At 42.7% G+C, this 133,081-nt stretch overlaps 2 protein-coding genes across 6 annotated transcripts; both read left to right on the top strand.

The window, feature by feature from the left end:
- Positions 1-23,280: 23,280 nt before the first annotated feature.
- Positions 23,281-52,625, top strand: SLC49A3 (solute carrier family 49 member 3). Of its 5 annotated transcripts, none has more exons than XM_054002960.1 (10): positions 23,281-23,450; positions 31,806-31,967; positions 32,831-33,050; positions 38,123-38,199; positions 38,317-38,454; positions 39,016-39,132; positions 40,691-40,843; positions 42,682-42,839; positions 43,850-43,962; positions 52,337-52,416. In XM_054002960.1, the coding sequence occupies exons 1-10, from the start codon at positions 23,322-23,324 to the stop codon at positions 52,345-52,347; spliced, it is 1,278 nt and encodes a 425-aa protein (XP_053858935.1). In that variant the 5' UTR covers positions 23,281-23,321; the 3' UTR covers positions 52,348-52,416. The 5 variants fall into 5 exon arrangements, with proteins under 5 accessions (XP_053858935.1, XP_053858934.1, XP_053858932.1 ...); XM_054002959.1 differs by lacking the exon at positions 52,337-52,416 and adding an exon at positions 45,370-47,444 and having other exon boundaries at positions 31,809-31,967; XM_054002957.1 differs by lacking the exon at positions 52,337-52,416 and adding an exon at positions 45,370-47,444.
- Positions 52,626-64,697: 12,072 nt separating this feature from the next.
- LOC128821725 (neuronal acetylcholine receptor subunit alpha-7-like) lies at positions 64,698-121,702 on the top strand. Its single transcript, XM_054002956.1, has 10 exons — positions 64,698-64,776; positions 80,740-80,879; positions 93,876-93,920; positions 95,593-95,702; positions 98,070-98,149; positions 99,320-99,487; positions 101,165-101,359; positions 102,630-102,716; positions 115,215-115,324; positions 120,652-121,702. Exons 1-10 carry the CDS (start codon positions 64,698-64,700, stop codon positions 121,171-121,173), a joined length of 1,536 nt encoding a protein of 511 aa, XP_053858931.1. The 3' UTR covers positions 121,174-121,702.
- Positions 121,703-133,081: the final 11,379 nt, after the last annotated feature.

Raw genomic sequence — 133,081 nt, 5'->3', positions numbered from 1 at the left:
GTGGTGGCAAATGGAGTTACATCCAGCTGGCAGCTGGTTGCAAGCAATTTTCCCCAGGGCTCAGTATTGGGGTCACTCTTGTTTCACATCTTTATCAATGATTTGGACAAAGGAACAAGTGTCCCTTCAGTCAGCCTGCAGATGACATCAAATTGAGCAGAAGTGTTGATCTGCTGCTGGATTGATAGGCTGAGGCCAACTCTATGAGGTTCAACAAGGCAAAATGATGGGTCCTGCTCTTGGGTTATAACAATCCCATGCAGTACCACAGGCTTGAGGGAGAGAGGCTGGAAAACTGCCTGATGGAAAAGGACCTGGAGGTACTGATTGATGGCTAGCTGAACATGAGCCATGACTGTGCCCAGGTGGCCAAGAAAACCACTGGCATCCTGGCTGATCCTGACTCATATCACTTACTGTCTTTTGTGCTGAAGTGCAAATACTTCCTTCCATGTAAAGACACATATAGCCCATGTTGTGATCTTCAGCAAGGCACAGGGATTCCTGAGGCCTTTAACAATTTCCTTTTTAAACCTGTCCTGAGCATCCTTGGACTCTCCCTCCTAAGTTTTCCAATTCTTTGCAAGGCTTCTCTATAGCATTTTTCACAATGGTATTACAAGAGATTAATGAATTATCTTGGAAGTAGATGGACATGTCCAGTATGCTGTTGGAAAACATTTTTTCCCTATAAATGTGGACACCTGGTAATTCATCCATATGGAATTGGACAAGTAATTAGGAAAGTCCACCACAGGATTTATAAATTTATGATCAGGTTTCTTGTGGCAGGAAAAACAGGGGGATATCATGATGATATGCTAAAGTTTGTCAGATCAGTGACAATAGCAGAGGTACTGGAGTGCAAATGTTTCCAGATGCTGCTGCAGCTTTTGAAATGAAGTATGCTCTTGACCAAGGAATCAGGAGAGAGACATAAGGAGTAAAAAAGGCTCAATAATAATATTTTACTGCCATCAAGACCTCAGGAATTCATATGTTTACCTTCTGATTATAAACATCTGGGGGACTAGCATATTAATACTGTGTCAGCCACAGCCACAAACAGCCACCCCACTCTGAAGAAACAGTTGTAGTCCATTATGAAAAAGTTATCTTATGACAAGCTGCATCATATGCCTGGACTTGAGTATAGCAAGAATAGGCTGCACCCGCAGGCACAGGGGGAAAACATGTCCTGAGCAGCTTTAGATGGGAGTTGATGGGACTTTCCACTGTGATTGTGTTCAAAGAGCTACAGGGATTCTGTATGAGACCTTCTGTACTAAGTGACACAAACCATCCCGTGAAATACCTGGATCTGCATCATGTAGTGATTCTCACGGCCTTTCTTAAAGCAGGAATTACTAACACCACCACCTAATTACCACGAAGCTCCACAAAAGCATGTGAGCTACTCAACTTTAGGCAGAGACTCCCAGGACTGAAAAAGATTCAAATGTGTATATATATGAAGGGCAACAAGATGTCTGAAGCTGCTTGATTAAACCAGTTTGCTAGTGACCTGGACCTTTCAAGAGCTGTACCCACACCTAGGAACTACCTTTTATAATTTAACATTCAGTTAGATAATGTGATTCAGTGAAAAATAGCCACCTTGGCAAGGCACTTGGCAAGGCAAGGCCCTTTAATATAAATCAGTTTATTTCTGGTTGATTTTTGTGACCCTGTCTCACAGGGGAACAAGTTTCCTGCTTCTGTGATATATACCTGGAAGAGTTTATACCAAGAAGGAGGAACAGATAGAACCTTGGACAAAGAGAAATGTTCAATGATGAGTGAAAATCCCCAAAGTAGCTATTTCTTTTGGATGAGATACTGATACAATTTTGTGGGATAATTGTCCAAAGACAGTCTTAGACATCTCAAATTGAAGGCAAATCTCTTGTAGATATTGACACTGAAAGTGTTTGGACTGTATTCCTCTTTATAATCACAGAACCTACTCATAAAACTTTACCTGGTTCCTCCACTTCTCCATGATCTGATACTGCATAGTATTTTTCCTTTTTATCTAAGAGAATGGCCAAGGAGCAAAGCAATGGGCTGTGTGAGAAGAATAAAAGGAGGCTGGGAGATAGGCACTCTGAGATCTGCTAGGCAAACTAAACAGGGGAAAAATTGAACACAAATTAATACTAAGGGAGAAAAGAATACTGCAGAGAAGGAGGAAAAAAATTAAAACAAACTTTGAGCATCTGTAGGAGGGGAGAAAGAGGGCAAAGAGAGAAAGTGGAGGAAAGAGCATATGAAGTTTGGATTTATTTTAAGTTTTACAGAAAATGCAATAAGTATACGTAAAAGCCAATTCCCCATTTATCACTTTCAGATATTCTGCAAACACACTTCTCTATTGCAGGAGACTTGAAAGCATTGGTAGGGAAAATGAAATGGGTGTCTCCCCTTCTGTTTGTGTCCTCCACTTTGGGTATCCCCCCTTTTGTTATTGAGCCTAAGAGGTTATGTGGCAGTGTCTCAAGGTTATGTGCCATGACCTAAAGCCACCTGGCTTGTTAGATTTATTGTATTTTCAAATTGACAGTAGTGCATTCTTCTTATTTTCAAAACATATGCTGAACTAGGACATAGTTGAAGCTGTGAATTTATGACAAGTTTTGAAAAGACATTTAGAATGAAGGCCTTCTTTTAAAATGCAGCCACTGTAAAGCCCAGGAATTTCTGGGTTGCTTTTTTTTCATATTTCTTTTAAACAGCTTTAGTAAAGGAATTGCTGATTTGAGGCAGTTAGCCTTTGTCCAGCAACATGTACCAAAGCCTGCAACACTTTCAGGCTTATGACTAATCTTTTTACAGTAGTTTATACTGAAGAATCCTAAAATTTGAATACTAACTATCTCCTCTAAGTCCTCTTCACTTCTACAATATCTGCCCCATTCTGTAACTGCACACGTGGATAGTTTTTCTACACAACTGTAGAAAAACTTGTTCCCTCAAAACCAAAGAAATAAATCAGGTCTCTGAGTGGAAAAAGGGCAAGCATTTCAGCAGGAGATCTGTAATTGCCTATCTAAAACTCCTTCTGCACTGGCCACAAAGGAGCTTCCCTTAATGACATACTCACTGAGCCTAACAAATGAAGTGAAGGCCTGGCTCCTGTACACCTTCTTCCTCCCAGGTTTAGTAAGGACTGCAGCTCTTTCCATCAAGAGGGCTACAGTGATGTAGTGTCTCAACCCAGCCACCTGCTATCATAAACCTCGTGACAGCTAGGTCACCACTTTATTGCTGTGAATATCTTGGAGATTGGCAAAGGAAATCAAAGATTTGGAGGAGGCAGACATAAGCCATTTTTCTTAGGAAAACAAAGATCAAAATAAGAAGGCTACAGCTTAATGTAAGACATACTATTATTTCAATCAGGGATTCCCATAAAGAAGCAAATCTCAATCATGTTTTTGTGGCACGCATAGCAGTCATCCACTGATTAATAGTTTCTGCCTGGATTAATGAGTCAGCCAAATCACCCACACATATGAAAACTACAGATAAAATTTATAAGAGCTGTCATTTTCCTTGAGGAAAAGGCAGCTCTGATTAATGAATCTTAGTCTGCTAAGGTTCCCAGTCATGGACAGCAACACATTTATTCCTTCTATGAATTCTGAAGATTATGTTACTCACTAATGATTAATGACTTGGGGTATTTCAAACTGGTGCAGTATAAGAAGCATTGCATAATCACTCTGGAATTCAGGCATCTCGTTTTGGTTTCTTAAATCAATACCTTTAGCCCCTTTTGAAATATATTGGCCTTTAATTATTTTTTTTAATAAGAAGCAAAATTGAGTTAGAACCTAGCTTCTATTCTTACATCCCTTTTAGGTTCCCTCAATTTTTGGCTTGAATGAAAGTGTATCATGTTTCTAAGAGAGCAAAAAACAAAACTACAAGCACTGCTGAAGTACCAACCATGGTACTAGCCTGCTTTGAAATCTGGATTTTTTTCTTAACATTTTCTTCCTTATTTTTACCTCAAATGCTACCTTATTAGCACTGTTTTGGTGGTTTTGGAGAGCTAGTCCTCACTGTTAACCTGAAAGAAAACTAGGCTGACAGTAAAGGACTTTGGAGAAGGTGAGCAGTTAACAAGGCAAATACCAATTATATGGCTCCTTTAGCCATCATTCTCTGAAATCAGATCCAGCTCCTAATGTCAACTAACCAAGTTTGTGGATACAAAGTTTTGCATTAAATTTATGCTTAAGGCATTTAAATTAAATTTTCATTATATATAAAGAGAGAATCAAATCTTCAGATTTATCTCCAGTCTAATGAAGTGGTCAATCTGCTCAATAGGCTGTGGCATGGACTGAGAACAATGTTGGGGCCATCTGAGCTGGGGTTGCAGCTGTTCTATGTTCCTTATTTAGAGATTAACAAATCCCTCAGCAGATTCCTACAGGAAGACCTTTCTCTTTGGAAGGGATGGGTGAGAGTAGGAAGGGGTTCTCCTGGAGAGTCCAAATCTCTGTCAAAGAGAATTCTGTTGAGTGCTGTGGGTTAGAATTTAATCAATTATTGAAGATAATAATCTAATGGTTAATCTACACCCATTTATTTAAAGATTCAGCTTGGCTCATTTAACACTGGGCAGTTCAAAGATTTGTTGCATGCTAGAGCAAACAGTTCCCATACAGGTTCTTTTCACTTTCCAGAGTTCAGTGTCATTATGACATTTGCATACTGAGCAGCCATCCATGACTTCATTACAACAGCCTCTTCGGTCAACAGTACCAGCTCAATTACCATGCTATCTGAAATACATATAATGCTCAACTATCATTAAAAAAGCACAGCAATCAAAAAATCTGCATGAGCTCAGAGACCCCCACTTGAGTAAGTGGCCTCAGAAGTAATTCCTCCTCATTAGCCCCATGTCTAATGCCAGATGGACACTAAACAACCTGAAACTCTCCTGAATACAAAACAGCACATGATTCTCCTTTGAGGAGGAGAAATTATCTCAACAACAATTTTTGGCATTTTCTGATTTGTTAATGTGTGTAGCCTTCGAGTGGTGTAACATGGAAGAGTTACTGTGTCCTGAAAATAGAAGCTGAGGTCCATTTGACGTGATCTGATCCTTTTAGGTCCCTGGATTGTAACTCACATTCTGTACAAACAGAAAACATACATACTTTGATTTTTTCCTGACTGTCTTTTGCCCATTAAAAATCTACTTTTCAGCCCCACTTGTGGCCTTCCTACAGATGCTAGGAAATCCATTTCCAATGTGTTCTCCAGAGGTTCTTCTCTCTCTCTGGTCAGAAGAAAACCTCTTAATCTGTGCTTCCCTGCCCAGGACAGGACCCAGACCAGTACTGGGATACCATAAATCTTCTCCATGTTCTTTTCTACCCACTCACCCCATGAGCCTCCAGTGAGTGGGTTTAAATACTGACAAGGTTCTCGTGCACAGCCACTCTCCCCAGTATGCAATCCCCACAGACAGTACAGCTCCATCTGTGCCACATTTCCAAGCATGTGGAGGAGGATCTGCAGGCGGCAGGTTTATTTCAGTGGCATAGAACTTCCATAAGCTTTTGCAGCCCTGAGTGGGCAAAGAGTTGGAGGGCAGTAAAGCTGCCAGCCCACCTTTCTTCCCTTCTCACAAGTCAGCTTTAATATCAAAGAGCAAACTGCAAACATAGAATGAAACAAGATGCCAGGCTTCTGAAAAGCAATGCCAGTGATTAATAGTGTGATCATGCCAAGACATTTGTGGGTTAGCTTACTGCAGTTCAGATTTAAAAAAGAAAATTGAGAAATGTATTTGCATGATGAGAAATGCATGAAAGACTCACAGTGACAGGGTATTACTATGGTGACCAGTGTAGCATCAGATTTAGATTACAGTGATAAGAGATGTTGATGCAGAATCCTGGTTCCTGAAGCAGCCAGACCTTTAAGGGAGCTGCGTACACTTTAAAAGGATGATGAAGGTGTTTCCCAGAGATAACAAAGCAAAAACACAGACAGAAACACTGTCCTAGCCATGCAGAAGTTTGGAGCTGAGATCTGAGGGCTCTTGGATTCCCAAGTACAGCTCTAAAACTACAGCACTACTTCTTCAATATTTCTACTGCAAAAGACAGAAAACAAGCAGAAACAATGGGTGCATTTGTGAAGCTGGATACCAGAAGAATACAAAGACTGTATTTTTAGCTTCTTATGAGGAAAATATCACAGCTCAGTTGTTTTCAGCTTGCACATTGATGTTTTGTTGCTAAGGAAGCCAGGGCAAATCATGGGATACAAGGCTCAGACTCAGGAAATTGAAAATAATCCCAAAGTCCATATCTAACTATAAATCACACATTATTTTTTAGAAGAGCTATCTATAAAGGGAAACACATTGTCCCGTAGCTTTGTGATCATTTTCCTCTGAAAAACCTTCATATTTTGAGCATGCCAAACAGATAGTATTCCATTTTTGTGATAAGCTGAAAGCATGTACCTGTGTTAGACTTCAGGTCTACCCTGTTCCTTGCTAAGTTGGTTTTTGTTTTGTTTTGTTTTGTTCTCTCCAATAATATGTTCATAAACTTCTTCAGTCGTCTTCTGCTACTTTCATCCTGGATTAGGCCATTAGTCTTTTCTTGTTTGCACCTAGTTCTGCTACTACAGATTATACCACCAACTTTCCTTAGCCCTCTACAGTAGCCATCATCTAGCTTGACTTGCAGAAGCCTCTGACTCCCTTTATTCCTGTAAGCTTTTCTTAAAGCTTTACTTGTAAGAATCCCAGCTTATTTGCCTGACTGTAACATGACACATTACAAGTTTATTTTTTTAAAACACTAGTAACTTTTGAAATCAGGATAAATCAAGGCATCATAGTTTCATGAGGAACGGGCAGTAGGAACCAAGTACTACTCCTGTTAGCTCTGGAATGCTAACAGATTGCAGAGATTATTTCAGAAAATGAGCTGAAACAGTGTTCAGGAAGCTGTGACATAGTATTGTAGAATATTTTTTTCACAAGAGACCTCTGGAGGTCTGTGATCCACCACTTGCCCCATCACTTGTTTAAACTCCATGTTTAAAGGAGTGCCAGCTGAACCAGGGTGCCTCAGGACTTGTTCAGTAGAGCAGGGAATATCTACAGAAGTGCAGATCCCAAGGCTTCTCTGTATCTGCCTTCCTCAGTCAAGCATCTTACAGGGGAATAAAGGGGCCCCTTTGGTCTCTGGCAAGTGTCTTTGGTACTGTCCCTCCATACCGCAGAGAAGAGGCCTGTCTCTTTCCAGACCTTGTGGTATTTCTCCACCACAAGGAAGTTGAAGATATCCAAAAGAGTCCTCCTCTCCCTTCTTGTCTCCAGACTGTATGAAAGTCTTTTCTCCATCCCTTTCCAGATGTACTGTGCTCCAGCACCTTCTCTGTCTCTGTGGCATCTGCTGGGCTTTTTCCATGGAGTCAGTGGCTGCCCAGCTTCAAGGATGCAAAACTGGGCACAGGTCTCCAGATGCAGCCAGGCTCACTGGTGCTGACGCAAGGAGAAAAACAACTAAATTGTTGATGAAGTAGCACAGAAGCAAATTCAGGCAGCTGAGTCTGTTAGAGTCATCTGAAGCACTGGTGCTCTTGGTGCTCTCCTGAACTTGACAGGGGAATTATTGGGTAAGAAGTTTTTGTGTACCAGATACTGATTTTTCCAGGAGGAGACATCTAAGTGTGAGTGGCATAGAATCAGGTGTATAGAACTGTTCCTTAACACTGTGCCAGCCCTGCAGGGGAACATTATTTAGAACTCTCCTCAGGGATGCTGGACTAGATGTGTTTCTTTCCACTGTCTTGTGCCTTAAGTCCTTGTACCTGATTTTCTTTGGCTTCATAAGAGGTAAAAAAGTGACAGGTTTTAGATTATAATCTATTTTATGCCATGAGATCCCTTAAATAATTGTACTTATTAATTTTGGTTTTCATTTCTGTCAGACACTGATGTGTGAAATAGTGATCCAGAGTCTAGCACAGTAAAATGAATACTGTCTCACTGTCTGCCTGTCTACCCAGGGCAGAGGGATTTCTTGTCCACGAGAAAACCATTGAAAGGCTCCCTAACCTTTATGTGGAATATCTACACACTCCATACTAATACTTAAACATTGACAAAAGTATTTTAATTCACATTTTTGTAAGTACCTTTCAGAAACTGCTCAAAGACTTGTCTTTGTACAATGATCTAAATGCTATCCACTTCCATTGAAACAAATTGTTTTCAGGACTAAAGAATTAATCCAAAATTGTCTCTGAAACTTCTTTTCTTAAAAAGACAGAATTAATTTTAGACACAAAAATCCACAGAAATAATTTTATTATTATTTATTTTATAATTGTTGAATTTGGAGCTGGACTTCAAAATGATTGGTTATTTTTGTATTCTAAGTAGCTTGACTAAGATTTAAATTTTAGAAACTAAAATCAATCACTTTAGCAGAGTAAATCCCAGGGTTTAAACTCAGCTCTTCTGTAAACATTTTGGATAAAAAATACTTACAAAGAACCCTAGGAGTGGAGAAAACAAGATCAGCTCTTTCCTTGGAGTGGCAAGGGCTTATTGTTGCAAACCCAGCCTCTGTTCTCATATGATGGGGAAGTGAGAAACCACATATAATTACTGTCTACAGTCTTGGAGCCACTAGCTGCCTTTAATTGCAGAGAGTTTGCAGACTCTGTCTAATGTAAATTCTCTGCAATTAAATCCAGCTCACTCACATCTCATCTGTGCAAATCACCCTCAGTGACCCTGCAGGAGCAGGGGGGTTGGACTGGACCAGGACCTTCAGAGACCCCTGCCACTCTCAACTGTTTTGCAGCCCTGTGATGCGGTGATCCCCACCACGGCAATGAGAAGGTGTGGTCAGCAGCCACCCTAAGACAGCCCTTCTCCCTGTGCAGAGCAGTGCCCCAGTCAAACCCCAGGTCAGCAGGTCTCAGCTCCTCATTCCTGCTCTATGACAGAGTCCAGCAAGAGCCCCTACCAGCTGCAATGGTAGGGTGAGGGCAAGATGAAGCATTTCCTGACATGCTGGAGTCACTTGGTAGGAGCTCACACTCAGAAGAAGGATGAAGCGGGGTGATAATGATGAGGTGCTCACCTCAGCATGGAAAGCCAAGCTGCAGAGCAGAGCTGCTCTACCAGAGCTGAAGCCCCATGCATTTCCTGGTCTGACTGAGGGATCAAGGACACCCCAAAGCTTAGAAGCCCAGAAAACATAGACTCCTAGCTGAGATGGGATAAAGGTGTCTTTCAGGTGACACAGGCTGCTTCTCTGGAGGCCAGTGCTGGTGCTGAGGGTAGCTTTACATTGTTATGGAAGAAGAGAAATTGCTTGGTGATGATGGAGCAGTTCTGAGGAAGTCCTTGTTGGGTGTCCCTGCCTGTGGGAGGAAGCCTGTGCAGAGACTGAACCACCATCTGGCCTCAATGGAAAAGCTATGATCAGTCTCTGGGACATAGTGGTGAGACAGAGAAAACAGAAGTCCACAGGCTTACAGGCAGCATGATTCAAGGGTCAGAGCTGCACTGTGCTGACAGGGTCGTGAACAGCAGACCCAAGTGCAGCTAGAGTGATAAACATGAGAAACCCTCACAAACACCATAGACTTTGGGAGCCCTGGCTTCTGGAGTACTGACTTGCCTTTGTAATAACATTTCCATGCTCCAAACATCCTCCCATACCCACCCACAACAAACTACCAGCAGGAAAAACAGGCTGCACATCAGAGGTAGAACATTTGTTGGGATGGGAGGAGCTGACGTGAGTTTATTTTCCATACCCTTTAAGACATTGTTAATCTGAACAAATACATTCCTGCCCTGAAATTACTTTAAAGAGCAATTTTACAGATTATATGCAGAAATTACCTGGGCATGGCTGATCTAATTTATTATGTTCTTTAATGTTCTTGCAACAAAAACAATCTTGTCATTCTCCTCTGTACAATGAACCTTGTTCAAAAGGATGCTAAAAAATAGCCTAACAAATCATTCTTGATGGACATAAATTAAACAAACATAATTCAACTGCTGACTCATTAAATAGAAGCAAGAGAAAAAATTCCTGAACTTGGAATGATTTAGAGATGTGGGTATGGCAACAATACATTGTTGAATTTTATGCCAAGCATGAGTCTGAGTAATAATACCCATAAGGGAAAACACACTGGACAATGCAGATATTGGTGCAAATGGGCATTGGGGTTTCCTCACTCTCATGCACTCCAGATTTCTCTGCAGTGAGAACTAATTCTCATTGTATGTATGACTGCATGTGAATGTAAAATTTTTACCAGAAAACCTCTTGAATGCATAAGTAAAATTCCAGACTTCTGGAAATAATGTCAAAATCAAATGAGAGATCCTAAAAGCTTGATGACGAGGAGGCAACGATAAAGTTCACATTTTATTTATCTTAAATGAGTGATTTACCATCTGAGTAGCATTAGGGAAAATGGAAAGCATAGGGATTATCTTATCTTCATTACTGAATGTTTAGGTCAGGCAGATGTGGGGCTAACCACTAGACGTGTTCGTGTTTTGCTATTAAGGCGTTATCTGAAGAAGGAAATGATAAACCATATTGCCATACCAGATGTGCTATTGCCCAAAAGTTGGTCTTTCCCCAGTTTGCTCAGGACAGAGCAGACTTTTATAATAGGCGTTTTCCCACTTAGGCCAGGCCTAAGTAAATTATCTTGTTAGAAGTCTTTTTTAGGAGGATTTGGTGGAGATAGGTACTTTGCTGTACAAAAGGATTAATTACTATGACGTGCCTTTGCTGCTTGTTTTAAATGCAAGCCAGGCTACCTACATGCTCTTCAGAGGGGATGCAGCAGCAGATTTGGAAAGCTTTTCTTCATTTTCTCAAGCAGTAAAGCTTCAGCAGCCTAGAGACCTTAGTTTGTTTCCATCTGCCTGTGCAGACTTCTAAGAGATAGCTCCGAATGTTATTTTTATTCCAGCAGAAATCTCACTGAGATTTTACTTTGATTGTGGCCTTCACACATGCTCAAGAGACATTATATCTGTGTAGACAGATAGATGGAAACTTATCCTGCAAAAAGAGGGAAGCAACTTCACATCAGAACCCTCTATGGCTTAATTACAGCCGACACGCCTGTGTCAGATGTTTTGTTTTGTAATCGGGCACACTACACCAAATACCTTTTCCAGACATTTGACATCAGCAACATATGACAAACATGCTAAAATAGTACTTCTTTCTCCACTGGGACTATCGAAAACTCATACAGTTTCATGCAAATTAGTTTTAGCTTAACAGTTGCCCTCTAATGTGTGTGGTATGGGTTTCATCATGTTATTAATAAAATTAGTTAAACTGCATTTCTGATATGCCTTTGAGGTACAGGTCAAAGGGGAATTGACTGCCAGTATGTAACTGGCTCTTATTCCACAGCTCTTCAAGCATGTTTCCAAGGCAGATGATCTGTGTATTTGACCCTGTGATCCAGAACAATCCACAGCAGAAGGCCTTCAAAAAAGAAAGGCAAACAATTTGCCAGTGCCATAGAGCACAAGAAGCTTTGGTTTCAATGGTGTTTGTTGAGTCATGTTGTTCCATATGCACGTTCTCAGCAAGAGCATGTCCATGCTGTTATGATTTATCTTCCTGCCCTTACCAATACTCTTCATTATAATAGGTGTCTCCATTCACAGTTTCTTCACTATTGTCTTGCAGATACTTACCCTAGTTTAAACGCTGAATGTTATCTAGCATAGTTACTGTTCAGTGATACAATTCTACTTAGTTTTTATTTCCTTAATTAGTGAATATGCTGTTACTTGAACTGGTGCTAGTTCACCCAGTTAAAACCAGATTAAAGAGCAGAACTTGAACTATTAATACAGGACCTAAATGCATACTTGAAAAGCTTCCTGAGATCTTCAGTGATTATTTTATTATAATGTCTTTTATTGCAGTGAACCTAGATGTCGGACCTAAATAAAGGAAACTTATTTATACTTTTTACATTATAATTAGCATAATAGGTCAACCTTTGAGTCTGCCAAGATTTCAATAAGATAGTCAGAGGTCAAAAAAGAAAATTAGTTAAGTTTGAATGTATGAATGGCTTTGGTTTTAAGAATGTTATCAATAAGTCTTACACAAAATACTTCTCCTTAGGAAAATGAAAATGTGGGAGAAAGCTTGTATAGCTAAATTGCAGAGAGATTTTTGCTTTCTCAAAAGTGTTTGAAATACTTATTCCAATATAGAGAGAATCCTTATCTTTTAAATAAAATGCAGACTGCTAAAGATTTAGATGGGTCAGGGGAGAAAACCTGTCCTATATGTTTTTATGAAAAGCTATCAGAAGCTACAGTCTTATCCACAACGCAAGGAGAATTCAGGAATATAAATAAATTGCACCAGTGTCAGAAGTGATGAGTGTATAGCAGCTGATTGCAAGGAAAGCTTGTGAGCATACTGTGGTGAAGCACAAGAGCCAGGCAGTCTCTAAGTCACTTGTAGTTCACAGTCAGACAGCTTCTCTGCCCAAGAAGTCATGTATGAGAGATTTAATTTTAAGACACAGCTTTCTCAACTTTTTTTTGTCCTCTTTCTAGATTTCAGTGCCAAATCAGAAGCTTACCTCGACAAATAAAATTTCCTTGTACCATGTTGACTGTTAACTAGGCAGACTAAACAGTTGAGCTCATGCTGACTGTACTTGGAGACAAAGCAGAGGAGAGCAGCTTGATTTATTGTCAGCAGGAAGCTGCTTTTTCCAGTGTGGGAATGTGGTGTCTGAGGAGGCAACAGTAGCTCCTGCTGCAATTCACAGTACTTCTGACATGAGAAATGTAAGGGCATGCTTTTTTCACAACAGCGTTATTTTCTGAGTGCATAGGTGAAAAGTAAGCAACCTCACTTTAATTAAAGGACTGTGCACACTTCCCCTCTTACATTAAACCTTACAAGGAAGCTCATCTAAAAATGCAATTGATGATGTGTTCAATGTGAAAATTGAACAGCTGGATTTTAGAGCATTAATATAGTAAAATAAATTGGTTTTGTGTAGGTTTTTTTCTTTACATTAGTGATGAGCCAGCATAATATAGTGCAGCACCAGCCTGAATGGCTCGCGGCATTGGCTCTGCTATAACAGTTGACCTTTGTTTTACAAGCAACCAGTTCTACACAGGTTACCTTCACTGGCCTCTGTAGTATGTAATTTATCCCATGCTCTTTGTTTGAAAAACCCCTCTGGGTAACACATTACAGTATCTCTCTTCAGCATGTGCAAAGGCCACAATGACAATCAAATATCAATCTCATTATTTTTGCTGGAATAAAAAATTGTTCAGGTCTGTCACATGGAAGCTTTACCATCCATGCAGTCTATGAGTTTTTCAAAATCAAATGATAATTCCAGCTTTGTAGTCTCAAGCCACAAAATGTAAACACCCCATCACTTACACAGAGGCTAATTATTAGCTAAAAGTATTTAAAATTTTGATTTTAAAAATTTATGCTGCTGAGAACATTTAAATGGTGTAATTGCATTTTCAGATACATTAGCACATGTGACAGCATAGGATAGAGAACAAATCAGCCTCTGATGGATAGAGCTCTAACAGGAGTTGAATTTTAAGGCATTTCAGTAATTCTGCCATAAAGAGAATTTAAAATCATAACAATTGGGATATATATTAAATAATTCTGTCTTCAGATCTGTTAGTTATACATGGAAATAAAAACTAGGTATTTGCTCAAGGTGGGAAGCAACTGTGAAATTCAGCAGAACACAGAATAGGTTCTTTGTGAAATACTATTTGAGTCTAACAAATTTGAAGACAGATCTAAACTATACTCCACGTATTTTCCTAACAAATCTGTGATACGGTGAAAAAAAGAATCATTAAAGCTGAAAAAAGCAGCAAGAAAATAGGCATGGTTTTTAACCAGCTGGTTTTTACTTTCTTGCCTGGTACAATAAAAATCTAAATAAATTGGTCTTTCTGCAGAAACCACGTATTTTTCATGCATTTCTTCCCAGTATCCACTCTACCACATGAATCTTTTCTTTTGGTCTCCCTCTAAGACCTAGAGTGTCTCTCATGACCCTGAGCTCTTTTTGGTTGAGCAGGCCAAGGGGCAGTTTGTGCCATGGCTGGCTTGGAACAAGAGATAGGGTGCCAACATCCCAGCTTAACTCTCCCCCTGAGCTTTTGGGGAGCCCCCAGAAGACACAATACCTGACCCTTCTCTGCCTTCCCTTATGCACAGTGCTGTGTTTTCCTTCTTGTCTTCCTAAAGACCAATTTTTACAAAATTTATATGACATCAAAGCCATTGGGATTTTCAGCATGACTGAAACAGGTCAACACACACAAATACTTCTTTCACAAATACTTGCTAACTCTCATTTTCAGTAACACTGACTACATCCATGACAAACATAATTACTTTGCCATTACTCATCCTTCTGGGCTGGTTTAGGCCCAGTTAGTTTGTTTTATATTTACTGGTCAGCAGCCATATCAGAAATAAAAGAAGGACTGAGATTAACTGGTTAATTCCAGACTTCTGTGAAGTTTTCACAGAAGCCACTTTGGTGGCCATTTTCTGCCACTACTGTGTAATAAAAATATTGAATTGCTCTTTTCCAATTACACAAACTGACATCAGAACACCAGGAGCAAAGCAAGCATGCATGCCTCCATGTGTTGTGGGTGTGAGAACATACTGTGTGTCCTCCTGCAGAGAGATTAAGAATTCCCCTGCTAGGGATTTCTGGCATGCACAGATATAGGCAAAACAGAAGAGGAGGGAAGTAACCTTGTAGACCTTTGCACTTTTGCAAAGGTCTTGGATTTTGGAAAATCCTCTGTCAGCCTATATACACCTCACCCAGCCTATATAATTGAGCTGCTTTCTACATCTGCAAATTTGTATAAAGCAGAAGGAATGCATTAGTGCATTTGACTATTGAAAGGCAAAACTAAAAAAGGTTTTTAAGAACTCTGTAGTTATTATCAGTCAAAAATGACAACATCCTCTTTGGTATTTTGAATGACATGGTAAAATCTACTGAAGAGAAACTGAAAATACCACAAAATAGGTCTTCCAAACACTAGAAATTGAACTAAGGTGATCAATATGCAGGAAAGGCCTAGATAAATCACTCAACCTTTTTTGTTGTTTTGCGGAGAGAAGCAAAAGGAAAGAGGATGAGGAAAGAGTGGGAGAAGGAGATAGAAAGGCAGAACAAGGAGCTACTGTCCACAGGCATCACTGCTTTCTGGGAAGATGAACAATAATGTTTTGAGGTATTTAAAAACAGTAATGGTATGGCCTTTGCACAGTATCCTTAAAGGAGATTTAACTAAGTCCCTTATGTGCCCCACCTGGATAGCACTGACCATCTCTTCTCATCTTGATCTTTGTTGCAGTGCACCTGGAATTGTAGCTGTTGCTTTCTAGAACCATCAGGCATCTAATAGTGTTGGCAATATGTGAATCCTTACTTCACTTATTAGCTCCCATTTAACACATTTCTTTGTGCAGAGAACAAAGGACAAATCTGGGAATGTTTCTGAGAAAAAGCCTGTCTTGGCTTGCCCACACTTGAGGGACAAGGTCCAGACACCGCTGACCCAGTGAGCCACCTTTGTGCTGACAAAGAAATAAGAAAGAAAAAATGAAAAAAGAAGAGCAGAGGCAATGTTATCAGGAAAGCTAATTGTTAAAATTTCCTTTTACTTCAAATGTAAATTGGACCTATTTTGTTTGGCTTTTGCATTTGCTTATTTTAAATGGAGCATGAAGTATGGTCTGATATAATGATTCTGAAATAGTTTCAGCTATGTATGTTTGCAAAGCCATTAAAATTAGAATTATTACGTCTTTCTACACAGAAAATAAAATAAAATAGCAAATTGAAGTATTATTTCCATTTCCGTTCTTGAAAAAATTATTCTGTAAGGCACTAAGGAAGCTGTGAGTTCACAAAGGACAAATTTTTAGATAAACTATAATTCCACTTGCTTGTCTTGTATAAGTGGGAAAAATTGATACAACTATAAATGGAAACAAAATAGCTCAAGGAGGACTAAATACAAAATAAGAAAATACCTTGAAATACTTGGAAATTTTTACATCTTTCATTGAGTAATCTTAGGCTTCAGAAAAGACTAGCAGCAGAAATACAGCAGTGAGGAGTGTGTTTTACTTCACATTCACAGGATCCACTTTCTAAGGCATATGTAATTTATTTTTCCAAAAAAGACCTGTTGTGCTGGATCTCCCCATTTGAAGGAATGGTTGTAGCTACAAAGATAAATCTGTACTCACCCTTGGGAGAAGGAACATCTCCACAAGGAGGAGCGAGACAAAGTGTAGACAAGTCTTTAAACTTACCTTGAAAAGTTATTCTGAGATGAGACTGCAAAAAGGTCTTGTCTTGCACTGGCACTTAGAGCAGCAGAGGTGACACAGCTTCCCATGATTTTGGCAGCTGCTTGCAGTTCCCTTACAGTTGGTTTTCCAGGTTCACAACTGCCAGTGATGGCAACACAAGGAATCATTCCCTGGACCTGCCTCACTGTGAAGAGATTCAGCCACTGGACAACTGGTTTGCTACCCGGAGTGTTGGACATGCATTTTGTTGACTCCTATGATATTTTTTGTGATTTGACTGGCTTGTTTTGCTCTGTTTGTTGAAGCAAGCAGCTAATCTATGTCTGGAGGAAAGTGTCTGGTTCAGAAGTCTGCAAACATGCCAGTGCAGTGACTTCTGCATTCCTATTTCCTCCCCATACCTGCCAGTAATGTGGAACTTGCATATGCAAAACTCTCTTGCAGTCTGAGAGATAATTTGCTGCTGTTTTGCTCTGTGCACTTAACAATTGCTCTCCCTTCTGAAATCTTTTGTTGTTGCTCTTGTTTTTAATTTATAATCAGCTCCATGAAGGGTCTTAGACTTGTATCATGGCAGTCTTTGACATAAAGATTTAACTAGTTTCTTTCAATTCACCTTCCACACTGTGCACTGTGGAAGCAAACAGTATGATTGCTGGCCTCCAGGTTTGCAGAATGCATCTTCAGAGCCCTCTCTGCTAAAAACCAAACAAATGCACACTTTAATTAGCATTAAAACATCCAGATTAAACAAAATTCAGGATTCCCTGGGGAAACCTCTTTTTGCTTCTGAGATCTAGCAAGAAAAAAGCAATGGACAGTGGATCTATTTATGTAACAACAGCACATTTCACCATATTTTTGTGCAATGAAAATTAATTAAGACTTGCTAATTTAAACATTAAAACATTAGGAAATGCCAGAATAAAAATTGCTTGAGCAATGCTAATTCTACCTCCACCCCCATACACACATTCTGTATTTAATGAGCCTGCATGGTCTTTAATTATACTTTCAGGTACCATGCGGGCTCCTTAGATAGTACAGAATGCACAAAACTAGTAAGTTTGCCTATTTCCTTCTCCTTTCTTTCTTTTTTTTTTTTTTTTTAATGTCACCAAGTTTTAATGATACATGGCAGAGAGACAGCATTCCTAACATCAGGAAAGTCCCTACAGTTTCCTGAAAACCTGTGGCTAAGGAGAAACAAGAACCTATTAGCACTGCAGCACAGAAACATGCAGTGTCAGCAGCAAGCAGATGATCCATTCAGGAAGATATTACTAATGCCTCAACCATGATGAAAGGGTTGCAACTTACTCAGTGCTAGTCAACCCAAAGGTACAGCCCTAAGGTATCTGACTCCTTAGTTCTGCAGCTCAGGACATCTTGTTCCCCACCTCTTGCACAGCATAGCTGCTTTTCATTCTGTTACTCCTTCCAGCAGTGATGAGATCTCTGAAGCTTCAACCAAATGTAAGAACAGTGTTCAGAAAAAAAAAATAGATAAATAAGCAGACCGGCTTGGGTAAATATGGAATTGTGGCAGAACTCCAAAACAAAAAAAGAATATACAGAAAATGGAAGCAGGGATGGGCTGCACAGGAGGAATTACAAACATTGCCCAGGCATGTAGGGAAGGTGTCAGGAAAGTAAAAGCTCAGCTGGAATTTTAACTTGCATGTCAAGAGTAACAAAAAGAGCTTCAGCTGCTACATGGTAAGCAGCTGAACAAGGAAAATGGCATCTGGTCACTTAGTAGGCTGGGACACAATCAAACCTGAGGAACTCAATGCCTTCTTTACACAGCAAAGTCTTCTAGGACTTCAGGACTGGGATTCATGGAGGGGAGGGATGATCATGAGTGGTTGAGTTAGGAGCTGCTGTAGAAAACTTGGCCTATACAAGTCCATGGAAATACAAGGGCTGTGTCCAAGTATGCTGAGAGAACCATCTGATGCCACCACAAGATTTCAATCATCTTTGAGGACCCATGGATATCCCTGCCAACAGTAGAAATATTGAACTTACACTTAAAAAGAACTCAAAGAACAGCCCAAGTAACTGCAGACTGTCCGGTCACACTTCAATTCCTGGCAAAAAAAGACCATAAAACAAGTTCTCTTGCATGATATTTCTGAACACATGAAGGAGAAATAGGCAATTGTGCATAATCAGCACAGGTTCACCAAGGATAAGTCATAACAGTGAACGTTCCTGATTGCCCTTTTTTGATAAAAGAATGGGATTTGTGGATGGGTGAGAGCACTGGATGTTATTTACCTTGAATGTAGCAACATTTTCAACTCTGTCTGCTAGTGTTCTTGTATTTAAGCTAAGACATCATGGTCTGGATGTGTAACTGATCCAACTTTGAATGAGGTCAGAGGGTTGTGCTTAATGAGCTATACCCTATCTGAGGGCTGTGTTGCGGCATGTATCCTAGGACTGATCCAGCAGGAGAATCAATTGCCCAAAGAGGTTATGCAGTCTCAGTTTGATTTATTAAAGAAATGTGGATATTGATCTAGTACCGATATCCAATTGTGATGGACAAAAACTCTCTAACAGTTTAAAGTTAGCAAGTGTATGTTTATTACGATGCTGGGCAGCATGCGGGATAGTTCCCAAATACACACCGCGCCTCTCAGATGATTACAGAGTCCTTTTATCCATACAAGTATTGAATACCCAATATACAAATACATATTCATAATTTTGGTACATACCATTCCTTGCTTCTTATGCTAATCATTTCAAAAGCTATTAAGCATGCGTAGTTTGTTCCTTGAAATGGGTCGCTGGTCCCTTTCATGGGGAGGGGTCCCAAAATGAGGGAGTAAATGAAGTCTTCCTCATTCTGACCTTTCTACCTTTTCAATGCAAATATGACAAATGAACTCTTGGTAGAACTCCCATTCCCTGTCTTCAATTGGTTTAGAACAGAGGAGGCCCACAATTGTCTTATGTTCCTAAAAGCTATTTGTCAGTTTCTATATTCTCCATTATAAACCCAGCTAACTAAACATTGTGTTGACAAGCAATCAGTTATTAGTTAACTACTAACTCTTAACTTCATTGAGACCTACTCATTTATTTTAATTAACTCTAGTAAGGCTTCTCTCTAACTAAAATCTTAGCTCCTCTAAAATCTCTAAATCCCTTAAAGTTTATGTTTCAGGTTGCTGAGGGTTTTCAAGACCAGATTGAGTCCTCAGCAAACTGGTCTGACTTCATTGCTGTAGAATCCTAGGAGACAAGAGGGTTGTTGTGTATGTCTCAAACACCAATAGCCAGATGGAGCCAACCATGGATTGTTGGTGATAACAGCCAAGAATTATTGGCAATAATACACTGAGAAAGAACAGGATGTGGCTGGAGAAGAGGCCAAAAGGAGGTAGGGTAACACTTTCCTGGGACAAACGTCCTTGTTCTTCTGGAGAACAAGGCTCCTGGAAATGAGCAAAACACAGCACAAGTGCAGGGATGAGGCTGAGAAGTGGGCATGGATTGTAAGAGAGGATTGAGACTACCAAAGATCCCCAAAGCCTTCCAACCCATTTCCAGAAAAGTCTAGAGGAATGGACTGCACAGGATTACTAATTTGTATAGAAAGTGAGAAACTTATCTCCAATATGGGAAGATTTATCTGTAAAAGGTACCCCCATAAAGCCTGGGTGCAGGTGCTCCCAGAACCCTGAACATACTATCAGCTGGATCAGTGCTGAAGCCAGGCCTGATGATCTCACCTTCTCCCTTTTTTTTTCCTTTCACTCTGTCTCCTCCTCTCCAATTTATGCCTCTGTTCTCTCTTCTCATTCAACCTACCCCATTACCAAAATCTCATGCCATGTGCTTATACCAAGTTACACACCAAGAGTGTCATTTACTAATAAAACTTTGTAAGCTTTTGCAGCCCCTCTGACTTGTATTTTCTTTCAACCATGAGCATCTACAAATCTTGGGTACTCCCCTCCCCCTTAAGCCACAATTTCTGACCCTGCTTTGAACCTGGATGATCCCGTAATTACCATCATGGGGGTTGAATACTTGAAAAGTGCTATGTGTGCTGAATTCTCTTCTGACATGAAGTTATTTCACATCCATTTTTCAACCAAGGTACATAGACTTCAACTACTCCACTACTGAAAACTTTCTTTCCCTTACTTACTGTATCAATTGCATAGTTAGATCTGTTCAGTGCATCTTAGATATGCTCACACATCAGAGACTACAGGTATCCCAGTACAAGTACCTACAAAACAAGAAACTACTTAACTAAGAAGCAGAAATCTGGCTTATGCTTCCAGTTCATAGAAACAAGAACAGGATGAAAATAGGGATAGGATGTGCTTGGGTGTGGGAAAGAGAGGGTGACACTGCAGAGAAAGAGACTGATATTAGGAACAAACAGAGCACCAGTTAAAAATGAGAAGATGCAGGGCAGACGAAGCCATTCTCCTTCAAAACTAATCCTATTGCTGTCCTGGTTGTGTTCCCAGTACAAATGAACCCCTGTTCATAGGGGTTGTGGTGTAGAGCAGAGGCATAAGGTTACAAAGAGCTGCTCGAAAGCTACTCCTACCTTTCTGCAGCCCCAGACCAGTCCTTACAGTGTGCATACAGCAAGGCAATATATCTAGAAGGATAAGTGGAGAACAGGATTAATTTTACTCCCAGGTGTGGGAGTAAATTGTTCTGCTCCAAACATCAAAGCAGTTATCTTCTGCTGAATTGTCCTTTTCCCTTTCTGTAACCCTGATTGACACTGAATTTCTGATGTCTGCACCCAAATTGCAGAGTTCTCATAGAAAGTATTTTCCTCACCATCCGGCTCCAATTTTTTCTGGAACCTTATTTCAAGTAAACAGCACATGTTATTTTGACATAAATAATACAGAAAGAAGCTAAATAGGGCAGACTTGATTCTGATCTGTCCTACAAACATGTGCAATTTGAGCTTTTAACGTATTTTACTAACAAAATGAATCAGTAAAGGAATTTCACATCCTGGTTTCTGACAGCATTGTTCAGACATCTGGGATCCTAGTTTCTGACAGCATTGTTCAGACATCTTTAATGATAATAGAGATTTTAAGCAGAAAAGGGTGTGAGCATGGTGATGTTCATCTACACAGAGTCTTAGTGAAGTTGATTTTCACTTAGGGCTTGTCTGCCAGGAAAGACCAGGAAGAAGAGGGAATGATGGTTCTCCTGGTGAACACTGGCAACTGTGCCTTTCTGCTGACCCACACACCTGGGCTCTTTCCAGCATGTTGGTGGATAAGTTTCTCTGCATGTGACAGCACTGCTGAGTCAGGAGGGCAGTTCAACTCAGATCACTGCATGTCTTTCCAGAGCAGGGCAGGAGCTGCTGTGCATCAGCCTACAACATACAAACAACAGTGCCTATTTGTCAGAAGCTCATACACCAGGCAAACCAGGTCAGGCATTTGTAGGCAGATGAACATGTCAATCAATAATATTACCTTAATATTCCCACTTGCTATCACAAAATGTCAACTGGTATTACTAAAGTCAACCCCTAATTCCAGCTGAGAGAGACTAGAAGGCACAATCTATCACTCAGTAAAGCTGACTAGCTTGCTCACTAGCACAAATGACCCATGCTTCTTTCTACCATGAAACAGCAGGCTTGACATGGGCTAGAAATAGTTTCTTCTTCTTCATTTTCCTCTCTCCATTCTCTACTCCTCTCCCACCCCAGAAAATTTCAGCTAAAATTGTTCATGAGAGAATACTGGCATGCACAATAACCTTCCTTACCCACTCTTCCAAATATGCTCAAAGCATTTGGAATAAAGTCCTCCTAAAAGTAAGTGACCTCAACCTCTTAGTGAGAGGGTCATATGGTCTTAGCAGCTTGTGGTGAGGAATGACACAAGGATTCCAAAGGCCTGAGCAAGAGGTTACATGGTGGATGTTAGTATTTTGGGGCCATTTCTGGAATCCATCTGCCTGTCTGTTAGTATTTTGGGGCCATTTCTGGAATCCATCTGCCTGTCGGCTCAGCACTGCTGAGGCAGAGCCGTTGGTGTGTGGTGGGAGTGTGAGGGTGATTACATCTCAGAGTTGACATAAAGATGCCCAGGCACTACCAGTGTTCATCCGATCTTAAGTCACAGGTCTTGTTTGGAAACAGTGGAGGCTTTTCTTTTGCATTCCTTTGCATTTTTTCCCTTGGTGAGTTTTTGGGTAGAAGATAACATCTAGTGGGGTGTCTCTACATGGGGAAAAGAAAATAGTGCTGTCTGCAGCAAAACCAGTCATAAAAATCCATAACCAACCTATATATCCTGCGGCTGACAGACCCCTGTGGGTCTTACCATTCTCCCCTTATTCTCCTCTAGTCCTTTTTCCACTCCAGTAAGCAATCACCCCTCGGACAGGGCTGTTCCCGCAAGGCTTCTCCCGGCTCATGCCACCACCAGCACCCCCAGCTGCGCCAGATGCTGCTCGGGTGCTCCCCGGAGGCGACAGATAACGGTGACTCCCACGGGAACGCGGAGCCGTCAGCGGGCGTTAGTGATGGTGGCGACGCTGATATTGGTTTTTTTTTAAGGGACACACGAGCAGGAGAGGCGTCTCCTCGCCAGGGCAACCCCCTTCCGCGCACCTCAGCAGCCCCGATGCGGAGTGCCGGGCTTTCTCCTGGGAGGAGCGCGGTCAGACCCGGCTCCGCGGTGAAGGGCTGGCGCCCTGCCCTGGGCGGCTCCGCAGAGAGGGCACGCCCGCAGCCCCAGCCCCAACCGGGCCGAGCCGGGCGGCGGCGCGGCCAGGGCCGCCCCGGGGAGGCCGGGAAGGGCGGCGGGGCGGGGCCGGACAGGGCAGTGCCGAGCCGAGCCAACCCCGCCGCGCCGAGCCGCGATGGAGGGCGCCGAGGCGGCCGGCCTGCTGGGGGAGCGCAGCCTGGGGCCGCCGGCCCGCTTCAAGACTTACCGGAGGCGGTGGTTCCTGCTGGCCGTCGTGTGCCTGCTGAACTGCTCCAACGCCATGGTGAGTGCGGCCGCCTCTCCCGCCGCGGGCAGCCGCTCCCCGCAGCCGGTCTGGGGCTGGGACGCCTCTCTGGGGTGATGGGGAAGGGGACGGCTGCCGGCAGCCCCGGGTGCCCGGGCAGCAGGTGGAGGCGCAGAGCAGGCAGGGCACACAGCCCTTCCCTGCCGCCTCTCTATGCAGCAGATCTGGAGAGCAGTTCTGGCCGCTGCTGCTGCTGCTGCGGAGGGAAGGCGGGCTGACATGGCTCGCCAGAGCCGAAAGCATCTCGTGTTTCTTCCTAGAAGCAGCCAGGCAATCGTCAGGGCTCTGCCCCAGTGCCCTGTCTCAGATCCACTCCCTCATCCTTGGAGCACCGGAATCGGTTGTACGCGCACAGTTCAGAGAAGCGTCAGCCTGGCCATGCCTTATGGACAGAATAAGCGGCTTTTACTTTTGAACTTTGTCGTTCTGGTTATTGGCCTTGGCCTTCACTCTTTCCTTTCTGACCGGTGGGATCCGGGACACCGAGGGGTAGTGACGGGGGAAGGGCAGGATGGGGCGGGAGGGTGTGTGGGATCTCCACGAGCGCAGCAGGAAGTACCGCAGCGTCAAGTCAGACTGGGATGAAGCAAAATGTGTCCTGGAGCACAGCAAAAGTTGCTGCCGAGTCCACTTCTTATGCCATGGGGACACAGAGAAAGTATTCATCTTCTCTGAGGGTCATACATTTCTAGCCTAAGAATAGCAGAGCAGTGTTGAAACGCCATGGGAGAGGAACAGGAGTTAATTCTGCCGCATTGCTTGCCCGTGACAGCAGATTTATCTGGTCAGGAAAAGAAGCAAGCTTCCTTTCATGATCTGTAGCATGTACAGAAAACTATAGGAGTGATTATGCACTAAAAAGATGGTTGTCTGAACATCTTTTTGCCTACTCTTACTGCCTTATTCTGAAAGACTTGAAAAAATTGGATGCCAGATCATACCCCACCTGTTGAGCAGATTTAATTTCAGTAGTTACAGAGATAAACCCATGAAGTTTCCTCTTACCAAGGCTTAGTATATGAAAAAGAAACCCAGATCTTTGCTCATCAAGTCATTGAGGACATTGTTGATAATTATCAGACTGGTGTAGAATTATTCATGTTCTTGAGGATTACCGTGCTGTGAATGCAGGCTGTCTGGCAGAAAAGATCAGGCACTGCAACCTGCAAACATTTAAATGCTTTGAAGGAAGATTACGTATTCCATGATGCAAGAGTTCTGGAGTAGAGAAATGGAAAAACATAGTGAGAATTTGGCTGTATATGGGAAAAAAAAAGTAAGTGCACCTTCTCAATGGAAAATCAGCATATCCTTTAAGAGTGTAAAAAAGTGTACTGCAGAAAAGCCCCATTGCTTGCTTGCAGTTAAATTGGCACAGCAGAAGAACATTATGTGACAAGAAATAAACCCACCCTGCTAGAAGTGACAGCATGGGTGAAGAAAACTGTACCAAGCCTTTTCCAGGATGTCTTGTCTTTGACTTTGACTGACAAAGATTTTGACTTTGCTGAAATCTTAAAGGTGAAACTGAAGGGTTTCTTGAACAGATCTTTTCAGTACATCTGCAAGTATTACTGTGTCCTCAGTGTGTTGCTGAAAACTACGTAGCCCTGGAATACTGACCTGTTCAGAGTGGAGTTAATATGATGTAGAGGCTTTTACACCAACGATAAATATAGCCCCTTACTTGTGCTTCTGTTACTGATCTGAGTTTAAAAGCCTATGTCTCTCCCTGCTGTACAAAGTGGGTACTACCTTAGCAGGAATTTGTTGTCATTTCCTAAATAGGGCTATTCTGGGAATTCCTAGCTGACAATATAGTGTAAGAAACTCCTGCCTTACCTTAAGAAGGCCATAATCAGACATCAGCATAATATGCTTGCTGCCTGAAGTTGTGCGCAGAGAGGATGTTGTGACCACAGCTAAGTTTAGATGATTTATCCCCAGCTGTTATTGTAGCACTGCTAATTGGGGCCTGACATAACTCTGCCTGTGGTTTCTCCCCAGATTTGTTTTGCCAAATTTATGCTGTGGTTATGGGTATGATTTTTTTTTTCATCTGAAGGCTTAATGTTTAAGAGTATTCATGCTGTGCTTGCAGCTGCTGTAGCACATAGCTCCTTCCTTTCTCCTTCCTGTGAAGCTGAACAGGTGGGAACTTCATGTTTCACAGGAGGGACTTTCTCTTGCTTTAGCACTGGGGACACAGAAAAAGACAGAAAAATGAAACCAAGTGTTTACTGCCCAGTTCTGTGTTCACCAGCATGAGCAAGCTGGGAAGGAGCAGGGGAGCGGAGGGTTGGCGCTAGTTCACAGTTGGCCAAGTGGCTTCTGACTCACTAAGTGGAGGACTTACACCACCACTCAGTGTACTTGGGAGAGGAAGGAGAGCTGCACAAGTGGAGCCTGGCATGCTCCAGGGCAGGGTGCACATACTCCTCACCCACACCTGTCTGCTGCAGCAGTGTCCCTGTAGATACGCATGCGCACACAGCTGCTGCTCTTTTTTCCTGCTACTTCTCTTGAGAACTGTAGAGACTAAGAGAGACATCTTGGCAAGGATCTGGCCTTTTCTGAAGATCACACCTCTGTCCTAATATCCTAAACTCCTCTGTCAGCATGGGTGCTTTCAGCTGAGCACTGGGGCTGTTTGCTTCCAAACTGTGTGGCCCTTTTAACCTTGAAGATGAGAACTCTGGTATAAGGGCTTCATTGTCCAGTTTCAGGGGAGAAGGAGGCAGCATCCTTGTCACAGAAAGACCTCTTACATCACCTTGTAAGCTGTCTTCAGGTGCATGAAAGAAAGCAGGGAGTTGGCAGAATTGCTGTAGGCAAAGCCTGTGTGGGGACTGGCAAGCTGTGCTGGTCCCTGCAACGAAGCAGAATTTCCTATTTCATGCAAGACAACCCCCTTAGCTCCTCCTTTTAAAACTGTACATAAAAGGTACTGCAGAGGCATTTCTACAGTCTCTTTCTATAGTCAGCTATACAGTATGAGTGATAATGAGAAGCATTCCATATAGCAACCTTTCCTAGCTAATACCATCACTGACATGGCTAAGTGGCGTGATTCCCACCCTGCCTGATTGCATATGCTTGCCTTTCTGTAAATACTTTGCTTTCCACTTTTAGAATCTTGATTTGTGTCAAGCTGGTGTTGATTACCAGCTTGCCTTTTGTGAAGAACATGTTTGGCACTGCTTCTGGTAGGGTTGTACCTGGTTATATGTGTGAGGCATCAATATATCATTGCTGCGCTTTGAGATCCAAAGATCTTACGTCTGTCATGTATGCTGTTTTCAGCATACATGTATGCTGTTTTCAGCATACATGATAGCTCACAGCTGTTGCTTACCAAAGTGTAGAGCCTGTGTGGACTCCTGCCTTCAGCCACCACCTTTCTACCATTGCAGACAGAGAACTGCTGTCTCACAGCCTACCTCCTGCAGAAATGGGAGGAAGGACAAACACTGGGCTCCCTTCGAATGGGTGGAGGCAAACCAGATCTTACAGGTGAAATTGGTCCTGGAGAGTCTGTGTGGGAGTGGAAACAGTGAAGGCAGTAGGGTGGAAGAACTGAACAAGGAGAAGATGGAGTTATAATGGGAATGAGTGCAGGAGGAAAACAAAAGGAGTGGGGCTGATTCTGGGAGGAAGAGAGTGGGATACCTGTAAACCTTTACCTATCAGCTAAGGGTTTACAAGGATATCAGAAAGGACAACAGAAAAACTTAAAAATGGAATCAGGATGAGAACAGCTGTAACCTGTTTTGATGACAGGAATATCCATGCAGGCCTGCAGTTGTCATAAGATCATGATCATAGAATCATAGAATGGTGTAAGTTAGAAGAGACATTAAAGATCACCTAGTTCCACCCCTCTGCCATGAGCAGAGATACCTTCCACTAGACCAAGTTGTTCATCCAGCCTGACCTTGAACACCTGCAGACATGGAGAGTCCATAACCTCTCTGTGCAACCTGTTCCAGTGCCTCGCCAACCTTAAAGTAAATTTCCTAATATCTAATCTAAATCTACCCTCCCTTAATTTAAGGCCATTCCCTATGGTTCTACCACTATTTGCTGTGTGAAAAGTCCCTCTCCATCCTCCCTTTCAGCCACCTTTAATGAAGATTAAATCTCAGTTAATGGAGCAGGGATCAAGCAAGTCTCTGGCAAGTGCAGGAGAATTAAAATGTCAGCAAGAAGAAGATTAAAGCAGAGGGCAAGAGAGCTGAAAGTGGAGCCAGAACCATTCCCAACATCAGTATTAGGTCAGATAGTTTGAGTGTTGGTGCCCTGGCCCTGGTGCAAGCTTCACTGTTAAAGAAGGTGTGGAGGGGCCCTCCTGTAACTGAGGATATGAGTCAACTGTGGATAGAAAACACTTCTGTCCTTTTCTTCTGTTGTTGAGGCATGGTTCCCCAATCAGACAGCTGTGTGCAGTGGGAGTTACAGCTGTACTCCAGTGGCAGCCGGAACAGGCTTGTGGATCATCAGGGGCCCTTCTGTCCTCTTCCTCAGCTGCTGAGCACAGGTTTTTATACTGAAGAGTGTATGCTGAGGTATGTCTTTCAGACCAGTTTAGCATGCATGGTAGCTTTTGCTATCTTTAAACCTAGAAACCACAGTGACATGAAGGTATTTCTAAGGCTTAAGCTCAGAAGAAGAGTGTAGGAACTAAAATTCCTGCCTTTGGAGAAGAAGTGGCATTTATTATTATGCTGGTTGTTCAAACATCCTGCTGGAGGCATATCTGAAAGGAGGGAAAAGTCCATACCAAATGCTGAAGAAGCAAATACTGTGATCTAAAACATCAGTAAAATAATGAATGATATTGGATTATACTACAGGAGGAGCTGTAATTTGAAAACAACTAATGCAAAATCTCTGAGAGATTGTTGGGGAAGTGAGTTTTGACAGGTGTCAAGGGATTGAGCTCACAAACTCATTGTGGCTTTTTGGCTTGCAAAGGCAAGAGTTGCTGTGATTTAGTGGCTCTGCATGGGCTTCCATGTAAATTTTTTGATTAACATGCAATGGCCCAGAAAGTGAACTGCTGCTGACTTTCATCATCATCTACTCTAACTTGTGCCAAATTGAGAATTTTGTCAAAGTTTGGCAAAAGATTCTCATTAATTGTAGCACTGGCAGGTGTTTGAAGGGCTATAAGCTGTAGTAGGTGAGTGAAAATTGCTTGTCAGCATTGCAGTCAGGAATTGACATTGTGGCATCAATTGAGCTGCATTCAGAGAAGTGCACGTAAGCACAGATTAAGCAGTGCAGTGTGTAGCAAGGACTTAGCTTGATGCCTTCTGCAGCTCACACTGAGGCTCTGGTTTTGTGTGGCCTCTTAGGCACTGGGGCAGTGTGCAGCTTGACCAGACCACAGGGGTGTATTTCCAGAAAATGAAGCTTGTGCAGGGACTGAAAATTGCAAGGACTGAACAACTCTGCAAGAGGTATCTCTCTGTTTCTCCTTCCTTTATCTGTCTCAGAAGCAACAAGCTTCTGGGGTCTGACATCCTACAACCCCACACATTGTCTCTCCCCTTGCATCTGTCACTGTGATCTACAGTGGTAAGCTTTGTTACAAGCCATTCAATTAAGACTTGGACTTGATGATCCTTGTGGCACCCTTTCAATTCAGAAAATTCTGTCATTCTGTGATTCTGTGGTTTTAGTGTGCCAAAGATGAGTGAAGAAAATGGCCTGTGGGGAGTGGTGGAGGAATCTCTTTCTATCTCTGTTCTGCATCTTTGGAGCTTACAGGACTTTGACCTCACCAAGAGAGAGCTGCATCTTCTTTACCTGTTCTACCTGAGGGGGCCTACCTCAGGGCAGCCCCTGTGTAGGTGCCAGCCTTGGCAATGCAAAGTTTCAGAAAAGCATGTTGGATAAGGGCTCTAGCTTCCAGCAGAAGAGTTTATTCACTGCTGTGGGTAAAATTACCATAACTGGGAAAACCAAAAGCAGAAGGTGGCATACTGACTGTGTATTTCCCTGTGTAGGCAAAACTCCACAATGTTGCCTCTTTGTTGCAGGGGCATTTGGTAGCCTCTTTGACTACAGTTGCTTCTTGAGATCCATTGCCCAGTTCTGAATTTCTGTGTTAGAGCAAGACATGGTAAACAATGAAACATACTTTTTCTCTCCAGACCCATAAATAGACCCACTTCCTTTTTTGAGGGACAAGCTCATTCTTGGACAAGCTGCAACTTTTCATCCTCCATGCTCTCACATGGATATGCTAGGACTGGAGCTCTTGCACAGGATAGGAATATGGGGCAGCCCCTATGCTTGGTTTTCTGCATAAAATGGTTTTACTAGATCTAATGGAATTGTGCCAGTGCTTGATCCCAGATCATCTAGATGCATACTGTCACTGAAAAGAAAATGCTGTGATCTGGCTTGTGGCATCACTTTCCTAATGATGTAATGCATGGTTGAGCATGTTTTGTGGAGGAGCAGGAGGGGTGAAAATGTACCTGAAGGTGGCTTACAAAATGTGTCATCTCTTTAATTGTTTCCTGGTAGAGTGTTTCATCACCACCACCCCTATGTAGAAAGCATTGAGGAACTCAGAAGTGCTATTTTTTGAAATACACAGCTGGGATTTCTTAGGCAGCAGTTTAGCATCCCATAAGCAAACTAATGCTCACGCCTTAGTAATGCTTGTAACATCTAAACAGTTACATTAGTATTAAACAATTAAACTCCCATGCCAGTCTGATGGAAGTCTGGAAAGTGGCCTGGATTCCTCTCCTTGTTGTCTAAGAGTACCGTTTCCTTAAGCACCTAGCATCTTCCTTCACCAGGCTGTAGAAGCTGAGTAAACAAATCCATCCCCTACCAGACCTTTGAATGATGTCACATAAGTGTATCTGAGCCGAGCATGCTGATGTGAGCTTTGAATTGAATACAGAAGGTACAGCATGGCAGCTCCTTTCGAAAAATAAGAAAGGGCTGATGCTAGGAGTCCTTGCAAGGTTGCTGAGAATATATTCAAAACTTCTCTGTTACTACCATTTACTCATTGCATCCCTGCTAGGTGAAAAGCCTAGCTAAAGAATCATTTGCATGTAGCTATTGTCACACGGTGACTCTAGGGAGGAAAAAAGCCCATCTCCCTTCTGCTCCTGTCTAATGTGGTAGTTTTTATGGTCCCTATCATGTAAGAAAAAAAAAAACCAGGAACACTGGAAATAACAGGAAACAGTTTGTAGGACCACATGTTCCTCTGAGATTATCCAAGCCTTTTTCAGTTACACATAAACACCACATCTGATGCTGGCTGCAGGATGCAGACTGTGAAGAGGAAGCTTGTGATGACAGAGGGGTGTACCTGGAAAGAGACTGTGGGTGGAGTTCTTTTGTAGAAAGCTATAACTAAAGTTTTTGTTCACATTTCTGCAAACTTTATAACCTTGAGTATTCAGCAGCAGCAAGATCATCTTCTAACAGTGAGGTAGCCTGTAATTGACATTATTGAATGGTTAGGCCATTTGACAGGTTAGACCAGTCTTTTTGAAAAGCACCAGGATGCATCTTGGCAAAGAATCTACAGAAACATCCTCTAACTTGTAGTACCTCATTTTCTTTCTTGTGGATGTGATCTTAGAACCTGATTTTAGGATCAAGCTGTTCTTGTCATTCCCATAAGAAACCAGAAGGAGACAGGAACCATGAAATCAGTGTCTAAAACAAAGTCTAGGGAGCTGTATTCAGATACGGCACTGGAAGAAAAATGTGGATAGTTGTTGAAGTACCTCTTCTGTGTGTACCTCCCTATTACATGTTCTAGTACATTAAATAATTCAATTTCTAGGTAATTTTCCATCTGTTGAGTGCCTGTCTAGGAAGGCAGGGAATAATGTATCTCTTGGCTGACACATAGTAAAGTTGTTCTTACAAGGCCACATCCTGGTATTACAAATGGAACTGAAAATACCAGTCCAAGTTTAAGGGGATTTTAGCTGCAGAGAGGAGGTGGCATATTCTATTTTGTTTATGCTAGCATAGAATGAGTCCATCAGGTAAATGCATCAGGGCCAACCTGTCCAACATGGGAACAAAAAAAGGTACTGACTTCTACTTTTGCCAGCCTCCAGAATCAAGACTAGGGGATTGGAGATGAGGCAGTGAAATGTATGGGGTGCTCTGGGCCAGGTAACTGCAGACACTGAGGGTTTGAACTTTTATTACTAGCCTTAACATCACAATTTCAAGGAGAGACTAAGACAGCAAGCCTCCTCACAACTTAGTTTTGAGGGGATGCTGAATTACTCTTCTGTTAGGGGTGTTCATGCTTACCCATTTTTGATCTTTGTTCAGCAGCTGTGGCTGACGTTTGCTCCTGTGGCTGATAAGACAGCTGCTTACTTCCACATTTCCCTGGAGGCAGTCAACTGGCTCTCAATGGTGTACCTCCTCATCTCGATCCCATTTGGTCTGGTGGCAACATGGGTCCTTGACAGCGTGGGTCTCCGCTGTGCTGTGAGTTGAAGTGTTCTGCTTCCCCGAGGAAGTTTATCCTGGAAGTAGCAGTAGAAGCACAAAGCAGTAACATACATGGTTTACATCTTGCCAAATGCTGCAGAGAATTAGCACATTGAAAGCTCTATCCTAGTTCAGTAAGATCATCTCTGTGGCGATGGTGGAGAGAGCAGTGGGAAAAGTCAGAATAAAGTTGCATGCTTGCCTTTTCCAGCTTTAGTTTTCATTGTCTTAGCTAACTGATAGGGACAGATACTGTGAGCTGACTCAGTGAAGAGCTTTTTGTAATTGGGTCAGATTTGCTGTGGAAAAGTCTTAGCACTGTCTCTGGGCCAGTTTAAGGAATAGCAGGACAGAGTGCAAGCAAGAGACCCCTGTCAGGTTAGAGCTTGGCCTCTGCTAAGCCAGCTTGTGATCTGTACACAATTCCAGAATTGTGTTGTGGAATGCCACACTGAAACACTAGCATGCTAATAGAATAGAAGAACATTTGCAGGATCCATAAGCTGGATGATTCATTGCCATTATCTTTGGATTGTCATAGCAAAATATGGGTGATGGCACAAACAAACTTGATAACAAGGTGTAATTAGTGAACTTCAGATTTCTCATCAATGTGCTTCTTATATGGGGCTGGGACAGCCACCTTGCTCCCTGTCACCTCAAGACACTCCCTAAGGAGGCGGGTAGGATCAGAGCATCTTGCAGTGGCCCAAAGGGGTGGGGATGGTCTGCAGGCAGTGATTACTAACACCCAGTGTCTCCTGTAGTGCATTTGAGACCTTGCTCATGCTAATCTAGTGTATTAAGTTCTGCCCTTCAGGCTTCAGCACACAAACCCTGTTTGTTTCTGCTCACTGCAGGTGGTCCTGAGTGCATGGCTGAACATGGTTGGTAGCATCACCCGGATGTTCAGTGTTCTGAAGTTCCTGAGCTTGGGTTCCCAGAGTTACTGGTACCTGTTTGTTGGACAATGCTTCTCTGCATTAGCACAGCCTCTTATCATCTTTTCACCAACAAAGCTGGCAGCAGTATGGTTCCCAGACCACCAGAGAGCAACAGCAAATATGATTGCATCAATGTGTAAGTGATAGCTGCAAAGTAACATTGCTGCCTCACAGAACTTGCTAGCAATTTGTTTGCCTTTCAGAGGCAGAGGAAGTCCTTTGTACTTCAGCCTTTTGCACTTGCAAATACAGCTCCACCCAGGAGTCTTGTAGTCATGTGCAGCAACACAGGTGAACAAGAAGTGGATATAAGCCACATCCAATTGCAGTGCTCAGTATAAGTCACCCAGATTCCTAATTTCCTCTCTTCCAGGACCAGGTTGTCATCTTTGCCTAAATATCATATAGGTTGACAACAGCCCTTAATGCTACTAAGTGTTTAGTGGCCTTAATTTTGCAGTTTCTTAGGAAGGTGTCTTAAATAGCATTGTAGTGCCAATGGTCACAGTTGCCAAGTTCTGTAACTGGATAGAGGTGAGGTGAGGCTGCTGTGGCAGTTTTGCCCACCCGTTCATCCAGTAGGAAGGCTGAGCACGTATTCCTAATTGGTATGTATGCACACACAAACAAAATATACTTGTCTGTCTGGACAAACATGCTGGGGATGCTAAATGGCGGGACTATCCATGCAAAAGCACACTTGCCTTGCTAAGTGCCTGGAATCTGGGAAACTGGAGGAGAGGCACCAGATAAGCTTGATCTAATCACATTCCTCTCTTGGCTCCTTTGGGCACAGACAGAGACAGGATACTGCACTTGATAGACCTGTTTCCTCTCTTCATGTAACATTTTACCCAGCAGCCAAAGAATTTTCTTCTTTTCTCCAAGGACTTGAAAGCTGCTCCAGAAACTGGGCTGGTTCACTGGCTCCAGCTGTGAAGTCTCACAGTGCCTGCATGTGTGTGGCAGCCCCATCTGTTCTTCCCTTGAAACAGCCAGCAGCTGCCTTGCTTCCCCATTGCCTTGAAGCTGCAAGGAAGGGTTAGGCATGGGAAAAGAAGAGCACTCCTATGCAGCTTTTCCAATGATGCTGTTAGACTAGAGCATGGGCACTGTTATTTAGCAAGAATGGATCCCTGGTGTCAGAATGAATAAATTATTTTTGCACTGCTTTTCCTAGAATAGGGTGGATATGGTGACTCACCTGGGTTTCCAGTGCTGAGACAGACCTTCACCTTCGCTGCTGAAGAAGGAGCTCTGTTGTCAGTATGGCATGATACAAGCATTATCAAGGACCACTGGGCACTCAGTGCTTCACTGCCCTGAAGGACTGCAAACAAAAGGCTCTTTTAAGTGAGCGAACAGCCACAGAAGCTAAAGAGCATTTTGTTCACACAGCATCCTCAGTCTTTACAGAACCAAATGAATCTAATTATGACAAAGAACAAGCCTGAAGAGCAAGGAACAGTGGAATCCCAAGACCTGAAGCTATGCAGTGTCTGGCATGTTGGGATGTCAGAGTGCAGGCTGAATGGGATGTGATTGTTGTCTGCTACAACACCTGCATGTTGCTCTATGGAAGGCTTCCATTAATAATACCTGGTTTCATCCGTAATGTCTGCTGTACAATATCAGGATTTAATCTCCAGAAGATTTAAATACTGTCTGGAAGGAGCATCTACTGCAGCCCCAGTTGTTTAATCCAGTGGTTAATTAGCTCATGGCAAATGTCAAATCTTGATGCTCTTTATTTGTATTCATGTATTCAGTCTTGTTGCACCTGTCAGGTAGTTATGGACAGAATCAGCTCTTCTCTTCTTTGTCTTGAAAGACTGAATGGCTCCCACCCAGCCACTTTATAGCCAAATTTCCCTTTGCTTCTTCCCACTTGTCTCCATTCTTCCTGTTGCTGATGTGAGCTTTTTGTGTCATCTTGCTCCCATTTATCAGTGCCCACTTCCTGTGTAATTAATGCTGAGCAGCAGTCAGCATTCCAGCACTGTCAGTATGAGTGCTGCATAGAGAAACTGGCTCTGCAGCCTCCTACTGTTAATGCCTATGGGTAAGCCTCCCTGGGCTTTTGTGATAAATATGCACCTTGCACCCAGGATCCTGCTGAGCAGCTGAAATTATTATGACTCAGCTGTCATAATGATTAATGACTCAGCTCAAGTGTTTGTTCTACCCATCACTTGTAGAGACTTACTCAGAGAGAAGCAGTGCAGGGCCAAGAACTCATCCCCTGTGAAGATCACAAGAAATTCTTCTGTGTCAGAAGGAGGAAGAGTTGTCTGAGTCCACTGAAGTGACCTCTGCCTCATCCATAGGAGTCTTCATTTACTGAGGTCTGTTGATATGTCATTTTCTTCTCCCTGAAGAGTTACAATGCATCAGGGTCACTGACCACAAAACATACAGCCCCACTGCAGAGTACTGCAAGCTAGTCCTCCAGGACCCCTTGATAATGATGTATAGTTGATTTACTCAGTGACCTCCTTTCCATTCATAATCTAGGCTATGTAATAGCTCTTCTCAGGAAAAAAAAGGCAACTGAAACCATGTAATTACTCACATGGTCTCAGTCCTTTCAAATTTAGCCCAATGCTCACCTATACCATTCTAAGCCTCATCTACATTTCTGGAACTGCTTCCATGTTGATAGTTCATGGAAACAGCTGACTAGTTTATAGGCAGTCCCCTACAATGTCTAGTTGCATTTTACCCCAACAGAGAAGATGTAATCCACCTCCTTGGAAATTGCTGTTTAATTGTTTCTATGTAATTAGAAGCAGGTAATATTTCACCAGCATCATAAGCTAGTACTTTCCCAAGCACAGAGTAGAAATGCTACAGTTGTTTGCTATAGGGTTATTAATGATGCTTCAGCATCATTATAGAACAGACAGGGGTGGAAGGCACCGCTTAGGATCATCTTGTCCAACCCCCTGCTCAACCATGGTTGCCTAGACCAGGTTGCCCAGGTTTATGTTGAGTCAGGTTTTGATTATCTCAATGGATGGAGGTGTAGCAGCTTATCTGAGCATCTTGTTTCAGTGCTGAACAGCACTTTACTTCTTTACTGAACAGTAAATAAGTTTATATTCAGGTAGAGTTTCCTGTGTTACACTTTGTACACCACTGAGAAAAGTCTGGTTCCATCTTTATAATTGCTGATCAATGTTCTTTTCTCCAGGCTAACCAGTCCCAGCTGTCCCAGCCTCCTTAGATATGAGAGATGTTCCAGACCTTTAATTATGTCTTTGGTCCTTGACTGGACTTGCTCCACTAACTTGGTACCTTGTATCAAGGAATCCAGCACTGGACTTGGCACTCTGTATGTTTCTCACCACGGCTTAGCAGAGGAAGAGTATCATGATCTTCCACCTGCTCTTTCTGATACAGCCCAGTATGTTGTTGAACACCTTTCTGCAAGGATTCATTGCTGGCTTATAGTCAACTTGCAATCTATCAGGACCCCACGTCCTTCTCTGCAAAACTGCTTTCCAGCAGCTTGTCCAGGCTGATCAGTCCCATCTCTTTTAGTGGATCCTCACATGACAGAAACTCCAGTCCTCTAATCATATTTTCCCTTTTCTGGACTGGTAAATTCATGTCTGTCTCGCACTGGGAACCTGTGAACTGCTCACAGTTCTCCAGATGTGGACTTGCTAGTGCTGACTAGAGAGTAAAGACCACTGACAACACTACCTAATACTGAGCCCAGGATTGTGGTTGCTTTCTTTATCAGAAGGCTGTGTTGCTGGCTTATGGTCAAGTTGGTGTGCTCTCTTCCAGTCCTCAGGAACCTCTTGGAGTTGCTATGGCCTTTTAAAGGTATCCAGAAATGGTCTTGCAACAGAAACACTCTGTTGCTTCAGCATTGATGCATCCTATCAGTCTCATGGATTTGTGTGTGTCTGGCTTATTTCATGTTCTCCAACCTAGTCTTTCTCCATTGAGGATAAATCTTCATTGCTTCAAACTCTGCCTCTGGTCCCAGATCTGAAGGTCAGTCTTACCAATCATAGAAGAGGTGAAGGCAGCATCGAATATGTTGATGTTTTCTGTGTCCTTTATCACTGAGTCTCCTGTGCCATTCAGCAACAGGCTCACATTTCTCTAACTTTTGCTGCTAAAGTACTTAAGGGTGCCTTTCTCATTGCCCTTCATCAGACTCACCAGGCTGGCTTTTGCTTTCTTAACCCTATCCCTGCACACTAGGAGCAAAGCAGCTTTACTTGTTTGACTATTTGCAGAATGTTGCCTTAACATTAAAAAATTGTTGTCTGCAATTTTGGATGTTCCCAAGGTGAGTCCCAGGAGTGCTGCTTCACACACTCCTCAGCTCCAGCCCCATAATAATGCAACTGTCTCCTCCTGTACAAAATCTGCACAATTCTCTGCTGCCTTGTAATTTTTGTACTTGGTAGCAGAGATAAACTTGTACACCTGCCTGGCCTTTGCAAAGGAAGTATAAAGGCTTGAAAGGTCTCAGGAATGACCTAGTGTCACTTTTCTCTTCATGGCCTTTTGACAAAGAAAAGTAATGGCATCCTGGTGACCCTCATAAAGAGCATTGCCAGCAGCTTGAGGGAGGTTGCCTGTCCAGATTTAAAGAGCTGTGTCTGGTTGTAGATTCCTATATATAAGAAGGACATGGATGTATTAATGTAAGTGCAGTTAAGAAGCCACTAAGACAGTTAAGGGAAAGGAGCATCTGTCATGGCAGCAGAGGCTAAGAGAGCTGTGGCTGTTCACCCTTGAGCAGAGGAATCCTCTACACAATGTATACATGCCTAATAGCATAGGGGAATACAGAAAGAAAAACACCTCTGTAACTCCTGCTATGTAACACCATGACAGATGACATGGATTCACCCATCTTAATTTTGTCCCTTCAGCTTGACATTTACTTGACATTTACTCACATTTACTTGTGAGAGTGAGGACATCATAGGCCATAGCTGAAAAAGTTTACAGAAGTTAGGAATTGAAGGGAGATGGTTTTATAGAATGGATTTCATGGGGGTGAGACAACAGATGTGTCACAGTCAACTTCTCCAAATGTTCCCCTCCTGGTTCTCCCTATATATGCCTTGTTCATTATAGTGCTGCACACTGCAGCTGTGATGCTGGCAGGCAGTAGGGGTATATACATGATTCTGACTGCTTGCATGAAAAAAATGTTCCTCTTCTATTTCCTTCCAGCCAATCCCTTGGGCCTTCTTATAGCAAACGTGTTGTCCCCTGCACTAGTTCCTGAAGGAAAGCACATTCCATTGATGGTAAATGAAAACTGCTTTAATCAGTCAGCTGGGCTGATTTGGGTCCAGCTGATTCATTTGTTTGGAGGTGGTGGGGCTGGAAAGACTGGTAACTTGTTTTCTCCTTCTGTTGCGTAGCTGGGTATTTATGCTGTACCAGCAGTAACAGCCTGTGCTCTGGCAACTCTGGGGATTCACGAGAAGGTCCCACCAACGCCTCCATCAGCCAGTGCCACCAACTCCAACTCACAGCCATTCTTCACAGGGCTTAAAATGGTAAGTGTTGCAGCATAGGGACTGCCATGCTTGAGTGAGGGATGCAGCCCTGCAAGGTGGAGATATGCTGAACAATCTGCTTACAAAGCAGACTCTGAATGCCACTCCTCTAAACCTGCCATCGAAGTCCCTTGAAGGAGATCAGTATTCCTTCCTTCCTCAGGGAGTGGAAGCTGCTCACAGCAAAGCTGCGAGAGATGCTATCTGACCATTCAGCTGTGGGCTGGCAGCCATTCAGACAGCTCAAACAGGCAGACTTGGGCTTATCCAAGAGGAGCGCACAACCTGAATCTTCTGAACAGATGTGGTAACAGTTAGGATAGCACATAGCAAAGCAAAAGAAGAATTTGAGCACTGAAGAGTTCTTTCCTCCCTAACATGGTCCCCATTATAACTTGTCCTCTGGCTGAACTGCCAGGACAAAGCCGCACCTTCATCAGTGATCGTGGTATTACCTTGTCAGCAATTTCAACTGAGGAGTTAGAGCCACTGACCCTCAAGTCTGCTGTCACAGACAGGCCTTTTTCTTCCTCCACTTATTTACATTAATTTATTTTTTAGCTCCTGAGAAACAAACCATATATCATCCTGGCAGTGTGTTTTGGAGGAGGAATTGGGATGTTCACCTGCTTTTCAGCTCTGCTAGAACAGATCCTTTGTGAAAAGGGGTATTCAAACGTGAGTCTTCTTTTTCTCCCCATTGTCCACATTGTCTATAATACAATCAGATTGATATTCCCTCATAAAGGACTCAGAGCAAAATGAAGACAATTGAATATGTTGCAGTCTCATATTTTACATGCTCATGTTATCTAATATAGATTAAGCAGCAGATTAGTCCAGAACACAGTCAGACTCTTAGTATAATAGATGACCTGCATTTTCATTACTGCCCGTGGCCAGGCTCCCACTTGCAAACAAAAATTTTTTTAGGAAAAAAGAATATTGTGATTTTTCTAAGCCACTCCAGAGCACTGCTCTCTAGGCAGCTTTCTATCATCTACTCCAGAGTAGAATGGGGCTCAGGCAGGCCCTAGAGTGAACCTGAACACCAGCTGATGCAAGCACCTTTTCCTCTTTGCACAGATGTACAAGAAGCCAGGGCAGCAGAAGAGGCCAGTGGTACTGTGACAGCTGTTTCTTCATCCTTCTCATGACACCAGCATGTGCTGCTTTTACAGTTGAGCACCAGTTCAGCTGGTTCCTGCTGCTCTCTCCCGCCTGCTTATTACGAACCCTCCCCCCACCCCCACCCCCCAGTTCAGGTGTTTCAGCAGGCTGCACTTCAGTTCTGGTGTTTGTATTGCGTTGAGGCTCCTCTTAAAACACCTCTCCAGCTGTTACATATGCACATTAGTATGTCTGGTCCCTGTCCACCCCCTCTTCAGCTCCCAGATCTGATATCTGGCTCAGGTCTCCATAGCCAGGTCACATTTTGCACACTCCATTGGCTTTTAACTGGAAGCCTCTTAAACTTTGCAGCCTTGCTTTCTGTGCATCCTGATTTTGTCTCTCTGTGACTGGCTTGTCCTGGCCCTTTAGCCCAGAGAAGCTATTCCATACACCCTTTCCTTCCAGTGCCCCTGAGGGTCCTGAAAATGTTTTTCCAAGTTTGTTAAGAAAATCCTGCTTTCAGGATTGCTGTCTGCATTTGAATTCTTTGAATTCTTATGGAACTGAAGAAATGCTACAAGCAAAGGGCAATCACTGGAGGCAACAGAGCATGTACCCTATCCTAGCCACTGCTCACTGCCTCTCTAATTAGACTTCGACACAGCCAGTGTCTCCTTAACATGCTTTGGTGTGCCAGTGCAGGCTCCTGGTAAGAAAAGGGCCAGGAGGGTAATTAAAATCATCAGCAGGTACCAAGGCAGTTGGGCCTGTCGCCACCAGTGTGGAGAAAGCACCTGACTGTTCCTGGAAAAACTCAGTGGCTCCAGGCTGGAATATTTAATGCCAGGGATCTGCTATGGCTCTGCATACAGCCTCCCTTGACAGGTGTACTTGTCATCCTTTGGGAGTGCTGTCACCCTGCAGTCCCCACACACTTGTAAAAGCACCTGGTCTCTGTCATTTGCTACTCAGAGCCCTCTGAAGGCCTCAGCTACTGCAATAGGCAAGGAAGCTTTTCCTACCTCAGTAAGTGAACCACTGGTAGCTGGCAGATGGGTCAGTGACATTAAAACCTCTTTCCTAACTGCTCTAGTTTCTCATTACTTATTCTTCTGCTCTCCAGGATTTTGCTGGCCTGAATGGTGCACTGTTCACGGTCTGTGGTTTGTTGGGTGCTTTCCTGCTAGGCATGTATGTCGACCGGACAAGGAAGTTCATAGAGTCCACCAAGATCAGTTTCTGTCTGAGTGCACTTGCCAGCATCATGTTCGCAGTGGTGAGTTCTCCCTTGCATTGTGCCATTCCCATGGGCTTATTTCTGTTGCCATCTGATAAATCATCAACTCAAACCAAGGTCATTTGATGTCATAGTGTTTATTAAGCCCTGTGTTACGCTTTGGGATCATCTCTTTGGGCTAGGAATTTCTTATTTTAAAGAAAAACCCTTTACTGAGGATTTGACAGTCACTGTGGAGCCTGAGACAGACTGATTTGGGATAAAGATAAATAGGATAAAGATAAATCCATATACTGGATCACCATGTTTGCTTACAGACTCCTGAGACCATTCTTTCAAACAAAAAAAGAAAGGGAATTGTAAGTATTTATATCACAAAAATGAACAAGAATGTAATGTTTTTCCAACTCCTGCCTTTAACAGTCGTGAGTGTTAAGGTTGTAACATTAGTGGAAAGGACCTAGTTGTATTCTAGTTCTGAAGTGGTTCCTTGAGGGGGACGAGAGAGAAAGAAGAGGAGAACGCTTGGATTCAGCCAGAAGAGGAGTGCACCTCTGGAGACAGGAGACTTTACACCCATGGGGCCAGGTTACAAGTACTGCACTTGAGCACAGCCATTGCCAATGGGAGCCATCACACAGCTGGAATCTGATCACAGCACACAGCACCACAGAGGACCCAGAATGGTGCAGGTTTCTGCCTTCCCAGCAGCCTTATGCTGTGCATTTCTCTTGTGTGATGAAAAGTCCAGACTTTGTTTACAGGGTGATTATACCTTCCTTGGGGCCAAGGCCACAGAGATGGTAGCTCCATTTGGAACAGACAGATAAATGCAATCCTTTTGTCAGTGTAGGACAAGGTGCCTAAAGCAGACCTTGCATTTTCCCTTTTCATATTCTGGCATTTGTTTTGAGGATGACATGAATACAAGCCAGCTTGCCTGGACTCAGGTGAAGCACTGAGTAGGTAAGAGGCTATGTTAGGAGCAATAAGCAAACCTATTCTTCCTGCCCTTCCCTTCTCACCTTCATCCCATACAGATGAACTGTTAGTTCAAAGAAGTAGAACAAAAAACACCCATTCAAATCTGTTTGATCCCTTTGTGCTTTGAACTCAGATTCCAGACACATAGAATTTTCCTTGACTTAACCAGTTTAGCTGGGCCAGGTTTGCTGCCATGCCAGGACAGACACCTCGTGTTCCTTTGTGGGAATTTATTATATGGTCAAGGAAGGAGGTACCAGCAGCATGGCTGCAAAGTCATGCTCAAAGTCACGCTCAAAGCATTGGGTGGACAAGGTCATGCTCTTTCCTCCAGAGTTAGGGACAAGGCTGTTCTAGGCACTAAACTAATCTCCAGGTTTTGTAAATATTTCAGGTGGTTTTTTGTTTGCTTTTTTGTTTGGGTCTTTTGATGTTAAAATCCTAGTGTTACAAACGTGTTTCTGACTGATTTTCCCTATCATTGAGCTGCAGCAACCCAGAATTCTCACAAATAACCTAATGCAAACATAATTTCCAAAATGTTATTTTGCTTTGGGACAAAGGTGTGTGTTTCACTTAGCCCTAGAGAGATGTTGAACATACTACTGTTAAGTTACTGACCAGTGAATTTACTGTATTACAACCACACCAGTGCTTTTCAGATAATTCTGCTGATCCTCTCCTTACTTAAATTCAACAGATAGCTCTCCATTTTGTAGCCTTTTGTTGACTCTAGAGGGCTGAAAGTAAAAAATTGATTTAAGGAAAAGGTAGGGAATATACTGGTGAGTCACCCCCTGAGACTTCCTGCAGGTTAAAGGTTCAGAGACTTTCTGCACAACAGTGCTGACATTGAGACTTTGGTATTGTTTTTTTTTTTTTTTTGCCTGCAGACTTCTCGGTTCAGACATCAGGCCATCATGCTGGCCATCACCAGCTCGCTCTTCGGTTTCTTTGGTTTTGCCATCTACCCCATTGCCATGGAGCTGGCTGTGGAGTGCTCCTATCCCGTAGGAGAGGGCACATCTACAGGCCTGATTTTTGTTGCAAGGTAAGCAGGCAGTTAAATCCAATTGACAGATGAGCTTGCGTTCCAACACTCACACACACACAGGAGTGTGGGTGCAGATATAGACATCAATGCTTGCCGTCCTGCTGAATGTCTTTCTGGTGTCTGTGCACATGCCCCTGAAAGGGGACCTGGCTGGCTGAGCCATAGAGCTGAAGAGCTAAATATTTTAGAACAGGGAGGATTATGTGGAAGAGGTGCAAGAAAAGCAGTAAGGAAGATGAAGGTCTCCCTTGGTTGGCACAAAGTATGATTTAACCATGCCCAGCACCTCTTGCCTTTGAAGTAGATGGGGACTGCATGCCTGAGAGAGGCACCCATTCCCACAACAGCACAGGGACAAGTAAGTTCCTGGTTCTCTGCTGAGGGAGATGGGGCTCAGAAGTTAATGAGGGACAGTGACTGTCCTTCCAGTTACCAATTTACCTGCCTAGGGCTGGCTCTGGACTTCAGCAGGAATGACTTGCTGGAGCTCTAAGCAGTGACACCAGTGGTCTGATGCCATGTGTTTGTGTCAGGTGGAGGTGCAGCAGCAAGAAACATCAGTGAGGGGCATCAGTGTTTGAAGGCTGTTCTCTCTCACTGGTTGTGGACTTAGTGACTGCTGCCAGCCAGCTGTGAATGAGGAGGAAGCTGAAGCCATAGCCTTTTGTGTATCCTCAGTCCTGCAGCAAGAAGTGTTTCCAAGTCTCTGCCCAGTGAATATGCCTCAGGTTTTTAACGGGTGTAGTCCAACACCTGCTTGCCTTCAGAGGGAGTATATAGTGATCCTACCGCACTGGCCCTGTGTCTGGAGTTGACCTGGACACCCTGTGGGACAGAATCAGTTAACCAAATGCCTGTGCCAAGGGAATCCAGCAGTAGCTTTCTCTGCTAGAAGAACAATGCTGCAGAAAGAGGCATCATTCTCTTCTAGCTGGGGAAGGTGGCCCTGTCTGCAGCTCTGGTACCTCAGGCAGGTAACATAACTGCATGTTGGCTTCTCCCCACAGCCAGATTGAGGGTGTGATTTTAATGATTCTTCTACAAGCTCTCACTGTCCATATTTCTGAGGATCCATTTTCCACCTGTGCCCTTGACCAGGATGGAGCCCTGGACTGGACAAGTAAGTATGTCCTTGGGAAATGATGCTGGACACTCTGTTGCACCCCATGTACTCCGCACTCTCCTCCAGGTCTCAGTGTGAAGAACCCTGCAAGTCTGATTCCTATTGTAGCATATCTTCTAACCCCCTTTCTGAATCTGATGGTGCACTCCTTGCTGCTCCTGCTAAACCAATCCTGCAAGATTGAAATAGAAAGAACTCTAAGGTGCTGTGAATGCCACTGCTGGCTCTGGGTTAAAACTTCTCTTGCAGAGACTTGAGTTTCATAAAGCTAGAAAGCAGCTGTTCTGAGGGGAAGACACTGTCCATGTAGCATAACCAGGGCAGGTTATCATATCAGAGGTTACAAGTGCTTTGACTGAAAGCTACATTCCTTTATTCTGCACACACAGCTGCCTGTATTTGTAACATACTCGTATAGCTTTGTCCTTACTTACTCCAGATTTCCCTTCCTTTCTTAGCTGGTCAGAAGAGACAGCAACTGAGATCAACAGGAGCACATAAGTGTTTTCAGTGCAGGCTAAACCCTAGTCTAGATATCTCAGCTGGTTCATGTTTATGTAATACTGACACTTAGGGACACCATAAGCAAAGGCTGACCATCACCTATTAAATATATCCTGCTTGGCTGAGCAGAAACTCCCCAGAATAAGGTCTACTAGCTGTAAGGGATCAAGGCTTCATAATAACTGTCCCCAAAAAGCAATTTGACTGCTTCATCTCTGAAAGCCTGCAATTTGCCATTTAATCAGATCAGAGCTGGATCTTGGGATTAGGTATCCATTCATATTCCTTTTGTGGAGAAGGGGATGAAGATATTCATTTGGGACAGTGGTGAAATTAGAACTACTTCCAGGCTTTGTTGCATAGTCTTTTAGAGATACTTTTTCTTTCCCTTCAGAAAAGATTCTTTAAACACAAATTTGTCATTAATTAAAGTTCATGCAATGTATTTTTCTACACTTTGCTCTCAGATGATATTACAAGAAGCACTACCTGTGAGGACCTGTTCCTTTGTGGCGCTCAACTGATTTGATTCAATCTTTTTTGTAATGTTTTTCACTACCCCCCAAGACACAAATGCGTACACTTACAGAGGGACACACACTCCTACAAGTACAATGCCTGCTCTGATGTAAGACCTCCACCCTGGGGGGTCATGCAGGGCAAAGTGTTCTGGAAGCCTTCCACATTTCACCTAAATACTCTTCCTATGCCAGTGTTAGGTAAAACAAGATTTATCTGTTACCAAACTGGTAATGTCTCACTGTGGCCTGCACCCTGTCCTCAGGGGTATCTGTTGGGAGGAGGTCAGACAGACTGTGTCATTTTGGGGAGTTGACCTGTATATTTCTGCACCCATGGGGAGTTTTGGTTTCACTGCCTAAAAGTGTATCTCTCTCACAGCTCCGGTACTGGTGCTGGCTGGCCTCTGCAGCGGTATGGCTTGTTTCTATGTCATCTTCTTCCACACTGACTACAAGCGGCTCCATGCTGAGACAAGCAGTGCTGATTTGGTCAAGGCAGAAGATGCAGCGACAGCACACGTTCCTGAATCCTAAGCAGGCCAAAAAGGGGATGCCAAGGGCCAGGACTCAGGCTAGTGGGCATGGACTAATCCTGAGCTGGTACACTGGGATATCTGTGTCATGTTGCACAACAAGCGAGGACTAGAGCAAATAGCACCTTTGCTGTGCATCTCTCAGTCTTGTTTATTTGGGGATCTGGGCTGTTAAGAAAGGCTGTCCTGCCAGGAAGGTCAAAGTGGCAATGGACAACTATGCACGCAACTAACATTTTTAGCTGACTGGATTCAAGCTAAAGAAATGTCACAGTGGAGGGTAGCATCGTATTTCAGCCATTTTTAAATTTTTATGTACGTGGAACAAAGGTGAAAATTTCAGAAAGATGGAAGCTGTGCCTACCACAAATGCAGTGGAAAACTTCTATTTAAGGACTGTGGTACAGCATAACAACTCTTCCACTCACGTTGGAGCTAATTGTGCCTTTTAGCTAAAGGGCAGTAGAATCTAGAGCATCATTCCATTCCAATGGGGATATGTAAGTATGTGATCCGTAATACAAGTCTGTTACAACAAGTCACTTTTTCTTCTACAAGAAAAGAAAAGCCTTGCCTCTAGTGCTGCCTATAAAAGAAAGTAACAGTAAGCAGCAGAAGTTAAATAGAACAGCATTTCTCACCTCTCTGCTTCCCTGCTAAATGCTGAGACATTCAGGATTAGTTTGTTTTACTTGGGATTCTGTTTCTTCACCTCTCTTGCAATTTTAGTGGTTTAAGGTTTCCACAAGAAGACAAACTTGCTGGTTTAGTATTTGTGTGATCACTAATGTGATGCTCTCCTATACAGCATCACTCCTTAGGGAATGACACTGTAGTGCTTGGCATGGTGGAAGCTGGCAGAAGAACTGGCAAAGGTGACACTTTAGTGCAGGGACTTGTCATAAATTTCTGCAGGTAACAGGGGGTTTGGGGATGAGACCAAGTAAGAAACAACATCAGAAAACACCTGTTCTCTCTGCAACTGACATCTGTTCTTTAGTGTTAAATGAGATGGGAAGTGACATAAAAGATCCCATTTGGAGTTCAGTTACACTGACAATTTCCGTGGTTACGACTGGATTTTTCATTTTACAGTACCTCCACATTGTAATATCCTGCTTTGAGTTCAGGTCTGGGTGTACTCCTTGAGAAATTCTTACTTTATAATACTTATGTGGTAAAAAAAAAAAAAAAAAATTAGATAGTTGGGATTATGTGATGCTTCATGTTATATGTACTTCAAGGGAATCTGAGTACTTGCTGATTAAGAGACCTTGTTGCAGACTGAACATGAGACTAACTTCATCCAGTCCAGCTAGAAGACAATCCCAATACTAAGAATACACTGTACCTGAGGAACACTATAAAAGGAGCTCTCTCAGTGCCTGAATTCTCTTCCCCATTAGCAACTGGAAGGCTCTCACTTTTAAAAACACGTTTGCATCCTTCTAAGGAGCCTGCTTGTTCCTACAGCTCCAGCTGTGCTCTCACTAGTAAGTACTGATGTTTGTCAAAAGGAGCAGGAAAGAAGTCTGAAACCAAAGTGAAACAATATTGTTTAAACTTGTCAGAGGAATGAGCTCTCTTTTGCAAAACCAGGTGGTCAGTTCTGGAGCCCTGGAACTAACACACCAAACAGATTAATGCCAAATTTACCTGCCACTTCTGAATTCTACTGTATTGGGAAGCAAGAAGCACTTGATACTTTATAACTTTATATATTTACAAATGTTTATGTTTTTTTTTAATAAAGGGTGGTTTAAGAAAGGATTAACCTCTTTTTGCTGTATCAACTTTTAAAAAGTATTTTATAGATGCAAGAGTGTGTTGGATCTGCTGTGCAGCACAAAGCAAAGGCCCCTATATTTGCTAGATGTGCTTACACTGACAATGTATGAAATATAATCTCAGATTAATCTCAGATTCTTAAAATGACCATGTGAAACTGGCTGTAGGTTAAACTATGGTTAGCTCTATTTTGAAGGATAGGTTAAAGGAGTAAAGAAATACTGCTAGCAACTGTCTCCAAAACCTGCTGTTGCCCCGGTGAGAGAGTTTGTCTTGCGCCAGCTGAGACACTATTATCTTCATCCAAGCACATAAAAGAGATTATAAAAAGGGGAGACTTTTCTGTCTGCTAATGCATGAGACATAGAGGTGTGTGAGGCTCTTTTTGGATTCCTAATGAGTAGTTGCTCCCTCACTCTATGGTTTGCCATACCCTGACAGCCTGACACAAAAGGTGTGATGGCACTGCCAAGCAGTGAGGCCAGACAGCTCATGCAGGTACCTGCTTTGCAGCATCAGCTCCTCCTGCTGGCTCAGCTAACTTCATATTTTGTATTTATAACAAAAGAGGCTCGAGTGTCCATGCTAGTCTGTAATTACTGCCACAGCTGAAGGAGACTTTCTGCTGTGTACTCTTCTCTTCAAGACTGTATAACTGATCTGTCTCACAGCTCACTTATAGATGTGCCTTTCCTTGGAAAACCTATGGAAAATGTGAAGCTGAAATCTTAGCAGAACAGAGGGATTTTGATGTTAAGGCATGGGCTAGGTATGCTCGGGACCTGTGTCCTTTCCCTGCCAAAGGAGTGGCCTTCCATGACCCCAGCAGAAACCTCTACAATTAGGTCTGTAGGTGTCACTGGAAAACTGCAGAAAGCCTCCTGCAAAGGTGAACCATCCTGGCTGTGGTTGGGTCTCACTAGAGCCCTTCTGTTTTTGTGAAGTCAAAGGAGAGGCAATGGGACAGTCATGTCACTGGTCCCATCACAGCAGTGGATCAGAGAGAAGCCCTCTGAAACAGGCAGAGATATACAATCTTGCTGTGGCTGCAGTCTGAGGTCTGCAGTGCAGCTTCTCCCTACAGCAGTTCTGTCTGGGTGGTGACAGCAGACACCACCAGGATAGATAGGACAGATCTCAGATTGCAGGAAGAGACACGTTTCTCCTGGGGCATGGACAGGCAGCAGACCTGCATGCAGAACATGTGCTCAGGTGGTGCACCTCTTGCAGCAGGTGGCTGAGCTGCAGAAGGCAGTGAGAAGGCTTCATAACATCAGGGAGACTGAGAAGGTGTTAGATAGCTAGTCCCAAGCTCAGCCTGCAGTGGCCCCATAAGCTGACGACCAAACAGCCAGAAAAACTCCCTCACTAGCACATACAGAAGGGAGGAGTTAATAATGCAGAAGAATGGAAGCTTGCAATGGCAAGGACCACAGGGGGAAGAGACTTCCCTGAAGCCTGAAGTGCCCTTGCATAACCATTGTGTTTCCCTGTGTACTGAAGAGGAAAGACCTGTCACATCAGGAGAGGCACTGAAGCTGAGTAAGGCAGCCCCATCTGGCCCCACATCACAGCCAGTGCAACTAAGAAAAGGCAACGGGTGGTAGCAGTAGGTGACTTCTGAGAGGTTCAGAGGTACTGAGAGACCTAACACACTCTCTAGAGAGGTGCTGCTTACTGGGGAGTCATAACAGGGATATCACTGATAGGCTGCTGAGCCTTGTACCGTCTACTGACTATTACACACTGCTGTTTCATTAATTCCCCCCTCAAAGGGAAGGTGTTTAAAAAGGCCAGTCAGGTCTGGTAAATCAACAAATGGTTACAGGCTGGTACCACAGTCACAGTTTTGGCTTCTTGGACCACATGACTCACCTTGACAAACTGGCTGTACTGAGGGCTCATGGGGTCCATCTGTCAGAGAAGTGGAAGAACATCTTCCAAAGCCATAGGCTTGCCAGGCAGGTGAAGAGGGCTTTAAATTCAAGATGTCAGGAGATGGGAACCTCAGTCCCTCTTGGTCCTTCCAGTCTGATGGCAAGTCAGCAAGAGATGCCCAGAGCTTGGAGCAGGTCAGGAGGAGAATACATGAAAATTCATGAAGGAATTCCTGACACTCCAGCCAGTAAGTCAGCTTCATCAGGGACTGAATTTAAATGCCTTTGTGCCAACAACACACACATCACAGGGAATGAACAAGAGGAGTTAGAGATGGGCTAACAGGCACCACAGAGATATGGTGGGATGGCTCCTATGACTCAAGTGTTGAAATGAGAGGTAACAGACTCTTTTGAAAAAACAGGCAGGAGAGACGAGGAAAGAGTGTTGCTCTCTGTGCCAAGAACATGCTGAAGTGGATCGAGTTCTGCCCTGGGATGGATGAGGAGCCAACTGAGAGCCCATGGATCTGGATTAAAGGCAGGGCAGGGACAGGTGACAGGTGACATTATAGCAGAAGCCCACTACAGGCTGCCTGACTAGGAGCATTGAGCAGATGAGTCCCTCTATATACAGATAGGAGCAGGCTCACATTCACAAGCCAGGTCCACAGGTGGGACTTGAACCACCTTGACAGCAGTTCAAGGGAAAATACAGCAGTATATAAGCAATCTGGGGGCTTTCTGGAACTCAATGATAATTTCCTTCTCCAAGTGATAGAGAAGAAGGAGACATGCTATGCAGGATCTTGTTCTCACCAAGAAGGAGAGGCTGGTGGGGAATGTAAAGCCCAGGACAGTCTGGGCTGCAGTGATCATGAAATGGTGGAGTTTGAGATTTTCAGGGCAGTGACAAAGGCGCACAGCAAGCTCACTACCCTAGACCTCAGAACAGCAGATCTTGGCTTCTTCAGGGGTGTTTAGGGATAAAGTCCTGGACGGAAGAGAAGCCCAAGAAAGCTGGTTGATAATTCAAGGATCACCTCCTTCAAGCTCGGCAGCAGTACACCCCAGCAAGGAGGAAGTCAGGCAAAAAACACCAGGAGGCCTACACAGATGCCAGGAACCCCTGGACAAACTCAAACACAACAAGGAAACACACAGAGGATGGAGGTAAGCATAGGTAGCCTTGGAAAAGTGCAGAGAGATTGTCCAAACTGCCAGGAATCAAGTAAGGAAAGCTAGTTTTTGGCCTGGTTTTTGGTCGCAGAGGAGACCACAGAGGTGGCGTCTGTGAAAAACTGCTGGAAACTTCCACTGTGTCCAGCAGAGCCAATCCCTGATGGCTCTGGAGATGAATATGCCACTGGCCAAGGCTAGAGATGATGGTAATGCCTCTATGATAACATTTTTAAGAAGAAACCAAAACAATGGTGGGAGCACAGTTTTAATTCCAGCCAGAGAAGAGGAGGAGGTGAGAACATGTGAGGCACCAAGGTCAGTGAAGAAGGAGGGGGAGGAGCTGCTCCAAGCACCGGAGCTGAGACTCCCCTGCAGGCTGCAGTGAGACAATGGTGCAGCAGCTCTGCCCCTGCAGCCCATGGGGATCCACGGGAGATCCACCCGCAGCCCATGGGGCAGGTGCCACTGCCAGGAGTGGGTGGATGCCTGGAGGAGCTGTGATTCTGTGGGAGACCTGGTGGAGAGAGGGGGCCCTTGCTGCCAGGCTGGAGCAGCCTGTCCTTGGAGGACTGCACCCTATGGAAGTGTGACCCACCCCACAGCAGTTTTGGGAGGACTGTTTGCCCATGGGAGGGACTTGCATTGCAGCAGCTTTGGGAGGACTGCTGCTTGTGAGATTTGGAGCCATGCTGGAGAAGTTCACAGAGAACTGTGTTCCATGGGATGGGACCCCATGGTCTCACAGGGGAAGAGTTCCTCTCCGTGAGCAACAGAAGAAAACCTCAGGTGATGAACTGACCAAAAATGCATGCCCTATCTCCCTGTGCCTTCAGTGGGCAGGAGGGAGCAGCTGGGCGAAGAAAAGGTGTTTTTAAGGGCTTATCTTACTTCCCATTATCCTCTGATTTTTTTAGTAATAAATTTCACTTTGTATCTCTAAGCCAAGCCTGTTTTGGTCTTGAAGTGTTTTCTCCTGATCCTTAACTCGTGAAGTCATTTCTGTCCTCTGCCTAGCTATATCAGAGGAGGGTGAGGCAGCAGCTTTCATGGGTGCCTGACACTTGGCCAGTGTCAAACCATGACAAGTCCTCATAGACACAAATCTGGCCAGGGACAACAAGGAATGCCCTGAGTGATGACCTGGCCTTTAGGTAGGAAGGGGCAGGGGATGGACACAGCGTGCCAGGAGAATGATTCATTCTGGGTCAGATGAGTGAGATAGAGTGATCTCAATCTCTACGGGAGTGTACTTGGTGTCCCCAAGGTCCCAACAAGGTACCTACAGTCAGTCCAGTGTAAGTTTAAGGCATGTCCAAGATCAACCTTTATTTCATGCCAGTCCTGTGAAGTAAAAGTCATGGAATGGGTGAATTCAAATCAAAAAGGCTCTCTTTTACTTTTGGTAGTAATGAACCCAGAGGGTTCTGGGAAAGCATCCTCTGTTGCAACCTCATCGCAGTCCGCCCCATTTATTTCAACATGCGGGGCAGGTCCGTGCTCTTTATCTAGTTTTTTGCCTGTGTCTCTCCTCCTCCTTCCCCTCCCCTTACGGCTGGTGGTGCTTTCCCCAGAAAGGGGCACTGAAACATCATGTGTCCCTCCTGTTTGCAATGAAAACATTTCTTTTTTGTTGGCACCGCCAACAAGGGGACAGTAGCTGGTGTTGCGATTTTTTTTCTTGGCCCGAGTCTCCTAGGTTGGTCGCCTTGTCTCAGTACTGCCTTTTCAGTGCAGTCCTCGATAAGAAGGTCCAGGGTCGGCAGTGGTGTTGAAGGGAGACCCAAGATGATCTTTTGGCAGATACTGTTGGTGTTACTCATCGCCACCTCTAAGATGATTTCTTCTTGCACCTCAAGGTTCTCCACTCTCCTCTCCACCACTGCACAGACCCAGTCTACAAAATGTAGAAAAGGCTCAGATGGTGATTGCCTCAGGGAAATATAACCTTGCATGGGTTCTTTTCTAGGCATGATTTGAAAAGCTTTTTAGCTGTTTCTTGGACTTGCTTCAACACTGACTTTGGAAGTCCCCCCACCTGCTTGTGAGCCTGCACCCAGTCATCCTCATCGGCTATGTGGTCTAAAGAGATGTCACTGCCATTGGCATCGGTGGCACACTCAGGAACCTGCAGAAGCCTTGGAAGGAGGTCCCCAAGTAATCTCTTTCAAGTCCATTACCACCATTTGTACTCTGATGGAGAGAGCACACAAGAAAAGTCTTTTCAAATCACTAGGGACCAGGACATTGGATGAAAACGTTGCTGTTAAAAGGCTCCTAAAGTATTCACTTTTGTGGCCAAATTCCTTTTGTGCTCTGCAGAGTTCCTTAATGTTCTACTAGGAGAAAGGCTCCCATTTGGGATGCCCTCCCCTACTATTGTAGATGACTGGTGTGGCAAAGAATAGATCTTTCTCTTCTGGGTTCCCAGACACCTCACTTCCGGTTCCCATGACATCATGAGAACTGGAAGGAGTTGTGTGGGAATCCAGAAGAGGGTGGGCTGACCTGAGGGGATGAGGGGTGGAGACTAGGGCAGAGTTAATAGAGGAGTAAGGAATTAAAGGTGACATGATGGAGGGAGGAGTGATAGGTGGAGCATGGGAGGAGCCAAATCAATTTATTCAAAGGAAGGGGAGGCACTCAAGGAATGGGAAGAGTTGGGGGACAGGAAGGGATCAGATAATTGGGAGGGGACAGGGAGAAAGGGATTATGGGGAGAAGAAGCATAAGTGGGGGGCCATGCCACCTGGCATCCGCCATCTTGTGCCTTTTCTTTAGGGATGGAGAGAAAACCGTCTTCGGGACAACTTTTGGGATTTTGAACTGGGAAAATAGGAGAGGTCTGAGGTGCTAGGGTAAGATCCCCGAAAGTGTGGCCATCACTGTCGGGGCCAAGGTACTGAGGAGGTTGCAGAGAGCCAGGGAGATGGGGGCAACTCTGTGCGTCTCGGCGGGTTGCTCCCCCCAGCCCACCCCGTGTAAGGCAAGAGGGATTGGGAGAAGGGGGTGAGGGACGAGGGGTTTTTGGATGAATTGGGGATAACTGGGAAGATTGTTTTCCTACTTTTCCTTCCTGGTCTTTCACAATTGCATCAATTTGAACAAAGAAAAAAATCTATATCCACTGAGGGATTGTCCTCTGTTGTCAAAATGGAGAGCTTTGTGCCCACGGCATTCCAAAATGCAACTTTCTTAACCTCCTCAGGGGTAACTTTCGGGAAGTGGAAAAACAGCCATCAAAAAAACTTCCTTAATGAATCTTTAGAAAACATCATTCCCCCTCCCACCAGGGTTCCCTCAACTTGGAAGTAAACCTCCCTCTGCTGTGCCGACAGCCGAGCACCCATACTGCCGACACAGCACTAATTCCACCCTTTCTCGGAGTTAAATAGGGGAAAACTGAAAGTAAAAAAGGGCCCAGGGAATCACCAGGGGTGGAGTGCTAATACTGTGCGCCATGCCTCCCCTCCCTTGGGAGTGCACCCACCCTACACTTGAGCCCCTGGCCGGGTCCACTCCAGCTGCCAGAGTACTCACCACACCAACAACCCCTAGAAAGAAAAACCATGAAGAAGGTCCTTGATCTGGGAAGAGGTCCTCCTGGGTGCCTGGAGGAGAGTTGTCTCTTCCTGCCCTGGGAGCACCACTGACCAAAAGGCAGCATGCTCACACGGGGTGCTGATAATCCATAAGGCTTCACAGCCCCGACCACGCTGGTCCAGGGGACAGCCTATTTGATAAGGTCCCACAAAAGGGGGAGGGCCACACGTTGGGCGCCAGCTGACGTGGTTCCGTTGGAGATATTCCCAGGCTAGCCCTCTCCTGGACTGCGCCAAGAGTGGCCTTTCCCTATCCACCCTGAGGTGGGTCTGAGTAGCGGTATGAGAAGGGCTGCTTGGCACCCAAAACAGCTGAGCTGCTCTCTACAGTTACTGATCTTAAAAGGCATCGAGGATCAAAATAAAGAAATGGGAGGGCTCCCTTGCATGAGTTCACAAGAGGTTTATTCTCAAGAGGAGTCAGAGGCAAAGAACCAAGAACAACAGAGTACAGTGTAAAATGGGGAGGTAACCAGGGGAGGGTACGGACTTCAACCAATTGCAGGGAGCCAGGGGAGGAGTACAAGGCGGGGAATACAGTGCCTAGACGAATAGGGAGTAACAGGAGAGGAGAACAGTTTGAATACACCAATGAGTTCTCAGGGGATATACAAGTGACATGGAAGGTTCTAGGAGCAAAGGTGGGGCAACAGTGATGGACAAGGGAAGAGGGCAGGGTTTACCATGATGGGCATGGAAAGGCCTGGAACAAAGGGCAGGTCTTTGGGAAGATGGACAACAGAGGTGGGAGAATACGACTCAGGGACAAACCATCTGCATAGCAATAACGGAACAAACCATTGCAAACTTGTAACAGAAAAGCACACCATGCCACATGTTCTGTGGAAGATATCTAATTGCATGTGTTCCACTGTCAGGTATGAAACTGCAGAGTATCTTTAGGAGGTCAGGATTGGTCACTTTTGGGTCCAGTTGCATTCTGCAAGAGTCCTCTTGTCTCACGCATTAGCATAAAAGAAGCCAGGCACAATGGAGGAAAATCAGAAGACATAAGACAAACTTTCTTTAACCTCTCTCCTCAAAGTGCTTTTGTGCCTTAACACCATTCTCTCCATGACTAGCAGCCACTCAGGACCACAGGCAGCAATGCTAAAGAGGTGGCATCTGCTACATGGTACTCATAGCTTACTGAGCACTGAGCTACATACTCACAGGGTGGGAAATGAAGATATGATGAACAGCATGCAAGAATGAATCATTAGCAAAAACTGTGTTGTTACAGAATAGATCTGCAATTCCCCACCTGATAGATAAATAAACATATATCCAGACATCAGTCCTGGTTTGGGTTGCTGTGTTTCTCCAAACCTTCCTCCACAGGTCTCCATGCCACTTCCCTTTGCAGGCTCCTGCAGGTCAGATTCTCAGAAAAGTTTGAGAAATGTGACAGCCTTCACTGAGCCTTGTCTGGCACTGAGGAAACGCAGAGGAAAAGAAACTATAAGATATGCTGGTGTACCTATCATGCAACCTCTTCTTAACCCACTTTTTCCTTGCCAAGCAAGTTGTGAGTAGAAAAGGGGAGGTCCCACTCAGGGGCTGCTGTTTCTGGAAGCATGAGGTGTGCAAAGGGGAGACATGGAGGGGCTGAGGAAGCACTGATGGGCAGTGCTTGGTGTCAGCATGGACAAGACAAAAGCACTCAGGCTTTTTAGGTCAGCTGGGGTTTGACAGAGGCAGGCTTCATTCTACCAGTGTCATCTGGGATGAGTGAGCTGTCCACCCTGCAACAGGGCAGAGTCTTCAGTTGGGCAGAGGGGCTCTGCTTCCTAAAGACATCTTCAGCCCTGAGGTGCTGACTCCACATGAATTCAGGAGCTTGCAAGTGTCTTGAAGGTGTCCTCAGCTTCCTGACTAGTCCCACCAGCAAGGCTGCAAAGGAGCTGGAGAGTCAGTCTGAAGCTGTTCCTCTGCTGACAGTCACCAACACTTCCCTGGGTTCCCCCAAGCTGTCACAATGGTCAAAGCTCCTGTGGGTAAAGCAGCAGCCCCTCCATATAGATGGGTAGCACTTGTATGCACACTGCTTTGTCTCTTCCCTCCCTTCCTTGTCCAGCAGTCTTCACTCCCATTCTTGCCCCCAGTGAGGGAAGACAGCACTTCCTACCTGTTCTGACTTGGTGATTCATGTTTGCACCAGGAACAGAGACTGTGCATGCCCAGCACAATACTGTTGATCCTCCAGATGTAGCAGGAATGGGGGATGATGAAGCAGCTCTAGCAGTTCATGGCCTGGCCTCCCCCCAAATGAGTGCTCCTCCCCTGCTTGGAGGAGAAAGAAAAGAACATAGAACTGAGAAAGTTACACATCCAAACATCAAACTGTTGAAGCATCCCTTGCCTAAGTCTATCACTTTGTCACTCCACAGTAATTTCAAGATCTTTTTGTAGTTGCCTGTGGGCTAGAGAGAGCTTCCCAAAGGCTTTTATTAAGCCAACAGCATTGCTACCACAGCCAGAAAGGAATGACATGCAAAGCTGTTGTTGTTTAGCAGTATTGCTCTCAGTGCTTGGCCCCAGAGACATCAGAGGATTTTCTCTGGCTGGGTCACTCAGGAGTCACTCTCACAGCAACAGAGGTGATCTGGGAAGAAAAATTCCTTCATGAGAGACCTGGGAATTTATTCTATCCCTCGTAAGGTCCTTTTCTATCATGACACCCATTGCTGCAGCACCAGTGATGGAGCAGCTCAACATCCCCAGCTGCCTCCAGACCTCATAGCACTCAGCAAGTGTGGCCATGGAGCTGGACAGGAGGTGGACAACTGTCGTCCCATCTGCCTGGGCAGCTAGGATGAGGCCAGCTGTGCACTGCTGTGGCTGCTTTGCTTCTGCTGAGTGTGCCTTCTGCAGTGGGAACAAGCCTGAGTACCCTCTCTGCAAGAGGAGGGTGACCTCCATCCTGTACTCGGTGTGGGGGGATGACAGCTTTGAGGAGCATGTCATTCCACCCCACACGACACCATCAGACATGTTCCACCTGAGAGGAGGAGGTCCCCCGTACCCAGCTGCCCCCATCTGCACAGCCCTGCCGCGCCCTGGCTGTCAAGTGTGAAGACAGCCACCTCCAGCGGCTGAAGGTGAATACAGCAACTGGAACCGCAATGTGTGAAGCTGTACTCATTGGCATATGCCCTCATTCAAAGAGAAATTTAAAAAAACAAAACAAACCGACCAAACAAACAAAAAAAACCAAACAAAAACCCAACAAAAATACAAAAAAAAACCACAAAAATACCCAACAGATCTAACACAAAAATAATGGACTCTGCTCCAGGTTTGCATTTCTGCAGTTGATACCAGGGCAGATGTTTCCAGCCAAGGGGACTCCACAGTCAGACTCCACCACTCAACCTCGCAAGTCCTCCTTCTCAGTACACCCTGTGCCCTACATCCCAGGGCTCTGCTCTCCTACCAGCTTGCACTGCCCACTGCAGCCTCACCACAGCAGTGCCCAAATCTGTCCTTCTGCCTGGAGTGGTGACTTGCTGCTGCATTGGCCTAGGGCTGTACCTTGCCAAGGCAGAAGCCCCAAAAAATTCAACAGGGGGAAGTGCAGTTTGCAGTGAAAGAGAAGTGAGTGAGTGTTCAGAACAGGTAAATGAGAAAAGAAAGGCCCAAATGATGAATATAATTTATTCAAGCCATTGTTAACCTTTCCTTTTCTTGGCTGGTGAATAAAACTGTATTGAGTGGGAAGGCAGAGGAGCTGTCCTGGGGGAGCCAGGCATTGTGCAAAATCCTTTGGTGTGAAGGTAGCACCTATCTTACACCTATCATAGTACCTATCTTATCTAGAAAAGTTGCACAGAACCTACCAGGTAGTTGTAAAACTTTATGGCCATTGTGAGCCTATTTTGCAGGAAAGCAGCACACCTCAGTGTTTAAAGCAGTCCACTTAGACAATCCCCCTCATAGAAAAGAACCCAAATTTTGGGTGCTTTGAGTAGAATTGGCAGGATATGGAATCTTGTGGAGCCAGCAAGAGCTATGGCACATTGTGGTATATTTGGGGTTTGGTGAGACATGTATGGAACCTTTGGCTTGGCCTTGGAGAAGTCTGAGAAAGTCTTGGGAGGGTTTAGGGTTTAGGTTGTTTGTAGACATTTTAGATGAGTCTTTGGGGGCAGTTGGCTGTGATTTGAGATGTATTCCTGGCCCAAAAGAAAGGTTTCAGGGTGTTTAGTAGCTGCAGACCTGGACACAGGGTATTGGAACTTTTGGGAGCCATGGACAAGCTTGCAGTTGTTTCATGGCTCCTGGAAGGGACTTACGGATGTTTTGTGGACTACAAAAAGGGTTTATGGGGTATTTGTAGGAAATTATGGTTTGTGGGTCTTTGAAGAACAACTTTCAGGGATTCAGAAGATGGGGTTGGGAACTTTGGGGTTGTGAGGCAGGTTTGGGGGGTTTTGAGGGTACCCTACTTGAGTAGGGTTTGCAGGTATTCATGACACCTAGATGACATTCTCCAGGTCCCATTCAGAGGACCATTCAGAAGTATTTGGATGCCTTGAAAGCAGTTTTGGGAGTGTACTCTGACAGGATTGGAGAATACCACAGACACTCAGGTAGGCTGTGGGGATAAGTGGAGGTACCCTGGAACAGGACTTAAGAGGGTTTTGGGCTGCTGGCATGGGCAAGGGCATGTTGGGGACATTTAGGTAGGGTGGGGAAGCTGCTGAGCAAGGCTAAGAGGGAGGGGACTAGAGTAGGATTGGGGATGCTTTGGGGCAACACAGGCATCCTGGGGATTAGTCAGGCAGGGATTTGGGGTCCTGAAGCTCTTACATCCAAAGGAAGGCTACAAAGATGGTTGAAGAGCCTTGAGGAGGGGCCATATGAGGAAAGACTACTTGATCTGTTCAGCTTGGAGGAGATTGAAGCAAATCCTCACCCCACTGTTCAACTTCCTTGTGAGAGAAGGTGGAGGGGGAGGCACTGATCTCCCTGGTGACCAGTGACAGGACCTGAGGGAATGGGGTGAACTTGTGTCAGGGGATGTTTAGTTTGGATATCAGGAAACGGTTCTTCACCCAGAGGGTGGTTGGGCACTGGGACAGGCTCTCCAGGGAAGTAGTCACAGCACCAAACCTGACAGAGTTCAAGAAGCATTTGGACAGTGCTCTCAGGCACCTGGTGTGATTCTCTGGGATAGTGCTGCGCAGGGCCAGGAGCTCGGCTGGATGATCCTCGTGGGTCTCTTCTAAATCAGAACATTTTGTGTTTCTGTGTTTATGTGAGGCCGAGTCTTGGGGGCCTCAGGCAGAGAGCTCTTGGTGTTTGAGGTGTGGGGCTGGTTTCCTGGAGGCCCCAGCGATAACCAAGAACCCCGAGGTAGTGTGGGGAGCCTTTTTAAACTGAGCACATGCGTGGCAATGGGCTGGCTCAATGCTGCAGGGACATGCTCCGGGAACGTCTTTACCGCTCCCCCAGATCCCGCCAGCAGAGGACATCCCGCGCTGTCCCTCAGCGCCTCAGCAAGCTCCCGCCGCAGCAGCACCGGCTCCCCGCGGTGCCGCCTCAGGCAGGCGCTCTCCCCGCCTCAGGCCCTGCTCGGGGTGCCGGCGGCCGCCGCGGAGGGGCAGCGGTGCGGCGCGGGTCATCCCGGGAACAGCGCGGGGAGGCGGAGACCCCGCTGCAGTGGGGAGCACGGAGGGGCGAGGGTGGCCATGGGGCCGCGGCTCCGCAGGCCGCGCGGCCGCGCACATACGCCTGGGTGTACCCGCAGCGCCGCGGGCGCCGAGGGGACAGCGCGCGTGTGCCGGGCACGGAGAGACAGGGACGGTGGAGGGACGCTGCCCTGCTACGAGAGGGAGAGAGGGAGAAAGAAGGGCAGGGAGCGAGGAGTGGGGCTGTGTCCGAGAGTGGAAGGGAGGGACTGGGAGAAGAAAAGGGATGGTGAGACAAGAAGTGGGGATAGAGAGAATGAAATAAGGACAAGGAAGGGAGGAGGAAGAGAAGAAGGAGGGGGAGAGGGCAAAAGGGAAGCAGGGATAAGGAAAGAAGTCTGGGGACAGGGAAATTAAGGGCTAAGAAAATACACAAAAAGGATACAGAAACAAGCCTGGTAGTAGGAGGAAGAGAAATTGGGAAAGAGAGGGGCAGAGTGAAAAAACCAGGAAGTGGGGCAAAAACAGAGAAGAAAAGGGATAGAGAGCAGGAAGGAAGCACAACGGAAAAGCAGGAGAGGAACACTGATATGGAGAAAGAAATGTATAGATGGGAAGTAGGACAGATAAGAAGATCTGCAGGTCTCGGGGATGCACTTGCACATGAGCACAGACCCCATCTTGGCTGAGTCTCTGTCAGCAGGGCCAGAGGCTGGCATTGCTCCCTCACCAGCTCAGCATCCACCATGCCCAGTGGTGCAGACCCCAGCACCCAAGGAGGGGAAATTATCCTTTCAGCTGAGCTCTGGTACGATGCCCTACACCTCTATTCTTTTCCTCTTGTGTGGGGAAAGTACAGAGCAGGGACTGAAAAATCAGAGCCTGAGCCCTTGAGGATGAGAGGCTACTGCAGGCCTGCCTGACAGGGCTGGAGCTTCTTGCACCTTGCTTTTGTTGTGCAGCTTTTTCCATGTGTCATTGGAGCATGTAGAGCTCAGGTCTCAGCTCCATTGTTACCTCCACCCACCCACAAGGCATCTGCTGCCTGCAAGAGTGGGGAGCCATGAGATCCCTAGTTCATGCAGACCCTCCTGACACCATCTGCCTCCTTTTGCACCAACAAAAGGAGTGGACCCCTCTATAGCTCACTTCCTTGGCTTCCTCATCCCAGCATCCAACAGAATTAGGATCACCCCAACCCAGCTCCCTGCTTAACCAGCCAAGTATTCATATGCTACAGTACTTTCCTATCCTCCAGCATCTCCAGCCTCACCAGCAAGGTCATCTGGCCTGTGCATATGTGGCCTGGTGTCATGCACCTTCCTTGGAGAAGAGCTGAACCCACTGAGTGGTCTCTGCAGCTTGACATGCATGGTGAAACCCTGGTCATGTAACTTCTGAACAATGCACTATATCCACTCCAGCACTTGACACTTTTGCCAGACTTCCCCAAATCACTCATAACTCATCCAAACCATTCCTGGGATAAGACACTTTCCAACACCTCCTGCATTACAAGGGCTTTCTTCATCCTCCTTTCTCCATCCTCTTGCTCAGCTGTTAAAGTGTGATTGTGGCCAGTTGTCCTTTATCTCTGTTCACTCACAGCATGAGGTGCTGAGGTTTGGCTTGGAAGTCAAGTCAGTGCTAGGAGGGCTGAGTGGGCAAACTCAGCAGCGAGCATGGTGAAAGGTGGTAGAAGAAGATCTGTCTCATCTGCAGACAAACCCATTCACAGAGGAAGGTTATCTAGCTGAATTGTACCATTGTGACCCAGAGGAGACACAGCCTCAAGAAGAAAAGGAACAAGTCACATAACTTCAAAAGATCAGAACACAGTCTGAACCACTAGGTAGAGCTTTGACATGGACCTTGTCTATAAGCCCCAGTCTGCAGCAGTCCATCCCAGCAGTCCATGCCCAGGAAAATGGCAGTGAGAGAAAATGTCTGCCTCCCAGCTCCTTGGTGAAAAATCCTGATTTCTGTATTCATGTCACCTGCTTCTGTAGGAGATGGGGACTCCTACAAATGGAGCAATGAAAACATCCAGAGCTGAGGAGCAGATGTGCATCCTTACTATAGGATCTTAGCCAGAAGGGCCTGATTTTATCTTCTCTGGGAAAGCCTTTTGCAGTTGCAGCACAATTCAGGTGAACATGGGAGAGGAGGAGCACAACAGACTTGCACTATAATCTCATTCTGGCTGTATCCTTCCTTAACAACAGCCTGTGAGAGAAACACACCTTCAGGCCCCTGCACTGATGACAAAGCCTATGTGAGCAGCGATCCGAACAAAGAACCTGGTTACAGCTCAGTAGTGCAGTAAGTTATGTTTTCTAGACTCCACGATGTATATTTGGTTGTCAGACATGCTCATTTTTACCATGCAACATGGTTAAATGACTGTCTGTGGAATAAAGCAACCCAGGCATTTTGGAGAATTCACTTGTAGCTTAATTTTGAAATGTGGTTAAGAGCTGAGGAGTGCAGAAAAGGAGTTGGATTGCAAAGCCTCTGGTTTCTGCCTGTCTGCATTTGCAGGCTCAAAGTGGGATGTTGCAGCACCAAGTGTCCTACTTGCAGAGAGCCATGATACAGGTAGATTTGCCATCCTTGTGAGATCAGTGACCTTCAGCTTGTGCCTCTGTGAGTCATTTGCAAAATAGAGATCTCTGTTGAGGCAGCCAAGGCACTCAGGAGTCACTCTTGCAGAAGCAGAAATTATCTGGGAGGGGAAAACACTATCTGGGGAGCGTCCTGAGGGATGTGGGTATTACTTCCATCCATCCTTAGACCAGACAACAACTGTGGTCTCACTTTTCTAGCGCAACAATTGTTGCTGCAGTGTCACTGAAAGGCGGTGAAGTGGTTTGTCATCTCCAGCGGTCTTCAGACCCCAAAGCACATGGCAAGCATGGCCATGGAGCTAGACAACTGCTGTCCCATCTACCTGGACAGCTGGGATGAGGCCACTTAGCTGCCCCCAATCTCCATTGCCCTGCAGCACTATCAGACCTGAGAGTAGGACAGCCTTCTGCCCCTAGTTCCCACAGCACTGCAGTAGTCCTGCCATCAGCCATGTGGCCACTGCCCTGGGGTCAGTGAGCATCTCCTGCACTACATTTCAGCATCCCTTCTCTACCTTGCTGTTCTCTACCACCTGCTGTCATAGTAGCACTGGGAGCTGTGGCAGCTCTTTAAGGATGGTAGGAAGCAGCAACAGTGCAGTGCCTTGTCCCATCCAGCCTGCACTACTTTGGCCCGAATGAGGCTTTGTTCCAGCTTCTATGGGCCTCCTTGCACAGGCACATAAGGAGCTTTGCCCACTGGCTTATGGACACCATCACACACAGGCTCAGTGGGGAGGTCCAACATCAAATGGGCCTGGAGGTCTGTGGTGCAGCTGGAGAGTGGGAGGGCAGCCCCTCTACAGTCCCTGGCCCTGATGCCACCCAAGGGGGTCTCCCAGGCCAGTCTTCATGCGGTCCTAGCAGCAAGTTCCATTCTGTCCCCATTCCTACCCATGGGGAGCAAGAAGGGGCCTGGGAGAACCCAGAGGAGGCTGTGCCTGGGTGTGTTCCACTTACAGCTGGTCAGTGAAAGCTCACGTGGGGCACCCCAGCAAGCCTGCAAAGGGAGGGCCAGCAGCTCTGAGGATCCTTCCCGGACCTCCAGGAAGACAGCCCACCATCCAGTGACAGGATGAGTGGGCATTAGGATACAGCTAAAACAGTCCAGGCTGCAGCTGAGGTATACACCAGCCCCTTGTGGTCTCAGCCTTCCAAATCTATTTAACATTTATTAAAAGAAAAAGAAAGCATGAAAACTGCAGAAGACGTTTGAGTGTTACTAACTAATGCTGGTGGTGTTGCTCTCCCCACTTGTACTGTTTTCCTCCCCTTTCCTGGTTCTTAGACCACTGATTTTTCACGTGTTTCCTGAGCATTATAAGTTTGCATTTCTGCAATTGATCCCAGAACAGATGTTTTCAGCCAGGGGGTCTCCACGGTCAGCCCGTGTCCCACCACTAAATCTCACAAGCCCTCCTCCTCAGTGCACCCTGTGTCCCAAATCCCGGGGGCTCCTACCAGCTTGCACTGCCCTCTGCAGCCTCACTACGGCAGCGCGCCCAAATTCCTCCTCCTGCCCTGAGTCACGACTTCCGGCTGCTCTCTGCGTCCGTCCAGGGTTGTACCCTGTTAAGGCAGGAGCCCCAAAATTCAACAACGGTAAGTGCGAAGTCCTGTCCCTGCTTGCAGTGAAAGAGAAGTGGATGAGTGGCAAATGAGAAAAGAAAGGCCCAAATGATTAATATAATTTATTCAAGACTTTGCCTCACTTTGCCTTTCTTTTGTTGGTGAATAAAATTGTGGAGAGGAAAGGGAGCCAAGGTGTGTGTGAAATCCCACAGTGGATAGCTGGATAAGAGGGCACTCGGAGCAGCTCCCTACATCTGGTGGAAGTGTTTACACGAAGGGGTGCACCAAAAACGGACAGGAGATTGGCTATTTTCATCTCTTCAAACTTTTGCACTATTGAATCTCCCATGCCATCTCTGCTGGGAGAAAAGGCAGGTGTATGTGACAGGAGCTTGCTGCAAGTTGCCCTGGGAGCTGGGAGAGAGCAGAGGGGGACACGCACTAATTCATTTCACCGGGAAACAGCTCTAGAGGCACTCGAGTGCAAGCAGTGGAAACACTGCAGCCGTGCTGTCTCGAGTTAGGTACAATATGTGGAGATGTGGAAAGTGTCTCCGAGGCAGCACACTCCCCCTTCTTGTAGTACACAGACAGCTGTGTGCGAGAATCACTTGTATTTGCTCCTGACCAGGGAAAGGCTGAGTGTGTTGAGCAGTGTGAGTCCAAAGGAATGTAACCTGTTTCTTTGTGTTTGGATTTACTGACCAAGAACTGAGCTGACTTGGCTCCTGGGGACTAGAGAAGCACATGAGCAAATGCACTTTTCTCCCCTGGTGGGAAGCTGGTTAGATGCCTTATTACCGTAATTGCCAAATCCATCAGTCATTGCCAGCTGTCTTCAAGACTTCATCCTCTTTCACCCTCTGCTCAGGAAGGAGAGCCAGCTTATTTTGACAATGCTGACAGAAAAGTGCTTGGCATTTGTTTATTCTGCACTGTATCTCTGGTCATCCTTGTTCTTCTCACTCTTTAAAGGTAAGCTTATCTGTATTTTTGTTGTGGTTTGGGTTTTTTGTTGCCGTTGTTTTGATTTTTTTTTTTTTTAAATCTTCTAAGTGCTAGTTACATCCAACCCCAACTTTTATTTTCAGGAAGTCTTGTATCTGCTTGTATTTTGAACTTCATTAGAATCCCATGCTGGTTTAACTGACTTTTGTAATCAGTTTGGATAAGTTTGTGGATCTTACAGTGCTAGGCACATTTTTTTTAAGAAGGAAGAAGCGTGTGTGTTTGTTTTTTTGGTTGTTTTTTTTTTTTTTTTTTTTTTTAATAAAGGTGAGTAATTTTAACTTCCATAAATTAACTGAAATTGTTGTGTTTCAAAAGAAATATGCTCTTGCTTTCCTTAAAAATGTAACCTTCCCATGTTTTTTTGACAACAGGAGATTATAACTCCAGGCTGGGCAGAATGATTTGAGAACCCTGTAGGTGTGTGAGTGCAATTTAATTCTACAGAGCAATACAAGCAGAAGAAAATTCATAGCTGTTTATTTTCTGTGCATCATGTAGAAAGATTAAATCTGTATAAATACATAAATTTACTAATCCTGGTTTGTTTTTATTAACCATACTCTTAGTATGCTTAATAAAAAACAGTTAAGACAGAGATGGATATATATATCTGGAAATATCTAATAAGAATAATGGGCTTCTGTAGTCTAAGGTGTCAGCTCTGACTAAGCTATCTTCAGAAGTTTCAGCATGGTGCTAACAAAAATAGGAGCTGTATGATTATTTCAAAACATTCAGGATAGCAAGGCTGACAATAAAGTGTTTTTAAGTAAGAATGTTGAAATAGCCACAGTCATGAAAGATATTCAGTATTCTAGACAAAATGTTTTTTTATGGCTCCTTTTCAGCTGAAACATAAATGCCTGCAGCAATCAAAAATTCTAAAACTGAGTATTCTAGGTGTGAATGTCTTGTTTCTCACAATTTATATCTAAAGCAGGATTGTCTTTTTAAAGCAGAGAAAGTTGTCCACCTATTTCAGAAGTGCAAGGGCACTGTAAACTTGCATAAATGTGATGTTGCACTGGATAATTCATGCTACATAGATAATTCCTCATTAATTCATCTGAAGCTGTAAATTCATCTGGGCATTTCATTATTACAGAATAATATTTCATCTGCCTAATGTAGTAATGGTACTGCAGAAAAATATTTCCTCAGCTTACTAAATTAAGAACCTTGCTATCTTCAAGACACTTCTGTGCTACTGTAGGAGCTGAACTAACAGGCGGGTTATAGCATCTAGTTATGAGATAAGTAATTTTTTGGACATTCCCATTTTGAGAAGTTGTGTAAATCCTGCCTTTTAAATGTCATGTCCTGAAGTCATGTAAATCCTGCCTTTTAAATAATAAGTAATCACTAATTCATCGGGGGATGCCTAGTTTCTCTCAGCAGCACATGAAGAGAAACTGCTTTTATAAATAATTCAGAGAATTTTTTGTTAGGTCATTTTACCAACAGCTTACAAGTATGCACTTCTACAGAAAAATGCTAAAGCAGAATAAAATTAATCTCTGATAAAGTTGGTCTGTAACTGACTTCTGCTTTACAGATTTTTTTAACTTAAAAGAAAAAAGGGAAAAAAAACCCAGAAAGACCTGGGAACTGAGCAGCTGGGGCAGAAGAGAAATAAGTCAAGATGATATTAGCATGTTATCAGTAGCAGAGTTTTTTAACAGTAAATCCAGATGAACTCCCCTCTGGGTTCCTTAGTTCGCTCACATGGAAATCATGGCAAATTCAAATCATAGCTAACATCACTCTGACATAGCACTGAGTTGTTTCAACGTTGTTCATAGCAATTTATCAAGTACTGGGAACTCCTGTGGGGCTGTTTGACAGGAAAGTTGTCACAAGAACTAGATAAAACCCAAACACAAACAACACATGAAGAACCCAATTTTTTCCCCAGTTCTTTCCTTAACTGTCTGCTTCAACTTGACTTTACTCGCAATAATGCTAGGAGCCCCAGTAGTCATGTCATTTAAGCTAGGTCATTGCAGCCCTCCTTCTCGAAGGACTGATGATCCTTTTTTTGAGACATGAGTCTAAGGAAAAATCAGGAAACTGGTTTTCAACCTTCCTATATCCCAGGTGAATACTCTCAGGGTCAGATATCCCTTCCAGGCCAGGGGCAATCCTTGAGGAGCATCCAGGATGTAGAAGGACCCAGTGAGTCTCAGCAGCTACCTAACAACCTTGGATGGAGGGACTTGAAAAACCTGGTCCAGGGATTGATTGGAAAGGAGAGATCAGACCCATTCCTGCTCCTTTTTTTTGAGTGTGGTGCAGTGTGAGAGATAGGATGCAGACAACTTTACAAAGACATTCTGAGAAACATGTCACAGTGACCACAAAAACACATAGCCTCTCTGAGGAGTTACCTTCAGCTCAGGGCACAGGTACCTACAGGGTTTGAACAGCCAGGGAAGTTAAACATGCACTTGGCTAGTCTGCAGTCAAATCATGTATTCTTATTACTGTGCCTTTATATCCTTTTTTATTTCTTGAGTGAGACCATTACAATGCCCACATGCCACACAGAGCAGAGTCAGGCCTCTTGGTTTCTTTGCTCTATACAGACTGCCATCAGGGTCATATCTGGCCAAGTAGCTTTGAAAAGCCCAACAAAGGCAAAGGCAAGCTGAGGACAACAACCTTTCTCTGCAGTCTGGTGGGAATGTAAGTGCTCAGCTGTATGGGACAAATCCTATGGCAGGGGATGCCACAAGTGAGCTAACCAACTCAAAGATGTAAATGATGAAGTAATTCAGCCTGACTTGGTGTACCCCACTGGTGCAAAGCAGCTTTTCTTTGGCTGACTCACAATAGAGATTTGAATTGCAGTGCTACACCCAATTTCATGCTTTTTCACACCTTTGCTTATTTCAGTGGGGTCTAAGTCATCACATCACAACAGAACTGATGATCTCTTGGAGCAAATCCTCACAAATTTCTTGGTTCACTTCCATGCAAGCAGGTGCTGTTTCTGCAACAGCAGAAGCATTGGCAAGATAGCCTCAGAAGGCGAGATTCCACTGCCAAGCTACAATTTCTCTAATGTGAGCTAATTAGACTGAGGTGACATGAGTTTAGAGATCTATGTAGTAGGAAGAACAAATAATGCTACTTAAATACCTATATATGGAGTCTAAATTTCAGGCCTCAGCTGTTTAGGCCTGATAGAACTGCAATGATGTGTTTTAATCAAACTTATTTACTCCAAAGAGACACAGTTGAACAGATAAAAGGATTCCTGTGCCTTAAGAGAATACAGTGTAATATCATTGATAATTTAGGTGGTTGGTGAAGTAGCTGTATTTTTACATCTCATAACTGTTATCAGAGTAGAACCAGGTGTGAAAGTTAAATAATTTAGAATCTTTCATACCCTTAATTAGAGGTCTGAAGGTTGTATTCACCTCAGTTCTCCACATTCTCTATGTTGATGCAGTTCATATCATCATACAGTTTCAAAGATAACAATGCAGCTGATACACATTTAAAATAGAAAAGATATGAGCTAGGCCTTAGCTTGTACTGGTAGCTCTTTTCTTCCATATTCGTGGCATGAAAAGATGCCACACATGCAACTTGCAGACATGGGAAATTGTTGTCAGATCCCGGCCATTACTTTAATATCTAATAGCACAGACAGCAGGACTGATTGCTCTGAATGCTGAGAGCGTGCTAAGGCATCGCATATGCATGGAGCCAAGGGTATAAATGTACTTGTCCATGGCATCTGCACATATGCTCTGTGATCAGGAGCACTAATGCCCTTCATATGTGTCAGTACATTTAAGACAGGCAGGCAGGGTCCTAAGCAAACCCCTATTTCCTCTGCATTACTGTCTGCTACAGTAACTTGCTGTCCATGCTTGCTTCTTGAGGTTGACTTTATAGTTCAATGAACCAGACCTTGTGTTCAGTCAGTAATCTTCTATGTGCATTCACTGGCACAGCTCTAAGGCTTATCTGTATTATCATAGGCACAGCTACGACAGTGGAGCTGGCCCAAGCTTCTGAGAAGTTGCCAGGCTCCAGGAAAGATGGAGGTATTTCTATGTGCATTTGTTGATAGTGATCTGAGCTAAATCTTGTGTTAATTCTTCTCAAATATCACTGGAAAAAGTGGGCAGGTCCAGAAAAAGCAACTGAGTCATGACATCACCAGTGCCTATTGTTACATGTACCTATTGGTATAGCAGTCCTGCATGTAGGGAGGGGTCCAGAACCAGATACAAGCATGAGAAAGTAGCATCCATCTGATCTTTGGGATAATGCCAGATGGCACCTTGGGTCCCTTCAGCCTTGCTTCAGCTCATAGAGTTTTCTGATGGTCTCAGAGCAGAAGTTCTCATTCCAGGCAGAGGATTAATCTCTTAAAGGCAGCTTCAGAACTCTTTTTTCTCTCTGTTTTATTTTCCTAAGGCATGTGGAAAAGAACATGAGTTAGTGATGGTGGTAGCATATATAATTTCATTTGTATGTGACAAGCAAGGAGGGAGATATAGTCTTTTCAGCTCTAGAGTGTGATTAAAGTAGATGAAAACCCTTTGCATCAGTCCTGACATGGTTGTTAGAAGATGTCTACTGCCTAGAGATCCTACATGAACTAATTAAGAAAGAGATCAAATCTGACTGAGACAGGTAGGGCTAGCACTGGCAATCAGTATCAACCCAGGAAATGAGAAAGGCAGGGGTTTATTGCTGTTTTAAAACACAGTCCTGAGAAAATATGGCTTGAAGAAAGATTTTTGGTTATTAAATACTTTCTGCATTGAGCAAAACAGCTGATGAAAAGGCTGAAACCAGAATCAGATGGAGTGTTTGGAAGTAAGAATCTCCCCACCCAGGGTTTGCAATTAAGTCAGTAAATTGCAATGGAAAGGGAACCTGTAGTCAACATGAGTACTTATGCACATAAACAGTGTGGTGCAGGTGTCTCCGTCTTGCCTTGCTATCAATTGGCTTTGCTCAATTAGAAAACCTGTGGTTAATGGAGTGCTGAAACAAATTCCTGCAAACCCTATCACCATTCAGAAATGGGTATTTTCAACACTTTTGCATTCCGTAGGGTTGAAGAGAAAACCACAGTCCTCATTTCCATTCTTAATGCAACATAGATTTGGGCAGAAAAATTACTTAGAAGAAACAGGCAGGCTTGAGGAGGTCTTGTTTCTTATTGAGAACTCAAAGAGGCTGAAGTCAGTTGGCAGACTGGACTATGACTGTTCACTGTGTTCCCTGAAGCTGAGCTGTGGTTATGTGGAAAAACATCACTGGTCACTTAGATCTTCACCATACCAAGGGAGAAAATTAAGTTGTAAATTGGAAAAGTTGTGTCTGTGGCAGCTGAGGTGAGAGAGGGTCTGATCTATACAGGTTCATATAGTGGTAGAATAATTTGGCTGGAAGGGACCTCCAGAGGTTGTCCAGTCCAGCCCTTCTTCTCTATTGGGTTGCTATCTGAGGAGTCAAGCTACAAACATCTTCAAGGACAATGGTGTTCCTTATGCATAGTACCCTTGAGAAAAAAAAGGCTCTCTTAGTACTGTGGGAATGCTCCACCATGGACCTTGATCTTAATGGTCCTGTCCCTGTGCACCTCCCAGGAGAGCCTGGCTTCTTCATGATGGAGCCCTTCCTCATGAAAACTGAAGGCAGCCAAAAGAACTCACCCTTGTTTTTTCATCTCGAAGCGGATCAAATGCATATCTCTTTAACTCTAATCCATCTGCTGTGTTACAGCAGCCTGTTGTCTGTGGCCTCCACTGCGCTCACTCCAAGGGATCAGTGCTGCCTATGGAGGCTTCATGACACAGAGCTAACTGTGTGTCATGCAGTGGGTGTCTCATTAAGCACAGGCTGGCTGTAGAGAATGATGCTGCTTAATGTTCTCATTACATCTGAGTCAGTGCATTTGAAAAAAACCAAAAGTAGGAAGTCATATAATCATGCAGATAATACTTTACATAATTCTTAGCCATCTTGTGGGTTTTTTTGAAGATCCTCCAGAAGTAATAAAGCAATTGATGGAGTGCTTTTCCCTTAATATTTTGTCATTTTAGAAAGGTAGTCAGCAAACTGAAATCCAGCTCGAGCAATTGTAACAATGGGAAGAAGAGATCAAAACTTAAATAAAAAGCTGCCAGATAGTTTGCAGTTCCCACTGTTTCAAGTGGCAAATGGACAGCAACTTTGAATTAAACCTGTTCATGTTCAGGTTTCACACACAATCCATAAATGGCAACTGGGCAGCTCCAGAAGCTCCAAGCAAAAGCTTTGCCTTTCTATTATAACCAGTTATCCTGTAGCATACTCTCTGCAGTAGCATTTTGTTCAAGGTCTAAGACTTCTATTGTAATTTCCAAAGATATTAGGGTCACCCATTATAATTTAAATTTATTGGATTGGTATCTCAGTTCAAGCACTTCAGCACTCCTGGCGCCATCAGATCTACTTATGTGTTGCCGGATGATATGAAAGAGGGGGCAGCAGGGTAAAGAGAAGGTAGATCTAAGGGAAACCAGTCTGTGGGTAAGGAGAAGAGACATTCTTCTCCAGAGAAGGTCTCTGTCAAGTGGGCAAATTACTTCACCTTTGGGTCAAAATGCTCTAGCAGTCTCAGGAATTCTTTTCTGATGAATAAAAGAGGTCAGGCCAGACAGCACAGGATCACTTTCTGACTTTCAGGCTTGTTCTGGTCTCACTCAGAGACTGAGTATCCCACATCTGCGGCATTGCTACTGTATTACAGGATGACATTCATGCTCCCTCTGGATGCACAGGGCACCAGTTTTATTTTAATTTTGTTTTGTCTGCACCAACATAATTCAGGAGCAGTAGACTGAAGTTACCAAAGCTTAAAAGCAACAGAGTAAAGACAGGACAAAATCACACTCCCCAGATCGTCATTCTCTAGAAGTACTTCAATTTCACTGTGATTTATTTCTGCTCTTAGTCAGGATGAGTGACTTAGCCAATGCAGGTTTGGCTGGCAGGGTGCAGCAGGGAGAGACCAATATTTCATATAACCACTAACAAAACCAGGATGTGAGCCATGTACCCAAGGAAAAGACAATAGCATCTAGTGTTCTGAAAACAGATCAAGGCTAACCAACACTCAGCTGTCACTGTGATCTTGATACCTTTAAAGTCTGGAGAAAAAAAATCAAACAACAAAGTAGATGTAAGGTTTTAAGCCACTTGGTAAGCATATAAGCAAATCTGGACTGAGTCAGCCAAAGCATAGTACATACAGTTTCAAGTGTCTTAGGTCAGACCTCCACAAACCGTGCTTGATTGGTCGCAAGCCTAGTTTGCTCAGAGCCAGTCATTTACTTCATTGAGACAGTATTAGAAGCAGCTTTTCTGTTTAATGTGAAATAAATTCAGACTCCTTGCTAAGAATTTTCACGCCATTATTTACAGTTCCATTTGTCTTTGAAGACCTCAACCACCAAAGCCTCAGACTTCTTCCCGTTAGAAAAAATCCCTTGATAGCAGCCACTTCTGCTGCCAAGACCTCCAAACTGTCACCACCTGATTGGCAGCACAATATCTCACATAGACAGGCAGCAAGTTTGACCTGACTTAGTGAAAGCTCATTGGTGCTGCCTAAAACAGGGCTGAGTCTTATCTACAGGTGTGTTATGAAAGTTCTGCTCCCCAAGTGTGAAACTGTTTCAGATTTAGGAAACATTTAGAAAATGTATCTCCATGTTTCCCAGTTCACATACTAAGCACTGAACAAATTAGGAGTCATTCAAGGTGCAGTCAAAATTGTCATCAGACTAACCCCCATCCCTTTCAGAGGGCTCTTCCACTATGTTTCTCATTATCCATCATTTGACTTCTGGTATTGTAAAGACAAACTTGGAACTTTCTTTGCATTCTCAGATCCGTGTTCAGTAAGGATATTTGTGTCTTGTCTGTGCCTTGCAGCAAGTGGAGCTCTCACTTTGTTCATGGGCAACAACTGTGACTTGAGTGATGAGGGAAAAAGGCAGGAGAAGCCATCTCTAGCCTTGCCTATTGCATCCTCAATGCCTTTGCTGCTTAGCTTTGCTATGCAAGTACAGGTGGCAGGCTGGCAAGGCAAAAGTTCATAGTTTGGGAAACTAGCTGTTTCTGGGATCATAACCAGCTGATGAGCACTGCAGAAGGAAAAATTGAGAGAAGCACTGTAACATCTCTGAGCACACTGGGCAGTTCCTTTTCACAGTATTATTGTCTGTATCATTTCCACTCCAGCCTGTCCTCTGCATTGCCCAGAGGAGTTAAACCATATTACCCCTACTTCACCAACAACACACTGAGGCAATGGTTTAGAGCAAGATCTCTCCCTCATCTTTGAACCATAAAAAAGGGAACAAGCTATTTTTCCTATTAAAGACATGCCTGTGACTAAGGAATAGCTCTTGGAATCTTTGCTCTCTTCACATCTTGGGACAAAATTATTACGTTTCTCTTCCTGGGAAGTTAGTATATCTCAGTGTATAAACTGGGGGAAACTGACCAGAAGAGGCTGATTGCTGCTCAGGGGTGGGCTGGGCACAGATCAGTGAGTGGCAAGCAATTGTGTTGTGCATAATTTCTCAAATTTGGGTTTTATTTCTGTCTCTCTTTTTGTTGTCTCCCTTTTCATTATTATTATTACTATGTTTCATTACATTTTATTATTAATCTGTTTCATTAATGTTATTGTAATTTTTTTCTAATTCTTCTCTCCATCCCCTTGGGGGAGGGGAGATTGTAAGCAACTGACTGCATGGTACTCAGTTGCAGTGTGAGGTTAAACCATGTCGTCATTGAAGGCTCCACCACTGCTATTATCTGCATTTGGTTTAGGAAAAAGAACTCCTCTTACCTATTGTTTTTCTCAGCCTAATCAGACTTGCCTGTCTGTTTCCACGGAAATCATTATTACACCTGTCAGTTCACTTATGACTTCCCCAGATCTGAGCTCTCCACATGTGCCTGGCATGGTGTAGAGTGGGCTTTTGATGGGGAGGTGCAGACTGACTTGACGCTTTTCAGAGCCATCTATTAATGCTGTCCATTATGCCATGGCTGCTGCATTTGATGGCACTTAGAGGGTGAAGCTCATAGTGCTTTCCCAAGAAGGGCTTTCCCTGGGTTAACTGCTTTGGGTGCTGAAACACATAGAGATGAAGGGATGTGACAAGATGCTCTACAAGCCAGTGGAAGCAGGGAGTGCAGAAGGCCAGTACAGTGAACTGATGACCGTAGCACTGGTATCTTGCTTTTATCTTATGGTTTTATTTCTTTCCTTTGGCTTCCATTACTACTCCTCTCCACAAATCCCAGGAGGGCTGGCAAGAGTTGCTTCCAGACAGCCATAGCACTCTGTAATGTGTAGCATGTCTTCATCACTGCTCCAGATTCCTCCTCCTCTGCTCCTTGTGCATCTAGTATTGTAGCAATGACACTTATATTGCATATAGCTAATGTAAACTATCATTACACCAAAAGTACATTTTTTGCCTTTACTGGCTGTAGCTAGTTAGGATTCTGACCTGGAGTAATGAGGCAGTTTAGATAATGATGATAACTATAATTGAGAGGTATCCCACTGTTAATACACTGTTAAACCTCTCTCTACCTTACACACATTACTCAACCTTTAAAACACCTGCAACCAAGCCAGTAGGACCAAAACTATAAGCTCATTCTTTCATTATATAGTTTTAGCATGTTGTCACGGGCCTAGAGTCTTTAAGAAGAAACTTTTCCTTGCATACCTTTTTGATACCTATCACTGCTGGGGAGTATTTATCTGCTATAAAAGAACAGAAATTACCAGTGTCAGGAATATTAGGCCCTTCTTGCTTAGGAAATCAAGTAATTTCTCACATTCATCTGGATATCTGATGAATTTTGTGTGTAAGATGCAGAAACAATCTGCATAGCAAGAGACAAAGATTAGAGTCAAAGATTACCCAGAAGGGAAGTAGATTAAAATGAGCTTTTAAATAAGAGAAATATTAAAATACACGGCACATAAAAACACACACACACACAGACACACACAGGGTAGAGGTAGCTGACGTGATTCCATTGTTTGTTATGTGAATCCGCTTCCCTGAAGGCATGATGGCATACATTTTAAATCAAAGGGCATAGAAAGAAATGGTGCATTTGCAGCCACAGATAAAAGTAACAATGCTGCACATAAGAACAAAAGCAGATGGGACACATCTGTGTCTCTGGGGATTAAGTGACATGTGGCAGTGACATGTTTTACATTCTCAAAAATCTGCAAAATATTCAAAATAAGTTGTTTTCTTTATAGCTACCGAATAATTAGAACATGCCTCATTTTGTAAATGTTCTTGCCATTGCAGTTCTCTATGCAAATGAAATTGTCTGTGAAACAACCTGCTTTTTTCCTGATACTTCTCATGTTGCTTCCCCATAATTCATTATTGCATGTAGAATGTGTGTGTGTGTGTGTGTATGTTTCCTGTGATAATTCTGTTTGGATTCTGACAGCAATAGCTAAAAATCACTGCAAGAGTACAGTGATAAACTAAAAAGAAAATAAATAATAGAAGAGGAGCTGTGGCAGGAAGGTTTTAGGAAAATAGTTTCAAGTTCTAGGTTTTAACTGTGATAACCAGTTTTTAATGGATTTTTCCTCTGTAAATATTCCAGCTATAAGAAAATTAAATACAATCATTACAGAACTAAACTTAACAATACTTGACAGTATAATGGCACTGTTGTGTTTGTTTTTTATAAATGCCAGAACTTTACTCGTTTTCTTTTATGAAACAAATAACGAACAAAACAAATAATAAATAAATAAACCAAAACAAAGGATACATGTCAAAGTAACAGTGCAGAGAGAAAAAAGTGACCTAGATGTGGTGAAATACCTGCAGAAGGTACAAGGGGAGTGAAAAAATGTCACAACCTCAGTATCACTCCATTTTGAGACTTTTCATGAGGTATTGGGGGCAAAATATATAAAAGCAACAATGTGACGGATCAGAAACATGCTGTTGATTGTAACTTACCACATTCTTCAAAAAGATTACAAATGAAAGTGATTCTAGGAACTGTCTTTGAAAACAGAAGAAGAAAACAAAGAGACATTTTGTAATTCAGAGGCATGTTAGCATGCATATATGTTAATATAAAGTGATATGGAAAGAATAGGATATTTTGTCCGAAAGCCATCACGTTAGGTACCAATAATCTTGTATGAATAACGTCATAACTTGTGTATTCAGACTCAGGTGTCTGCCTAAAGAAATGAGCAACAGCTAGAAAACAGCTAGAAGCTCCCCCTCTCAAAAAGCTGAGAGATTATGAAAACAAAACCAGGGAACACTATGAAACAGAGATAGAATGGTTGATAATACAGGTATCATTGCTGAACTAGTGGAAACCCATGTTCTGCTACCTATCATCTTGTCAATATTTCATTATTTATTCTTTACTGTGCACAACCAGCCAGAAAGTGTCTCACACCAGGGTTCTCAGTTAAGAAGCTAACTACTTTGTGAACAAACCTGGGGAACTGGAAGGACTGGACTCTTGCCTTATAGCTAGGGGACCTTGGCAAGCAAAGCAGAGCAGGAAAATCAGCCAGCCAAGACCAGACATGGTAGCACAGCTCCTGGAAAGAAGAGAGCATCTATCCTTCCTGGGGATGCCATATGGATAGTCTGGCCAGACCTAGCTGCAGGTTCCCTTGCTGTGCAATTCTCAGCAATTACATCCTGGAAAGAAACATGAAATACAACGATAGCATCTATTCTCAAAAGATTAGTAGCAGTTTATGGTTTATATAAATCATTCAATCAAGACTTCTGCAAGAAGTCTTCTTGCAGACTTCTTTGCACATGCAGAAGCTTGGAAGGAATTCAGAGAGGTGTTTAAAAGTTTAACATAGTGCATGAGTAACTGCTTTCCATAGAGCTCTTCACAGCCAATCCGAGGTTTGGTTGCCTTGTGCTTCCCAGTTGTCTGCAAATTTCAGGAGCAGTTTAGGGAACATTTCAGATTATTAAAGAGTAAATCTTGAGGAACAATCCAGCCCTTGATCTGGTAATTCCATGTTTCCTTTCTACTGATAAGCCGCAGCACTGGATCCAGCATTCCAGGTATGTATCACCAGTGCTGAGTAGAGTGGAAGAATCACTTCTCTTGATCTGCTTGTGTGGTTCTTCCTGTTGCAACTCAGGATGCTGGTGACCTTTGCTACAAGGGTGCATTGCTGGCTTATAGTCAGCTTGGTACTATAAGGTTCCTCAGGGCTTTTTTGCTATCCTGCTCACTAGCCAGCGAGCCCCCAGCCTGTTCTGGTACCTGAGGTTACTCCTCAGGTGCAGGACACTTTATACTTTATTACATTGAACTTCATGGGGTTCCTGTCAGTCATTTCTCCAGTTTTTTTAAGGTCCTTCTGAGTAGCAGAAAACCTTGTGCTGTATCAGCCACTCCTCCCAGTTTTGCACCATCTGAAAAATAATCCCAGCTTGCTAAGGGTGCACTCTGTCCCATCATTCATAACAGCATTAAATATCATTGTTCCCAGTATCTATCCCTGGAGTACTCTACCACTGGCTGGCCTTCAGCTGAACCTTTTGCTGCTGACTACAACCCTCTGAGCCTGACAGTTCAGCCACTTTTCTGTCCACTGTTCACTTATCTAGTCTGCAAGGCATAGACAAATGTGTGTGAGAATTTTTCAGAGATGGTGTCAAGTCTTGCTAAACTTGAGGTAAACATTCTACACTGCTCTTCCCTCAAATTTTAATGATTCTGTATGTTTTCCTACTGCTTCAAAGATATTTTGGAGACAAGGGAAACACTATCAGAGGCAGTGGGTTATCAGAACTCTCAGATCGTTTCCTTAGAAAACATGCCCTTTGCCAGTTACTTTTACTTACCAGTAACATAGGCAAGCAAGTCTGGCACTGGTTTTGGGAGACTGACTTGGCAGCCTTAAATATTGACACCCATCATCTAGCCTAGTTTAAAAGATGAACCAGTGTCAGTGCTTTTGGTTAAACTTGCTGTTACTGAGGGGTAGTCAGTGGTAAAGCTTATTGTACCACTAGTCCTGAGAGATTCAGGCTTCCCCATCACCAGCACTCCATTTAGCACACAGAGTTGTAGTGTCAAAATGCATTAGCACAAACATTATAGGAGAAAAAAGCAGAAATCTCTCTGGAGTATGAAACATTAAATATTTGAAAATTATAATTTAAAGAAAAAGTCTGTGAACATATAAGTCAGACTAGACTTCGACCTCAGTTCCCTTCTCCAAAGCAGCTGTAGCAGAGAGATGGCAGTGTGATTAGGCTTGCCAGCTCTTTGTGGTACCAGCAGCTGCTGTGGCAGTTTGCCAGGATACCCCAAGGCTCCATCGCTTCTGAATATATGTCATTTTGTAAGCAAAAACCATGCAGCACACAAATACGTGGTTGCCAATGCCAACTCGGCAGACTAGGAATAGATCAGCTACGACTATGTTAACAGTTTTGAATACAAGAGATTGCAAAGTATCAGGATCATGTTACAGAGAGGAGAGCTGAAGAAAGGGTGGAAAACTAGGTGCAGTTCTCGGCTACTTTACCTCACAAAGTTTAGCAGGGAAAGAGGTGTGACTTCAGCATGGATGAAGCACACAGTGTAAAAACAGCTTTCCAAAGCCTAGAGCAAAGGCTTGTGCTTAGATTTTTGCAAGTCAGACCTCCCTTGGGGGGCTGCTTCAATGTATCCCGACAAGGGAGGTAGCAGGGCAGCCTAGCAGCCCGGTTGGGTCCAGAGACTGGTGAAGGGTGCTTTTCCCTTTGTAAAAGCTGTGGCAGCCAGTAAAAGAAAGGTTGAAGGCAAGTGTTATGTAAGTACTCAAGATGTGAGCAATAGTTCAGGAAGTAATTTCTTCCCTAAAGCACAGGAGCGTGGGTGGGTAGGTGAGTGAAAGGACAGCAAATTTTCTCCAAACTCAGAGCCTCTTTCCATAGGACAAGATGTGGTGATTTTCACGGGTTTCCTTCACACACAAGACTTTTATGATGGAGTCTAGTCCTGCTGAGGCACTGGAAAGTACTAAGGCCATAACAGAGAACTTAAATCTCTGCTTAAGTAAGCAGGGAAGATTGCTTAAGATGCTGAAGGAGAGATACTGTGGTCAGAGCTCATCTTTGCCATTGGTGAAAACACAGCAACCAATACTGAGGTGTCAGCAAGGGCTATTGGAGGCTGCTTACAGCATTTGCTCCTCTGGGTGCCTGTGATCATGTTGACTATTATGCAAGAGGAGAAAGGGCCCATGAAATTGATGTGAAATCGGTGTAATTTACTAAACTGAAACAAAATACTCTTCTTTCTTGTTTACTAGGCACTTCCATGCTAGAAAATCACAAGCTCCCTTGAGTGTCAGCAAAAATGAAAAGAACACAAGTTATACACACCTATGAAGTGTTTATAAACTGAACTTATTATTAGTTTTAAAAGGCATGGCTGCTTTGTTGTAGGGCAGCTTGTCTCAGGCTTGAAGGGTTTGCTAAGCATTGTAAGAGACTGGGAAGGCAGAACGAGTTGTTATATTTTGAGTGCCCTGTCAAGAAAATATTCATCACAACCTCTCTGAGAGAAGTTTTGGTCTCAATGTGCAGAGCTCTGATCAAGAAGTAAAAACCATCATATACAGCGAGTGGGAACTGCAGTGGATAAAAATTGCTTCAGTCCAAAGTAATATGATTTAGAGTGCAGATTCTCTCCCAGGGATTGAATTTATACAGTTCAGAGAATACACACTCATGTTGACAGGACTGGTTGACCTCAGGGAACCTACAGCCCATGACCTTCCCTCTCTTAGGTGCAGCTCTTAAGTAGAGCTCAGGCTGGCACTAGCCACAGCACCAAGACTGACACAGTTTTGGGGAAACTAGTGTTCTGAGCAGTTTATCCCAGCAAACTTCTTGCTTTGCTGAGGGAGGATACCCAAACCTTTACCATCTATAGTTGTCGTGGCAAAGAAACCTGGTCATGCAGGTTAGATGGATGCTCTCTGATGACGGAGAGCATGCAGGTCAGACGGATGCTCACCCACCCCAAAGAGGGGAACTAGAGCATCTTGGAAATTAAGCTTAGACTGAAGTTCTGGTTATCTTTAACATGCTCAGCTGTTTGCATGACAGACAGTGTGGAGTCTGTTCCCAGTGCAAACTGAGTTAAGAGTGTACCACCAGAAATTCAATATCCCTATAATAACTGTTAAATACTCTAGCCTTCATACCACCACCTCAGTAGGTGTAGGTGTTAAAAAAGTGTGCTGCCATTAGATGGAAAAAAGTTAAGGAAAGTAACCCAAAACCTGGAAGGACTGCTGCACAAAACTGATGAGGGTGGGAAGAACAGTTGTTACTGTTTCTTGAGCATAGAAAAAGGCCTGATACATCAGCTCCAAGAAATTAGTACCTTTTATCCATGCTTGGTAAAAACACAATATGGCTAAGTAATACCAGTGCTGGCTCACAGTAGCCAGTGTCTAGGAAATAAGAGCAAGCAAATTAATGAATTCATTTGCTTACCTTCTAGGAAGCTGTCTGGTAGTTTTGGAGCCATTACTCTACTGTCTATCATCAGGAGGGACTCCAAAGAATGGGGACATTCGGCCAGAGCCCCAAATTCTGTTCAGTAGTATCTGAATGTTCCTAATGAGTTAGAGTGTTAGTAGTTAATTCTTTTGAGAGTTTCTCATTCACATATGCAGAAAAGCTGTGTCTGTCACATCCATGTGCAGAATTTGGGTGATACCTTTAGGAACTGCTTTCTAATTACAAACCTGGTAAAAGGGAGTTTTCAACAAAACGGACAAACAATGGTGGCTGTGTGACAATGTGAATGACAGACACCTTCTTTCTTTTCCTCTAGTCTCTCAGCAGGGGGAAAGCCAGAGACGTTTGTACAGAGATCTGCTGCGGAACTACAGTCGTCTGGAACGACCTGTTGTGAATGACTCCCAACCACTCATAGTTGAACTCCAGCTTTCCTTGCTGCAGATAATTGACGTGGTAAGTTACTTGCTGTTCTCTTCTCTGTGGCACCCATTCAGCATAACAAATCTGATCTCTCATCTAGGAAACATATTTTTCCTCTTTATCAGGCTATCAGAGATGAAAGCAGTCTGTCTTTTGCTAAGCATCCTCCCATAATGCTGGAATACATGCTTTGACACTTTAGAGGACTGAATATTGTCCTAAAAGCACAGCCATTTCTGACACAACATGAGCTGCAAGGAGATGAATTATGTATTTTTTTCAATTTGTTTTAAACAGAAAAAAAGAATTCAATCAATTAGAAGCTATGTGTTACTTCAAATTATTCATGATACATTCTTCTCAGAGCTGTTTGGGATGCAGTAACTCAAGACCATGTGCAGCATTCAAAGCTACCATCACTGCACTTACACTTTTTCATTAGATATTATAATGGCATTGGCCTCTTCTCCCATCATATTTTTACGATGCACTGCAACTGAATGAGTCTGCCCTGAGATGAGCTTAGAAATACATAAAAGTAAAACCTGGATGCACAGCCCTCTAATTGTCTTGACTGCAACATGCTTTTACAGAATTGGAGATTTGACCCACGGAAAGTTTTAACTTAATAATGCAAATCCTTTTTTTCATCATGAAGAGGATTCTGTATGATAAACCATTCTATATATAGACAGGATTTCTTTCCTCTTGTAAGAAAAACAAGCCAGGGGAACAATTTTGACTATCTTCACCCTGTCAGCAGAGCAAACAGATGAACACACTAGTGCTCTTATCTTCATCCTACCTTTTCCACAAACAGTATTTGGAGCTGGTTTATAATACACTGTCACTGTCATGGAGGGAGTGAGGAATAGAGAGAGAGATGTGCAGCTGCATTTGTGCAGCTGCAAAGCAATTTAACAGGAGCTTCAAATATTTAAACTTTTTAAAGCTCTCACAATCTTTCTGAAAATGTGTAGTACACCAGATGCTCTCCCTGGAGAGGCAAGCAGGACCCTGAAGGTGTAGCCCCCCAACATGCAAGTGGCAGGTCCAGTCAGCTGTGGTATTCCTGGAGGCAGGCAGGAGCCACTCAGATAGGGTATGCATCTTTCTGTTTTGAAATGTTACCAACTGCATTAAACTGGAAGAGAGAAGAGATCTGTACTGTCAACCAAAGGCCTCTACATGAATGAAAGAGCAAAGATTTCCTGCAGCTAATTTCAATTAAATTTCAGCAAGCAATTCTAGGTTTAGCAGAGGTGTCTCAGCTCCAAAAATCTTCCTTCAGTCCTTCTTTATCTGTGGCATTTTCTTTCAACCTAATTTGAAAGTTGGTGGTACTAAAGGGCCATAGGGCATAACTGTACATTTTCAAAGTCAGGAGGAGTTACATAAAACAATTTTCAACTGTGTTTCACATTCATATATGAAACCAAACCTTTCAGGAAATTGGTATTTTTTTGAAGTATTTTATCTACATTAGATCAATGTCTATTATAAGAAATGTAGTTCCAGTGTTCCCTTTTGGTTGTCCACAATAGCTATGCTAGATGTTCATACCTTTCAGAAATGAAGCTTTTTTTTCCCTACATCTTTTTTCCGTGCATCTTTGTACCCAGTACAGATGCTAGATGCTAATCTGTTTTAATCAGAACCTGTTCTACAGTTATGGTCTTGCAAACTGCACCCAAAGTGTTTTAAAAAACACACAGAGTTACCTGAAATTTTTATCTTAGATGATGTGAAAAGGTGCCAGTCTCCTCAGTGGAGGATAAAATATCACTTGCAGTTGAATCCCTATACTGAAAATGTCATTGTGGCATCAACATAAACTAACCAACCTGAAAGTCCTGATTCCCTGGGTCCTTAAATCAGGAATCAATGCAGAAATACGCCAGCAACAAGCACTGTACTTGTGAGCCCCTCATCCTCCATTGCTGGCTGGACACATTACAGTATCTGTCTGCTCCAGCTGTTGAAGTAAATATCTGTTTAAAAGGAGGCTCATTATAGCCACAATGATGTAAAGAGAAGAAGTTAATCTTCTTCAAGAAGAAGTCAAGGAAAGGTAACCTCTATCAGCAGAGACACCATGAGGCAAACCAAGAGGCCATCTCTGTTCAATCAGATGGGAGTGGGGTGAGTAGACTCTACCTCCTCAGCTGCCCTGCCTGTGGAAGACAAAGCAGCTGGTGCACAGCTCTTCACCTTGGGAAGAGGAAAGACTCTTGGCAACGGTGTATGCATTAACAAAGTGAAAAACTGCTCTTTTTGAGGACTTGTGTGTCTGGTGTGGTCCATTGCTGTAAAAGAGCAGGGTGCTAGGCAGGGCCCCAGCATGAGGGTACTTTTTACACAATACTCCCTGGGGAGGAGAAAAGCACTCCATGCTCAGAAAAGTGTCATGTGCCAAGGCATACTACATCATTGCTGGACTCACTCAGATATTTTGCAAGCAGTCACTGCAATGAGCATGCGACAGTAGACCCTATTCTGGTTTCCCTACAGGAGAAAACAACGTGAAGAAGATGAAAACAAATCTGTTTTGCTGGAGCATGGATATGAGAAGGGGTCTGCCACTGATACTCAAAGAACCTTGTGCCTTACCCGTGCCAAGACCTGGCATCACATCTAAAGCACTTCTACCTGGGACAGGTTCCATCACATGCCTCCATAAGTCTGTTTCCTACACAAACTATATTAAAATGTGATGAATCCTAAATTCAGCTTCTGCTGACAGGCTGCTGAGAACAGCATTGGTGACAATCTAGTTGCACACTGCTACATAGAGAGAAAAGATTACTCTGAGACTGCTGTAGTTTTCCAAGCAGTAGTAGAAGTAACTACTTAAAATCTCACCTCCTCTTCTTAAAACCCATCAAAGAAAATGTCAAAGCATGACTCCTTTGGATTATGTTTTTCTGCTTCTTTGTGCATGTATTTGCCTACACAGGATATGTATGTTTTTTAGGATTCAAAGCCAGCCATCATACTCAAAGCTGAGAAGAACACATTCTCTACTTGTCATAGTTGTGGTAGACAAATGCAAATGAAGGACTTTGGGGTTCGGACTTTTTCCCAAAATTATATTAATTCATAACTGCAGCCATGACAGGCCCATTACATTTCTCAGGTGATCTGTTCATCAAATAATAGGGCTGTTGAACTCAGTCCTCAGGAGCTCAGACCTTTTTGCTGGGAGTTCTCTATGTGAGAGTTGCCAGAACTAGAGGCTGCCTGTCAGTATACTGTGCCAGAAGTTAAAGGTGAGAAAGCAGGAGGAGAGGCTATGCCTGGCCCTGGGGTGCATCCTTTCTGACACAGCCTTCCTACTATTGGGTTTTCACAAAATCTCTGTCAGATCTGAATTCCTTTAGCAGTTGATATCTTTGCTTTTAAATTATTTTGTTTCATAAGCTTTCTAGGGCTGGTTCTGCAGGTGTATTGAAAGGCAGAAAGTTCAAAGTTTATTTTCTAGCTTGAATTCACCTCTTCCTTCTTAAAATGACTTTACTAGGTCATTCCCTCCCACCTTTCATGCCAGCATTCTCACACATACAAAAATCTATGCTGGGTGTTATGTAGGAAACCCAGATCAACAGACAAATTATTCAAGGAAACAAAAATATGCAGTGCACATAAGCACCTATTCATTTGTTATTCCCAATATAGTATCAGTATTTACTAGATTAAACCATAATCCCTATAGTACATCCTGTACAAATCTTTTACAGATAGATATCTTCAACTATGTAAGCTTGACCATTCAACTGACTCTTTCAGCTCTTCTAGATTAAAGTATCTTTTTCTTTTTTTCTTTCCTTATAATGCCTTTATATTATTTGTGGGCTTCCTGCATAGCTTTTTTGAGCGATGTTTACTCTGTTTCTCCTTGAAAGACCTACTCTACCAAACCACATATCTTTCTGGAAAGTTTTGTTCACTCTTATCTTGCAAGAGACAATTCGATCAGACCAGAGCAGCAAGGCTGATGCAAAATGGTGCCACTGAGAAGAAAAACAGACTTGACTCCATTATAAAAGCTGAAAATCAATTCATGATCATGATCATTAAAATTCCAGACAGAAAAATTACAGAAAGGATTCTAGACCCAGATATTCATTAGAGTTAAATCCAAAAATCTCTCTCTTGGTGACAGAACTCATTTAGTGTGACCAATTTTCAACTCCAGGAAGAAAAAATAAAATTCCTCTCCATTAGCATGGCAGGATAGTGAAAATCGGAAATTCAAGGCTAATTGAGCCATGAATTATTATTTTGGCTGTCCCCTATGTGCCAGACATTATTAAAATGCCAGTTTCACTAAACCAATTAAACATGCAACATCTGAATTTGTTAGCCCAATGAAGTTAAGTGCCATGGGTAGTATGGCTTCCTGACTAATACTACTTGCACATGCTTGCATAAAACATTATGATGGAGTTTTAATTACCTGAACCTTACTGGCATCTTTTTATTTTGTATGACTTCTGCTCTGCTCAGCTCAGAGTGGAGGCAGCTCACTTAGTGAGAAGAAATGCCATGGTTTGTTTTCTTTCATCTTGGTTCCCCAAGTTGTACTTAGTGGCAGTGGCTCTAACAAAAGAAAGGCTGATTTCCTTCTGAGATATTTGGTTGTGGTCATCCAGCTTGGGCATTTCATGATAATTAAACAATTTTCTGTCTGAATGGTGAAAAGACTGTACTCTGCTGTTTGTAGATGTAGGAATTTCAATCTTGAGCTCATATATATTCCTTAATTTTGGATAACTAATCTGAGGCATCAAAGATTTGCAGTAAAACAGTTAAGCCAAAGCTGTTGGGGTGACCTTGAACCTAGTATTTCTTAGTTTCTCTGAGTTCTCTGAGGGTAAGTCCTGAGAGACAGTGAGTTCAGCTCCTGAGTGAAAACCTTTCCCCCCATTTTCTATCCCTAATCACAGGCTTTAAGAGGTCACTTGAGCTTTGGAACATACCTACATTCCCTTATTTTTTGCTGTGCTATCACACCAGCATGCAAATATAGAAAGAAAAATCAAAGGGAACCTTGCAGACAGACTAAGTGTGAGTCTTGGATAAGTACTCAGGGTTGACTTTCTCAACAATCTTCTGCTGTTTTCCTTGTGATTTCAAATGCTGAAAAAGACAATTAATAATTAATATCCTAGAATAAAGATTTGTGTCTAATCCTGTCTGTTTGAAGCACCTGCCAACTGTGCACAAAATACATGGAGGGTTATTTCAGGAGGAGGTATCCACCCTGAAGAATATAAAAACCACCTATATGCTATGTGTAGATATTTTGGTATTTTAATGGAGGACTGACAGCTTTTGTATGGTGACATAACACCCTTTCCCCCAGGAACTAAGCATGTATGTCAGTTTATCCAAGCAGTTAGAGAGCAGCACTGTGCTGGAAGCCCATGTGAGGCACTCTGACCTAGCTTCTGGGGTTTCCATGAGAATTATCTTTGAAATGGAGGGAAAAAGCTGGTGGCTTCACTCTTCCCAGGATCCCAGAGAACTCTGGGGGCAGGGAGTCCTGCGATTTGCAGGTCTTTGTGGGGGAACTCTCAAGACCAGTGAGGCTACATTGTGTCACAGTTCACACCAGTCCTAATCTTCAGGGACTAGTGCAAAGCCACAACCTAGAAAAATAAAATTAGTTTCCTAAGTCAAGTACCTACAGCCCCAGGCAGTAGTTGGAAGTCATGTTGCATGTGCAGAGCAAGAACAAGACTGCCTTTTTTCACCACAATGGAAATTGTAAAATTGGAAAATGCTGGGGGGCAAGGAAAGTAAGACACAAATCAAGTAGGCTTGGGAGACTCTCAGTCACCAGTTGTGCCAGTGAATGGGAGGGCTGTCTATTCTGAGGCCCTGACTGGCAACAGAAACTGGCATTTCTTCCCTTATTTCTTACTCCTACTCTCATCTTTGGGGAATGCATGAGTTCAGTACTTGCTGCAATGACTTTTGTTTCCAGGCCTTTGCATTTAACATCCATGTCTGGTTGGTCTCTGACATACAGGAAGCCAAGGCTTTCACAAGGAATACCTCCTGAGGACTTTTTATAACCATGCATTATACAGCCTAACGAATATGGCTGGCATCCCTGTGTTTGCTGGCTTCTCTGGCACAGTCCCTCTTTCAATGCTGTGCTTCTCTAAGTACAGGTTTTTCTTAAACTCTCCACTGTCACCACAAATAATTGCTTCTGGCTCAGGGGCTTGTAAGGGGAGGAGTGTGATCTGACAGGGGCCAAAACCTCCAATACTTAAAGTTCCTGTCCCAAAAGCAAGTGAACAGACTCTGCTGAAAGCAGCAGATAGAGATGCAATGGTACTGCCCCCAAACTGGGGGGAGAAGAATGCGGGTGGTTAAAGACAGTGGGACCACACAGCCTACACAGCCTACTACGCTGCCTTTGTAATAGCTGCTACACAGTGGAAAGACCAAAGGCAGATTGCACTTCTTGTCAACAGTGAAAGAACACATTCCTCTTCAAGACAGGAGGGAAGCCAAGGAGAAGCATGACCTCAAGGAGAAGCCAGTGGCATCAGATGGGAGTGTGATTCAAAATTATAAAACACTTATTAAACATCACTTCCAACCATTCATAGGAGGAAATCCTGAGCAACAAAGATGTCCAGCTATGAGCACTTGCCCAGATGTATCTTCATCTTGATGGGCAACAAAATACTCAGCAGGTGTTCTTTTGTTATTCTTCTGTATTTTTGTATTTCTCCCCAGTCTTTCACCTTAACCCTGGGCCCTCCTGTCTGATTTCCATCTTCCTCCTGAGGGTGCTTTGTTAAAGGGATTGAGATGAAGTATTTAAACTTAAGTTATCCCTACATAGTTGATGTTACCATGAAAAGGTTTATTTCAGGTTTTTAATGAGAGCCCTGAAATACAAAGGCTGCCCAACGATGCTTGAATGTTGCCAGGGCAACCTGAGCACTCCTCAAAATTACTGTGTCTGTGATCCTTCAATCATTCAATGCATTTGAGCTGAGATAATCAGCTGAAAATCGTGGGTGGATTGGTGGCTCAGCAATGGAAAGGAGTGCCTGTGCTGTTGTAGATTGAGCATACAAGCATTTGAAATCTTGATCAATTCCTTTGGATATTTTGAATAAGATCCCACTCAAAGATCAGTGTCTCTGCTAACAAAACTTTCCAATTCTCCATGTTAATATTTTCATGTCACTTGACTGTTTCCCTTCTCATCTTCAGGTACAAAAACATTGGGAAAAAAAATTTAAAATTACCTGAAGTAGTACCAAAGTAGTTGCACATGACCACTGAGAGCTACCTGTTCAATTAGGGATTTTTCTGATCATTGTCTTGAAATAATTCAGTGGCTGATTCTACTCCCACTTCTGTGGCTCTGTGAGAGGGCAAGAATTATTGATTCCTGCTGATAACTTGGCAACAAATGCCTTGCTACATTGGTGACATGTAATCATATGGTATGACAACTGAACCAGGAAGGGTTTTGGGTTTTTTTGTCCAGGTGATATGACCCAGGTAATTATGTGGCTAAGGGCAATTATATTTTATTTAGATGTTGACCTGGCAAGGGAGAATCTGTTGACAGGCAGTGGTGCACAATGCAGGCAGATGTACATACATTGTAAGCTTTGAATTTAGGCCAGGGAAAAGAAAACCAAACTAAAACATTCACATGTCACAGCATGTGCACCAGAACAAACCAAACTGTCACTTGACATGGGTCAAAGGTGGCTGTAGGAATAAGCAGATATCCAGGGCAGAGGATTAACTGGAGTCAGGCTAGAGATAGAAAGGGGAGAAAATGACCCAGATAAATCCAGGAAGGATTTAGAGAACAAGTGTTGCACTCACTAGTGACCACAGCTTTTCCAGCATTTTTAAATACTAGAAGCAAATTGTTTGTCTGAGCTGAGCACTTGCAAAACAGAACTGCCAAGAGAATGATGGAAAAGCACCTCTGGGAGCTGATCATTTTCAGCCTCACCCAGAATCTTTGCAGGGCTGCTTTTAATGCTTTACTACACAAAAAGATGGGAGCTGAGAGCTGGCCAATGCAGAGGGAAGGCCATCCCCAGGGCTGACAGTGCCAAGATAGGAATCTTGAACAGAAAAATCGGTGTGATAGATTATTCAAGTTTTCTCCTGGGAGGAAAGGCATCCTCTCAACTAACCTTTAAACTCCTCTGCATAAACCAGTGACAAAGAATGAGGGAACTGCCTCCAGCACTTCCCAAGCTCAATAATTACCGTTTAACTTAGGCAAAGCTAAGGGAGCGGTTATCTCCTGAGACAGAGAGCACACACGTTCACCAGGTTATTTGTTTGTGAGTGTCCATGTAACAGAAAAATACAGTCCCTTCTATGCCAAGGTATTTTAGAGGTGCGTACTGCACACAGGTCATGATGAAGATGGCAGGAGCTGTAATTCTTCTGCAGCTCTGGAAAGGCAAGGTAACCAGCCCACTGCAAAGGCTGAAGTATTTCCTTAGAGAATGCAAAGTTACATGGCTCAATAGACCACCACAAAGATCGAAAGCTCCATAAACACCTCAGCTCTGAAATGCCTCTCACTCTAACAGGGGGTGGACTCAGACTCAAGGTTCCCATGGCCCTCATCTCCTCGTCAGCCCCAGCAGGCACTTTTTCCTTGGTTCCTCAGGGTCCTTCTCTAGAAAGAACTTAGCAGGAGAGCTGCACCTGGACAAATGCTTGCCCAGTGTAAAGTCAGCTTTGCTGCTTCTGCAAACCAGGTACTTCTGGAAAACTCAGATCCTTGTTTGGAAAGTGTTTTGTTCTGCTGTGCAATGAGAAGGACCTATCAGGCTGCATCTGTTGACCAGGCCTACATATGGAAGCATTTTCTGTGTTTTGCCAAAATGTCAGATGCCATTTAAGAGCTCACCAGCCTAAAGGCAAGGATGGGAATAGTCTCTGAATGGCCAAGAAAACATCCTGAAGTGACTTTTTTTTTTCATCCAAGCTAAGAGAGACATAAGCAGTCCAAAGCCCTAGTTAGACTTTGTGGTTTTGCTGCTATCTAAACACCAGACAAGGAAGACCATTGTCGCTCTCTAGATAAGCATTTCAGAACTCAAAACTGTAAGTTTTGCTTTGACTACAAAACATATCTAAGCACAGTAACCCTGTGAAAAGCCGGCAAAGCAGACCCATGACAGTAAATTTAATGCTACGTGAAATACCTGCCTGATGAATTGCTTGGAATCAAAGCTGATTAGCCATATCATTAGTATCTGACACACAGATAAACAGATAAGGACAACTAACGGTTTTGTGAAATACAGAAGTCAGCCTGAGATATCTTCCTTTGCAAGCTGTCAAGTATAAACTTACTGTGCCAGAAAAAAATTAGTTTCCTTGTAAATCAGAGCCACATATGAAAGGCTCCTGATAGAAGGCATCTGCATATGCTGGAAACACCCAGCCTCACAGATGTACATTGGATTTTAACACATTCCCGTAAGGTTTACATAGGTAGATGACAAAATGAGGAATGTTCCCTCTTACCCTTCCCTGTAGGTTTCAGTGTGGATGGGGAAAATCCTTAGTTTTTGTACAGCAACGGCATTGGCTGATTGTTGCTGACCAGCTTTTTAATCACGTTATTCAAGCTCTTTTAACACTACACAGAAAGTCTTGTTAGGAGGACGTGTGCAGCTTACAAGTATAAAGCACTATTTGGTAACAACACAAAATATTGTTAATATGTGATGTGCAATTCAGATGACCATCATGATTGCCAGCCCTACAGGACACCTCAGGAGTCATTGGTGGCCAGGAATGCATCAGTCAGATGGGCTGATAGCTAGCCTCTGATGATCCCTGGGACACAACTGCTGTGTTTCTGGGTTGCTTTCATTTTACAGGTCAGTGGACACAGATAGCTCTGATGAGTCTCTCAATTACCAGCTCTGGGGTTATTCTTTACTTTAGAATTTTATTTTTCAAGGTGGTGTTTGAATCCTTCAGCATCTAAAAAACTTGTCTCAACAAGCGCAGTCCTTTTCTTATTTTTCTGCAGATTTTCTTACAATCCTTCAACCACAGCAACCAAGGGAACAAAAGGGGGTGCAGAAGGACCAGGCCTCTGGAGGTGGGTTGTAGTTTACATAGAGAGAGAAGTACATTTGCTGGAGCAGCAGAGAGGAGAAAGGGAAATGTATGATCAGTATAACAATATAAACTCACATCTGATTTTTGTGTGGCATCTCATAGCAGCAGAAGCAGTGCAGTCAGGTCTCAAAGGGACTCAAGAGGAGGTAGTGTGGTAGAGAGTTTGGTGTGGATCACTGTGGCAAAGACCATGTCTGAAGTTTACCTTTCCTGGAGACAGGAGCCTGGTGGCAGAGCCTAACTCTCGCCACAGTGCCAAAACAATCAGGAATCCTCCAGGTCAATGATGTCTCCCTGTCCTGGTTTGACACGGAAGTGAAGTTTCTCAGGAAGTTTGGGTCAAACCAATCAGTGGTCAGGTTTGGATATTGGCACTTGGAGTGACCACTGAGGGCATGGACACGCCTCTGAGAACACAGGGTGTTAAAAGCAAGAGCTCCTAGTGGAACGCTCTCTTTGGTTCTGGTCAGAGTGCTGGGCAGGCTCTCCCCTGCCCAGCCACAGGCTGGGTGGGGGAGGGGAAGCCATGTGGCCTGGTAGACGTAGGCCAGGGGCTGAAGGACTGGAACCGGGTGGACCCTCTGTGGACGGAAGGGTGGAGAGAAACGGAGATGCTTTTGTTCCCCTGCCCCCCCAGAGGGAAAGATACAGAGAGCCTGATGGCACCTGGAATTTGCTGGCAGATGGGAAGGAGAAGTGGGGGGAAAAGTGCTCAGCCGTGGGAGTTGAGTCCTGGGCAGAGATTTCAGCCATCCAGGGAGTCTGAGACTTTTAACCGTTTACTAGGAAATTAAAGTTTGCAAAATGTTACTCCTCCTCGATTTGAAAGAGAAGAGAGACAGTCTGGGACCTGAGATGTTAGAAGAAGAAATTTTTAGGTGGGAGGAGATGATAGAGTTGCTTTTGGCTGGACTTTTCTTGTTAGCCATAGACTGAACCAATTCCTCCTGCAACAGAGACTGCATTTTTAGGGGGGTACAATGATGAGCCAAGAGACCTGCTTCAGTGACTACCAGCACAGGAATGGAGTGAACAGAAAAGAGTTGAGGAGGGTGTGGTGGTGCCCTCTGTCTTCAGGAAGAAGATGATCTCTGTTCTTGAGACCCTCGGCCCCAGGGGAGGAAGAAAATGGGGGGGACTGTGGTCCCAAAATGAGAAACTGAACTATTGTTCTTTAGGTCCTTGGCAAAGCATCCTTAAAGGAGCCCTATGAGCAGTCTGTGCACGCACGATGGTGAGAGCACTGTGACATGGAAAGGAGAGTGTCACACTGGCAGATTTTCTCCGGGCGGTGCCATGTGTGACATGGAAACACAAGAGGTGGCAACTGTGTTTCCTGGGGGTCTGTGGTGCAAGAGAGACTCCTCTCTCCCTTGGTGGACTGAGTATTGATTACCTGAAGGGTGATGACTTGATTGAGGGTCCAAGTTGTGTCTCACTGTGGTTTGTTGGAGTTTGAGTGAGGGCAAGAGGAGTGTTTTGGAGGGTTTTCATTCTGAATTTAGTGTGTGTCTTTTATCATAGTAGTAGCTTAATAAAATTCTTTTTCCTTTATTACTAAGCTTGAGCCTGCTGTGTTCTGCTCCCGATCGTGTCTCACAGCACTTATTGGGGAAGGTGCATTTTCATGGGGCTGCTGGCATTGTGCCAGTGTCAAACCATGACACTCCCTTTCTAGGTTGTGGTATTTCTGGAGCTGCAACAATCCAAATGTAAGAAGAGAAGGTCATGCTGCAGACAAGGTTCAGGAAGGGAGGAGAGGAGGAAAGGCAGAATGAATGTAGCTTGAGGTGAGCAGACCTCAAGCAGACCTCATTATTCGTGAATAAGGGAGTTTAGGTTTTTCTACCTTATTAGAGAGTAAGTACTGCAATAAGGACATGACCAGAGAGGGCATGCATGTCTGAGAAACTCTGTATAGTTTAAATGCCTACCAAGCAGCTTGCAATTGCAATGTCTCCCACCTGAAACACTGCAGACAACCATAAGCTTCCTAGGGCACAGACACACACAGGGACAGCTGGGCATACAGTGAGCCAGTCCCCCTGAGCAGCACAGCCTCAGCTCCTGGGAAGTGCAGGGCGTGGCTATGGTGGTGTTTGTGTACCTGTGTATCTGCACAACAGTGACTCTGCAGCCCTGCTTCTCTATCCCCAGGGTGCAGGGTCCTGCACCTGTAGAGTAACTGCAGAAAACTGGGCACCTTGTGACTCCCCAAAAAACTTGGTTACCAACTATGTGGTGAGAGCATCTTTGTGTCTAAGAGATTCTTCCCCATGGCCTCTGCATGCAGGAATGAACCTGCAGACTCCCGCTCTATGTAGGTGTTGTGTGAGCTCCCTCTCACACAGCATTTGTGTCCTTTTACCCAAGTGATGGCTTCTGCCCAAGGCCAGCCCTTTCTTTCTTTTAGCCAAAGCTAAGTTACATAGCAATGGCACTTGAAAAGGACAGCACTTCCAGCATTATTTCACCATTGCTTTGCAGTGGCAGCAAATACAACATAAAATCTCTCCAGCTGTGATACGCAGTGTGGTACTGGAGAACATCTTGTTTTGAGCAAGTAGCTAGAAGGTAAAACTTGGTAAGGAGTTAATCCCCAGAAAAATAAGAGAAATCATCTATTGCTTTCCTTTCTATTGTTGATCAGTTATGATAAACACAGGGAGTCTGTAGTTTAAAGGATAAGAAGAAGAGCCACTATTGTCTGGGCCAAATAGTGGTGCTCTAGTGAGCTCATAATCTACTCCATGGAGTTTGGTTTATGTACCCAAAAGTCTGGATTCTCTAAAAGACACAGAAACTCTTCCATCTCTAATCAAACTGTTTCAATCCTTTTTATCCTGTCTTTTCTTTCCTCCCCTCTTTTGTTCAAAGGACGAGAAGAATCAGGTGTTGATCACCAATGCTTGGCTGCAGATGGTGAGTAACCTCTGTCAGTAAAGTAAAGAAACTCTAATTGAAAACTACTGAATGTGGTTTCTTAGCAGAAAAGCAAGACTGCTATTTTACAGCTCATGTATAATGTAATACAAGCAGGCATTTTGAGTCCTTTAAAATTCCCCTAGTGCTCCTTTTAGAATTGAAAATTAAATTCAGGAGACTATACTAATCCTTTGGACAGACCTGTTGACCTTTTGAGCATGTTTTGGCAGTGGATGTAGTGATCTAGTAACAAAGAGTCCAGAGTTAGGGACTAAGCTAAGAAGAGTCATAGCTAAGAAGAGAATCTTCAAGGGGCTCAAGGCCCTCTCCATAACCAGTGATGGGGACTTACAAACGAGCCAAACACCCAGTAAGACAGGCACCTGCACTTGCCACTTCTGGGAAAATCCCATCTCTGCCTGAAATTAGGAGCCAGGGCATCTGTCCCTGAACATGGATGTGGTCACTAGACCACATGCAGACTACTCATAGGGGGTGGTGTATAGTCCAGGGACCACAGAGGGCCTGATGCTGCTTTGCTGCTGGCAGCACCCAGGCAGCTCTCTGGGATATTGCCTTCCCTCATGCTTTACAAACCTCTTACATAAACATTCCTCCTCCCTCTTCTGCAACCTGCTCCAGCTGAGGGTTCACCTGCATGCTCACACAGAATAAGCAAAACTGACCTTCACTAGGGGAAGGGACCTCCTTTGCAGGACAGAATTTCCTATCAGGTCTACCTGGCTGCCTATGGTGAGGGATACAGTGTTTCTTTTTTATGCTGCACAAACAGATCTCCTTAAGGGATTGTGGTCAGGAAAGAAGCAGTTCTTGAAGGAAAAACCAGTGGGAGACTTGAATGATTAAATTAATTCCACTTTGATTTTCACAGCCAAACACTATCTCATATTAATATGTTCAGCTGAGCAGGCTGGTTTTTCCTCAGCTACCTGCTGGGATTTGCAGCAGAAATTAGCATTTTTATACTGCAAAAACTAACCCAGACACACCTGTATGACTGCAGGATTGTTAGGTCAGAGCCTGTGGGTGTCCTGTTCCTTGCAGAGATGTTCCACAGGTTCAGATGTTCCACTGATTAAGGTTTCCCTTGCAAGCCTCCCATTGAGCTTCATTGAAAGTCACAAGGTTCTTCCCAAAAGCTGTTCCTGCACCTTTCCCAAATTAACTGTGTTGAGGTGGAGGAGATGGGATCAGAAACAGCCCCTTGGCATATGAAGTTCATTTGCCTACCTCTTATAGCAAGGTGGTTAGTAAAATAGTCACCCAACCTTTGTAATAGATTGAATTATTTCCACCCAATGGGGAGTCTCAGACCATGGTCCACCTACCACTAACTACCTCAAAAACCACTTCAGAACCAGCAGAGCTCATGGAGGTACCTACTGCCAGTGGTTCTGCCAGCCCACCAAGAAAGGTTTGGGATGCCTGACTTCTGGCCACGAGATGAAGAGCTAAACACTGTCTTCAGTAGTCACATTGTTATTTCCTCAATATATGCCAGCCTTTCTTAATAATTAAAACCGAGCATTTAACTATTATCATACTGCAGCTTTTGCTATTGTCAAAATCTATTCTGTTCCATAATATTCCAAAGAACTTAGAGGACTTTTAAAAGCTCATCTAATCTGATGTATGTGTTCGTCAACAGTCCTGGGTTGATGTTTACTTGTCTTGGGATCAATATGAATACCCAGGAGTGCAGAACTTGCGATTTCCTGCCGACCAGATTTGGGTACCAGACATTCTTCTGTATAACAGGTAAGCAAGATGTAAAATGGCTGGTAGGAAACTAGAAATATGTGCTGAAAATCAGCCATGCTTCACTGATACTATGGGCCTTTTGCCCTCTATGGATTTGGTCTTACTCTTAAGAGTAACAAAAACAAGCAAGTATCAGATAACAGATTTTTCTAATAGCAGTCTATTCTTCCTTGCTGTAGTTCTGCAGATGTCTTCTTTAACTTTTTTCTCAGTGAACACAGAGAGAAAACTATTACAGTCTTTTCAAAATTACCATATCTGCAGGAGAACTACTGTCCTATGTGTGTCATAGTGTTTCTGATTGAAGTAAACAAATGGATTTTCATCTCACTTTTGTTATCACGTATTTTATAAACCTCTCCGTCATTCTTCTACTCTGAACATTCTCTAGTCTGTTTTTCTCTCTACAGAGATGAATTTAGCTCTCTAGACAGCATTGCTGCAGTGTTGAATGAAGTGGAAACTTTCTAGACAGCTGTTTCCTTAATGCTTTCCAGGAGAAGGGGATTTGGTACTTATTTGTACTTTGTACTTTTGGACATGGGATTCTGGACTTATTTTTTTATCTAATGCAAACCCCAGATGTTATCATTCAGTTCTGCTGTCTTACTAGATTTTCCCTGTTATGTTTTTCTCTGACTGTTTTCAGGGTAATACTTTCTAATTACCTAGACTAAATTTCATTTTGTTAGTTTCCAGAGTTCACCATGATCTATATTCCATTCTAAACCCTCATTACAAGATATCCAAGGGAGGCCTGGAGAGACCTAGATTGTTTAAGTGTTCTTCTTTACTTCAGCTTTGCTTCTTACTGTCTCTTTATTCCTTTTCAATCTCTAAAAAGGAGGCATACAGCTTGGCCCATATTACTATAGTTTATAAGAACATGCTGAAATTCAGATAGATACCAGCCTCCTCTTAGTATGAAAATTAGATTGATTTGATGCAGTTGGCCCTTCACAAATCTGTGCCAGATGTTTCACCCCATTTTCTTTGAAGTTAGGCTGATGTGTCTATAATTTCACCTTTAAAAGAAATCAGAATTCTCTTTGATCTCCCTTAATTCACCATGCCCTTCCCTCTTCTCCACAAGCTCTCACAGATAATTGTTAATGCTTCGGAGGGTATTTCAGCCCATCCTTTCAGTTCTCAAGAGTAAATTTCATCAGCTCTGCTGAGTAGACTCTGTCTTATCTACATTTCCTTAACCTTTTCATCCCTGTTCTGCCATGGATTCCTGACACTGTGTGAGAATGAGTTGCAAAGAGTGAAGCACACAGGGTGCAGGATACTGCAGCTTTCTTCACCCTGTTGTTTTTTTCCCTTCCTTTCCTCTTTTCCTTGTCCCTTTCTACTTAAAAAAACCCTTTTTGTTGTCTTTTATGTCTTTGATAATTATCACTCATTCTGGACTTAGGCTTTTCAGTGTCATCCTCTTTGTTTTGTGTTGGGGACAATACTGAGGACTGAGGACTCAAGACATGGATAAAGAGCATATCGGAAGAGTAATGGAGGCTCTGAATTTTTAAAATCTGGTTGAAAGACAGGGTATGTAGGATGGTGTAGTCATGTGATATAGACCTACACATAGCCACTACAGGAAAGGCTCTACAAGCCAGGGGATCCCTCTGTGGTTAATCTCTTCCCAAGAGACCCTCTGGAACAAGCCCCCAGACCTGCTTCTTTGAAGAACCATGTCTTTGTCTGGCTCATTACCCCTTTAATTTTCTCAGAATTATTGTAATAGTAAAGAAATTCTCTTTTCTTGGTCCCTTTTGCTCTTGGAGTTTCAATGAATCTCCTCCTAAAGTCCCTAAAATAACTTCTCTCCAGTGGTTTCTTCCAATGCTAGAAGCAAGCTCTTGTCCTCTCTGCATCTCAGGAGACCGCAGAATTGTTATGTCAGACCACCATTGCAGTTACAATGTATCTGTTACAACAGATATCTGGGTAAGGTAACAGATAACCTGATTTATGTGGTGAGTTGCCTCATTTTGACAGGCGCCCTATAAAAGCCTCATTGTTGCAACTGTCCGGTTTTTGGATACAGCTAATGTAACACTTTTGCTTCTTTTCCTTCTGCCCTTTTTCTGAGACATGCAACACTCTGCCTCTCACTTCTTTGAGAACATTGCAGCATGCAAGCAGCCTGCCCAGGTGCAGGCTGACAGTAACTAGGAGGAACTGAGTTCCTCCTATCAAGAGTAGATACTTCAAGAGTATTTATCAAGAGTAGATACTTCACCCAGATGTAGGAACTTAATTCAGCCAAAAGGTTATTTCTATGTTGACAGTTAAATCTTTACTCACACATCAGCTTGCTTTTTCTTTATTTTGCTCTGTTTTGTTTATACTGTGTTACAGTGCAGATGAAAGATTTGATGCAACATTTCACACAAATGTGCTGGTGAACTACTCTGGATCCTGCCAATATATTCCTCCAGGTAGGGCACAGAGAGTATTTGTTTACTTTTAATCAAGTAATTTCAAGCAGGTTTCCTTCATGAATGAAACCAAGGTGTTTAAAAGCCATCTGTGGAAATTTGCAACCAGTCTAATAATGGGACAGACCCACTAAGAAAATTTAAGTCCACTATCAGTGGCATTTACACTTTATGAAGTAGTAAAATGTTCTCCTGAGCAGTTTGTTCAGAACATTCAGAGTCGCACCTAAGGTGTTGTGCACCCTGTCATCATGTTTCATGTGTAGTCCTGCTAGGTCTCTGTTGTGTGGAGATGTGTGTGAGCAGAGGTGACCCCAAGAGCAGCACTCGCTCAGCATTGAAGCCCTTCTTGCCAGGCTGAGCCTAAAAATCCAGGTGAAAAGGCAAACCAGGATTGGTTTCAGCCAGTTGAGCCCTAGTCTCAGTCTCTTTTAATCTGTGCTGCTGATTCCATGACTGCATGGTCCAGCATCCAGGACTGACCAGCAAACACAGAGGCTATCCCACAGTTGCTCACTGTGGTGGACAAAAAATTCCTAGACTTTGTGTCATAGCATAGCACTGTCCCCAAGCAGGTCCATAGGGCCCAGTGGGGATCAGCAATGACTTCCCTGATGGCTGCTCCCCTGTTGTTCCCTACCCATTAGACCCCTTAAAACATCCCAGAACATGAACTAGGCACATCCAGAGTTAAATTCAAGGCTCAGTTACCACACAGATGATAAAGGCCAGCACTGAGCAAGGTTTAGGATAACAATGTGTTTTCAAAGGACTGTGGGTCTGAGGCATGATCTGTCCAGGAACTCCTTTCAAAGAGCTGATTACAGCACAGTAAGTCCCTGGGGTGTGCTCTGCTCCTGTCACACCAAGCAGCACTGCCAGGGCCAGCTGGCATTGGGAAACAGGCTGGGCTGCTCCTGGATGGCCACAGTGTCCCAGGCAACCTACCTCAAGGATGCAGTGAGAGAGATCTTCACTAGTGGAGGAGGGGAGGTTGTTCCACTCACGGGAGCATCTTCCACCTGCATATCCACTTCCACTTGTTTGGTTAACCCATGACTGTATCAGACAGAATTTTTGAAGAGGAAACTTGGTCACAATCAGAGACCGATAAGGGTAAGATGAAATGCACCCTGCACATGTTTGATCGTGACTGATTTTTATCTACAGGCATTTTGAAGAGCACATGTTACATTGATGTCCGCTGGTTCCCCTTTGACGTGCAGAAGTGTGACTTGAAGTTTGGCTCCTGGACTCACAGTGGCTGGTTGATTGACCTGCAGATGCTCGAGGCTGATATTTCCAACTACATCTCAAATGGAGAATGGGATTTAGTGGGTAAATTGGGCAATCTACAATTTTTCAATAGTCTAATTTTCAAAGGCAAATTTCAAATATATAGAAATAATCAATCAATTGGACATGGAATACAGATATTAAAAATATAGATCTAAGAAGAAGTAAAAAAATAGAAAAAAAATCACATATCAGAGACAGCCTTTCAGCAACGTTCATTGAACTGTCTGAAAACACTGTTCTGAAGCAAATGCCTGCCACTGACTACATAAATGAACTACTACATAAACTACTAGTCCTGACACATCTGAGCAGTTTGTCAGTACTAAACTTGGATGTGTCTCATGTAGGTGCGTGGAACACTACTATCACATTTACTCTAATACATCAGCAAAATTGATTGGTGTAAAAAGTATTTCAGCAACTCTTTTACATAAATGGATCTTCATCACCCAGAAAAGCATCAAAGTGTCTGCCAGTTCATAAAATGCACAGATTAGTATGTCTCTCTTCTATGCTTTGGAAGATACCAGTATTTTCAAAAGAACTTATGTCCAGAACTAGTTATTCAGAGAACTTCTAGTAAGTTATTTTGAACTCATTTATGTAGCTGTAAGTCACAAGCAATGTTACAGAAATTGATGGAACTTAGGCAACTGCTAGGAGAAGTTACAAAAAATACATTTTATCTTCTGATCTGGATATACAGACAAGGAAATCAGAACTGGGCCCAGCTGCATGCAGTATTTTTACCATTCAGGGCATCTGAGAAATTATATTCAGTTTTATGAGAAGCCAGAAGACTCCATAGTGAAGTCTTCTAAACTCCAGCTATTTCAGAGCAATACTCCCTTCCAGTCCTCCTTTACAGTGGGTATTTTTGTCCAATAACTTTGCATATCTGATTAAGAATTTGTGGTTTATCTGCCTTCAACCCTGACTGGGGAGAACAAAACAGGGACTTATTTAACTCATACAGCAAAAGCATTAAATAGCACCTCAGGCAAGCCATGGCTATATCCTTTAAAAAAACCTTTGCTGAGCCTCTGCCAAAATGCACGCATTGTCATATCATCTATCATGTCCACAGAAACAAAAGAGAAGTGAGGAATTTTGGCATGAAAGGTACAAGGTACTGACTTCTTCCAGCTCTCCTGACATTTCTAGTGCTCTTGCAGTCCCATCATGCCGTATATCAGGCAATGTGCTGCAGCGGGATCACCATGAGCAACCCTGCAGTACATCTGTATTGGACAGCTATGTCTCTTAACCTCAGATATGACAGACTTTGAGCTTAACTTGGCAACCTTTTTGAAAAGTAAGCCTGTCTGTTTTTTCTGACAAAAAAAGAGCAAATACATATAGAGAATCACAGAAAAGTAAGAAGTGACAAGTTGTCACGCAGAAACACTAGCACACTGCATGTGCTAGTGAATATCACATCAACAGCATGTTGCCATTCACAGAATGTAGAAAGGCAGAATGCACATTGTTGAGGTTGTGATGCCCAGGACTGTTTTGTTCTGGTTCAGATGAGCTTTATTAGCTAAGCTAATAGGTTTGAATGACTCAGAAGGCATGAAAGTAAACCCTAGAAAACACAGAAGGTGAACCAAGAATAGCAGAGATGACACACATTTGCTCATAAACTTAGTCCAGTTCAGGGAGGCAACTAGAAATCCTGCACCTCTCCCCACTGTCTGATCACCCTCTCTGTAGGTGTCCCAGGGAAGAGGAATGAGATGTACTATGAATGCTGCAAAGAACCATACCCAGATGTGACATACACCATCACCATGCGTCGCCGCACCCTCTACTATGGCTTGAACTTACTCATTCCCTGTGTTCTCATATCTGGCTTAGCACTGCTTGTATTCCTTTTGCCAGCTGATTCAGGGGAGAAGATTTCTTTAGGTAAGTGCTAAAATATTCATTTGTTTTATAAGCATCCTATGAAATAGGAAAATAAATACCTCATGGCACTATGGTGGTTGATGAAGAAAGATTTCAGTAGAAGAGCAATAGAAGTACTTCTTTGGTTACAGGAACGAGGATAACAGCTTTCTGTATGGCATTTACGCATCCTCTGCTACACATATAATATCTTGTGGACTGAGAGGAAGCTGAACTTGTTGCTGGCACAGGTGGCAGTGATAATATTCTGTCATGCCTGTTGTTATCTACTTTAGTACATCTCAATGCATTTCACAGCTCATTGACTCTCTTTTTCAGATGGAACATACTAGGAAGCAAAGGGTGAAGGGCTGTGAAGGGCTGCCAAGCAGCAGCTTGGCACTGGATTTTCACCTTCAAAATTAGCTCCCAAAACACCTAGGCATGTGTCCCCTGTGAGCACAGCCATGGAAGGGTGAAATGAGATTTACTGTTGTGTGTGTTGATAAAAATGGGAAGGGTCTCCTTCTAAGAGGAGATAGGGAAGAGCTGTAAATACACCAGATTGGGCCAGATGAGATCTTAAGAGTTAATTGTGCATGATTCTGTCTCAGGACAGGGACTTCTAAATCATATGAAGTGTCTTTGGTGGGACTTTTTTTTTATTAAAAAAAGTATCTGAGCAGCCTGCCTTACAAGAAGTAAAACACAGGCTATCGGGGGTACAATTGCTGTCTATGAAATATAGGATGGGGATACAGAAAAGAGTTATTTGAGCTGAAGTACAATGCTGACATAAAAATAGGAGCTAATGTTCATGCATTGACCTTTTGATTTCTCAGTATCAGGATGGTTAGGTTTAGCAAAAGCCTTTCCAGATAGAATAAAGAGCTTCTTTTAAAACAGACTGCATGTCTTTGAGGGATGTTATATAATATGTGATAGCAAAACCTAGGCTGCTGTCTGTGCAAGTCTCTCCTAGCCCTTAACAACCATTTGAGCTTTGTGCAATGTTTTGGGAAAGCACTGTAGTTCACCAGTTTTGCAAGCTTTGTTTCACTCAGCAAAAAAGATTTCTCTGTTACTTTGAGAGAAGCAAGGGTTTGCTTCTCTAAAGCATCTAAAAACACTTGCACTTTGTGGAAGTTCTAATCTTCATTGACAGACATGAAGTCATGGGTTTGGCTTAGCTATATATCAGGACAATGCTATATTTAACAGCAAAGACATCAGAAGAGCAGCTGCAGAGTTCATTTTCCTCATTCTTCACAAATATATTAATTCCCTTCAGGTATTACTGTCCTTCTTTCCCTGACTGTATTCATGCTGCTTGTGGCTGAGATCATGCCTGCAACTTCTGACTCTGTCCCACTAATAGGTAAGTTGATTTTCACTGCTTTGTGCACCCTGTATGATGCCTCTCAAGAGCTGTTCAAAATCAATTTGAGGACTGACTGTCTTTGTTACTCCAGTTTTGCATTCAGCAATGTCAGGAATGTCACCCTGGACCTCACCATGTGCATGTATGAAAAGGACCTACATGAGGTTACAGAAAGGCACCGGAAATATTAGATAAGCAGGTAACTGCAAGGATTGAGAGGACACAGAATCAGCACTTCAGAAAATTAATTTTTCTTCTTCTGTATCACGCCTCCTCCCTTCTATGACACAAATCCTTCCTGCCTTCCCTCTCAATCTGAAAAGCAAGTCAGGATACAGCAGTCAAAATTCAAGTATATCAATTGGAGCACTTTTAAAATGTACTGAAAACTATGGAACAGATCATCGTCTTGGGATTGTGGGCCAGACAGATATTGTTACAGCTTCTGTTTTTATAGGACCGCCCCTTTACCTTGGTCTCATGGGGCCTGATTGCAGGGCAGAGAAAATAAACCTGTCCTATTTTACAAAGTAAGAAAGAATGAACACTACCTGAAAGACCTGTAAGTACAAATCACAACTAAAGTACACATTTAGACAGCAGATATGAACAAAATAGTCAACAATATATCTATGTGCTGATGGAACATGCACCCCACAACTGTATAATGAAAGCCTTAAAAAAGTTATATAATGGTTAGGACAAAAAAAAAAAGCATTTACTCAGATAGCTTCATTATCTCTCTTCAAGGCTTTAAGACTAGGCCTGACTCTGAGGAAGGAGAATAAGCATGCAACAGTAGAGTTTCTGAAAGCTTCCAAAAAACTTACACATCTTAGTGAAAGTCAGCAGGACTCTTGGCTTTGAGTCATACAGGAACTTCCAAAAAAACTAATAAAATCTCTTTCTGAGCATATAGCTGGGACACAATGGAGACAGAAACAGTTCTAAGAGAAACTTGTATGCAGGGAGGAGACACAAGCCATCTTGACCTACTGTTGACATAACTTTGCTGCGTATAATACATAACAAATCCCATTTAGAATTTGTAAAGGGGTACACTTGCCTATGGCCAGTCCACTAGCTTTAACCTGAACAGTTTCTACTAATACAGTCTTCTATGATAGAAGGTAGGATTTGTACCAAGAAAAGCTATGAATAATTATGTATTTTTCTGGACTTTGATGTTGTAATAACAGACAATTTCTGCTTATCAGAGAATTCCTAAAGTTGCTGTAAATGATATCTACTACTCTCTCGTTCTCTGCAAATATTTGAATTTGTTATTGAAGGCAATCATGTTGGTCAGACATGATTTATTCATATGAAACATTGGATGGCTATTCCCAGTCCCCACTTACTTCCTCATCTGTCCAGAAATATTCCCTGAGGACTTGCTGCCTGATTTACCCAGGGACAGAGTCAGAATTACAAAGCTCTTGTTCTCTGGATTGTCCTTTTGAGAGGTGGATGCAACATCTGTCTTTCTCCATCTCCTTGGTCTTGCAATGATCCCTTTAGGATTCTCAGTTATCCCATGGATTTGGGCAGGTTCAGATCTCATAATCAATCCATGAGTCCTTCCTTACCTATTGCTGGTCGTGTTCCTCATCCTTGAACCATCTCTAAACACAGAGATGTCAAAGACCTTGATGATGCAAACTGAGGCAAAGTTTGTCCTTATCACTGTTCACTGTCACTAAATCATCCCTTACTTTCAGCAGCAAGTCTGTGTTTGCCTTGTTTAGCTGTTTGTATAGTGTTTGTGTAGTGATAGAAATTCTTCCTGTTGCCTTTGATTCCCACACCAGCCTCAATTAATGAGTTTTAAGATTTCTGACACCAGCCATAATTCCCAGATAATGCTTCCAAATTTTAATTTTGTAGCCTGTCTCTGCTTCCCACAACTCCATCTCTTCTCCACTGAAGCCCTACCATAAGTTCACAGTTTAGCCACATTCATCTACTGGTGTGCTTACCTATTTCTTCCATTTGGAGGCACTGTGCTTTAAGCCCTTGCAGTTTTCCTGTGCTGCTTTACTTTCAGAGCGTTCCCTGGTGAGATCCCAGCTACTAGTTCCCCCCAAAAATGACAAGTCTGTTCACCTGAAGTCCAAGGTCTATACTCTGCTGTTTTTAGTCCTCACTCAATTGATGGTCCTGAGCTTCACTATTTCACAATAACTCCAGCCTAGGTTGCCACTGATTATTATGTTCCCAAACAGTTTTCATTGGTAGTGAAGCACAATGTGCACCCCTGCTGGTTATACATTATATATGTGCCACCTTTTCAGCAGTCATCAGGGTGGATCAAGCCCCTGATGGCAATGAGAGTTTGTGAGACAGAGGATTCCCTGAGTTGTTTTAAGTCCCCATGTCCATTGTCTTTGGATGGTCTATTATGCACTTCCACCATAGAATCACTCCTTTTGGCCTCTTCACTGAAGCTGATCCACAAACTCTCCAGCAGCTCTCATCCATCCAGACAGAAACCCCTCACATCCAAATGGCTCCTTCATACAACTTTTCCTTAGGAGCTTCTGGTAGTGAGAAATGTCCCACAACATCTCAGTTTTCCAGTAACATTATTTTTTCACAGCTATGTGCAGAGTTTCAGTTGATCCTGCATATTCCTCAGACTTAATGCATTTTCTCACTCTGGAAGTGAGCTCTTCCACTTTGTTTCACCATTCTTGAAGTCTTTCTTGCTCTGACTACCCAATACCATTTTTTTCCATCCTTGCCTGCTACTTCTGCATTTACATTTGGGTTGTTATTTCCCTTCAACATTATTTCTAGTTTAAAACCTTGCCCCTCTCTTCTTGCTCCACTCCAAATTTGCAGGGAGACTGCTTATCCATTTGGCTTCTGCACCCAAACAGCCCTTTTTCAGTAAGTGCTCAAAGCTGGTCTGTGCCCTTTTATATTATCTTGAGTTCTGAAAACCTTATCCTTAGTCTAACAAAGTGACATAGCATCTTTTCCTCATAGTGATCTTACAGGTGATCTCACAAAGGATATTTTAGCTGCTGAATTGAATATGCCAGGTCATGGTCACAGTTTTTTTCAGAGTGATCTCTAGTTCAGTTAAAATCCTCAGAATTAATACGAGGAGAAGGAGTACATTTGGAAAGCTCATTCCAGTTTTGAAGAATCAGCATGGTTAGCAGAAGGTCTCAGGAATAAACAAATCTTCCAAAGCATGTGATTTGTGAAGGATGCAGATAATTTGATCTTGAAGTAGAAAGATCCCTTGCTGATCTGCTGAAGAGTCACTGTTACTGGTCTTCATGCATGTGGATGCAGAGATACTTTGAAAATGTGATTCCACATGCTTTAAAAATCTGCATTATATTTTTAGGGCCTGAGTTTTTAGAAACAAACATGCATCCATACCTCTCTGGGTCTGCATGCATTCTCACAGCCTTTGCTATTTCAAAGCCACTAATGTCTAACATGCTGTACTTTCTTCTCCTTCTGACCTTGGCTTTAACTACTGAACTCGAATAATATGGAAAAATATCACTGTTGGAGTGTCTTTATTGAGGTAGCAAAGGAGAACTGGTCTAACATGACACCTAGAAAAGTATTAGCTTTTGCAATCTGGAACATATTTACAGAGTAATGTGGAAATCATAAGTTAGTTCCTCTTAGTTAAGGGGGAACCTCAAATTATATTAATAACAAACAAAGCACCTATCAGATTAAATAATCTGAAGGATGCAAATGGGACAAGACAGTTGCTTTTTTGTACCTTTGCAAAGTGGGTTACCCCTTCCTTGGTACGTGCACTTTGTTCTCTGTCTTTTTATAAAGCTACCCAAAGCAGAGACTCTCTTGCTCCACACATCCAACTTCCCCAGATGAGAGATTCCCATTTTTCAGCAGCCTACCAACTATCATGTTAATATATGTTAAAACAGGTAAACTTCTTTTTCTGTAAAGAGCAAGTGATAAGACTTGGCCTAGGAATCAGTATCTGGCTGCTCAGTACCTTAGAGCACCAGAACCTTTCATAGAGGTTTTGTATGTTCCAGTTGGACAGGCTGGCCACCTGCTCTCACTCACTTTCTTGGGGTTTGCATCCACATCAGTAGCTCCTTGCCCAGCTGCATGTTGGCTTCCATCCTTCTCTAGCACACCCTCCCTTTTGGGGAAAAAAATTTTTTTTCAAAGCCCAGTTTTCAACAGCACACATCTATGCAAGGAAAGGCACCACAATATTTCAAAAGTTGAATTCTGCCCTTCCACAGAGATGCCAATGAAAGGAGAAGGCCAAACCAGGGAACAATGTCTCTTTCTGTTTAAAGCATTATTCACCCTTAGCATAGCAGTAAGTTCAACCATTTAAATCAAAAGAGTTGAAGGCCCATGACATCTACAAACACAACTGTTTGGCTAGAATCCAGCACATGTCAACTTTATGAACAAAGATTCTTTCTCTACAGGGTACTGGAAGTCCCTCCTGGCACTTAAAGCCTCTAGAGTGTAGCTCTTAAAAGACTTTCAGACCATGGTTCTACAGCAGCAACTGTGTCCTTAAACTTACCCTACTTACCCTTCCTACTGTAGCTTAATCGTGGCTTGTGGGAAGTGTATCTTGCTGCAGTCGTCATTTTACTTACTTTTAATTTTTCTCTTTAAAGTTACTTTTACCAAGAGTCTAGGAAACAGGAGTTCACTACTTGAAAGTATGTACAGAACTGTTGAGAACTCCAGATGTGCTACACGACTAAATTACTAGTCTGACTGTGCTAATCACTGGGTAAAATCATAAAGCCTGCGTGACACAGCTCAGGTATAACACTATTGTTTTTTCTCTTTCTAAAAACCTATGTAATTATGCAGATGTATTTTGCACTATAAATGCCAGTAATTTCATGTGGACTTTGTGCACCTTCCAGTCCCTATTATCAAACTCATCCAGTGCATTACATAGGAAGATGTAACCATATCCCAGTGTGTTGATTTCCTGGTTCAGCAAATAAATCAAAATTAAACAAATATTGTTATTAACAAGTCCTGTTATTTTAATTAGAGCCTTTGTACAAGATCAGTTTCTGCCTTTTGAAATTAAAGGACTTGTAATTCATCTGAAAACTATATTAGAGGTATTTAGCTCTACACTGTAAGGACTATTTTTTTTTATAATAACATTGTGATCCATGTTAGGTGAATGGTTGAAACCTATTATATTAGAGGTATTTTCCAACCTAAATGATTATATTATTCTAGGTAAATAATAGTGGGCAAGGATCTGGTTTGGTAATGATTATATGGCCATTTCTCAGGAAAGGATGAGTTCTTTCCTTAGGCAATAGATATACACCTGAATTCCTTTAAGTCTTCATATCCCTGATCTGTTTCATAAAACTGTGTTTTCTATCCTAAAGCAACCTTATAATTAAGACTAGGAAATCATGCATTAAGAAGTCACTAAGGAAAAAATTCGTCAAAGTCAATACAGATTCCTAACTACCTTTCATTACTATCCTTTGGCTAGAGCCTCCTTAAGATTACACAGTTGGTGGTCATGTGGTCCCACATCCAGTGGTACCAAATAGAGCAGTGACCAGAATCAAATTTATCATGCACTGCTGTAGGAAAGTCTTCAATAATGCCTCAGGATAAGTTGCTACGTTGAACTCATAGACTTAAAAAAATTAATCTCCTAATGTAATACTTAGTTCCTACCAAAATCTGCCAGTTTTTCAGAAAGACAGATCAATCCACAGCCCATATTAAGTCAGACATGGCCAAAAGCCATTGGTCTGGAAAATTTAGGCCAAGCACAGTACACTGTCCTGACTATTCTTTTCCCCAGCCTGTAATATCACCTCCAGAGAGGCAAAACTTTCGGGGCAGCTTTTCTCTGTCTTATTTTGCTAAGCTACTCTGCTTTTTTAAAAATCACAACTTACTTACTGCTTAGGGCTCCATTATGATGATATTTTCCAGCTGTGTCCTCTCCTTGCTGTTCCTTACCATGCCTACGCCATTTCAGTAAGCACAAACACTTTGCACTGTAGTTAAGTACCTTTTCAGCAGATGTTTGGGGTGATTTCTTGCATTTAGCCATACAGCAAATGGGACTGGAAATTACTAGGACAGGGAAGCAATGTGGTGCTTTGTCACCTTCAGGAGTTACAGATTGTTTTAAGTTATGAACATAAGGCATTAGTTGCTCTGACTAGAGAGAAAATTAGATTAATCCCTATTACATTTTTGTCATCTTACAGTATATTCTCAGTTGATGCCATCCCACTTTACTCTGTCCCTATTTGAATTTTTGGAGTGCTTTTCTCCCATATCCTTTCATGGTCCTGCCTTTACCTTGTCAGAATCAGGCCCCTACTCAATCTCTTTCATGAAACAGAAATTCTCATTCATGGCAGCTCTTACAGTTTCATTCCCCGCGATCAGTGATGCTTTTCCCAAAGCCAAGAGTCTTGGATATTTTTTCTTTACAGAAAAATACAATCAAACTAAATAAGAGAACAGTTTTACTTTTCAAACTCCCATTTCTATTCTTCAAAAGCATGTGGAAGGAGAAGAGTTTCAAAACACAAGTACCATAATCGTATGTATTATGTATTTATTTGCTGTCTGTGTACAACAGTAAGTCATAAAGACATTTCTCCTCTATCTTTTGAGTACCTCTGCCATTGTCGCAGCATCTGCCCAGCACCAGGCCTGGTCCCTACCATAAGAGAAAAGAAGAAGGGTGATTGTAAGCCCCTCTGCCGGTATCTGAGGTTTTCATCGACCTGCACAGGCTTTAGTTCTCACCTGGACCATTTCCAGAAGGAGGAGCAGTAAATATCACATTCTGAGCTCACAAGAAGCACAAAGCATTCAGCCCTGAATGACTGAAATTACTGGACTTAGAGAGGCTCTAACCCACTTACTCATTTCACATGCAAAACCTGATGTTTTCTGAAAAGATAGAATAGAAATAGGAACACCAGTGGGAGACATCCAACATCCAACTTGATCAATGTGAATACTCGAGCACAACACTTTTCTCCTTCCCCTAGTATTTCACAGGAACAAGAAGACTGTGACTGGTCATAGTGCAGATACACTGTCTTTCTTGTGATTGAATATGTTAACAAATCAGGGTCAGATGATAACTGCTGGTATGATATGATGATATGATATGATATGATATGATATGATATGATATGATATGATATGATATGATATAATGATATCACTGTTCCATGACAAAATCAAGGTGAAACATCCATCTTAGCGATTCTGTTTTGTTTACCCTGTCCCTAATCAGTCCTTGAAGTTAATCCAGTTTCACTTCAGCAGTATGTCTTCCAAAATATCTCTAAAATAATCCTAAGGTGCTTCTCTAACATCAGATAATGACACAAAACATCCAAAAATGGTACTGAATGTTCTTCAAATTATTAATTGCAAATCACTGCTATCCGTTTGGTATAGGTGACATCAGAGTATGCCTGCAAAGAACAAATAGCTGGTCTCACTGACTTTTTAGAAGACCTTCTGACTATCTGTAGTTTTATTAGATCCATATTTGTTATGACAATGGCGCCTGATCATCTTCTGATTGTCCTGGGACAGATGATGACAACTCCTAGATGTTAAAACTGCTGTCCAGATAGTATGTCACATAATGCCTCTGGCAAAGAAAATGAAAAAAAATCAATTGTACAAGAGCAAATATTTCGTACTTCTTGAAGATCAGTCAAGCACCCAAACTAGCTGTTCTGCTCACTCATCTCTGCTGAAGAAAGCATCATATGGGTTTTAAAACCTATGAAGAGCATTTAGAAGTGATCAGTACAGACCTCAGTATCCCTGAGGAATGTTGCTGTCTAAGTCAGGGATATTGAGGGGCTCCAAACACAGGTCTTCTGGTGCATTTTTCTGGCCTGTGGCAGCTACCACAGTCAGAGTGTAAATGAGCTACTTCCTCTCCAGATGGTGTCAGACACCTCCAAGCTCTGCCTCAGAGCTGGTGAATTATCAGCAACCAGATCCCTGGTCTTTCACATACACCCTGATCTGGGATTGCTGTTCCTGATACTTACCACAGTGAAGGGAATTGTTAAAGATTTCAAGCTAATCTAGTAATTAGGAGTTACAAGTAGGAGACAGAGGGATGTTTAGTGGGAGTTGTTAAGCATTTTCCTCCTGCAGTTTAAGTGAGAGCGGCTGAGCTTCTTTGTAAAATCAGATTTGCCTTTACCTCTACCAACAGACACATGGGTGTAGGACTTTGTGAGAGCAGCAGCTTCAAAGCACTAAATGAATAAAAAGGATTTAGGATGGTTCCTAAAATACTGCCAGAAAGGTCTGGTGGCTAGGCCAAGGCTGTTCCTTGGGAGACCAAAGCTCATTACTTGTCCCCTCCATGCCCCATCTCACAGGACAGCATTCTATTTCTGTGCTCAGCAACATCAGTGGAGACCCAGAAATAGAGTTTGCTAATTCAGGGCAGTGTGTGGGGCTAGGGTAGAATGAATGAAGATTGAAGTCCTGTGGCTCCAAAGGAAGTATTATCCATGAGCATTGTAGCTTGATCCTTTCAGCAGCAAGGCTTCTCTGGTCACAGAGAAGGCTGAGTCATAGTCATAATCAGAGAGGATGCCAGAAGTGATGTTGCATTCCACTGTGGGGAACAGCGAAGATTTCTTTTAATAATGGATGGTCAGGAACTAAATTAAGCCAAACGAGGCAAACATTGTGTCTGAGAACCATTTATTGGTAACAAAAATACAAAATAAAAAAGATTTACTTGACTGAAGAGGGCTAGAGAAGACAGATTAAGAGGAAGAATAATGGGAGAGAGGGAGAGAGAGAGGAGACAGAGGAAAAAAGAGGGTGTTACCTCCAGAGATTGGGGAGTGCCCTTGATGTCCCAAGGTGGGGCTGCACACGCTGCCTGCCTGTGGACAGCTCCTGCAGCGGCAGGACACAAGGTGAGGGAGGATCCAGCAGGAGGTCCAGAAGTCTGGACAGGGTTGCAGCAAAAATCACAGTGGTGGGCAGGCTTGGTTGGATGCAGGTGGCCCAGGCGGGACACACAGGTTAAGCAGGAAAGGAAGGCAGGACAGATGTGTGGGTGAGCAAGAGCTGCAAGGGTGGGAGAGCCAAAAGGTCAGCTGGGGCCAGGGCAAAAGTGTAAGCCTCAAGAAGTCCCCAAAAAGACGAAAGGCAAAGGACAGAACAGACCCCAAAGAGCCACCAAGGCTTATGATGCAGTTACTTTTTATGCCTCCAGATCCTGCTGAAGTCTGCCTGCTGACAGGAGACTATTGGCCCAGTCCGATGTCTCAGTGCAGTCCATTGGCAGAGACCTTTTGCTGTTGATCGCAGAGTGTCTCTGGGGTACAATGTCTTCAGTGTTCCCCTGCTGATTGCCTGTCCCATGTGGGACATGAACTGGTGGCCAGGCAAAGTCTCCTCAGAGACAAGGCTTTCCTCCATCTTCTTGTGGCTGTCTCCTGGACATAGCATATGTGCAACCCCTCCCCTGCATGCCTCTGACAACCATTGCTGAGACATAACAAAACTGAATTGGCTTCTCACAGGTGAACAGGGACAGCAGCCCTTGCAGCTGTGACCAAGTGATGGGTTTGACCTTGCTGGTGCAAGGGCAAAAGACTGTCAGGAACAGAAATGAGCAGACTGGAAGATTAGGCCATGCTTTTAAGGAGGTTCATGAAGGACAGCACAGAAGTTCTCCTCAACAGTTCTCCTGCTGCAGTATGACTATGTTTTTCTGCCGCCAGGAAGGAGAGGATGTAGGATTAAACCTTTAGAAGAAAAGATCAGAAAATGTTGAGTAAGTAAAGATATAATTTCAGAGCCATATTAATGCTTTTTCTCCTCAAGCCAGGTCTTATAAGCTCTCAGAGATAAGCATTATAACCTTGATAGCTCAGCTACCTCAGGTGGCATAAAAGAAGCAGGATGGCTCCTGTGACAGTGTTGGAAACAAAAAGTTTTAATAAAAGGCAAAATAAAAAAGCTCTTTACAGAGAAAAACCAAGCCAGGGCAAGAGGTTCTTGCTCCTGCTAAAACACTTCACAAAAGCAATTACTTCTTTTGTTCTCTTCTTTTTCTAGTGAATTGCTTAGGCAGGACTTTTTGGCTCCTGTCCAATTAGCTATCCTTAAGTTTGAGGTGGAGTCCCCAAGATCCTATAAGGTATCTTTTAACCAAATTGAGAAGAGAAACTTCTAGGCTTTTTTCCTTTTTAAGGAGACAAAGGGTAACTTGTTTACTCCATCAACAGACGACATATTCCTACACCATATACTTTTTTTTTTGCCTTGTGGACATACCCACTGAGTTTTGAGGCCTTTTCTTCCCTTACAGGGGAATGGTCACTGAGTCTAGACCCAGGGTCTTGGCCGTCCCTGCCTGGTTCTAGATTGTAAGGACAGTCAGGTTTTCAATCAAGGAGATGCATGGGCATGTGATCTAGCAATTCCTTTGTGATCAATGGTTATTAGTTCTACCTTCTCCTCTCTCACAAAAGGAGGCAACAGCCTTTATCATATCTCCAGCTAGAGATGTGAAAGACCAGCAGCTGTGCCAGTCATTGCTATATTTTCCCTCCACTTTCACTGTTGTCTCTTCAGGACTGGCAAAATCCAGCCTTAGAGCAGTCCTGGGCATTTCCAGGACTTTGCGACTTTCTCTCTGAAAACAGCACCTACACCTACCCAGTAGGTGGGCATAGATCTAACTGCCAGATTTCAGAGATATCTTGTACACATTTGACTGCCTCATACTAACACACAGGGCTCAAGTATTGTGCACTATTTCCTCCATCCTTACTTTCCAAGTGAAGACTTCAGTGTACCTTGAACAGGAGCACCCTACTCCTCCCCTCAAAATGCAGATGACACATCTCCAGCCTCTTCCTTGCCTACCACCAGGCAAAACTATAAAATATCTTTCTTTATGGGTCCCTGGCTCTCCTCTGGTTCCCAGTCTGTCCTGGAAAGAACTGTTTTCTATTTAATAGCTTTTCTATACAGTACTTATCTGACATCTGTTTCTGTGTTTACAGCATAAAAAAAAAAAAAAACCAAAAACAAACTGGGAGCATAATTCCTCTGCTAATCATTGGTTAGGATCTTGAGTCAGATATCATCAGGTTGTTTCCAAGTTTAACCAGGTGACTAATTTTCCAAGGATATGTGAAAAATCTTAGCTAAAGCCATTTTAAATGGACCATTTCAGGCATTTGAAGTCTGGTGGTATCAAAATTCATAGAGTTTAAGGAAGTTGTTTACTGACTCATGGCAGTAATTAAACCAACAATATCAACAGTACAGTGTTTCTCTTACATGGGGCATGTAACAACTTCCATGAAACCTGGTTTGCTCTGCTTCTGCCTGCTTGTTGACTCTCCTCTCTGTGAATAAGTGCAATAGTGACTTTTAAATTCATCTTACCATTGGGACTGTTCTTATCTAGATAGATACATATTTAATTTTGTCATGAAAAGCCATACCTCTTGAAGAAATTGCAGCCTTGTTTTCAGGAAGGCCTTAGAATCTCATTATTGTAGATTTTTGCTCCTGAAGCTTTTTGCTGCTGTATTTCGGTATTAAGAAACACAGGCAAAACAAAACTTGCTTTGGAGCTTTGATTTAATTTTTTTCTTTTCCTTCAAGCTGTGGGAGGGAAGGCTGTGGGTTGCAGGAGGCTGCAGTCTGGGGCAGTGTGATGTGCTCTCCCACATTGCACCATTATGTCAGCCAAAAGTAATGCTCCCTGGTATTTTCCCACTGAAGCCTTCAAATGCCATTACCCCTGTGGGTAATTCTGCTTTACACTCCAGCACATAAACCTTACTCCTGGCATGAGGAAGATGTACAGCCACTTAGGAGATGTGGCTTCAAGCCTCAGTTCTGGCTTTCAAGATATTGTTTTTTTTCCTGCACAGCAGATTTAAATTTAACATTCAAGGAGGCTGTAGTGTACTTTCATATGAACTAGAAGAAGTGGTCTTAAGGGCTAAGAAGAGTAATGAGAAATATGCCTAACCACCTGAGCAGTAGTGGGGCAAAGGTGGGGAACTGGTGACACTTTTTGAAGGGATCCAGAGGCACCATGATGAGAGCATCTCCCTACAACACCTCTGCTGGTATCATGGAAGGCCTAGGACTGGGAATGCTGGTGTTCACTGGGTGTTGTCAGCTCAACTTCTCACTGTCCTGACAGCAGGCACAAAGGTGTTCTTACTGTGAGGCCCTACACTCTTCTTCAGGGACAAAAAACAAACAGTTTTCACCTTTCATGTGTTCCAGGCCTTCCCTCACAGGAGAGAATGGAGCTGAGCAGATACACACCTCAAATGCTCCAGTGCAGCAGACCATAGAAGAGAATGTTCAGATTTGATGCAGTGCTTCCAAATGTAGATCTCAAGGCATGGCCAAGGAATATTATGGGCTCTGTGTATTTCCCCCCACTTAACCAAGTCCTCCTTTTGCTTGCAGCTCAGTATTTCGCTAGTATAATGGTCATCGTTGGTCTGTCTGTGGTCGTAACAGTGCTGGTTCTGCAGTTTCACCATCATGACCCCCAAGCAGGAAAGATGCCCAAATGGGTAAGCAGTTTTGGTTATAAACATTCAGGAGGTTACTATGGAAAGAAAAGAAAATTATCTAAAAACTACAGTGAACTTGTTATAGGTGAGAGGCAGAAGTTGTTTTCCATTACTCTGAAGAGTTAGTTACAAACAACATAGTTGATGCTTATGTTTGCAAATGAAGGGGAAGAACAAGGAAACTAAATGTGCTTTCCCACTAAAACCAGTTTCTCTTATTCTCTTATTATTTAAAGTAGTTTCTCCAATTTGGCCTTTGTTTTCAACCTCATGATGGAGTGGTTGAGTCATTACAAAGTTATTGCATTCACCACCTACTTTGCAAGTGCAAACATTTAATTTCATATCCAGCAGACACCAGTACTGACAGAATGTGCTAAACAAATGCTAGTCTCTACTGGGCAGTTTGTCAACTGCCATCTGATCTCTTCCCAGTGTATTAGCATGTGGACCCTCTTTTTTCTGCAGCAGCAGACTTTGTCAGCTCAGTGAGGTCTGGCACCAATGCCAGCTGGCTTTCAAATGGAATGTTTCCTTTAGATTTTCAAGTTAAAAGAAAATTATGTTCTTTCTCCCTCTCACTTTTTTTTTCTAATAGATTTTAGAATAAGCAAGGTATGCTTTTGTTTACAGAATGAAAAGGGACAAAAGCAGAAGCAGATAGTCGCAGTCAGCTATCTACCACCCTGTTTGTAGGAGTCCAGTTGTACAACATCCTCTGATATCTTGTTTACCACATTTTTCATGCTACACTATTACCTTGACATTTCCCAATTATTTCCCAAAGTGCTGTATGATTAAAAAACCTCTTACTTTCAAGGTAGCAGAGAATGTGAATTCTGGATGAACCTGCTTGTAGGCAAAACCTGAGGGCACAAATCTGGGAAACATGCTTCAGATATCTTCATGGATAGAATCTGCAGCAGTATAACAGAACCTATTTGATTGCTTTTTGAGGAGCCCAACACAATGGCCCATGTTAGCTCTCCTCACAGGCCCTGCAAATCAACTCTTGCTCTCTACCAGACTCATGTTTTCTTGGCTGGAAACACAATGTGCAGCAAATTCTCATTCAGGAGAAACCTTGTTCAGTGGCCTGACAGCTGAACTGGCATACATTACAAAACATGCCATCAGGAAGCAAAAACTGTGGAAAGCATTACTGGGAAGTGCAGATCATAGACTGTAAAAGGTATAGACCAGACAAGCTGACAGGGCTGAAGGATCTCAGGAGGAAAAGAGTGAATGCCAAGTGTGTAGGGAAGAGGCTGATCCCACAAAAGTAGGCACTTTTACTCTACCAGCCATGGCCAAAGCTCAGTTGTTAGAATTCATGTTCGTCTCTATTCTTTTTGTTGTTGTTTTGAGGTTTCTTTGGGTTTTTTTTTTCAGTTTTGCCTGTCCACCTATGTCAGGTGTTTCTTACAGAGACACCTTGAATGAGTTTTGCTCAGTTAAAAAAAAAAATCTGAAGTGAAGACGTAACTTAAGAAAGAAGAAAATTTTTTGCATTACATTTTTCTGCATTTCCAGTACCAGCTGCTGCCCTTACCATTTAATTACTTTCCACAATGTTCTCTTCATGTCAAAGCCAGGCCTCAGTTTATTGCAAACTCTAACCCTGATTAATGGGATATTGTTACACAATTGTTCTCACCTGCTGCTTAAATGGATTTGTCTGCTGGAGTCAGTTGCAGGGGAAGGCATTGGACAATTGGGCATGTGTGGGAGCTTCTGCAGACCCAGAAGATTTGAGTGGATGCATTTCCTAAACACAGCTGCTTTCTAAACTATTTACTGTAGAGCAATTTATTTTCCCTGCCTGTCTCTCAAGGGGTCTGTCCTTGCGCTTTGCAACAGAAGAGGGAGGAGAGTGCCTGTTCGTGTTTATCCTCTCTGTAGGTGTTCACTTTCATTATTCCACTGCTTAGAATTGTGCCTTCCTTTCTATTAATCTTGGATGACTTACAAACCAGCTTTTTCCAAGGGAGGAATTTAAATCCAAGGTGTTCAGTCAGGGCATTTGTTGGCTACTCAGTTGAGAAATGAGAGCTGCTGGCTGGTGGACACTTTTGGTAATGTCTTCTGAGCTAGCATGGAAAAAAACAGTAAAGAAGGCCCAGCTAAGGAGCTGTTTGGGAGTGGATAACATCAGGTATAGACTACAGCTCAACTGACCTTTCTCTGCTGACAGCCAAGACTGTTTCATGGGGAAGAGATATGGAGAGACCAAGCACTGAGGGAAGAAGGGGTTTTGTGGGAAAAGGCAAGAGAACTCTGGCCCTTTGTTGTGCCTAAGGCAGGTTTGTTATGTTTCAGGATTCTCTTTTGATATTCTTAAGACCTGGACATGCACAGTTCTGCTCAGGTGCAGATGTCCCTTATCAAGAGAGCTTTAATTGGAGACTCTCTGCTCTGGACTAGGCCAGGCTGGCAGTACAGTTGTATTATAGCTAGGAGAGGCTCACAGAAGGGTTGTTGACCTCTGAAGACAGCTGTACTTGTGTACTTCCTTCGTAGAAATCCATATATGACAATACAGGTGAGAATATAGATTCATATTATCATACTCAGCTGTTATCCAAAAACCTGTATGATGCAGCTGTCTCTTGAATTAATTGGTATGACAAGAACAGATTGATGTCTGAGTGTCTGTCTTTTCAAGGAAATAGGGCATTTGAAATCCAAGCTAATTAAAAGCTGTGTTACTGTCTTCTGGGTATTTATTCTTCTATGGGAAATGGGTTTGACTGTAGTTATAAATGTAATTTCCCTAAGGAATAAAAACTCTGTCTTGAAGGAAAAAGCAGCATTCCTATATAAAAGTGCTTTTTCACCTCACATCTCCTTTCAGAGTTAAGGCAGACATATTAACATTTTCTAATAAGAAAGTTTGCCTGACTAAGTATTTTGTAATTTCACAGTTCTAGAGAATTAACTTCTCTCTCCCCTTTGCAACTGACACGGTTGACACATTGCTAGCAATTAAGATCTTTATTTTGTTCCATGTTGTCCCATTTTGTGTCCATGAGCAGTCTGAGCACATTATAATTAAGTAAGTTCAATTAAAGACAGAATCAGTTTTTTACACTGCAGTGCTGTGGGTAACTGTTTGTGGGGACTATGGGGGAAATAATGAAATATTTAAAGCAAAATAGTATGAATAATGGAAAACAGTCTTTCAGGACTTTCATAGTTTAAATCTAGCTGGCACCTAAGTACCAGACAGCCACTTGCTCGCATCCTAGCTCCCTTCTCTTGTGATGGTGAGAATAAGATAAAAACTCCAGCACTTTGTGGGTTGAGAGAAGAACAGTTGTGTAATTGAAACAGAATAAAATATAATAATATGAATAATATAATAATAATAATGTATATATAATAATGTATATAATGTATAATAATAATAATATAGTAATGGGTAACAATAATAAAAAAATAATAGCAGCAAGGATGAGAGAGAGTGATAAAATGCAAGAAAACAAGTGATGCACAATGCAATTGTTCACCACCTGCTAACTGATGCACAGCCTATTTTTGAGAAGCAATTGACAGCCTCCAACCAACTCCCCACACTTTATATACTTTTGGAAGATCCCTTTGGCTAGTTCAGGTCAGCTGTCCTGGCCATGCTTCCTCATGGCATTGTGTGCACATACTCACTGGCAGAGCACAGGAAACTGAAAAGTCCTTAATTCGGGGTAAGCACTATTTTTCCAACAACCAAAACATCAGTATTTTATCAACATTATTCTCATACTGAATCTAAAACACCACACTGTACCAGCTACTAGGAAAAAAATTAACTCTCTCCAGCCAAAACCATGACAATGATGAAGAACAAAAAATTTGCTAGTGGGAGAGAAGTAAAGTGGCACACAGAAAATGATACAGGATTGTGACATAGAAGAGCTCACATTGCAGAATTAAAAAATTGTGTAACTGCTTTTCACTGGTCATTGGTTTTGGCTATTATTATTATTATTCCTATCTGTGATTACTAAGACTTCCTCCTTTCTGAAATTATGCTTGTCATTACAGCAGTAACTCCAAGTGCTAGCTGTAATTTCCCCATTCCTGTATCTGTACTGTGCAAACACAGGAGTCAACTTTTCCTGCATCTAAAACAGCTTTGGAGGCAAAGTGTGGTCCCGAGTCAAACACAACCAAAGTAACAGGAGCAGGATTACATAGGGAATCCCTGTGAGTAGAGCCTCAAAAGGGAAACCAGAGGCCACATCTGTTCCCTCCTTGATGTCAGATTATTTGGCTTGCAGCCAAATTTATTTGGCTTGCAGTTATCAAAAAGGCCTATCTGTATGGAGGGTCCCTCTCAAGCACATTGTAAATGCCCTTTTTGTATGCATAACACCTAGAGGATCTTATAATTACAAGATTTTGCAAATTTAGTTTGCTGGTCTTCACACAAGACCTTACTGAATCCACAGCTTTTTTTCCTGCTTTTCGCAGTTAACAATGTTACCAATAGTAATTCTAGCCGGCTCAGGCACAGACTCAGATCAAACATCTCAAGGTCAGTTCACTGGAAAAAAATTCTGGAAGCACTCTCAGGAGTTAGCTCACTTAATGACCTTGACAAGAAACATACCAGGCACAATCTGCTGTGTGCACATTAGAGCATCTTGTGATGCATCAGCACACAGGGCAATGACAGCAGTTAACAGTGGCACTTAGATTTTGAGCTGCTAAATGTAATTGATTTACTCTTTTGAAAAAAAGCCTGCTGTATTACATGGTTGAACTCCTCAAAAGAGTATAAAATAGCTTTCAAAAGAGTATAAAATAGCTTTCAAAAAAACCACGAAAACCCAACCAAGGTCTTTTATTTAGATGTAAACAATAGCAATGGGGATGGGAGATGTTCTAGAATCTGTTGTATAGGGATTTTTTTCAGCAAAATCTAAACATTGGCCCCCAAAAGTATTCAACTGCATCTCCTTCTTTACAATCTGAGAAATGTTTGAAAACCATACAGCCAATTTTGTGCTATCTGCTCAATTGCAGAGATCTCGGAGTGTTTGATAAAGATGGGTCTCCAAAGACCATTTTGTAAAGTAAGATTTTACATCTCTTTTGCTTTATAAGCTAAGTGGGCATTGAACACCACTATGTTCAAGAGAGATCCAAAAAGGGGCTATCCTTGGTAAAAAGTTAGACCCTCTAAGAAACATTTTGAAAGCAGATAGCTGGAGAACACAGAAATCCATCAGTATTTCTAAGAAACTGTGCAGACTGACTATAATAGTCACAAAAACTTTTAAAATGCTGAGGAGTGTCCTGTATTTCTGCCGTGGTAACTCTTTCAGGTTCGTGTCATCCTGCTGAAGTGGTGTGCTTGGTTTTTACGAATGAAAAAACCTGGGGAAAATATAAAGTCCCTCTCTTGCAAGTACAGCTATTCCAAGCAGCAGCTGAGTGTAAACAGCATGGAAGTGAACGTCCTTCCCGGGCACCAGTCCAGCAACGGCAACACCATCTACAGCTACCACACCATGGAGAGCCCGTGCTGCCCACAGCAGAACAACTTGGGCAGCAAGGGTGGAAAGATGACTTGCCCCTTAGCAGAAGATATTGAGCTTGTGCAAAAGAAAGCTTTAATGGACACTCTTCCAGTGATTGTGAAAATCCTGGAGGAAGTCCAGTTCATAGCGATGCGGTTCAGGAAACAAGATGAGGGTGAAGAGATCTGCAGTGAGTGGAAGTTTGCAGCTGCTGTCATAGACAGATTATGTCTGGTTGCATTTACCCTTTTTGCCATCATTTGCACATTTACAATACTCATGTCTGCTCCAAATTTTATAGAAGCTGTTTCAAAGGATTTTGCATAAGGTTTTCAAAGATGAGCATGATAATAAAAAAGTGAATATTGCCAGTAATTTTACTAGATAATTTAACTCAAATAGAGAAGTGTACTTATATGTGCTAACATACACAGAAGGGGATTAAAATAATTTCAGGACATAATTATTCCTGATGTTAGTGATTGTAGCTACTGAATAGTAAATATATTGAACTCCATTACTTATTTCATAGACTAGTGCCACATTATGTCATGATCTGTGGTAAGTGATAGACAAGAATTCAATACATTACAATACTATAATATGTGTATTACAAGTTAACACTAATATCAAAGTGTTACTTTGAATTTGTGAACTTTTGGATATTGTTAATTTAAATGACCATTGAAGACTATAATTTTTGCATCATTTTATTGGTTTCAGTATATCTGTGTTTTATAATTACTGTTTGGTGTGGCTGTGACATGCACTTCTCAGATTTGAAAGATGTATCTCCACAGTCTCATGATGCTGTATATTGTATTTATGAAAATAAACTGTCATCATATTACCTCAAGCTAGCACAATGACTGGGATGCTTTCTTGGTAAATTTGTCAGGAATGTATCTTTCCCAGAAAATCACTTTGTGGGGTTTTTTTGTTTGGTTGGTTGGTTGGTTGGTTTTTAAAAATTTTTATTAAGAAATATTGGTTGTGACATTGGAAAGAAAATTCTTTCTCCTTGTTGACAATCATATATGTAATTTACAATCCTTGCTTAACTGTTTCTGTCACCTTGAAAGTCAACTTCATTTAAATATCACTGGAACACAGTTGCCAACCTAATACTGACTAACTCTGTGCAATTAGGGCAGAATCTTGTGGCTCCATAATATCTAGGAAATAGTCCACAGATTTAATTTGGCTCAGATTTCCTATCTAGTCTATACCATCAACAAAGTAGTATTTTTTTTTTAATTCTATTAGTACAATTTCGTTTCTATGTGGTCACTAGGCTTTGTTAAAAGGAGTGCATAAAAGACTAATTTTATTTTGCTCAGCTTTAATGTATCAATGTTTATTGTCAATTTTCTGTCCCTAAATATTCTCTAATATAATGTCTATGTGTTAATGAAACAAAATTGAAGTATACTACTTCCTAGAGTATAGGGGGGAAAAACACACTATTCTCAATATCAACTTTTTTCTACCCAGTAGTGTGGGTGGGAATGATGCCTTTGTTGCGTGATTTTATTTTCCCTACTGACCACTGTAGAGCTACAAAAGAACATGGTCTGATGTAGACACTTTTCCCCTTTGGAGTAACACAACACTTCTCTGAATGTACACTAGAAAAAAATAAGAATCTATTTTCATCTCTGGCTGACTTTTCAACTTCCTGTTCTTCCAGGGTTAGTAAAACATTTACATTTCCCCTATTTGCATGATGGGATCCTACCCACCATCACTGTTGGAGAGAAAGAATATGATCATGATTTTACTCAACGGGCAGTACTTCCATCTAAAATGGATGGTGAAGCTGGTAGTTCTACAGATTGAAGCAATATGCTACTATTTCTTTAAGGAAAAGATCTCTTAGCTTTTCCACTATGGCCTTTATTAGGTGGTGATCACTGGCTTTAAACAGAGACTTCACTATTTTGAATGTTAAATCTCTGTAGCAGTAAGATTAGATCATCACAACCATGGATTTATCGTACTTCTTGGAGTTGTGTTCAAAAAAGCACCTAAGGAGGTCAACCTAGGAAGGTCCTAATTACAGTGACCTGTTTTATATTTCACATAGTTTTCCTGGTTACTTCAGCTGCAGATGCAGCTCCAGTGCATCTGTTTACCACTGTTTAACAGTGGTAAAATCCCCTACTGAAAATTCTATCCATATTTCAGAGAGATCTCTTCTTCTTTATAGGAGCACTAGTGCTCTAACTAACTCCAAGCCTGCAGGAGAAAACTCCCAATACCTGGTTATTTCTCCTGCGCATTTTGATGCTTCTGCTTACAAAATTGTCCTTGCTGAGGTACAGAATATAATTCAGGAGGGTTTTTCCTAATATTAAAACCTCAGTGAAGAGCAGGATTATTTTGGGGGTTTGGCTCTTCTCTTAGACAGCAGCTGAAATACTAATTTCATTTTTCTGTTAGCTAAAAATCTAAATATCCAATTATTTCTGTAGCTTGTGATGAAGGATACTAAATGAACTTTGGAGCACTTGTTCAAGGACCAGTAATATTTTTGCTTAAAAAGCATTTTTGAAAGCAATTTTCAGTGACAGGATAAAAAAGGTAAAATCACACAGTCAAAATAACTTAGCGTCCTCATGCAAAGCATTGTTCCCTTACATGAAATGAGTTGTTATATAAGAGTATTTTTAACTCAATGCATAGACCTTAGGATCAGAAGGAAGATGGAAACTATCTGAAGGCAATAGTGAAAAAGTAGTTTAAATAACTTTTTTTCATATATAAAAGTCAATGCAAATAAAAAAAATTCCATTTCTAGGCCATGACTTTGTACTGTTAGATTGCCAGGGCTGGATTGGCTCTTATAGACATGTCCTAAAATTCAAATTGCAATTTACAACTCTTTACAATGGAGTGAAACTACTTGCTGATAACTCTTTCAGATTGCATATGAGACAGATCCTTTTGCTATCCACTTATCACTTGACCTTCTGAAAGGTAATAACATTGTTACACAAAATTCGTAGAACAATCTATGTAAAATAGCACAGAAAAATGGTTACTGTGCATCGAGAACCTTGCAGAATAAAGTGTGAACCAATCTAAGATTTTCCTGAGAATTACAGTACACTTGGAAAGATTGATACATACTGATTCACAGCTCTTTATGGCATCACCAATTAGTGTTGTGGTGTATTTCATTCCAAGAGAAGGAAAAAATCCCAAATTGATTGCAAAGGTTAAATGGCATCAAGAAACTAACCTACAATATCCTTTCCAAAATCCAGGCACTTACAGAAATGTTTCACAAGGAGTGGTGACCTTACTGTCCCCTGGTAACACAGAACATGATAGTAAAGGTCCTTGTGCACTTTATCTTGCTGAGGAGCACCTTATTTCCCAGAAGGCATGATAGGTTTCTGCTATGAAGCTATTCAGCATAACAAGATGAGAATCTGCCCTGATTTATAATTCAAACATAAACAATAGTTCATATAATCAAACATATTCTTTACTTTTGACTCATTAATTATCTCAATATATCTAGATATACACATGAAAGTCTGTGGGGTTTTGTTTTTGTTTTTTTTTTTGGTAGAACATTTTTGTCTTGCAGGTTTTCTAATTTATCTGCCACCATGAGAAATGCAGCTGTGTAACTTCCAACAGTGAATATCAAGTATTTCTATATTACAGTAAGGTTGCATACTTCTTTCATTTGAAATTAACTTTTCAGTATTGATGACAATAAAGAAGTGATAAAGATCATGATCTAAACACATTAATCTGAATTACTAAGTGCCTAGGAGAAGAGGACACTATAAATGAGAAGAAAGTTAATGAAGAACAGGACTAATCTGGGATTTTAGACACTAAGAATGTCAAATACTGAGAAATCCCCAAATACAGTGAAATCCCTACAGAAATAAATAAAGGCAAAATATTTAGGGTTTGAAGGCTGAAATTCCTTCCCTTTTGTGAGGTTCCTCTTGGCAGAATTTGGAACAAAAATTTAGAATTCTGTTAAACACTTGGTGAGGTTACATCTGGGTTAAGAGATTGAGCTAAGCAGTGATCCTCTGGCTGAAATGTTTTCCATAATTACATACCCAGTTCAGAATTAGATGCTAAACATGTTTTCTAGTGGGTTTTTTTGGGTGGGGTTTTTTTGGTTTTTTTTTGTTTGGTTTTTTTTTTTTTTGGGGGGGGTTGTTTTTTGGTTTTTTTTGGGTGGTTTTTTTTTTTCCCATTGATAACAAAGATACTAAGGAAGAAAGGACATGCAACATAGGAAACTCCAAGTTTCAGCATAGGTAAGAAAGCATGTGCTCAGAATGTTGCCTCCTTTTCTTTCTTGATGAACAATCTAGAAAATACAAACAGCTCTGCACTGACAAGAGTAGAAGAGCATCTTGGGTTTCTGCTTGATACTGCAGCTGTTAAAGCTAAACTCCATCACAACTGCTTCCTAACACCATTTCAGATGGTCTTCAGATCTCTGACTCCTTGTCAAGTCTGTTAATCATGCAAATAATTCACACCATTTTTCTCTTGTCCCAGTATGGGAGTAAGAGTGGCTGTATCTCAAGTGCTTTCAAAAGGTGCTTAACTTCCAATAACAGAGAATTCAATTTCCCTGATAAATTATTGGCATATTTATTACTCCTTGTTAATATCTAGCATATGAATGAATCTAGTCATCTCAGTAACTTTAAAAACCCACCTTTCATGTGACAAAGCAAAATGTCAGGATTGTTAGCTGATTAAGGATGAATAAAAAAAATATTTATGGTGATAATCATGATCATTATTAGCAATCAAAGTCCTAATCATGCCACAGTTTTTTTAATGTTGGGAATACCTTGTTCATGTAACAGGCACAATTTTGGAAAAGAAAGTTTACTAGTTCTTCAACACATAGAAAATTTATTTTGTGAATGGAAGGCTCTGAGTTGTTACACAGGCTGTCAACACACTGCCCTGTAGATTTTCATTTAGTGGAAGGAACTGATGAAGACCTTTCCAAGTACAACATAGGTTTGACATAGACCAGATAGACTTGTCTGACTGAAGGAAAAAATGTGTTGAACAAAAAAAAAAAAAACAACAAAACAAAACAAAACAAAACAAAAAACCCAAACACAAATACAATTAAAATGCAGGAAAAAAGAACTGAATGCTAGTAAAAAACATGCATTCATTCTCTAATTTTCTGCATCGCTCAAGGCTAAAGCTGTACATTCAGCTATTTTTGTCAACAAATAGCACTGGGATATTTTTTAAACAGAAATTTCATGTCAAAAAAGGAATGGAAAGACCTTTTTTCATTGAGAAAAAAAGCATAAAATGTGAAAGAAAAATGCAAAAAAAATCTTCCTTATAATGTTTTGTGAAATTGTGGGGCAGAAAATATAGTCTTGATGGTGTTTCAGGCAGAGATTTCTGAAATCTATGAAGCACAGCGTTATAGTGGGGCAGATTGTGGTAGAAAAAGGGGGGAGGGTTTTAAACTACAAAAAGAGAGTTAAATTAGATGTTGGAAAGAAATTCTTTACTGTGAGGGTGGTGAGGCACTGGAACAGCTTTCCCAGAGAAGTTGTGGATGCCCTATCCCTGAGAGTGTTCAAGGCCAGTTCAGATGGTGTTCTGAGCAACCTAGTCTAGTGCAGGAGGGTTAGAACTAGATGATCTTTAAGGTCCCTTCCAAACCAAGTCATTCTATGATCCTGTGACTCTATGGTTCAATGATCCTATGTCAGTACACACTGATGCAACCTTTCACTCAGCAAAGGTTTAGATTTCATCTTTTATGTATTCAAATGTTCACTTTCCAGCTCAAACAAGTGAAGGTTTTGAACAGAAAAATGGAATTTCAAAGAAATCCTTATCTGCCTGTCATTGGCAGGTACCTGCTCTGGTTATGTATGCTGAATGTTACACTTCCAGATCAGCTTCACAGCTCCTCTGCATTTCCAGGTCTCTGGGACCAATAGACTCATTTGTGTAGATGAGGATTCTCCTGTGACTGTGTGCTGTGGTTTAACCCCAGCCAGCAACCAAGCACCACACACAGTCATTCTCACTCAATGACCCACCAGCAGGATGGACTGGGCAGAGAATTGGAAGGGTAAAAGCTGGAAGACTCACAGGCGGAGAATAATTCAGTTGCATAGGGAATGCAGAAGCTACACACTCAAGCAAAAAAACCCAAAGAACTCATTCACCATTTCCCATGGGTAGGCAGGTGTTTGGCATCTCCAGGACAGCAGGGCAGCCTCACACCTCACAGTGACTTGGGAGGACAAATGCCATCACTCCTAACATCCCCTCCTTCCTCCTTCTTGCACGCAGCTTGGAATACTGAGCAGGATGTCAGACAGTCTGGAATATCTCTTCGGTCAGCTTGGGTTTCTCCCCAGCCTCCCATGTACTTCCAGCTTCCTCACCAGCTTGGCAGTAGGATAAAACAGGAAAGGCCTTGGCTTCGTGTAAGCCCTGCTCAGCAGTAACAAAAACATCTCTGTTATCAATCCTGTGTTCAGCACTAATCCAAAACACAGCACCATACCTGACAGTATGAAAAAACTAACCCTACCAAATCCAAAACCAGCATATAGTGCTGTCATTATCCCAAGGACTTGCAGTCAAAAACATCCCATGAACCAATAGAATATCCTCAGGACACAGACACTGAAAAGAACATCAAAAAGTGAAAATAATCATTAAAATGTCAGAGACAAGAAAAAACAACCAGAAATCGAGAATCCACACAGCATAAAATATTGAAGTTCATGAAGGAAGAGATAAGGTCAAAGCCACACAGAACTCTAAAAATAGATGTACCAGTATTATTCTGAATTTCATTCTAGTTACAAATAATTCTGATTAAAAACTTTCACTAGTTTTTATGATCTTTTGAGAAGGCATATGATTAGTTGTTAACAATTCATTTTTATTTGGCTAGCACTGTTAGTTTGATTGTATAAAGAAAAATTACTGCTAAGCAAAAGCCAAGATTTTTCACTTTATAGTCAATAGAAGAGTGATGCATAATTAACCTTGGCCATGAGGACTATCCAAAATTACAGGTGACGGCTCCCTTTTTCCTTTTATCTAGGGGAAATGAAAAGGAGACATCTTGACATATGAACAACTAACATCCATGTTCTGGAACTCTGTAGCAAACAAATGTATTTCCATTTAGGGCATTGTTTTTTGTTTGTTTGGTTTGGAGGTGGTGCTGCTGTTGCTTTTGTTGTTGGTGGTGGTGCTGTTCTTGTTGTGAGGTTTTTGTTTGGCTGTTTAATTGTTTTTTATTGTTGTTTTGGTTTGGTTTTAGTTTTGGATTGTTGATGGGGTTTTTATAACCTGTCAAAAATCCCTGGGGAAAAGCAAAATCAGGGAACAGAAAGACTTTTGGTGACATTTTTGACCATGATACTACAAACTCAGAGAATTTTACTGAATGTAATTTGCCGGTTTTAACACTGTGTACTTAAACTGTACTGGGAAGTTTACAGCTAAGTTCAGCCCATCAGAAACATACCTAAATTATGCATAGTGTAATGATGACATGTCCTTCTAGACCAGTGTCCCAACAATTTCTATGACCTGATTATGCCTTCCTAAACAGAAATTCGTTCCTACAGCTTTGCAGCTAGCAGTACTTGAGGAAATAAAAGACACATATTATGTGTTGAAAAGAACTGAGAATATAAAACATGTTTATGGTTAATTTGATCATCTCCACATATGACCTGAGTATTTAAATAATGAATTTTCTCAGCACTCTGAATGCTAAGATACCTTGACTTCACAAGGAAGTCAGAGCTGAAGCATATTTTTTGGCCAGTTCAGAAAGTTTCCAATTTTATCATTATGTGCAACCAGATGTCAAAATCCTATTGCAAAATTATGTGATTATTACATAGCATAGGCATACAATAATGAGCAGAAGGAAGTGGAAGTGGCAAGAAAGAATCTTCTGCATTAGTTACTGGGTGCATAAAATTCTGAACGGGAGAAATTGAGGGTTTAGGACTATGCTAAATACATAATCTCAAGCACTAGCTCAACTCCAAACATAAAATTTGACATGCCGTGTTTGTTAAAGTCCCTTGGGTGTTCTTTGAAGATGTGTCCACTGAACACTACCACTCCAGCAAACCTCTCCACTAAATTCCTGCTGCTGCTGAATTTAAAATGAACATGCTCTGGGATTAACTGTCACAGCATACTCCCCACAAATAGATCTAAGGTCAGCAGAAAAGACTGCCAGAAATTCAGGTTCTCAGCAGGAGTTTTTTTTAAAGGCAAGTAGTGTTTGTGGTAATGAGTAGGACACCTAGAGACTTAGTTCTCTCTAATTATGTTAAGATGTCCTCAGCCTTAATTGGAATACTGCTGCCAGAAACATTCTAGACCACACACCTAAGAAAATGGCATTAAGCACATGATATTCAAAGTGGAACAGGAAACAATAGCTCCAGAGAGATCAGACAGATGAAGGGAATGACCCTATCTCAGAGACTGATGCAGTGCAATGACCTGGAAGGCTCATGCTGTGGAGGTGCTGACTACCACGTATTCCACCGGGTCTGTGTTTCAGCATATTCTCCCCACTGCCCAGAAGTCTTTGTCTTGAAGAATGGCAGCAGATTGCAACCAGATGTCCAGGAAAAGCCTCAACTAACAGACTTTTCAGTCAGCTGTGTGAATTTAAGATTTTAATTCCAAATTACCTTTGGAGAAAGGAATACAAAGGAAATTTGGGCCAGCCTTTTCTTTAATATCTCTGGACAGGTCTCCTAGTTAAAGCTGAGAAAGGTCAGGTTCAGCATGTGCCATCTAGGATGGCTATCCTGAGGTGAATCTTGTACAAAGCTTCCTAAAGGCTTCAGAGGATATGCTGCACTGGCTGACAGATCAGAAACCTGATTGTTTAGAAAACTACTATAGAAGTTCTCCATCTCTTCTTACATACTCAAAAAAGTAGCATTACCTTTTTTGAGAGTTCCCCCTGAGTTCTAAAAACAAGACTTAAAAGCATTGTCATAAAATCAGAATTGGATCCCTTATTCATAGTTGTTTTTTTGTAATTGTTTCCACAGGATAATACCATGCTTTTTATGCAACAATATAACAATCTCAGCTTTTGATATTTTACTATTTGAAGGAGTTTTTCAATAGCAAAAAGCAGTTAGATTTATACCATGAGCAAGATGGCCAAGTAAAAATTAGGCTTTTGGAAGAGTCAATGACAAGCATCTGCAAAACACTAAAGATTCCTACGAAATTGTCAGAATTCAGTGGTGAGAGAGAGAAAGAGATGTGTTTGTAAGGAAAAATGTCCTTTCCACAGTTCCTGGGGATGCATGAAGACCATCTGACATAAAAACCAACTGATCTTCCAAATCTGGATAAGGCAAAAAATAAACCACACATGTGTCCATGCTCTTCTTCCATGGCTGTTAAAAGATGGAAACAGAGGCACTGTTTACAGTTAGACAGCAATTAAGTGTGTAATTTTGACAATTTTGATGTAAAAATACTATAATATAGTAGCTTTTGTCATTCCCATGGACACAACAAAAGAGCTTGGCCTTTATCTCATTGACCAACCATAAAAAAATAGTTCCAGCTTTTTGTAGCTCATTTTCTACCACATTCTAGTAGTGTCTTCTTAGCAAGATGACAATCAGTTCTCCACTCAGACAGGTTGTGGATTACTTCTCCACTGAGATAGGGTTTTCCAGGTGACACAACTGAAGTCTGTGTCATGGATTCCCTAAAAGAAAAATGAAAGGAAGCAGGGAATTTGTCCAGTGGTAGAAACAGCCATTCGGGGATTAGTCTTCAACACAGGCATCATTTTGCCATAGTGTTCACCACTTTTAACAGACAGAAGGTAAATATTTTATTTCCCCTTCCCAGAAGTGCAACATATAAACATCCTTATGGTAAGAATCACTGGTGTGCTTCCTGGTGGTAGATGTCAGGGAATTATTCTCTCCACAACATACAGAGAAGTAGAACACATATATTCTTTTCTGACTGCAGTGCAGGAGTGTTGCGGTGTGATTTCATGGTTTCCCAAGAACCTTGGTTTCTCCCTTGAAGTTGTCCTCCCAGGTGTGTCAATCACTCCTCCTTTCCCCACCCTGACCCCTGCTGAGCACTGTCTGTCACTCCTGGAATTCAAGAAGGGTGTCGAGTGATTGGGCAGATTCAAAAGATGCCCTCCACCCCCAGAGGGCATTGGGCCATCCAGGTGTCCTTTGTCCCCTGAGACCTCCTCTCCGGTACCTGGTCAGTGGGCTCCCTATCCCTTCCCCCCTCCCCTCCCCCGGGGAACCACGCAGTCCGGGGAGTGCTGATGGAGCAGTGATAGGATTCAGAGTCCTGCTTGGAGCTGTTGCTACATTCAGAGGCCTGTGGGTCAGAATAAAAGCTCTGGATTAAACCCTCCATCAGAACTGACTCCTTTCCTTCACCATAGCCTTAAAGGATTCTCCAGCAGCAGGAAACCTGAGGAGCGGACCCTCGGCGAGAGGAGGCTCCATCCCACTGCCACCTGAGCTCCAGCTTGCCTGGACTTGTCTCCATGTGCCTAGCTGCAACATCCAGCTAGCCAAAAGTGTCTCTGGGGTGAAACACCATAGTTGCCGCTATTTGGGCCAGCACCAGGGGCCAGACAAGCCAGGGCACGTCCCGTTCTCGACATTGGCACCACCAATACAGGAGTTGTGCACTTCTCTGTACTTAGCATGGAGAAGGTAACTCTGAAAGAGTCTGCCGTAGCAACCCATCGTGATGCTTTAATGGAGATGGATGCCTCCTGATGGACAGATCTGGAGCTGTCTGATACAGACTGACTGACCAAAAAAACCCCCAAAACCATGCTGCCTATACTCAAGGAAGAATTAGTTAGATCTGACTTTAGTAAAAAGGCTGCAACTGCAAAGTTACTTTTATTTACTGATTGAAAGAATGCTTAAGCTCTCAGTATCAGTTAATTTATTCTTGAACTGCTCTATTCTAAGAAACACTACCAGCACATCTTCTCTACACTTCTTACCAATAGCATGAATGTAATGAAATATTGATGGTTTTGTTGCTTACAAGCAGGTTTGCTAAAGTAGCTTTGAGTTTGAGGTGTTCTAGATACCAGAGCACAATCATATTTCTAGTTAAATGTGGATCCCTGCTTTCCTTTATCAAGGGCATCTGAAGGGTGATTGAGAGCTTTGATTCAGGTGTCTGCATTCACACCTCAGCATCTAAATGCACATTGTCATTGTTTTGATTCATCTTCAGAACCTTTGCTTTCCACAGACATAAACAAATCGCGCAAGTGCTTTGACCTCCATAAAATATGCTGGGATTCGTTTATAGTTTCGTGTGGAAACACTCATCTTGCATTTTCAGCAACAACTTATGGACCCCATGCAAGCTCACCTTTCTAAAAGTAACTTGGAACATTTGGTGATTCACTTCAAAGTACAAGCTAAAGGATTTGTGTAATATGAAAGCTGTAGACTGAACTCTTCCTGCACTTGTTATATGGACTGGGTGAAAGAACTCTTGGTGTATGATGGACATATAAGTTGCTAAGACAATGATTTCAAATTACAAGCAACAGAAAGATTTGTGTAAGAGCAGCATAATACAAAAGTTACTTCCACTATCTGTTTTGCTTTTCAGCTATTTCAGAGCCATCATCAGAGATGTCCTAAATATTGAGAGACATCTCTTAAAGAAAAAAACCATAATACACTTTAGGGCAATTGTGATGTTCACTACAATGTAGTAAACATTTCCAACATAAGGATTTAATGAAAATTATTAACTGTGTAATCATACAGTTAGCTGGGTAGCTGGGTATAATGCAGTCTAATAATTATTAGTCACAATGCTTTTCATCATGTTCTATGCAGAAAACAATGTTTAGATAACATCCTTTCAAACATACTACAAAACAGAAATAAATTAAATGCCCTCAGAATTATAGTCATACCAATAATAGTATTCCTATAGGCAAACAGGGGCAAGTGTTTTTGAGAAAAACATGACACGAGAGTGAGTGTATTGGCCTTGTTTATGTATCAAGTGCACAATATTACTGCAATGCCTATTTGGAAACATAAAGCAGTATTTCTAAAAGGATTTGGAAGTCTTAAGTGATTAGAAAAATTATCTCTATTGCTCAAATAAATTTTCCTGATGAGGTATCATAGCAACAATATGCAACTTT

The sequence above is a fragment of the Vidua macroura genome, chromosome Z, assembly GCF_024509145.1.
Source record: "Vidua macroura isolate BioBank_ID:100142 chromosome Z, ASM2450914v1, whole genome shotgun sequence".
NCBI classification, from domain to species: domain Eukaryota; kingdom Metazoa; phylum Chordata; class Aves; order Passeriformes; family Viduidae; genus Vidua; species Vidua macroura.
Note: the sequence above shows the minus strand (reverse complement) of the source record. Positions and strands in the feature narration are given on the sequence as shown.

Coding starts and splice junctions, on each gene's coding strand:
- SLC49A3 (XM_054002957.1), top strand. CDS start 23,322: ATGGAGGGCGCCGAGGCGGCCGGCCTGCTGGGGGAGCGCAGCCTGGGG. Junction 38,455..39,015: donor TCTTCACAGGGCTTAAAATG/GTAAGTGTTGCA, acceptor TTTATTTTTTAG/CTCCTGAGAAACAAACCATA. Junction 39,133..40,690: donor GTGAAAAGGGGTATTCAAAC/GTGAGTCTTCTT, acceptor TCTGCTCTCCAG/GATTTTGCTGGCCTGAATGG.
- LOC128821725 (XM_054002956.1), top strand. CDS start 64,698: ATGCTGACAGAAAAGTGCTTGGCATTTGTTTATTCTGCACTGTATCTC. Junction 64,777..80,739: donor GTTCTTCTCACTCTTTAAAG/GTAAGCTTATCT, acceptor CTTTTCCTCTAG/TCTCTCAGCAGGGGGAAAGC. Junction 98,150..99,319: donor CTGCCAATATATTCCTCCAG/GTAGGGCACAGA, acceptor TTTTATCTACAG/GCATTTTGAAGAGCACATGT.